This window comes from Neomonachus schauinslandi, chromosome 14, assembly GCF_002201575.2.
Source record: "Neomonachus schauinslandi chromosome 14, ASM220157v2, whole genome shotgun sequence".
Taxonomy (NCBI): Eukaryota; Metazoa; Chordata; class Mammalia; order Carnivora; family Phocidae; genus Neomonachus; species Neomonachus schauinslandi.
The window spans coordinates 61,765,457-61,893,192 of record NC_058416.1 but is presented as its reverse complement, the minus strand read 5'-3'; the positions used below and the strand labels follow the sequence as shown (position 1 = coordinate 61,893,192).

At 38.5% G+C, this 127,736-nt stretch overlaps 1 protein-coding gene across 3 annotated transcripts; it reads right to left on the bottom strand.

Annotated features, from left to right (window-relative positions):
- Window positions 1–27,924: 27,924 nt before the first annotated feature.
- Window positions 27,925–113,799, bottom strand: PTPN2 (protein tyrosine phosphatase non-receptor type 2). 3 transcript variants are annotated; one of them, XM_021683017.2, is made up of 10 exons: window positions 113,647–113,799; window positions 89,583–89,673; window positions 66,283–66,383; window positions 61,374–61,472; window positions 56,512–56,649; window positions 49,091–49,300; window positions 47,240–47,392; window positions 40,737–40,918; window positions 35,651–35,752; window positions 27,925–28,286 (listed from the first exon to the last, which is right to left on the bottom strand). In XM_021683017.2, the coding sequence occupies exons 1-10, from the start codon at window positions 113,713–113,715 to the stop codon at window positions 28,265–28,267; spliced, it is 1,167 nt and encodes a 388-aa protein (XP_021538692.1). In that variant the 5' UTR covers window positions 113,716–113,799; the 3' UTR covers window positions 27,925–28,264. The 3 variants fall into 3 exon arrangements, with proteins under 3 accessions (XP_021538692.1, XP_021538693.1, XP_021538691.1); XM_021683018.2 differs by lacking the exon at window positions 56,512–56,649; XM_021683016.2 differs by lacking the exon at window positions 27,925–28,286 and having other exon boundaries at window positions 34,971–35,752.
- Between the last annotated feature and the right edge of the window lie 13,937 nt (window positions 113,800–127,736).

Here is a 127,736-nt window from a genome sequence, read left to right as displayed (position 1 = left end):
AAATAAATAAAATCTTAAAAAAAAAAAAAAGACAGAGTTATAATTAACTTGGATCCTGCCCTGCTTCTGGACCCTTCTATAAGATAATATAGTTCTCTTATTATTTAAGGAAGTTTGTGTCAAGTTTGTTGCTCACAATCAAGAACATCCAAATTCATAGATCTATAATCAAAAAGGTAAAAGATAAAGGCACATTAATTTTTTAAAAGTGATATTTTTGTTATATCACAAGTTTTCTGAACCTGAATATTGAGCTGTGTCTCCTACATGGCAGGCTATTTTGGGATACTTTGCAAATTCTCCTGCTTTACCTCAGCTCATTAATGGAAAACATTTAGAGCAATCTTGCACTCTGAAAACAACTTATGGATATCTGAAATAATTTAATCAAAAGTTAAAAGCCATGTAAGTATTTTTGCAATGGGGAGATCAGCTCACACCACCTTAAATGAGTGATTTAGCATCAATTGTGGAACAACCAGTTACGGTGTGCAGTAACTAGAAAGCAATATGAAGTATACAGCATCACTCATGAGGACTTGTCAAAAATATTTAGCCCAAATTTAAGTAACCCTTTAGATCTAAATTCTGATATATGGGAAACATAGGGGATAGAGAAATAAGTTAAATACCACCATGAGGAAACAGATGAATTTCTAAAAGGCAGAACATTTTATAGGACAGTAGTTTATTAGTCAGCTCAGGTGCCATAACAAGATATTACAGACTGGAGGACTTAAACAACAGGTATTTATTTTCTCCCAGCTTTGGAGGCCGGAGGTCCAAGGTCAAAGTGCCAGCAGGTGAGGCCTCTCCTAATTCAAAGACAGTTATCTTCCTTCTTGCTGTGTCCTCACATGGCCTTTCCTCTGTATGTGTGAGGGGAGTGAGAGGGGTTTCATGTCTCTTCCTCTTCTTATAAGAACACCAGTCCTATCAAATCAGGGCCCCACCCTTATGAGCTAATTTAACCTGAATTACCCCCCTAAAGACTCTGCCTCCAGATATAACTAGGGATTAGGGCATCAACATATGAGTTTTGGGGAGACACATTTCAGTCCACTCAACATTCATTGTTCAGTATCTCCAACAAGTCAAAAACATTAACAAATAAAAAAGGTGAGGGGGCCAATAGATACCTAGAGACATAATAGCCAAATGCAATGTGTGGTCCTTGATTGAATCCTAGTTTAAACAAACCAGTTATAAAAGATATTTTGGGGACAAAATTGAAGAAATTTTAATATGGATGGGGTGTTAGATGGCATTAAGGAATTTTTAATCTTGTTAGATATTATAATGGTGTCGTGACTATGTAGGACATTTTCTGCATTTTTTTCAGAATTGTATAATGAAGCATTCAGGAGTACATGCATGATATATGTAATTTATTTCACAATGCTTTACAGACATGGCAAATATGGGAAAAATAATTCTCTTTTTCTAAGTTTATCTATTTTTTTAGCACTCTCTTCACCTAATGTGGGGCTTGAACTCACGACCCCGAGATCAAGAGTCATATGCTCTTCTGACTGAGACAGCCAGGTGCCCCAGGGGAAAAGTAAAGTAATTCTTTTTTTTTTTAAGATTTTATTTATTTATTTGACAGAGAGAGAGCGAGAGCAGGAACACAAGCAGGGGGAGTGGGAGAGGGAGAAGCAGGCTTCCCGCGGAGCAGGGAGCCCGATGTGGGACTTGATCCCAGGACCCTGGGATCATGACCTGAGCCAAAGGCAGACGCTTAACGACTGAGCCACCCAGGCGCCCAAAAGTAAAGTAATTCTTAAATCTAGTTGATGGGTATATATTTATACAATTCTTTTCTCTATACTCGACATTTCTATAAGTTAAAAAAAACACAATTCTTTTCAAAAAATAATTTTCTTATAAAATGCTACCATATCATTTCTATATGAAATTCTCTAAAATTATAAGGTATTTTATATTAGATTTATTAATACTTTTACAATGAAAACCAGACATTATACACTGGTTTTCTAGAGCTGCTGAATCAAATTGCCACAAACTGGATGGCTTAAAACAACACAAATGTATCCCCTCAGAGCTCTGCAGGTGGAAGTCCAAAAGGTGTGAGGGGGGTTATGTTCTCTCTGAAGGCTCTAGAGGAGGATCTTCCCCTGCTCTTCCAGCCTATGGTGGTGGCTTTCAGTCCTTGGTGTTCCTCAGTGTATAGTGTCATCACTCCAATCTCTGTCTCTGTCATCACATGGCCCTCAACCTGTGTGTCTGTGTCTTTTCTTTTTTTTTTTTTTTTAAGATTTTATTTATTTATTTGACAGAGAGAGACACAGCGAGAGAGGAAACACAAGCAGGGGGAGTGGGAGAGGGAGAAGCAGGCTTCCCGCAGAGCAGGGAGCCCGATGCGGGGCTCAATCCCAGGACCCTGGGATCATGAACTGAGCCGAAGGCAGACGCTTAACGACTGAGCCACCCAGGCGCCCCGTGTCTTTTCTTTTATAAGGACACCAGTCATACTGGATTAAGGGCCCACCCACCAGTATGACTTCACCTTCACTTAACCAATAACATCGGCAGTGACCTTACTTCTAATTAAGGTTCTGGCAAGAACATGATTTTTTTTTTTTTAAGATTTTATTTATTTGAGACAGAATGAGAGAGAGAGAGCACATGAGAGGCGGGAGGGTCAGAGGCAGAAGCAGGCTCCCTGCCGAGCAGGGAGCCCGATGCGGGACTCGATCCAGGGACTCCAGGATCATGACCTGAGCCAAAGGCAGTCGCTTAACCAACTGAGCCATCCAGGCGCCCGATTTTTTTTTTTTTAAGACCATGATTTTTGGTGGACATATTTAACCCAGTACATATTACCTCAGGGGTTCTTGCACATCTTCCTGGACCTATTTGGCGAGGGTGTTCCAGCAGGTCATTTCTTTTTTTTTTTTTTTTAAAGATTTATTTATTTATTTATTTGAGAGAGAGAGAATGAGAGACAGAGAGCATGAGAGGGAGGAGGGTCAGAGGGAGAAGCAGACTCCCTGCCTAGCAGGGAGCCCGATGTGGGTGGGACTCGATCCCGGGACTCCAGGATCATGACCTGAGCCGAAGGCAGTCGCTTAACCAACTGAGCCACCCAGGCGCCCCAGCAGGTCATTTCTGATTATATTTAAAATTCCCGAAGGGCAAATTTGTCCCCAGAAGTATTGAAATAAGATGTAAACTGATGGCTTAATACAGGACTAGAGACGCCGATTCCAGGTTTGCGTCAGGGGTACCATGAGGATAATCTCTGAATATACATCTTTACTTCTTCATATCATACCGTGTTTTAAAACAAGAAATTTTAGAGATTTCTATAACTTTTAAATATGAACTATTTTGGTTTTAGAATTTATTTGCTTAGCTGCTTGGAAAGGAATTAATATCATGTCATCCCTGGAGCCAGGTAAGAGAGAGCAGATTACACATTACCCAAATATTTGGTTTTAGGATCAGGAAAAATGTGCCCAATTATGAAACTGAATATGAAATGGTTTGTTCTCAAATACACAAATGTCCTCTGTGAAATAAGACTGCATGAGTCTATTCTTAGGCCATGATAATTAGAAAACTCTTTCCCTGTTTGGTATTTGTCACTGACTTTCTCAGTTATTTATTTTATATCAGATTTATAAGGTCCTGGAATTTTACTTAATGCAAAGGATTATCTCTGGTTCCATTTAAGTCAAAGCTGAATGATAGCATGAATACACTATCAGAAGTGTATATAGCTATTAGCAAAAGTTCCCACCTCTTCTCACCTCACCCTCCCCAATGAATTCTTCTCAATAGAGAGAACCACTGCTAACATTCTGAGGTCTCTCCTTTAAGACCTTAATAGGAATATATAAAAATGACTTATATGTTTCTGTGTATGAGTGAATGTGTGTAGTTGTTTATTTATTTACATAAAAGTTGAATTATATCATATATATTTTGGGACAACTTGTTATTCTTCTTAACCAAGCAATATGTCATGAACACTGTTCCATGTCAGTATATAGTATTCCATCATGCATATATAACAGTTTATTTAATCCAAGCCTCTCTTGATGAACATTTAAGTTGTCTCCAATTTTGGAAAGCCTCATTTTAGCAGAGAATTCTCAGCTGACAATACCCTTTCATTAGTAGTAGCTTTAATTCAAGCTCTTTAAAGGAATCTGGAAAAATAAGATTGGAATGGAGCAATCAAGGACTTAGCTAAAGAAACATTTAGAACTTTTAGTTTTTCACTCTTCAGTTTTATTATTGACACTAAAATTAACAAAATATTAAAGAGGAAAAAGCAAAGGGGACTTATGATTTCGGGTCCAGCATGTAAGGAGCTTGAAGGTTGTCACTGTGTCCCAAAAAGTAAAAAGCTAAACAAACTGAAAAATTAACAATTCTTCCTAGATCCATCAGAGAAGTGGGGCTCATGGGGCAAACTGCTGCTCTCAAAATTAGGAGATAATGAGAATCACAAGTTACCAGAGCAGAATCCCATGTATAGAAACCCTTGGGGGAGCTACTGCCAGGGTAGGAGAACATGAATTATAACTAAAAAACTGCTGGAGGCTCATTGTGGACAAGTCTGAGAGTTAAACACTTCAGGAAACCCCATGCATAGGAAGGGAGAGGGACACTTTTGTGAGTTTTACCTCCAAGAATTCTACCACTTTCTCACAGTGAATACTGGAAAAAATATCCTCCTGTTTCTGACAGAGAAAGAGGAAAAGTAATTATTTTAAAATCCACCAGAGCATTCCATTCTTCTTAACAAGGTCTGTTCTCAGAAGAAACTATTTGCCAGAGCCATATCTGCTGGGGTGAACAGGGTCTGTTCTCAGGAGAAACTATTTGCCAGAGCCAAATCTGCTGGGATTTTATCAGAAGCTAAACCACCTGGGGGAAGGGAAATATCCAATTCCAGCCCACTCTAGCCATCCTGTTCTAGGAAAGGTAGTGGAGGTAGGGGTGGGGAATGAGAAGTACTTGGAAAGTACGCTAAAAGACTGAGGCACAATTGATAAGTCTACAGAATGCTTTCCCTCCCCCCACACCTTACCACCACATTATTAAAGACCTATTGGTAGCAGTTCCGTTTACTCAGTAGACCACATATGGCTATAAAGAAAAAATCAGAAGACATACCAAAGGCAAAAAACACAATTTGAAGAGACAAAGCAAGCATTAGAAGCAGACATGGCAAGTATGTTTGAGTTATCAGACTAGGAATTTAAAACAACTATAATTAATATGATAAGGTCTCTAAGGAAAAAGTAGACTGCATCCAAGAACAGATGGGCAATATAAGTAGAGAGTTGGAAATTCTAAGAAAGAAACAAAAAGAAACTCTAAAGATCAACAACACTGTACGAGAAATGTAGAATGCTTTTGACGGGCTCATTAGTAGACTAGAAACAGCTGAGGGAAGACGCTCTGCAGTTGAGGTTATGTCAATAGAAACTTCCCAAACTGAAAAGCAAAGAGAAAAAATGATTGAAAGAAACCCCAACAAAACAGAACAGAATATCCAATAACTATGGGACAACTAGAAAAGGTGCAACATAGGCATAATGGGAATACCAGAAGGAAAAAAAATACAGAAAGGGACAGAAAAAAGATTTAAACAATAATAAATGAGAATTTCCCCCCAAATTAATGTTAGGTACCAAACTATAGATCCAGGAATCTCAGAAAACACCAAGTATGCAGGGCGCCTGGGTGGCATCTGCCTTCAGCTCAGGTCATGATCCCAGAGTCCTGGGATTGAGCCCCACATCGGGCTCCCTGCTCCACGGGAAGCCTGCTCCTCCCTCTCCCACTCCCCCTGCTTGTGTTCCTGCTCTCGCTGTGTCTCTCTCTGTCAAATAAATAAATAAAATCTTTTTTAAAAAAGAAAAAAAACCCCATCAAGTATGGTAAATGCCAAAACAAACAAACAAAATAACAAAACCCCCTACTATACCTAGGCATATCATCTTCAAACCACAAAAAATCAAAGATAAAGAGAAAATCCTTAAAGAACCCAGAGGAGGAAACACGTTATTTATAAAGAAGCAAATACAAAATTTACATGTGATGTCTCCTTAGGAAGCACACAATCAAGAAGACGTTGGAATGAAATATTTAAAGTGTTGAGAGAAAAAAAAATCTACCAATTAGAATTCGGTAACCTGTTAAATTATCCTTCAAAAGTGAAGGGGAAAAGGATTCTGGGAAGATGGTGCAGTAGGAAGCACCAGAAATCTGTCTCACTATGTAGGCAACAATTACACTGGTAAAATCTGTCTGACGTAACTATTTTGGAACTCTAGACTGTATTATTTTTTAAATATTTTATTTATTTATTTGAGAGTGAGAGATCACAAGCAGGGGGAGGGGCAGAGGGAAAAGCAGACTCCCAGCTGAGCAGAGAGCCTGATGAAGGGCTCAACCCCAGGACCCTGGGATAGAGTCCCGCATCCAGCTCCCTGCTCAGTGGGGAGTATGCTTCTCCCTCTTCCTCTGCCCCTCCCCCCTACTCATGTGCTTACACTCTCTCTCTCTCTAATAAATAAATAAAACCTTAAAAAAAAACACAACAAAGCAATAATAGCTACTCATGTCCCAGCATGTAGCAGGCAGCTGTGCACATGTTCCAAGAGCAGCTTGCACACAGTCTGTGGGAGACAGGCTAGTAAAAACAACAACAACAAAACCATCTCCTCCAAATATCAGTGGTATGTGCTCTGATTTATGATCGCTTTTTCTGATCACAGAGGTACACTCAAAGAAGTGGGCAAAATTATTGTTGCAAATGAAATCCAGGAGATTTAATAGGCCAATGGATTTTCCCCCTTTAATTTTATTCTTTTCTCCCTTTTGGGAGCCAGACACTAAAGACTAGGACAATCAGAAGCAACTGCATATATGGGAGGACTTGGAAAATCACTGTGAATGCCAAGAGAAAGGTGCAGGCTCAGAAAAGACCTGAAAAGACATTAATTTACACTTCAGGCTGCTCATTGGTATAGAAACAGCTGACAATAATAGAAGAGGAAGAAGGAGGAGACAGAAATGGAGGAGGAGAGAAAGAGGAGGAGGGAGCAGAGGAAGGAGAAAGAGAGAGAGAGAGGGAAAGAAAGAGGAGGAAGAGAGGGAAGTAGGGGAATTGGAGGAGAAAGGGGAAAGGAAAAGAAAATAAAGGGAAAAAAAGAACATGAAAATACTGGAGAAAGGGGAAGAATCTAATATCCATAATTATCATTATTAGATTCAGATGTCTAGTGTGGAACAAAAAAATCAGGCATACAGAAAAACAGAAAGTATGGCCCATTCAAATAAACAAACAAACCAATAGAAACTGTCCTTAAGAAAGACCTGATGGCGGGCGCCTGGGTGGCTCAGTTGGTTAAGCGACTGCCTTCAGCTCAGGTCATGGTCCCAGGGTCCTGGGATCGAGTCCCGCATCGGGCTCCCTGCTCTGCGGGGAGCCTGCTTCTCCTTCTCCCTCTCCCACTCCCCCTGCTTGTGTTCCCTCTCTCGCTGTGTCTCTCTCTGTGAAAAAAAAAAAAAAAATTTTTAAAAAAAAAAAAAAAAAAAGAAAGACCTGATGGCAGATCTACTACATAAAGACTTTAAAACAATTATCTTAAAGAAGCCAAGGAACTAAAGGAAATTGTGGAGAGAGTCAAAATAAATTCCGGAACTGAAAAGTACAATAACCAAAATGAAGAATGCACTAGAGGGATTCGAAGGCATATTTGAGCAGGCAGAAGAAAGAATCAGTGAACTTGAAGATAGGACAATTAAAATTATTGGGTCTGAATAACAGAAAGAAAAAAGATTGAAAAAAAAGTGAATAGAGCTTAAAGGACCTGTGGGATGCCATCACGTGGACCAACATACGTGTTATGGGAGTCTCCAAAGAAGAGAAAAAGGGCAGAGAATATGTGAAGAAATAATTGTCAAAATTTTCCCAAATTTGATGAAAGACATGAATATAAACATCCATGAAGCTCAACAAACTCCAAGTAAGATGAGCTTAAAGAGACACACAAGATATATTATAATTAAATTGTTGAGAGACAAAAAATAAATTTGAATGTGGCAAGAGAAGAGAATTGTCATGTACAAGGGGTCCTTAACAAGATTTTCAGCAGATTTTTTTTTTTTTTTGTCAGAAACGCTGGATGCCAGAAGGCAGTGGACTGAAATATATAAGGTACTAAAAGGGGAACCTGAGAGCAAAGAATCCTATATCTGGCAAAACTATCCTTCAAAAGTGAGGGAGAAATGAAGACATTCCCAGATAAACCAAAGCTGAGGAAGTTCATTACCACTAGATCTTCCTTGCAAGAAATGCTAACCACAAAGAAAAAGGCTACAGAATAAACACACACACACACACACACGAGAAAGAGAGAAGGCAATTAAAACATTCTACTACCAAAAAAAATCAATAAACATGAAAATAGACAGTAATGCAGAAAATGAAGCACAAAAACCTATATGTCATATAGAAAACAAATGGCACAATGATAGAAGTAAGTACCTTCTTAATAAAAATTATTTTAAATATAAATGGGTTAAATAATCTAATCAAAAGACACAGATTGGCAGAACGGATAAACAAACATGATCCAAGCATATGCTGTCTATAAGAGGCACTTTAGATAAAAAAATACAAATAGGTTGAAAGTGAAGGAATGGAAAAGGATAGTCCAAACAAATAATAATCAAAAGACAGAGGGGGTGACTGTACTAATATCAGACAACATAGGCTTTAAATTTAAGAAGCTTATAAGAAAAAAAGAAGGATATTATATATTGATAAAAGTTTCAATACAGCAAGAAGATATAACAGTTATAAACAATTACACACCTAATGACAAACCATCAAAGTATGTGAAACAAAAATTAACATTTGAAGGGAAAAACACATAATTCTAAAATAATTGTGTAGACTCCAATATTCCATTCTCAATGGATAGAACAACCAGACATGAAATAAGAAAATAAAGAACAGAATAAACCAACTAGGTCTAACAGACATATGCAGAACACCCCACCCAACATGAACACATTCTTCTCAAAGGCACATGGGACATTTTCCAGGATACACCATTTGTTCTGTCACAACCTAAGTCTCAATGGATTTAAAAAGACAGATAATAGCTTGTCTGATCACAATGGGAGAAAGTTAGAAATCAATTACAGAAAGAAACTGGAAAGTTCACAATTGTGGAAATTAAATAACACATTTTCAACAACCAATAGATCAAAGAATAAATCACAAGAGAATTTAGAAAATAAATAGAAATAAATGAAAACGAAAGATAACATACCACAACTAATGTGACACAGTGAAAGAAGTGCTAAGGTGGAAATTTATAGCTCTGAATGCTTATATTAAAAAACAAGAAAGATCTTAAATGAGTAAATGTATCCAGGTAACAGAAAAAGAAGAACAAAACCCAAAGCTACCAGAAGAAAGGGGAAATAATAAAGATTAGAGCAGACATAAACAAAGTTGAGAATAACAAAACAATGAGAAAAACAGTGAAATTCAAAGTTGGTTCTTCAAAAAGATCAACAAAATTGACAAACCTTTAGCTAGGTGGACTAAGAAAAGAAGACTCAAATCACTAAAATCAGAAGTGAAAGTGGGGACATTAATACCAATTCTAAAGAAATAAAAGGGATTATAAGAGTACTATGAACGATTGTATGCCATCAAATTGTATAACCTAGGTGAAATGGAAAAATTCCTAGAAACACAAAAGCTATCAGACTAAATCCGAAGAGACATAAAATCTGAATAAAATAACCTATAACTAGTAAGGAGATAGAATCAGTAATCAAGAATCTCTCAATGAAGAAAAATCCCCAGACATAATGGCTTCACTGGTGAATTCTACCAAACATTAAAGAAGAACTAACTTCAGTTTTTCTCTAACTTTTCCAAAAAATTAAAGAAGGAGGGAACAATTTCATAATTCATTCTATGAAGGCAGCATTATTCTGTACCAAAGCCAGAAAACACATTACAAAAAAGCTGCAAACCAATATCCCTTATGAACATTGATGCAAAAAATCCTCAACAAAATACAAAATAGCAAATAGCATTCAGCAGCATATTTAAAGGATCATACACCATGATCAAATGGGATTTTTTTTTTTCTGGAATGCAAGGATGGTTCACCATAAGAAAATCAATCAATGTAATATACCACATCAACAGAATAAAGAACAATAGCCACACAATCATCTCAATTGATGCAGTAAAAGCATTTGACAAAATTCAAAACCCTTTCATGATAAAAATATTCAACAAACTAGGAATAGAAGGAAACTACCTCAATATAATAAAAGCCATATATGAAAAACCCACAGCAAACATCATACTCCATAGTAAAAGACTGAAAACTTTTTCTCTAAGATCAGGAACAAGGTAAGAACACCAATTTCACCACTTCTATTCAACACATTAGTGTAAGTTCTAGCCAGAGCAATTAGGCAAGAAAAAGAAATGAAAGGCACCCAGATTAAAAAGGAAGAAATAAAATTATCTCTGCAGACAAAACCCTAAAGACACACAAAAACTGTTAGAACTAATAAGCAAATTCAGCAAGGTAGCAGAGTTCAAAGTCAACAAACAAAAATCAGTTGTATTTCTATGCACCAATAAAGAACAATTCTAAAAGGAAATTAAGAAGACAATTCCCTTACATTAGCATCAAATAGAATAAAATACTTAGGTATAAATTTAATCAAGGAGGTGAAAGAATTGTACACTGAACACTATAAAACATTGATGAAAAATTAAAGAAGAGATAAATAAATGGAAAGACATCCATGTTCATGGATCAGAAGACTTAATATTATTAGAATGTCAATACTATCCAAAGCAATCTACAGAGTCAGTTCAATCCCTACCAAAATCCCAAGGATGATTTTTTGCAAAAATACAAAAACTCATCTTAAAATTCATGTGGAATCAAAGGTACTTTAAATAGCTAAAAAAAATCTTGAAAAAGAAGAACAAAGCTGGAGGTCTTACACTTCATGGTTTCCAAACTTACTATAAAGCTACAGTAATTAAAACAGTGTATACTGGCATAGGAGAGATGTATAAACCAATGGAATAGAACGGAGATCCTTGAGAGCACCTGGGTGGCTCAGTCGTTAAGTGTCTGCCTTCAGCTCAGGTCATGATCCCAGGGTCCTGGGATCGAGCCCCGCATCGGGCTCCCTGCTCAGCGGGAGGCCTGCTTCTCCCTCTCCCACTCGCCCTGCTTGTGTTCCTGCTCTCTCTATCTCTCTCTGTCAAATAAATAAATAAAATCTTTAAAAAAAAATTTAAAAAAGAACAGAGATCCTTGAAGTAAAAGTTTGCCTGCATGGACAAATGACTTTTGACAAGGGGGCCAAGATCAAGCAATGGGGAAAGGACAGTCCTTTCAACAAAAAGTGAAGACTGAATATCCACATGTGAAGAAATGAACTTGGACCCTTACCTAACACCATAAATAAAAAGTAATTCAAAGTGGATCAAAGATCTAAACTTAGACCTAAAACTATAAAGCTCTTACACAAAAACATCAGACAAATCTTCATGTCATTGGATTTGGCATGATTTCTTAGATATGACACCAAAGTCACAGGCAACAAAATTTAAAATAGACAAATTGGACCTCATGAATATTAAAAAGAATTGTGCATTGAAAAAAAATATCAGCAGAGTAAAAAGATAACCCATGGAATGAGAGAAAATATTTACAAGTCATGTATCTGATAACAGATTAACATTCAGAATATAGAGTGAACTAAAACTCAGCAACAAAAAACCAAACAACCCAATTTAAAGTGTGGGCAAAGAACTTGAGTAGACATTCTCCAAAGAAGATATACAAATGGCCAATAAGCACATGAAAAGATGCTCCACATCATTAATCATTAGGGAAATGCAAATAAAAAGTACAATGAGATAACACTTCATGCTCATTAGGATGGCTATCTTAAAAAAAAAATTAAGCAGAACATAAGAACTGTTGGCAAGGTTGTTGAAATTGGGGCCTTGAGCACTGTTGATGGGAATATAAAATGGTACAGTTTGTGTGGAAAACAGTATGGTGGCTCCTCAAAAAATGAAAAATAGTATTACCACAAGATCCAACCATTCTACTTCTGGGTATATATCCAAAAGAATTGAAAGCAGGGTCTTGAAGAGATCTTGGTACACCCATGTTTACAGCAGCATTCTTCACAACTGCTAAAATGTGGATGCAACCCAAGTGTCCATTGATGGACGGTTGGTTGAGCAAAATGTGTATGTATATATAATGGAATATTATTCAGGGTTAAACAGGAAGGAAATTCTGACACATGTTACAACATAGATGAAACTTGAGGACATTCTGCTAAGTGAAATAAGCCAGTCACAAAAAGACAAATACTGTATGATTCTACTTATATGAAGTACTAAAAGTAGTCACAATTACACAGGCAGAAAGTAAAATGTTGACTGCCAGGGGTTTGCGCAGGGGGTGCTGGGGGATTATTGTTTAATGGGGACAGAGCTTCAGTTTTGTAAGATGAAGTGTTCTGAAGGTGGACTGGGTGATGGTTGTACAGCAATGTGAATGTATTTGATACTACCAAACTGTATGGTTAACACTGGGAAATTTTATGTATTGTATATTTTACCACAATAAAAAATTTGGAAAAAATGGAGAAATAAAGACTTTTTCAGACAGACAAAAATTGAGGGAACTTGTTGCCAGGAGACCTGCCTTGCAAGAAATGTTAAGAGAAGTTCCTCAGAGAGAAGGAAAATGATGTAGGTCAGAAGCTCAGACCTACCTACAGAAAGGAAGAACCTTAGAGAAGGAATAAGCAAAGGCAAACAAAAACAAAAAAAACTCTCAAACAGAATAATGTTCTCCTTCTTTCCCTCTCTCCCTTTCCTACAAATACAGCTAAAGATGAGTTGTAATTGTTTCTGATGATTTGAAAGCATTCTCATAAAAATGAAATTACTTTATATACATTATAGGTATATATATTCCTAGAGTATTGTTTATATGATAATTTTTATTTAATTCTGGTGAAATAAAGAGGTTAATTTTAATCTAGAAAACTAAAATTATTTTTGCCCCTTTTCTATGTAGTATTGTTAGAAACAATTATGTGCTCTTAATTTGACAATGATATTTAAAGTCAGGAGAACTGATATGCAGTTATATTCATAGAAGGTTTTAGATTGTCCTCTTTGCATCAAGGAAACATTTTCTTCTGTGCTTTGAAGTTCTGCAAAACTGTTTCTCAACTTCATCTAAGCTGAAAGATAGTTCATGATTCTCCTTTCTTTTTTGGTACTGTCGATTTCCTCCTCAAATTTAGATGGGGCTAGCGATGTTAGTGCTGGCCTTTGTAACAACTACAAAAATTGTATTACATTACAAAAGAACAGAAGATACCAGATCCGGCTGCTCTTTCTTCTTTCTGCTAGCACTGCACTCAAGAATGTGTATTGGTAAAACGAATTGCACATGTCCTTTTGTGTTCTCCAGCACCGTCCCTGTGCAGACAGCTGGTTAGAGCATGTGGCTGCCCTTCTCTGTCATTTATGCTGTCTCTGAAGATGGGAAGAAATGTCACCTTGGTCGCAGCCCGTAAACCTCTAGCCCAATGTCACATCACCAAAACAATAAGAGATGACAGAAACCTATTAGTGCAGTATAAGAAGACGTGGCCTCCAAATGCACAACTATAGATTGATAGCTGTAAGAAAGGGTAATGAAAAAATATAACACCATGAAATGTTAATAGCCTCAGTGTCAATAATTCTGAGTCAAGGCCATCAGAATAGATAATATCTTTTCTCTTAAAAATCTGCTTTATATCCTATAAAGATTTCAGTAGTTTTCCTTTAAAATGCCTGTGTGTCCCCACAGCCTAAATCTGGTATAAAAAAATGTCTCTGAACTGATAGTTTTCTGTGAAATGATATTTTAACATTACAGGAGTTACCAGTTCTCCCTTTCTATCATTGTCTTTAAACCCTAACCAAGTCTTATTAAATAATCTGCTCTAAAACTTCTATAGTTGCAAATTTCTTGAAAATGGGGCAGGAAGGAAAGGACCCCACAAACTTTCTTAAAGAAGGAAATCTGAATTGAAGTTCAGAGTTTGGTCCACTCGCGACCTCAGTGAACACAAGGCATGTTCTCTGTTGGCACATGTTTAGGCTTTTTGGTATTACTTCCCACGCGTTACTTCACAGCTGGAATTTCTCTGAATGTAAGGGGTTGAATCAGCCACAAAACTGTAGCTTAAAATTCTTAGTGAAATTTCCCAAATTTAATAGGAAAAGGTCAAACCCAGAATTACTCCCACTGGCAAAATATTTTTGTTAGGAAGGATTTTTAATTATAAAAGTAACACATGCTAGTTGCAAAAATTTCAAACCAAAAAGATGTATAGAAACAAAAGGAATAAAGCTCCAATTCTACATCAGTCCCCAGGCTACCATTTTGGAGTGATTCTTTCCACTGTGTGTGAGCGAGCGTGAGATGCTCTGACCACACCCACTGTTTTCTCTTTTGAATTCACAATATGTCATGGACATCTTCCATGTCATTTTTAGCAGACCTTTTGAAATATTATTTAATGGTTCAGATGCTACTTTTTATGTAATACATGCTCCTGGTTAAAAAAAAAATGTAAACAGTACAAAAAGCTGTATTTCACCCCTACATTCCCAGGCTGCTAGTTCCCTGCCCAGAGCAGCCATGCTATTTGAGTTTTTCTTCTTGGTGGATCCAACCAAAGACACTCTGCTATGGCTGTGTAGACGCTAACTTAAGTTCCCCCTGTCCCTCTGCAAGTTACACGAGGACTGTCTCCCCCTTCAGTCAGACACATCCAGGGCTTCAGTATCAGGAAGGATTGTCCTGAGAGGAATATGAGAGCCCATGCTTTATGGTGGACTTAAAATCTAGGTTTCTGAAACCCACAGGGTTGTCATGCAAGCAAATTTTTTTGCTAATAATGGTTGGGCTCTTTAAAAAAAAATAAAATTGAGTAATAACATACAGATAGTAAGGCACACAAATCTTAAATTTATAGCTTGATTAATTTTTATTTATTTTATTTTTTTTAATTAATTTTTAAATTAATTCCCACATAACCCCCTCCATAGTTAAGAAACATTCCCAGACTTCTGGAAAGGAGTCGGGCTTTTAAGAAAGAAATAGAGGTTTTGAGTACCAAAAAGTCTAAGAACCCCAAGAGATTAAAGCATAGAATTTATACCTTAAAATGTCCTTAAAAATGAAATCAAGGAGGGAGACGAACCCTCTTAAGAGACTGTTAATCATAGGAAACAAACTGAGGGTTGCTGGAGGGGAGGTGGGCAGGGGAATGGGGTAACTGGGTGATGGACATTGGGGAGGGTATGTGAGGTAATGAGCACTGGGTGTTATATAAGACTGATGAATGACTGAATTGTACCTCTGAAACTAATACCTTATATGTTAATTAATTGAATTTAAATTTTTTTAAAAAGGAAAAAGATGTCTTCAAAAAGAGATGACATGTTATAGGAGAAAAATATTTGTCTCTCAGAAGACAACCTGCACCCTGCTTCCCATTGAAGCCAAGAATGGGGTGTTATGGACTGAATTGTGTCCCCCAAAATTCACATGTTGAAGCCCTAACCTCCAATGTGACTGTTTTTGGAGACAGGGCCTTTAAGGAGGTAATTAAGGTTAGATGAGGTCATTAGAACAGAGCCCTAATCCAACAGGGCTGGTGCCTTTACAAGAGGAGGGAGAGAGTGGAGGGGGGTGGGGGTGATGGGGTAGCTGGGTGACAGACATTGGGGAGGGTATGTGCTGTGGTGAGCGCTGTGAATTGTGTAAGACTGATGAATCACAGACCGGTACCCCTGAAACAAATAATACATTGTATGTTAATAAAAAATAAATTTAAAAAAAATAAAAAATAAAAAAAGAGGGAGAGACTCCAGAGCGCTTGCTCTGTCTCTGCGGTCACCAAGGGAAGGCCATGTGAGGACAGAGAGAGAAGGTGGAAGTCTGCAAGCCAGGAATACAGCTCTAAGCCAGAAAGTGAATTCGCAGGCACACCTTGATCATGGTGCCTCCAGAATTGTGAGAAAATGTCTGTTGTTCAAGCCACTGTCTGGTGTTTTGTAATACTGTGGGCAAGGAACAACAGAAACCCCAGAGAGATGCTGGGGAGTTTGAGAGCAGAACCTGGGCCCTCTTCAGGGTACAGCCTGGGGAGACCGCCAGCTTCCCAGATGTTCTGGTACCACAGGACACAGCAGCAGTGCAGATATAACAGGTACGAGACAGCCCTCTGAGCCTCCCACCCCGTGCCCAAGCTTCCTGAGAGGCTGAGAGAGGGCTGCAGGGGCCTCTGGGCTGGGGCTCCAGCCAGTGCACCCCAGTCTGCATAAACTGGAGGCTGTGCAGGACCATTGAGTCCTGCAGAAGATGCACCTGGGCCACGATCCCACCCTTCCCCACCCTCTGTGTGAAGATGCAAGTGAGGACTCAGATGGAATGGAATCTTAAAGCTTCTGCAGACAGAGGGACGGGCAGAATCTTTATTTCACATCTTTACCTGCCTCGACTGACCACATTTACCTGGAAAAGACCTTGATTTTCTGCTTATAAGCAGATTGAATACTCAAGGCAAAGATTAAGTTCACTTATAGGAAAATATTAACAATTTTCTATACCTAAGCTGTGATCTGTGAAATGTGTACTAACAAAACCACTTATGTGGATGTGGTTTATACATGTACTTGCTCACGTGTGGTGTGTGTGTGCGTGTGTGTGCGTGTGTGTGTGTGTACACCTACACATATCCCCACCTACCTATCTTCAGTTTTCCTAGTTTACAAGTCATTTAGATCTGGGTTCTGGGACGCCCAGGATAGGGGGTTATTTAACCAATAGGGGTTGGTTAGTAGACCTTTAAAAGCCGAAGTACTTCTTTCCCTGCAGATTGGATGACCAGTAGGGCAAGGACTATTTAACAGGAGAGTCACTAAGACAAACTGCACTGCACACCAGAATATTGTTCCTTCCTCCTGGAATCAGATTAGTTTTAACTGAAGGCAGCATGACTTGCAGATTCATAACGCCAGTGTTAGCAGTTTGGGGAAGAGCTTGACCAGTTATAGATACAATTGCTTACAGTAAATACCATTGCAAGGAAGGATTCAGAATTAGTTCTTTCCATTCTCTCTAAGTGGGCTAGTTCAACAGTTTCGCTGATCTGGTTCCGGAAATCCTTTGTGATATCTAATCCTAGTATACAAATATTAGCAATGTGGTGGCTTTGGAACATGTCCAATTCTGCTAGGCTGAACTACATTTCCCAGAACTCAACTCCTTGTACATTTCCAGTTAAGGTGGCCATAAGATTTGGAGGGTAGGCATGAAGCAGTAGGCATTATATGGCTTGTACACATTGTCACCTACCAGTGGGCTCACCTGGGAGTATAGAAAAGCAGTGGGCTGCACTGTTCCACCTTCCCTGAGCCAAGGCCTGGTCACACATGGATGTCAGCTTTGTGACGGATGGTGCCAGTTTCTCCTGCTGGACACTGTACCTTTAGAGGCTGTCAGAGCTGTCACAGCTTTCAGTCCACCCTCATGGGTCCAGCTCATGCCTGTGGGTCCCACCTTGTCCTTGCTTTCCCATTTTACAGCCCTTTATAACCACTGTCCATCCCGTTCAGTTCAGGTTCTAGCTGCAGATGCTAAGACAACAGCCTTACAGAGCTTCCTTAACTGGCTCCCACAGTTGCATGAGGCCAATCCTTTAACAAATAGTTTCATTTATACCTACATATACCCATACCTCCAAGTGGTTCTGCTTCTCTGATTGATCCCTGACTGATAGCAGAATTTGGTACTGGACGTGGAATGGTTCCAGGGAATGGAATCTTAAAGCTGCATTCTCTCAAGTGATTCTGGGCTTTCTGAAATTTGTTGTCTGTTCTGATTAAAGATATTAATGACTCTATTTCCAGTGGTAACAGGGACACTGACAGTCTGTGGCATGCTCTGGCAAAACCGTTTACTCAGATTATCATCTGTAGATACCTGTAATCAGATACCTAGGGAAGGCAAGGCTCTGGGTGACCAAGTACTTGTGGCCACAGATGACTTCAGTAAAAATAAAGACTATAATGAAGCTAGTTGCTTGTTTCTAGGTGTGGAGAACTTGCAAGAAAGAGAATGATAATCTCAAGGCTTTAAATTCCCCAGCTCAAAGTCCACATAAGGAATCTGAACATTTCTATGGCTGCCCAAAACAAAACCCTGATCTCCTGTATACACAGGGAGGGCTAAGATTTCTGAAAAGCACACCCCAAGTCTAACCTGAATGTGGCTGAATTACAACGCAGATTGAATTGCCTCCCAGGGTCTGTTGTGTTAACATTAGGGCACTGACTAGAGAGAAATGGGATGCAGACAACTGGAAGGGTGCCATATGGGCAGGTTCTAACAAAGCACACCAAGAACAACATTTCCTAGAATCTTCCTCCCAGTGTAGCTCCCATTTGGAGGTTGCCAAGGAAAAGAATATCCACAGAGTTTTGAGTGTGGATGTGAATATCCCAAACAAGCAAATTAAGAATTATTTGGATACTTTTGTAACCTAAAAAAAAATTCAGTGGGAATAATTTGATTCATAGAACTTATGAACAATGATGTCTGGGTCCTACAAGAATCAATTCATAAAAGATACTGGCACATCTTGATAATAATATGCATCAGGGGCACCTGGATGGCTCCGTCGTTAAGCGTCTGCCTTCGGCTCAGGTCATGATCCCGGGGTCCTGGGATCGAGCCCCGCATAGGGCTCCCTGCTTGGCCGGGAGTCTCCTTCTCCCTCTCCCACTCCCCCTGCTTGTGTTCCCTCTCTTGCTGTGTCTCTCTCTGTCAAATAAATAAATAAAATCTTTTAAAAAAATAATATGCATCAGTTGCATTATTATGTTTACCATACATCTGTTTACTACCCTCCACCAAAATCCTGGCTAGAGTAGTGATATCCTTTAAATTTTTATTAGAGAAATTACAGGTCATAGAAAACTCCATGCAAAAACATGAATTCTCACATGAGGAAATGGTGCTACGTTCATTCTTCCAATTTTGCATTCTGTAATTATTGCTTGAGCACCACAGAAGTGAAATATAAAGACACTTTCTACATGGACCCAGAAATGTACTGAGTGATTTTCCCCAAAACCAAACACATTTATACCAGGCATTCAGCTTCCTGTTTGGATATCAGCCCTTTTCTAGGGCAATGGATTTACTTGGTAAAGATTTATTTATCTTAGAAAGAGAGAGCGCACACAAGCTGGAGAGGCAGGGAGAGGGAGAGAGAATCTCAAGCTGAGTGTGGATCCAGACGCAGGACTCCATCTCACCACCCTGAGATCACAACCTGAGGCGGAAGAAACCAAGACTTGGATGCTTAACGGATGGCACCACATAGGTGCTCTGGCAATGGATTTATTTTTAATGCCTATGCTAGGTTGTGTGTGGGTGGCTGAACTCTATTTACACAAAGCAGCAAATAGGCCCAGCTGAAATACTTAGATGCCTTGCAACTAAGTGCATGCATATGGCCAAATTCTAGCAAATGAGATGAGAGTGGACGCGGCAATGCCACCTTCAGGGAAACCTGCTTAAATGCGAGCTGACTGAGCCAGGAGGGCCACTGCTGTCCTGGAATGTGAATGTGACAACTGGAGCTCCAGCAGATATCTTAGACCTTTAGATAATATTGAGAAGACCCATATATGGCAGAGTAGAAAAACAGCACATGAATCATGAATCCTTGAGTTGTCCAACCAGTCCTGCACTACGTTTCTGAATTTCTATCCTGTGTAGGCTGTTCTTTGTTCCAATCTGTTAGTAGTAGCCACAGTATTTCTTAACTGATACACTTTGTGACCCTGAGGTATTTCCATGTTCCAGGTGAACTAACTGCATTGGGGCTGTTATATATAATGGGATAGTCCAAACCCATTCTACTGTCACCTCCACAAGTGGCCACTGATTTCCTGGGGCGAGAAGGTTATGAGAACTTGGTCTCCTCTCGGGGAGCGGCGGACATCTCCATCTGGAGGCTCATTATTCCGAACAGCAGTACATCTAAACCTGATTCCCCTTCTCTTCACCTGGTAGCGGGGGTGTGCGCTTTCCCCCACGTCTCATTTTACTTCGTGCTGTCATGACTCTTTCAGCCCACTGAGTCGTGCCTAGACAAGCACTGTAAGCTGTTTCCAAGGATCGAAATGGCAGCATGGCTTGGCCGGGAGCTCCAGGAAGATGGTCTCCCAAGGCTCAGGGAGCCTCCCTGGTCACAAGGCCTCTCCTTACATCTGCTCCTCCCTCCTAAGCTCTAAGAGGTGGTGTGGCCCCTCTATTTCCACTTCTTCCAGTGCTTCGGTTTGGTCTCTTTAAAAGGTACTCATTTTTCCTGATTACGCTAACTTTACACATTCTTAGTAATGAACACCAGTTTTCTTCTCCAAGAAATCCAATTGATTTCCTCTTTGCTCAACAATGTCCATAACATTCTTCCACATCTGTAATAGTCTTCTGGTGTGTATGTCCACACATAATATATCTTGTAAAATTTCTATCTCCCTGTAGAAGGAAGTCCATCCCTACATTTTAAAGTTAGGTGACAGCTGAACTGTAGAGTTCACTTAATTTGAATAGGTCAATATACATTTTTGGTAGAAAGTAGAACTTCCTGACCACATTACAACAATCTTTTCTTAAGAGCAGGGTAGCCTCTCTTCATCAGATTTAATGCCCTGGACTCAAGCAAAGTTTCCATAAGAATGCAAACTATGCATCTCACCTTCCAAACCCCAACACTTCTAGTGTGTTACCATCCTTCTGTAGTTCAGTTGTGTATGTTATGGATAAGCAATCTCAAAATATCAGTGGCTTAACACTACCATTCATTTCTCACTCTCATTACACGTCCCCCGAAGGCTATCAAGAAACCCCATTTGATCTTACCACTTTTAGGGACTTAGGCCAGCAGACTCCACCATCTTTTAACTAACTCAGAACACTTGGCCTCAGTTGCCTGGGCAGAGGAAGTGCCAGGAGAATTGTGCGTGGGTTTTCCCCACCTCACTGCTTTTCACGTTTCACTGTCAGAACTAGTCATTGCTCCATGCAGCTGCTGGGGTGGGGCCAGGAAATGGGAAACACAGAAGAGTAAACAGAGTATTTGGTAAGGAGTAAAGGTTCCTGCCCTAAGTTCTACACAGAACTGGACTGAAATCAGATTTAACACTTAAATTGAATCATCTTACACTCATTTGAATTGAGAATTTTTAGTTTTCTTAGACACCATTATCTTCCAAGCATGTTAGTTTTTATTCCTTGCTTTAGTATCAATTTCTTCTATTAAATTGTTTTTTCCTCACTCATTTACTGTGCACAATTTACAGAGCTCTAGCACAGATCTTAACAGCAAGACTAATTCACACAGGCCAATGTAATTACTACTTAGAGGAATTCTGATTTCTTTCCCCTCCTTGCAATTTGCTTCTGTACCCATGGCACATTTTACCCCCAAAGACATGAAAAGTTACAGCATTTCTCAGTTCCATTCTCCCCTCCACACCTAAAGTGGTAGTTTGTTGTTATTGTTTTATTTAAGATTATTTGACACAGAACGCGCGAGTGAGCACAAGCAGGGGTGAGGGACAGAGGAAGGAGGAGAAGCAGGCTCCCTGCTTAGCAGGGGCCCGACTCGGGGCTCTATCCCAGGACCCTGGGATTATGACCTGAGCTGAGGCAGATGCTTAACAGACTGAGCCACCCAGGTGCCCCCTATAATGGTAGCTATCCAACTTCTGCTTGGAATGCCACTGCTGGGAGCCAGAGAGGGTATCCCTGGGACCTCTCTTACCCCACTGGTCAACTTTTGGAGGGGAGCCTTAGTATTCCTACAGCTGGGAATTGTGCATTGGGCTACCTTAAACTGTTCACTGGCCCAGGCAATCTGAAGTACTGGAACAGCAGGTGAATTTTGCTGTTTGGTTCCCTCAACCACCCAGATGTCTCATGCCACATGCCATCTGGTCTCCACCTGAGAAGAGTCAGCTCACTCCTTGGGTTTCCCAATACTCTATCCGAAGTACAATCGTGGTGGGGGGGGCTTTCACATCAATTTCATTTTGACAGTAGCTGCAGCATTTCAGGTGAGGTAGAACTGCTGGGAACAGATCCATCTAAAGACCCACCAGGTTACATTAAATCCCTGATTCAATTAAGACAAACTTTTATCAAAAGTAAGGTGATCACACAGGGCAGTGGCAAATACAGCTTATTTTATTTTATTTTATTTTAAGATTTTTATTTATTTGAGAGAGAGAATGAGAAAGAGAGAGTACGAGAGGGGGGAGGGTCAGAGGGAGAAACAGACTCCCCGCTGAGCAGGGAGCCCGATGTGGGACTCTATCCCGGGACTCCAGGACCATGACCTGAGCCGAAGGCAGTCGTCTAACCAACTGAGCCACCCAGGTGCCCCAAATACAGCTTATTTTAGAGGAGCTTCCCTTAGACCCCAGAAACCTCAGGAGTATGGGCCCGTGAGTCTCAAAGACCAGAGGATAAGGTCTCACCAGGTCAGAAAACTTTGATTCTTGCCTTGCCACTGCCCTTTCCAAACTGGAACAAAAGAACAGATGGTAGCAATCTATGCACTTTCCTTTAACCTAATGCCTTCAAACACTGGCCTCTCCCTTTCTTGAGCCAAACTTCTTGTAAGGCCCTATCCTTATCCAAGGAGAGCAGCAGAGTGCCCCAGTATCCCTGAATAATAACTCTGCTTCTGATTTCCCAAGTCTGGAAAGCCCATTTCTCCATATTTAAGTAGGCACCTCTGTTCATCACAGCACTTTATCGCTAGTTTTAATTGCATATTTGCTTATTTACATGGTGACTGTTTAGCTCTCCCACAAGACTGTAGTAGTCTACAACAATGTTCTCCCCCCCAGTCACTGAATATGCAAGACCTCGTATAGTGCTCAGCACATTAAGTGTTCAATAAATATTTGTTCAACAAATTAATGAGCAAGGAATATTCCACTAATTCCAAATGGTTTGACATAGCTGCCCTTTAGGGTGCCCATTAAGGACAGGCAGTCACACCCAAAGCATAAGCAACAAAAGCAAAAATAAACAAGTGGGACTACATCAAACTAAAGAGCTTCTGCACAGCAAAACCATCAACAAAGTGAAAAGACAATCTACAAAGTGGGAAAAAAATATTTGCAAACCATATCTGATAAAGGGTTAACATCCAAAATATATCAAGAACTCATACAACTCAATAGCAAAATAATCCAAATAATTCAATTAAAAAATGGGCAAAGTACCCGAACATTTTTTCCAAAGAAGACACACAAATGGCCAACATGAAAAGATGTTCAACATCACCAATCATTAAGGAAATACAAATTAAAACCACCACGGTATCACCTCATGCTTGTTAGAATGGCCATCGTCAAAAAGACAGGAGGGTGGATGTGGAGAAAGGGAACACTTGTGCACTGTTTGTGGGAATGTAAATTGGTACAGTGACTAAGGAAAACAGTATGAAGGTTCCTCAGAAAACTTAGAACTACTTGTCATCCAGCAATTCCATTTCTAGGAATATATCCAAAAATAAAAACACTAACTCAAAAAGGTATCTGCATTCCCATGTTCATAGCAACATTATTTACAATAGGCAAAACATGGAAACAACCTAAGTGCTCATCAATGGATGAATGGATAAGGAAGATGTGGTATGTGTGGAATATTATTCAATCAAAAAAATAAAAGGAAATCCTACCATTTGTGGCATGGGTAGACCTTGAAGGCTCTATGCTAAGTGAAAGAAGAGAAACACAAATACTGTATAATCTCACTTAATATGTGTGATCCACTCATATGTGTAAACAAAACCATGAACTCACAGAAAAAGAGATCAGATTTGTGGTTACTAGAGGTGGGTGGTGAGGGAGAATTGGAAAAAGGTACAAGCTTCCAGTTGTAAGTACCAGGGATGTAATGTACATGACTATAGCTAACACTGCCATGTGATACACATGAAAGTTAAGAGTAGATCCTGAGTTCTCATCACAAGAATTCTCTTCTGTTTATTGTATCTATATGAGAAGGTGCATATTAACTAAACCTACTATGGTAATCATTTCACAATATATGCATATCACACCATCATGCTATACACCTTAAACTCATACAGTGACAATGTCAATTATTTTTCAGTAAAACTAGGGGAAAAAAAAAAAAGCAAAAAAAAGAACAGTCCCGTAACAGCCAAAAGATGAAATGGTTGCACACAGCATGCTGGGGTTCGGGACTTAAAACGAAGGCCAGTTTTTCTAAGGTGCCATTAGCTAATTTTAAGGAGGGTGACACTCAGATCTTTATTTTAAATCACTTGGGAGGCTGTGCAGAGTGGATTGGTACAAACAGGTGTCATCACAGGGGGCAGGAGAGTCTACTGCTGTGCTCCCCGTCTGTAATGAAAGTTTGAAGTAGGATTAACAGAACTTTGTGACCAACTGGATGTGGAGCCCAAGTAGAGGGATTTAGAATAAATCTCAGGTTTCTGATGGGTGCCACCGAATTGATAAGACAGGAGGAATGGGGAGTTCGGGATGAGGGAAATTAACACTCAATTTTGGGGTTTAAGAAATTTATGCCATTACAATTTACAGAATTGGATATATGATTTATAACTCAGAGCTAACACCGGGGCAGGAGTGGAGGAAGTTGCATATGATCAGCACAGAGGAATCAGATAAAGAGTTGGGAAAAGATGAGATCATTCAAGGTAAATATGTTAAAGCCCAAAGACAGAGTCCTTGGGAGCTCCAATATTCAAGTCAGAGAGAAGAGAAACCATCAGAGTGAAAAGACAACCTACTAAATGGGAGTAAATATTTACAAACCATGTACCCAATAAAAGGTTAGTCTCCAAAATATATATAAGGAACTCCTACAATTCAATGGCAGAAAAACTCATAAACCAGTTGAAAGGCAAAGAACAGTTATCCAAAGACACATAAATGACCAACAGGTTTATCAAAAGATGCTCTAATCATGGAAATGCACCCATGCATGCGCACACACACGCACACGCACACACCACCTTATACCTGTCATGGTGGTATTATCAAAAACAAGTGTTGAAGATGTCGAGAAACTGGAGCCCTTGTGCTCTGTTGGTGAAAATGCAAAATGGTGCAGCTGCTATGGAGTATGGAGGTTCCTTCAAAAATTAAAATACAACTACCACATGATCCAGCAACCCCACTCCTGGATATTTATCCCAAAGAATTAAAAGTCAGGATTTTGAAGAGATACTAGCACTCCAATGTTCACTGCAGCACTATTCATGATAGTCAAGATGTGGAAACAACCGAATCCATTGACAGATGAATAAAGAAAATGTGGCAACACAGGTGGACAACACAGGTTTTAACTATGTGGGTCCACTTATTTGCAGATTTTTTTTCAGTAATATATTAGACATTTTTTGGAGATTTGCAACAATTTGAAAAAATGCGCAGATGAACCATGTTGCCTAGATGTATCACATGTTAATGTTTCCAATACTGTATTATGAATACGACTGTAATACTGTATGCCGCAAAAATTTTATAACGATTCATTCATTAAGGTAATGCTAGGCTATCATATTGATTACGCTAGGCCACTGTGAAGCAATTGTATTGATTACACTAGGTTACCATAAAGTAATCATATTGCTGCTTGTTATCAATGCATGAATCATTATTCCTACAAAGAAATATGGATTTTTCACATTACCTTTCCATTTTTGATGTCTAGTGTTAGGAATATGTATCACATCTACAGTATTTTATATCATATAATACTGATACAGGTACTGACAGATAATTCATCTTATAAACAGAGAACATAAAATTATGGTATCGACATAGTACAGTACTATAACTGTATTTTCTTTTCCTTATGATTTTCTGAGTAACATTTTTTTTTCTTTAGCCAACTTTATTGTAAGAATACGGTATAGAATACATGTAACATACAAAATAGGTGTCAACTGTTTATGTTACTGGTAAGCCTTCAGTCAACAACAGGCTTTTACTAGTTAGGTTTTGGAGAAGTCAAAAGTTACACACAAACTTTTGACTGTGTGGGGGTTGGTGTTCCAAACCCCTGTGTTGTTCAAGAGTCAACTGTATACATACAATGGAATACTACTCAGCCTTTAAAAAGGAAATTCTGTAATATGCAGAAACATGGATAAACCTTGAGGCATTATGCTAGGTAAAACAAGTCACAGAAAGCCAAATACTGGGTGTTTCCACTTACATAAAGTGTCTAAAACAGTCTAATTCATAGAATCAGAGTGGAATGGTGGTTGCCAATGGCTGGGGGTGGGGGCAGGAGGAAAAGGGAATCATATTCAACAAGCATAAAATTTCAGTTAAGCAAGATGAAAAAACTCTAGAGACCTGCTATACAACACTGTAACTTATTATACACTTAAAATTTTGTTAAGAGGAGAGATCTCATGTTAAGTATTCTTACAATCAATCAAGGGTCAGGCAGAAAAACTGAGGCAAAGCAAGCAAAGAAAGGTCTTACTGAGCTTATGGAGAAAGCTTTCAAAGAAGGAATTCTTAATGTTGCTGTCAAGGAGTCATGTACAGTAAAAACTGAAGAGTAAACTCTATCTGGCTACAGTACGAGCTAAGGTGACTGTCCTGGGTCATTTCTGGAGTGACACAAAAGAATCAGGCACTGGTCGGTAAAGGGTGGATGGGAAATGGGAAATAGAAGTAGTTGAGTGTAGATGACCTTCAATAACTTTGACACAAAAAGAGGATTATCTTGCTGTACTACTTTGTGGTATAATGAACTTTTCATGCATTCTTTATGAAAGATTTACCAGGAATTAAGAGTTTGCTTACTCCTAAAATAAACCAAAAATGCTGGAAAGCAAGGCAAAAGGAACATAAGGAGAGTCATTACATTTTTAAAAGATGAAAGAGATGTATTCAATGAATGGTATTATCAAACTTTCACAGTTGGCAAAATAAAAACAATTATGAGTTTGTTAGACTGTTAAGGTGATGCTCACATGACTCAGAGGCTTGTCTTGTCTAGACAACAAGAATATCACCAGTAACCTGACAACTGACTGGATATTCAGCCCAAACTCATCACTTGGTTGGGAAAGGAGCCAAAAGCCTCACCCAGGAAGGAACTCTTGGTCTCTTCTAACAGGAAATGTCTGAGAAAAAAAGCACAATGTCCAACACAAGAGTAACACAGTGATTTTAAAACACTGCATTGAACTGCTGTACTTATTTGAGAACAATTTAATACCATTATCCATATTCATACTTTTCTAAGTAACAAAAGGAATATTATAACTTTTATTTTGTGCTTGCACCTAACCTATTTTGATAGGAAGACTATTTGAGAGGTAACCAAAAAAGATCTTAAAAAGCAAGTGACCAGCGTTTTGAACCAATTTCAATTTAAATGTCAATTGCGGGGGCACCTGGGTGGCTCAGTCGTTAAGCGTCTGCCTTCAGCTCAGGTCATGGTCCCAGGGTCCTGGGATCGAGCCCCGCATCGGGCTCCCTGCTCGGCAGGAAGTCTGCTTCTCCCTCTCCCACTCCCTCTGCTCGTGTTCCCTCTCTTGCTGTGTCTTCGTCAAATAAACAAAAAAAAAAAAAAGTCAATTGCGAGTTATAAAAAAGTGAGAGTAAACCCTTTAAGGAAACATTATATGAAGCAGAGCTGTCCTAAGATAATGCACACAAACCAACATAGTCTATTTAATAAAAATATTTAATGCTGCCAAAAAGTATAAAAATACAGCAGGAATGGCAGTACAATACAAAGTAGTCTCTCCTAATTTATTTCTTTTACAGCTTTCTACATTTCATACACGTATTAAAAAACTTAACAATACATCAAATTAGAGAGTTCTGCAAAGTCTTCTGCTGGTGGTGCTCTTCATTCCCTGGATGTAAAGTTTACTTTGTAAACAGACAAATGTGAGGCAATCTACAGGTTTATCAAGCCTCACTTTAGTTTCCGGAGTGGGCTTCAGGTCTTGCTTTGCACATCAATGGTTCAAAATTTATAGCTGCAGAATATTCTCAAGTCATGAATATTTAGGTGTCTGTCAATCTTGGCCTAAAACATAAAATAAGAAGTCATCTATTCGATTCGTATTTACCAAACACACAGACAAACACAGATACACACAAACATAAAAGGACTAATAATGAACTAAAAAGGCAACTAAAAAACATTCCAACATGTCACATTCAACCACACTAAATGCTTCACTGTTATCTTGGTAAATCTGCTTATGTGCTCAATTTTCAAACAGAATTGGTGGTGTGAGGTAGACTCATGTTAAAGCACCATAACTCATACGGCTTTTTCAAGAATTACTAACTATGAATTTCTCAGGTCATCCTGTATTACTTAAGAAATGACCTCCATGCGAGATACTGACAGACAGACAGGTTTAAAAAAAATGTACCCACAACAGTTTTGCAAGATTATATGGTATGTGCTAGACTTACCAATACTTTGGAATTCAATGCAAAAGTCTAATCCAATTTGGACCTCCACTGTATCATACTGCTAAAAATATTAGGAATGTAATGTTTGAACATAAAGTTGGCTTAAATCTTTAAATCACGGCCTGTTAGCAGCATGCTTTTTTTGTCCTGAAGGATACTACTGATTATAGCAACAGAGAACCAAAGTGACATGATTTAAGTTATTATCAATATAAAAAAAAACCCACAGATATAAAATAATTGACCGATTTATTGTATTTTAATGTCAAAAAGTAAAGATTAATGAGAACTTAAGCAACAGACAGATGAAATAGCTATTTTAAGGGCAGTTTTCGATAGTATTTCACAATATTTGCAAATAACTGAACTTTTGAGAGGGTATTTTTTTTTCTTCCCGACTTCCCTCGTTATGACAAACTCAAATCTAAATACTTGTCGTTACTGTGTCTCCACATAGATAGGAATATAAACCGCGTCCATACATTTTCCCAAAACATTTAGTCAAAAGCCGTCAAAATACCGTAAACTGGGCTTCTTCCTGACTACTTACTCTTCCTACTGAAGAATAACAATACCAAGCACCTGGTGTTCTGAATAGCCCTATTCCTTTATTGTCTAGCACTGACACAGAAATGTCAAGTCATCAAGAAAACATTCTCATTAGATGTCTGTGAGTCACAAAACCTACCACAGGTGCTTACTGCAGGGTCTTACTGAACCCTACACCATAGTGGATGGAAGTAAGGAAAGGTACTTCTTACTGACTCGGATTGCTGCAAAATATCTATTTCCCACACATTCAGAAAATCTGCTCATCAGAACAAAGTAACTCAATCTAATCAATCAAGGTGAATGAAATAATGGTGTGGTTTAGAGAATATTCTGATGTTCCAGTATTTCTCTGGTTTGGTGGCAGTTCAAACTGTTCTCACAAATTTTTTTGGAGGTAAAAACTTTGATTTGCTTCACTTAAAAAATAAAAAGAGCATTACTTTGGATTTTAACAGGTAAAGGTAGTTGTCTAATTTTTTCCATTTAGATAGTCCATACAAAACAGAGTCCATGTGTCATAATGGAAGAAGCATGAGGTTTGGAGTTACTGGAATTCTACAGACAGGAGTCTGAATTTCAGCTGTCATGTACTAGCTGTGCAATCATGGGGAAGTTACTTATTCTCGGACTCGGTTTTCTTATCTTAAAATAGGGTAACATATCTAGAAGAGGTGTTAAGCAGATTATATTTAGATTATGTATTTAAGCTGACTGGCAGAACTGCATGTGTCCAACATACACTGTTTACCCCAGCACAGTGTTAGAGATTCACGTATCAAGGATAAACTATCGTGTGTAACAATAACTAAAAGAACCTGACAGCATTTTTAAAAATTCACTTTTTTCTTTGTAAATATTATTCTGGGGGATAAGAAAATAAGATAAAATCACTGGGAGTGTTAACTGTTTTTAAAGAAGGTATTTATTTGCAAGACTGAAGACAAATGGGCTTTATTTTAGGAAAAAATATTCACTTGATTCATTTGTTCAACAAGTCAAAATAAAATGGGTTCAAAGAACTAAAGTGGAATAATTAGCCATGCTTGCTGCTTTCTCTGGAGAAAGCAACCTGCACATACTGCCCATTGCCCTTATTCTGGAACAGGGCCAGGTTTACAGACAGAGAATGATCTTCCCAAGTTGGCTCCATACCTGAAGTAACAGAAAGTCAAACTGCATCCAAAGTATTCTTTGCCAACAGATATTCACACTATTTTTTTTTTTTTTTTACTGAAAAGAATCACAAAACCTTCTCTAAGGTGAGCAAAGCATTGCCTTATAGAGAAAACAAACTTACCTAGTTTCCCTCTCCTGAATTCACCAAACTCAAAATCACTTGTTTTTTCGATAAAATCTATGTCAAATTAGAGCAACAATAAAGAATTGATGCTTTTCTTTAAAAAATGGTCTCCATAAAGAAAAAGAATTCCCATGCAATCTTCCTTATAGCTCCCCAAATACACTATGTAATGAAAAACCAGATTAGTACTGGACTCCATAAGTAAGGTCGCCTCTATATCCTAATTTCCATATTCTACTGTACATTATAAAACCAAAACAGAAAGAGTTCAAAAGACTGAACTTTTCATTCTCCCAGTGGACTTTCACAGAGATGGTCAGAGCTCTTTAAAACTTTTTCATTGTCAGGTTGTCACCGATAAAGACAAAGCCTTTCAACCCAAGGAAAAGCTTCTCGTCTGATACACTGCTTCCACTTAGCAATGCTCTGTGATGGAATAAATGACAGTGAGGAAAAAATTCTCCCCAAAGAAGTTTCCAGAATTTAGTAGCCAAAGGAGATAACCATTTCTCTGAAGAGCACCTGTGCAGAATTGGCTGTTCTTGGAGCAATCTGAATGTGGTAAATACTGAGAAAATTCCTGTGGGTAAGGGAAAAATGAGATGGCCAAACTCATACCACTTTCCTAGAAGTCTTCTTTCAAACACTACCCAAGAAAGTGAGTAGCTTAAAATTCCTAAGTTACATTGTCAAATCTGGATGAACAACGAAATGGCTATATTATGGTGAGTACATGGAATACAGCCTCAGGTGTGCAGTATCCGGGCTGGGGATTCCTGGGCAGGGCAGGTGCTGTGCGGCTTACACAACCCGAGTTTCTTCCCACGAAGGCATGTCATCACTTATACGTAACATATCCAATGGAACGAGAGACAACTGGAAGTTCTAAAAGAGTCATTCACTCTTGTAGGGGCTGTTGGTGATATTGTCCTATAAATACTGCTTTGAAAATAAATGTAAGAGAAAAATGGAATCAAATCCAAACAAATGAACTAGGGAAAAAGATCAAAGAAACACGTCAACTCCAGAATAAACCATCCAGGGAATGACCAAGACCTGCATATTAAGTCAGGAGAACTTAGTTTTGTCGTGTGGAAGAATATTACCTTCCAAATTATATTTGTAAGATTTTGTGCTCCTATCCTCTAAATAAGTCAAGGCCAAATTAAAGGTTTCTTAAAGTAAGAGAGATTTAATTAGCTACTGACATAGAAATAAGAACACAGAGCAAACGCACACTTAGTTTCAGGCCAGGATCACTGCACCAAGTCTGACCTCAGCTTTCCCCCGTCCTGGGGTGCAGCAGATTTGGAGACTCACACCCTTGCTCCTTACTCTCCACCCTCCTAACAAACCCACATGCACCTCTGGACAAAAAAATAAATCGATGCTGACAGAAGGTGTGATTCCTAGACTTCTGCCTGAACGCAGGAAGAAGTGGATGATATACATAATGGCATTAGGCTTATAATGGACTACATTAAAATAAAACCTCTGTAAATTTTGTGTCTGAAAGTCAAAATTAAGGCAGACTAGATTTTAAAATCTGTACAATAACCGGGCAGGCACTTTGGAGATGCAGGTACTTGTTGAAATAGAGTACACAAAGGTTAATGACAGTATTTCTAATATAATCAGGTTCTGGCCTGTGTCTATTTACACAGAATCTAGTCAGATGTATTTTTCTAAGAGGGAAATGACTTGCAGAGGGTAAGTCTTTCTTTGAGAATAATCTAATTCTAAAATATATTACATACAGGAGACTTTTCAATGATAGCAGCATAAAACAATGTAGAAATGTCCAGTCTCAGGCTGATTATGGCTTAATAATAACACCACCTACCTCAAAAGCTTGTTGTAAGGATTAAATAGGATAATCTATGAAAATGCTTATTAGCACAGTGCCTGGCACATAGTAAATGATCAATAAATGGTAGCAACCACCACTCTGAATTGACACTGAAAGCAAAGGACTTGATATAAAAAGTAGAGGACTGCTCCGTATCATAAACTACTTTTCAAACCAATACATATTTTTTTGATTCATACCATCAATTCTAGTTTATTTAAAATGAAGGGGACAAGCACAAGTATACATAAAATTAAGAGTTACAGTTCCTTCTTATGACATACCTGTTAAGCAGAGCTTTTAAAAAAAAAAAAACCACTTTATTTCCTTTCTCTTGTTCATTTCTTGGTAGAAATATTAATACACAGTCAGTATTAATTTGAAGATAGAATAGGAAAAGGACAGAGCACATATATAAAATACTCCTAAACATGAGGAATGGTCTTTATATTGTTCTAAAATTCTCTATACACTTTTACACATTACTTTTTTTTTTAACTTGTAAGAATTCAAGAAAAGGTATTATTTTTATTTTATATATGGATAAACTGAAAAATGGAGAATCACATTTGTACATGTTATATATATGCAAGCATAGATAAAAACTGCTAATAGCCCAGCATAAAATACTTAGCTAAACTTGGAGACAAATACACAACCAGCTGGTATAGCCAGAGAAGACGGCATTAAATCAAAGACTGCTCTTAGTTTATCAGCAGAGACAGAGATGAACACGAATACACTATATATTAATATAAATACCTTTTCTTAATAAAGCCTCTGGCTTTTTAAAAAATCTTTTCTTCCTTAACCTATTCGAAAAATAATACTGCCTCATTAACATCAAACTACACAACTGACTTTTAAAATCTGTTATGTTTAGAAAATATTAGGAAGACCTAAGGATACACAAATTTTGTAAAATGAATCTATTGTGGATTGCTAACTCTGTCCTCTGGCTGTTCCTGAGAAGGCAGGAGCCCTTGTCTGTGTCCTTCCCTCTGACTAGCATACCTCATTTAATAAAGGCTCAGGATGATGACCCTGGGCACCACAGCACATTGCCATGTATTTTTAATAATTAGGAATATGGAATCTACCAAAAATACTATTACTGGTAAAAACTTAACACACTATCCTTCAGGATCTGTTTGAAAGGAGGAAAGATGAGTAACCCTTGCAGAAGTTTATCAACAAATGCTTACTTTACTGAGTGTAACTGTTAAGATATATTACAACAAACACCACCTGAAGGACAGAAAGCAGACAAAAAGCAAAGCTAAAATCTTGAATCCAGTGAAGCACATTCACCCTGCAAAGGGGCAATGTGCATCATTAACCAGCATTTGTTTCCTGTAAGAAGTCTTTACCTTTTTGTTTAAGGCAAGGCTATCTTCAATTGGAAATTTAGTATGATCTATCCATATTTGATTTGCAGAGTAATATACTGTGTTTTAGCAAATATAAACCAAAGCAAATTAGAAAGGTTTGAAACCAATTAAGACAGGTCCTGGTACCTGAACACAGGTTTAATGCAGACAGACATTGGGGGGGGGAAAAAAAGTCCCTCTTATCTCCTCTCCATTTAAAGGTTACAGGACACAGTAATACCGAATTAGGACACAGGCACAAGTTACGCAAATCTGATTTAATACGTAGTACCACCTACATCCTTTCAGACTTTCCGCATAATTTAACACATTCAAGAAGGCTATTCAGATCAATTCAAAATACCTATCTATACAAATGGTTTTCAAACTGTTCTTAAAAATTGTTAACTGTCCCCTTCAAATAATTACACCTCATACACAGATCATATGTAGTATATAAAGTAGATAAAGCAGAGATGGTCTGGTTGAAAGTAAAGACTGGTAGCTTGGAGTCCTTCCAACCACCTCTCAGAGATCCCTCAGAAATCCAATGAGCATAGCCTGAAAACCACTGAAATAAGGTGATTTTATTCTATCAGCAATTAAATTTATAACAACTACTTAAAGTTTAAGTTGAATAAGTCAAACACTGAATGGAATGTTGGGATCTGAAGAAGAACTGCACTCAATTGAGAAATTAAGTTCATCAAACAATATGTTTTAAAAATACCCATTAAGAAGTTAAAGGGACAAGGTCAGGTTTGTACATCATCATACTATTTATTGAAGTAGAAAGAACTTGAAAAAATTTTACTTCAAAACTTCAGTCTAGTAAACTGAAATCATGGATAATAAAATGCTGCTCCTTATTTTTATTTCCTAAGTCATGATTTACCCCAATTATAAATTAGGGTAATTACATTGAAATTTTCATGAAAATTAAACAGTATTCATCATGGGCTTTACAGAAACCAATTTCTTTACACAAAGTCTTGACCAAATGTTACCTGACTATGCCAGTAAGGAGAATTTTCCTTCAAAGATATTTTTAGGGAAAATTTTTGTTTCTTTGTTTTTTTTCTTTTTAAAATTGGGAAAACTGTAAAACATAAAAGAAATGCAAATATATAGTAAAAATTGCTTATTCAGAGTTAGTTCTAACTGCTCGTACCAAACTTCTCTTTAGGAAAATGTATTCAGTACAATTGAATCAACACACAATTTATTTTTTTATGGTAACAGATTTTTCAAATTGAGTTTTTAAAAAGTACATTTAACTACAAAAGTAAGATTAAATAGATACTTATAAAATATATTTACCCTGAAATGGCTAAGAATATAAAATGTCAATGCCCATGTCAACAGTACATTATACATTACACGCATTATTTAAAGGTCATTTTCTTTCCAGTAATAATGTAGATAAAACCACAGTATTTATTGCTGTATCAAGTGCAGGTTAAAATCCAGCTGGCCTCCAAAAACCAATCCTTATGGTAAAGGACTTCTCAATCTGGTCAGGTGAAACAGTATGCTTAACATGTATGAACACAGTTGCAAAATGTACCAGTTTTCAACAAGCATTCAAGTTTTTATTTCAGATAGCTGTTTACAGTTTGGGGACAGTGCCCTGAGATGTTGGGCTGGGGACTGAATATATCACTTATCTGGTTGGTGTCTATTCTACCGCACTTTCTGGGGTGCGAGGAATTTGCTAACAGACAAACCCTGTGACTAACGCAACACTGTCAGCTACTAGACCAGCAGCTTGCTGGGCAGAACTGTTTATTTATAGGACATTCTGCTGAAACAACAGTGTCCAGCCAACAAAAGCACCCACCAAAATGAATGACACAAACCCCATCTTAGTGAGAATAGGTTGCCAATATAACCACCTTTTCCTTTTTCGTTCAGTCTCATTTAGCCTCTGTTTCATCTGCTGCACCTTCTGAGCTGTGTTAGCTTTTCTGTCCTCTCTAATTCGTTTCCGTAGAACGCTAGGAAAAAATAAAAACAAATAAAAGAAAGTGCATGGCAGGACTTATTACTCTAATATAGAGGACCGAAGCCCAAATACCCACTCCCCAAGCCCCATATTTTTAAACTCATTAAAACACTGGAATAAAAAAAGAGGGGGACTTTCAATATTCTAAGTGGTCTAGAGATGTACTCTGATAATTCAGCAACAATTTCTGGTACAATATTCTATTAATAAATACTTTTAGCAGGACCTGAAAATAAGCATGGTGCTTTCTTTGTTGAAATGGGAGCTAGTGGCTGTCAGCTTTCTTTCTTGCTAACCAGCTGGAAGAGGTGGGAGACACGAGTCCCTGGCGTCCGAGCCCCTTTCGTGTTTACACATGATTTTTCACAAAGGCCACTGGTAAAAGCTATCTACTTAATACTTCCGTAAAGATTCTATCGTGGGATGCCTATTGCTCTGTTTGTCCACACTTATTTCTAGCTTCCATTTTCCTATTCAATACAGAATGTTTGTGCCAGTGGAAGCTCTCCGACTCCCAAGACGCATGGTCCTAGGACACTGTAAAGAAGAATGGCCAGTGATGATGACATGTACACTACTATTTCTTCTCTTTAAAAAAATTTCACAAAATCCATCTACTCTTTTCACTTATTGCCTGTATTACAGCAAAAACCTAACTTTTGCCTCTGAATTAAACATTATCACCATAGCAATTTTTCTAAAGTACAGTTCTCTGGTTTTGTAGCTTGATCAAAAATCTTGAATGCCTTTTCAGTATACTACACATTAAGAGCCAACTTTTCTGCCAGCCAGAATGTTTAACCTGAATCTAGTAATGAGAAACCATCAGAGGAAAGGCAACTGGTATAGCAGCTGCAAAAATGTCAAGGTTAAGGCAAGGAAAAAAAAGAAAGTGGTGAACAATTTCAGATTAACGGAGACTAAAGAATCACATCAACTAAATACGATGCATGATCCTTGATTAGACCTTGGATTATTTCTTTAAATAACTAAAGAGATTGGGATCATGAAAATATTCTGAAATTAGATTATGGTGATGGCTTCACAACTCTGTAAATATACTAAATCCACTGGAGTGTATGCTTTCAATGTGTGAACCTTATAGTACATAAATTATATCTCAAAGTTATTTTTTTTAAAAGCTATAAGGTAGACTTGTTATACAACCAAAGAAATTCGAATACAAACTATATATTAGGTAATTTTATCAATGTTCAACTTCTTTGGACTACTGGAACCTTCAGACACTGCTGGTGGGAATATACAACAATGCAGCCGCTATGTGAAACTGGCAGGTCCTCAAAATATGAAATTAGGGTTCCCTTATGTCCCAGCAACTGCACTCCTAGGTATATACTCAAGAGAACTGAAAACACATGTTCACACAAAAACTATCCAGTGTTCGCCTACTGTGCACAACTTTGTTCTTGCCCAAATGGTTTCTTGCTATTCTCCAAATTTGTTCCCCTCTAAACTAGAAATCTCTCTGGTCCTCTCATTTCAATTGTTCTTCAATTTCTCCCTCTACTCAACCCCTAGAGCCCCTCTGTTCTTACCTTATAGCATTTAACTTACAGTAAATAATTTATGTTGCTAATTTGGGTTCTTATTTTACCCCCTAAATATATTCGCAACTCAGGGACTTTATTTTGCCTATCTCTGTGTGCCCTATGATTTCCAATGTCTTCTTCACTTTATCTATCATATACCCAGGTATCTTTGTCTGAATTCTCTGAATATTTGCTATAATGACTTGCAAAAATTATTACTCAGAATTCACTTTTTGAATTTAAAAATCACTATTAACAAATACATGTGTACCCATCAGTGAAAAAAATTTAAGTTGTATTCAAGTGCAGGCAAAGCATATATAAAATACATAAAAGAATACAGAGCTCCCATCCAAGGGCCCAGCCTTCCACGGGTCCTTGCATTTGCTTCTGTCAGGAGCCTGAAGCCATCAAACAACCAGGTTCCAATTTAGATGGAATCTTTAACAGATTATTTCATTTAAAATTTTCACTGCAATATAGAAGATAATTACAATTTTTATTCAGTGTAGATATTTACCATGTAAACCCAATATGAGTATACCGAGTGTTATGTGATTATGTAATTAGTGCTTTAACTATTACATAGCAGTTTAAGAGGATTTTTTAAAGAGGATTTTTATATTTAGAGAAACTGGTTATGGTTTTAGTTGGGCTGAGAACACAATTTTTCCCACTTAAAATCATTAATGGAAAAAAAATAAAAAATAAATAAAATCATGCAGGGAATAGAGGTTCTTGCTTTCCAAAAATGTACTGTACAGATGTTTTCAGGAATGGAAAGAAAACAAGTACCAAGAGATGTCATTACTTAGTTTAAGAATGCAATTCCAAGGAAATAAAAACTATTCTCAATTTGTGATACAATAAAATCTTTTTTTACCTAGCTGGGCCTAAGGAAATTATGTCCATGTAATCAAAAGCCACAAATAGGCAGGGGAAGGACTCCTGTGGACCCTTGCCTATGGAAGACCATATGGAAGTCCTCCCCGTGGCACACACAGCAGGCTACAGCCAATACACGTTTCAACAGGCATACCTCACACTATGCAAACACACAGGAGGAGGAGCCAAACGACCTGACTTCTCATTTATCCAAACTGTTCTCCACTCAGGGATCTGGGTTTAAGGATTGCACTACAATTGAGAACACTGGCTTTTAAACTTTGATGGTAAACCTTAACAGCAAGAAATGTCTTACCATCACAACAAAGTAACTGCACACACAGACACGTTTGTACATGTACACAAAGTATATGTCAATACACAGAATTTATATATTATGTATACATATATAAAAATCTTAAAATAGTTATTATCTGTGATACTCTGATCTATTTTTTCTCTAAACTCTAATTTCTATTTTATTGTACTCTATTATTTTTAAAATGCTTTTTTTTTATAACTTACTAAATTGATTTCATGACTATGAGAATGTGACCAATATGAAAAAACTGACTTGAAGGATATTTAATAATGAAAGAAAATAGAGTATTGTGTCCTACTCCCTTGAAGCTGAAATTCTTTTAATAAAATTTTGATTTATTTTATTAGCCTCCCTAATGCAAAGCTATTGATCAGTATTAAAATTAGGACTGAAAAATATACTTTTTCACACAGCAATCTTTATTTTATGCTCTTTTACTTTTCTACAACCTGCTCCCTCAATTAGTTCTCTCTGCTTACAATCCTTACTTTCCTATTGGGGCTTTGCCTCCGCTTTCAAGCATGATCTGGTCTCCTCTCTCCTTGGGGGTGGGCTGGGGGGGCCCCAATAAAACCACCTCTGCAATCACACTCTGTAACTTGAGCAGTTTTCCTCATCTCCTTGAAACTGAAATTTGGACAATGAGTGGTTTACCTTGTTGGGTCTCTGTCCTTAAAGATTAAAACTCAACACCTCTGAAATACTAAGGACACCAATTCAATAATTAAGCCTATTTTCCATTTAATTATGCACATGGTAGTAGCCCAAACTACAAGAACATTAGGAACCTGAGAATCTTATTACTGAAAAAGATAAGGTAATTTAAAACATGATTTCTTGATTTCAAAGTATTATATTTAAGGTGAAAGAAGGAATAAGCAAATTAATGCTTTAACTTGTAGTCTCAAACCCCTAGAGCCATAAATAAGGAGTAACACTCTTCAGTTAAATACATAATAAACTCTTCAGTTAAATACATAATAACACATAGACTATGTATTTATTGCAATGTTACCTTTCTTTTTTTTTTTTTTAAGATTTTATTTATTTGTCAGAGAGTGAGAGAGAGAGAGCACACTAGCAGGGGTAGAAGCAGGCTCCCCGCTGAGCAGGGAGCCTCATGCGGGGCTTGATCCCAGGACCCCGGGATCATGACCTGAGCCAAAGGCAAATGCTCAACCGACTGAGCCACCCAGGCAATTTTTATATTGGGGAAATACAGAAGTGAAGTTACTATAATATACAGGAGACCTCAACGATTTTCTTGGTGCCCCAACATCCCAGTGTAACAAACAGGACTAAAACATAAAATGTGCCATTTAAATAAAAAGCGTATTTGACAAAAAGAGAGAAAACATCACTGAGACGTGCTGAAGAGGGGACTTGAACAGGCTCATTCACTTACACCTCAGGATACCAGCTTCCTAATGGATGGGAGATAACTAGAGCCTTAGAAATGTAAATGTTTTAATTTAAAAACTTAAAACGTTTATACTTTCATATAGATTCAAAACTCGAAGTATAAAACGTATTTTGTGTAATTTTTTTTTTTGAAAAAGACTTCTTCCCTTCTAATAATGTAATTAAATTTAAATATTCATTTAAATATTTTATAATTTCATTAAAGGCACATTATCCATTACATTACTATAGCATGAACACTAATACTTGTACAAATGGCAGGTATTCATACCACTTATTTTCTGTATCGTATTATACGTTTTAGCATCTAATTATATTAACTTTACCACTCAAATTAGTATTGAGTTAAACCATTTTCCAACTGATTTCTGTCTATAAGTACTGGCTTCTTAATAGGGCTGAAAGCTCTTTGAGATCAATGATGTCATCATATAATACTTCAATACCCTTAGATAATAAATGAATAGCTACATTAATTCAATAAACAAAGGGCCTATATTAGTTCATATCCACTGAACTTATTAAAATAAAAAAGTCTCATCTTTTCTTTTTTTTTTTTTTTTTTTTTTTTTTAAAGATTTTATTTATTTATTTGAGAGAGCGAGAATGAGAGAGAGTACATGAGAGGGGGGAGGGTCAGAGAGAGAAGCAGGCTCCTCGCCGAGCAGGGAGCCCGATGCGGGACTCGATCCCGGGACTCCAGGATCATGACCTGAGCCGAAGGCAGTCGCTTAACCAACTGAGCCACCCAGGCGCCCAAGTCTCATCTTTTCAACACGTAATTGCCATAAGCTTACCTTTCGCTGTTCTCTTCCGTAGTATCCTGCATTTTAGAGGATAGTCCTGTATATCTGTCACCCGTCAGTTTTTCTTCTTCTAGGCCTATCCTATTACCATTGTATTTTTCAGTCATTATTTTGGTTGGTGAATGATCAAAAGCAGGGCATAAGTCTTCCTTAGAAAGTTCTTTCCACCGTTTCTAAGTAGGGAAGAGAAGTGAAAAACAAATGCAAACACTAAAATTTTACTTTTCTTTAAATAAAAAGGACATACAAATTGAAATTATATATTCAACTTTAAGAGAACCCTGTGATGCTAACAGAAGAATGAAAAAGGTATTTTACAAAAACCTCTTCTAGATGTGCCTATTTTAAGCTTAAAATTTATTTTATTTTTAAGATTTTATTTATTTGATAGAGAGAGAGAGAGAGAATGCGCACGTGCACCTAAGCAGGGGGAGTGGCAGGCAGGGGAGAGGGAGAAGCAGGCTTCCCACGGAGCAGGGAGCCCTTAGCAGGCAGATCCCAGGACCCTGGGATCATGACCTGAGCCAAAGGCAGATGCTTAACGACTGAGCCACCCAGGCACCGCATGGTTCCATTTTTAAAAAGGTATTTGTAGAACAGTAGTTAAGATTAAGTTTAAAATTTAAAAACAAAGTATTTAATATGTATGTACATCTCTAGGCAGTTGAATACAATAATCTTAATGAAATTAAAGTGGACTTTAACCTATTGAGACAAAGTTTAGTAGGACCTCACCAAAATATTAGTCATAGTAAATGAGATTTTAGCCAGAGCCAGATTCTGCTGGACTCCTAACCCACAGGTACGTTAACACTGGAAACAGTGACCAAGATGGCACTTGAATGTGATCTGTTGTTCCTCTGTTAGACCAGACTGGTCTAACAGACGGACAACAGTGAGATCTCCAGGCAGGTCTCTCTGATGCCAGAGGACCTTACTTTGTTTTTTTCCTACCAGCTATGCTAGCAGCTCCAGGTAAGCTAGCCCACCACCAGGTTAGAAAATACTCTGCTAGCACGCCTAGACTTCAGGAGGTAGGATTTAGACCAAGACGAAGAGAAATTCCATTTCCTTCCTCTAGGAAACAGGCTGTCATCACCTACCTTGAGAGCCTATTGTGATTAATGACATAACAAGCCTAGCATCGTATCTGGCAAATGTTAGATTCCTTTGCCCTCACTGCCACCATCCCTAGGGAGAGAGGAAGAAGTGCAAAGTGTATCTGAGCCCCTGGAAGATGAAGGCAGTGACAAAGTGCTAGCCAGAGAGGGAGAAGGCAAGTATAACCTCAACATGAGGGACCTCTAGCTCCTCAATTCTTCAAGGGCTGCAAACACAACCATCCAGTGAGAGCCAATGGTTTTGATTATCCACACTGGTGCAAAATGACCTGGTACGGACAGGGGTCACCCTCTTTGAAGATCTTACCACAGAAGCAAGGAGTCTAGAACCTAATGAATAAGAGACTCTATAACTTATTGCCTGAGGATTGTAATGATTTTGAACACAAATGTAACCCTGCAATTTACACTTGTCTGGAACTTAATGAAACACTCTTTCCCTGGAGTTGCTTTGGTACAAAATGGCATTGTTAAAAACAACGCTTGTATATTATTTAAAAAAAAAAATCTTTGGAAAATTCATTGATACACTGATAAATTAGTTTCTAACTTATTTCATTATCCTACAACAGAGGAATTAAAAAAGAAAAAGGTATTTTACCACACTCCTCCTTTCCCATATATAGCTATTTTACTAAGATGCGTAATTAATGCATCTTTTTTTTTTTTTTTTTTTAAAGATTTTATTTATTTATTTGAGAGAGAGAGCACATGAGAGGGGGGAGGGGCAGAGGGAGAAGCAGACTCCCGGCTGAGCAGGGAGCCTGATGCGGGACTCGATCCAGGGACTCCAGGATCATGACCTGAGCTGAAGGCAGTCGCTTAACCAACTGAGCCACCCAGGCGCCCAATGCATCTTTTTTTTATAGTAGTTGATTCACAAAAAATTTAGAGAATGCAAAATTCTGTAATTTGCTACATTTGGAGGACAGTGAGTAGGACAGTTTGATCAATCTGACTAGAAGATGAAGAACATGTAGAGCTTGACTCTGAGAGATGAAGCCAGAAAGGAAGTGGACCTCAAGGAAAGAAGTCTCTGAACTTATTTTAAGAAACAATCGGATGGAACCCACTTCTCCTGAGCAAGGACCTAAGAGGATGCAAACCATATCCAGAAAGAGTATTTTGTCAATACTTGAGAAAATGCTATAATGGAACATAAGAGTAAGATGTTTTCACTTTAGAGGACTACATCAGTTTTCTTTCTTCCCGTTCAACATTTTTGTTACTCAGTCCAGACAGCGTTTTGTACATTGAAGATGTACGTGGGGAAACTTCTCAAGTACTTACTATACCCACACTGACCTAATGCTTCAGCTGCACCAGCTCTTAATCCTCAGAAGAACCTCAGGAGGTAGGTGCTACTACTGTTATCATCATCATCCCCCTTCAACAGAACAGAAGCAACTTGCCAGAATATGCAACAAATTCGGAATGTGTCAACAAGAAAAGGACTCAGCAAAAGGGGTAAGGGAGTGGAGAAAAGGAGATATTTAATGCTAGTGAATTAAAAAAAAGAAAAGGCAGCGTCATTTTGCCACGTCTCTGGGCAGCAAACTCACTCAACTTTGCCTTCCCTGTAACCTGCAAGTGAACAGGCAAAGTCACCTGCCTTGGCTTGTCACTGCTGACTGGGGAAGCCAAGGATCAATACCACACTCAGCTACAACTTCATTCAAGCTCTCATCTGGAGGCCTGGAGTACAGCCATCTGGACTGAGAGTTTATCTTCCTAAATCTACACTCATGCTGAACCACACTCCGCATGTCACATGCTGCTACGAGCCATGCCCTGCACACCACCTGCAACCTCATCCATTTCTCACTGAAGAAAGTCCCTCGAAGGAGCACTTTCAGTGATGTCATTAAACTTGAAACCCACTGTAATTACTTTATTAGTAGTGTCAAATTACCAGGTAGAGATCTTACAACATCAGTTCTGAACTGCCAATCTAGATATGTTACTCTGTGAGGTTTTCTGTCATCATGGGTACTGGGAGTGTACTGTTAAGTGATAATACCAGTAACTATAACATCTTTTTATGCCCAATCTTGTGCCAAGAAAGATGTGAGGTAAATGATATATTCTCAGAGACAACTAGAAATAATCTGTATTTATCTAGGTAGGTCAAGATCGTTGGAAATTTCCAAAACTAAATACATGCTGTATGATTATAAACACATACATGTATTTACTGATTTCAGAAACAATCGCTTTAGATGTATTAACAGCTCTCCTTTATCCTGACAGGTTCTAAATCACTTTATATCTCTGTATTTCAGAAATCTTCACAGAAAATTAACATAAAACTATCCAATAATGAAAATACCACTCACATAATATAAATCCAAATTAAGACTGAAGGTGAAGACAGATGTCCCCTTTAGCAAAAAGTACCAGAAACAAAGAAATACGGCTCGGGTGCTGCTGACCAGACAGTTCTCTGAAGATACACAGGTTCAGGAAGCGTGATATCACCCTCCCACACCCCTGGCCACAGTGCTCACACCAGAAAGAAGCTTCCTTCGTTCTTCTTACAAATAGTAACTTTTCCCAAAATTCCTAGATAAAGAGGAGGAGGTAGACATATGGAGAGAAAGAAGAGTCTTTTTATAAATTGGCTATCCTATCCTTGTATGTCAAAAGAGATACTTTTATGGGTCAGTTATATTCATGCAGTTTGAGGTTTCTACATTAACTTTAGATCTTATGATTTAGGATTTCAGAGAACTTTACTTCTCTTAGATTTTTATTTTAAGCTAAGGTTCTAGAACAGTACTGTCCAGTGACATATAATGGGAGCCACATATACAATTTTCAAATGTCTAGTAGTGTTTAAAAAAAAAAAAAGATGGGCGCCTGGGTGGCTCAGTTGGTTAAGCGACTGCCTTCGGCTCAGGTCATGATCCTGGAGTCCCGGGATCGAGTCCCACATCGGGCTCCCTGCTCGGCAGGGGGTCTGCTTCTCCCTCTGCCCTCTTCCCTCTCATGCTCTCTGTCTCTCATTCTCTCCCTCTCAAATAAATAAATAAAATCTTTAAAAAAAAAAAAAAGATGAATTTTAACAGTATCTTTTATTTAACTCAATATAAAAAATATTGTCATTTGAACATATAATACTTTAAAAATTATTGAGATATTTTATACTTTATCTCCCTGTATTTAATCTTCAAAATCTGGTGTGTATTTTATACTTCAAGCAGATCTCGATTCAGAATAGCCTAATTTCTTTTTTTTTTTAAGATTTATTTATTTGAGAGAGCGAGAATGAGAGAGAGTACATGAGAGGGGAGAGGGTCAGAGGGAGAAGCAGGCTCCTCGCTGAGCAGGGAGCCCGATGCGGCACTCGATCCCGGGACTCCAGGATCATGACCTGAGCCAAAGGCAGTCGCTTAACCAACTGAGCCACCCAGGTGCCCCAGAATAGCCTAATTTCAATTACTCAATTACATGTATGGTTAATGGCTACAGTATTGGATAGCAAAGTTCCAGGCAGAGAAAACTACCTATGTAAAATAAACAAATCCATATATTTACTCATTAATTATCTTTATAATAAAAAAAAAGTACAGCACCACATATATTATAGGAACCCTTAGACCATTTCTGTGGAAACTGACCCCTCCAAATGGGTAACAGGCTTTTCTGATCCGGAGTACCCAAAAAACACAGAGACATTTCCAACATCCTACCTGAAGAAGGGACAGAGAATGCCTTGGGTTTGCATGGAGTGCTGGATGAAGCTACATGGAAACTCTGATGGCTATAACCTACCAGATAAACGGAGACAGAAAAAAACTCTCCCAAGCCACAAACTATACTGCTATAATAATAATAAAGACCACAAAAAAGTATGTTCATAAAATTCATCTCTGTAGTGAAAAAGATCCTCAAAGTAAATGAGTATATATTCTGAAACTAAGGAAACTTGAAAAAATTTTAAAGTGGAGGGAGGGATACTATCCAAAGGACAGCACACTTTCTCTACAATTAGTCCATAAGAACGTCCGGGAAATAAGCAATAAACAACTAGGGAAGCCACAAGTGTGTGAAAAAAGTTTGGTTTAACTATTTAACTTTTTTCCAACTCCAGATTGGAGTTTTTCAACTCCAAACTGGAGAGAAGTTCAGAGATAAAAAAAAAAGAGAGAGAGAGAGACCTTTTCCTAATCTTAAACATTTGAGATAACTTTTACTTCTTCTGAATCACTGGTTCACTGCCAAGCAAACCCAGTGTTACCAAAGTCTGACTTCTGAAGAAGGGTCTCATGTTTTGTGGGCCTAATCGAAATACTAAGTATTTTATGGAGTGATACAATGTTTCTCTTCATTAAAGATTTATTCTGTTTCTTGGTTTGCCTTTCTATTTTTTTCCCCTTTGCTTTATTTGTTTTGTTTCTTAAATTCCACATATGAATGAAGTCATATGGTATTTGTCTTTCTCTGACTGACTTATTTCGCTTAGCATTATACTCTCTAGCTCCATCCATCTTGTTGCAAATGGCAAGATCATAAGACTTTAAATTTTACTGATAATAGTTTGTCTTGAATAGTTACAATAATACTAAAGATCAGAACAACAGTTAGCTGAGAAACAGAATTGCTTAAGAGTATTTTAGTATCTTTGAAAGTGTAACTTGTATTTAATTCCATTATCACAGATGGTCTGAGTTATAAAAGAAGGCTTATTCAGTGTATTTCTGACTTGCCTCGTAATCACAGAAATTAAAGAGCCAGTATATGTGTTCATAAGAGAAACATAAAGAGTTTTGATCTACTTATGTCCAATACTATGTGACCAGATCAGACAAGAAATAGGGGTCTGTTAGTATATAACACAGATTTCTGATAATCAGTCTTTGAACTTAGTTTTTGCAAATGTGGAACAAAAATGTCTTCATGAGAGCATAGCCAGAAACCAGAGAAACAGAACTTTCTACTGGAATTTCATACGTCTGCCATAAATACTCGAGTTGCTCACTGTTAACAAAATTAAGCATCTATTACATAAACTAAGTATTCCATAATTGCAGGTCAAGTTTTTAATGTGCTAAAATTACCAAAATTCTTTGGTTTATTTTAATGCTTAAATGCTTAAACTAACCTCCTTATATGAAAATTCCACTTTCTTTAATAAAATCTTGTTCCCACTAGGGCTTTTGAGTAACAGGCAAGATTTAACATGAGGCTGAGGTATATATGAGGACGTGAGCTTAAACTTCAGAATTTTAAGATGGCCAGCTGGGTTTTCCACATGAATGTCAATATGCTTTTTGGAAGGAAGGGAGAAAACAAGTGCTTCAATGGAGTGCAACAGTTATTTGATGCTAATCATATATAATACACAGGTATTATTTCCCTAAAAAAGTTTACCTGTATATTTGAATCTCCCTTTATAAATTTTCCTCCTTCTATTATAGTCATATATGAAAATCTGAGTTGATCTGGTGTCTGAATAAGTCCCATTCGATATTTCCTCATATTCAGTAACAGCTGTTTAATGTTAATATCATCTCCTTTTTCCATCTGCAAGAAAGGTAAAAATTATTCAAGCCTTTTGTTGTTAAGAGTCCAGGAAAGAGAAGCAATATAGGATAGCTAGCTGCTAAGCATTTTGCAATGTGCAGTGTGTCTCCCCCAAGAACAAGAAGTGACCATGGCTGTTAACTCTTTCTGTACAAAACATCTACCCCAATCCACCACCTTCCGCACACCTCAACTGTTCAAGCAGTAGATGGAGGCCTTTAGCTGATCTACAACTGATTCCAAACCAATCACAGTAATCTTATTTACTTTGGCCAGTATTGTCTAAGGAAGAATTTATGACCAGTTCTGGCTTAATGTAAAGATAAATCCACTGACATTAGTGTTCTGCTTTTTTTAAAAAGGTCTTGACAGAAGTAAACTTGCCCAGTGCCCTTCTGCCTTCATGTCTGTGTCCAGCAGCCATCTTTAAAGATGGTGGAGAAGAAAAACGGTAAGAGCCTAGATTCACAATGACACTGTTAAGTCACTGCACCAGCTCCGGACTATCGATCTTGTATTATAACCAGCACAACCCTCACCCCAACTGAAAAAGAAAAAAGTGGAAGTTATGTCTGGCAGGGAATAGGCAAAAACACACAACTCAGTTTTTAATAGTCATTCACCATTAAGTGAATAGACAGAATTTTTTTTAAACATGTCAAAGTTCACTTTAATGTAACAATCAGTTTTAAGATTTTATTTATTTGAGAGAGAGAGAGTGAGTGAGTGTGGGGCAGAAGGGGCAGAAGGAGAGGGAGAGAATCTCAAGCAGACTCTGCACTGAGCACACGACCAAGATCATGACATGAGCCAAAACCAAGAGTCAGACGCCTAACTAACTGAGCCACTCGGGTGCCCCAACTCAGTTTTCTTTTAATTTTAATTTTAAATTAAGTATGCTCTATGCCTGACACGGGGTTTCAACTCATGACTCGAAGATCAAGAGTTGCATGCTCTACCGACTAAGCCATCCAGGTGCCCTATAACAATCCAGTTTTTGACTTAAGTATATTACTTAGAGGCAGAGTAGTAAATTTGGTAATACAGTCGGTATATTAAGACTCAACCATTCCTATACTCTAGAGATGCCCTATGCCCCAACTAAGGAAAAATGAACATTCTAAAAAGAAAAGGCACAGGCCTATATCCAGGCTGGGGCTGGAAATGGGTTGGTGAAGAAAGAATACAGCCCTTGGGGGCAGAGATCGGAATCTCAGGGGAATAATAATACTAGTATTTACTGAGTGCTTAGAAAATACCAGGGACTCTTCTAAGTGTTCTGAATGTATTAATTCACTTAATTCTTGTGAGGAAAATAGTATCATTATCCTTAGTTTATAAATAAGGAAACTCAGGGCAAGAGAAATGTAGTGCTTGTTTGAGTTGGAAGGAATTCAATATTATATATCAATTTATATTTGAAAAACAAGGAAGGGGGAAGACCTATTATTTCTGTAAAATAAAGCTACCAGGGGGAAAAAAAATTCTTCTTGGAGATGTCTAGAATCATCTTGGACAGAGCCCCACCACTCACAAATAAGAGGCAGTTAAGTGAAATTTTTTAGGTTTTTCTGAAGAAGGCAGAAGTTTAAGTTTGAAAATCACAGTTCTGGGATACAGACATTAGAGCTTACTTCTGCCAGGGGAAAACAATAAAAAATTAAACAAGACTAAAATTAGATCATAAGAAGCACTTACCAGAACAAGACAGGTATCTACTAGAGAAAAGGTGCCTGACCGCCCAATGCCTGCACTACAGTGGATCACTGCAGGCCCGTGTTCAGGATTCAAGGAACCAGACTCTCTCACTTTAAATAAGAAATTGAGAAATGAAGCTGGTGATTCAGGGACTCCAAAATCTGGCCAGGTAGTATAATGAAAGTGAGATATTGTTCTGGTTTCACCACTCTAAAAAGTGAAAATCAAGGGAAAAGTTAGTTCTAATTTCTTTTCTTTGAAAACACTACTTCAGGAAGAATATGTGTTTTGTGTTAATGCTTTTAATCCTTATGGACTTCTGTACCATGATTTTTTATTTGGTTTTTGATAATCACACAAGTTTGGAGTTCTTCAGGAGAATATGGAATTTATTTAATAATAGCTAACATTTCTAAAACATTATTTTGCAGGCCTGTCCTAAGCTTTTTATGTATTAACCCATACAACAATCCTAATAAAACTCCTTTTCCAGATAACAGAGGCCAAAGGTTAAGTAATTTACCCAAGGCGACACTTTGAGACACTAGCAGAGCCTGAATTTGAAGCAGCAGTCTGGGCTCTTAACCACCGACCTACACCATACATGTTGCCAATATTTTAATTCATACATCATGATGAGTGTTCCTTTTGTTTTTCTTATTTATTTATTTTATAAATATTTTTATTTATTTTTTGACAGCGAGACAGGGAACACGAGCAGGGGCAGTGGGAGAGGGAGAAAAAGGCCCGCCCCTGCTGAGCAGGGAGCCTGATGCGGGGCTCGATCCCAGGACCCTGGGACCACCACCTGAACCGAAGGCAGACGCTAAAGGACTGAGCCACCCAGGCGCCCTTTTTTTTCCTATTTAAAAAAAAATCCTACCAGTATAATTTTACATTCTTTAATGGTTTCCTTTTTAAGAATGCCCAACATTTTTAGATATAATTTTTCTCATCAGATGAGTTATCTTGTAGATTCTGCTACACAGGCTCAGAGGAGCAACTCAAGAATTAATTTAAAGACACAATCTTTACATTGTTAATTGAAATTGCTCTTCTAATTGCTGCTTTTCCCCGTGGTAATAATTTCCAATCCTAAAACTGTTTATATGACTTTGCTGATGTGCTAAAATGGTTTACCAATATGCTAAATGCTTCCTGTCTCTTAAAGCCTGCCTGGCATTCACTGTCACTTCCTGGATATTCCTGATGAGCTTTATTTCTACTAACTCATTATGAAAATGTTCCTAAGCTTTTGCCAGCTGCCTTTTGCCCCAAGAAGCACTTTGGTGCCTTCTAGTCTTCATTTTTGTAAACCGAAGCAGTAACCCTCTAACGTATCTCTGCACAATTTCTCAGTTTCATTGTAGGATGTTTTTGGAGGGAGAAGCCATACAAGCAACATTAGAAAAAAAAAACAAAAACAAAAGCAAAACACCATGAAAATTTTAATGGTTAAAAGCTAAAGATTATTATTACAGCATCCTGCTTTCAGTACAAGTTTTCAAAATTAACTTTCCTTTTTTAAAAATAAACTTTCCCCTTTTTTTAGCAAAAATTAAGACTCCTAAGTCCCAGACTTGTTATATGAGGTATAACACTGATAAAATACAGTGCAGAAATTCTTTTAAAAATTTCAAATTACCTACTTTTAGTGACTAATTTTCTTTTCTTTTTTTTTTGTTAAAGATTTTATTTATTTGACAGAGAGATAGAGAGAGAGAGCACAAGTAGGCAGAGAGGCAGGCAGAGGGAGAGGGAGAAGCAGACTCCACCGAGCAGGGAGCCCGACGTGGGGCTCGATCCCAGGACCCTGGGATCATGACCTGAGCCGAAGGCAGCCGCTTAACCGACTGAGCCACCCAGGTGCCCCAGTGACTAATTTTCTTAAAATTCGCTTTCATAATTCCAAATACACTCTGATCCATAGATTCTCAATATACTGAAGGTACTTGAAAATATAAAACTATTCCTAAATTTCAAAACATTTCCTTTCAAAATTATAGCTTACTGTATGTAAAAAAAGGGGGGGGGGGTTAAATTTACTGTATTTAAAAAGGCACTGAAAACATTCCAAATTTAGTTTCTTCTTACAAAACCATAAATGGACAGGTAACAACACAATATCAGCACAGGAATGGGTTAAAGTGGCTGTTCCTGCCATAGCCCAGGGGCATGGAGAACTCAAAAGTCACACCTTCCTTTAAATAGGGTCTAAGATTCCAGTGGGAGTGTTTACTCCCTTTTCCCCCCTGACAACTGCCGTGCTGTGGTCATTTGCCACCATGCAGTGCTGACCTCGCGTAGCAGGGCCAGGCTTTGCCATGTAAGCCTAAACCAGGTCCCGTGTGGACCTGCTGGAGCTCCCAAGTCTGGGAGGGGTGGTGCCAGAACCTGGCTCACCTGCAAGCTGTGCTCTGCAGGGTATGGCCCAGTCTTCCCCTAACGTTGTATACTCACTTATGCTCATTTACTGCATCACCTCCTGGTTTAAACCTAGAGTTAACCCACAATCCTGAGCAACTGCTTGCTTTTTTTTCGCTTGTATGATTTTGGCTCAAGACTAGAAGTCTCTTGATTTTTTTCAAATTCAGGTCACACTGTCTGGGATACTCAAAGCCAGTTCCCAGAAATGTTCACAACTGTTTGTATAATGCAGTCTTCCCCACTAATAGATTTTTGAGAATCAGTCTTTTTCTTCCCCTAACAGGACCAGACTAAAGAACTTCTTAAGAAGTTAACTTTCATTAATGTGTCCCTACTGAAACAAGATTCAAAATCACAGCTCACAAAAGAATCATACAATTCCCAACAGACCACTTCATGAAGCAATAAGATCCGTATGTTTAAGACTGAGAAAGAAAAGAAATGTTTATATGCTTGACTGGACCTCTTCTCCCTCTTTTTCGTGCTGGAAAAAACATGAGGGAAAAAAGGATTGCCAAAGGCTAGAGAGCTAAAACAAAATTCATCTTTATTCCAAACAAGCTCTACATGTAGACTTTACAATTTTTGACAAACTCCTTATTTCAAAACTGGTGGAAGCCCCCTCTCCTTCTCCCAGGTCATCAAGTCACATCAGTCCTCCCAGTTGGCCTCTCCATCCCCTCTCACTGCTGACCTCACACCCCATGCACACCTGGTTGCATCTGTAATTACATGGCTGTCCCTGACAAATCTTCTTTGTAAAACACTGCATTATGTATACCACACTCTGCACAAAATGTCAGTGGTTCACTCTTCTTTTTAAGGCAAAATCTTATTTACATATTTTGAAGGAGAATTCTACCCTTGAATAAGGATATCTAATTCATTATATATGGAGGCCAGGAAGATAAGCGAGGAACTGAGTAGGTACAAGACCATGGGCAACAGTCAGGCTTATGGCAATTTAAGTGTATGCCACCTAAAGCCATTCAAATTCAAGTTAACTTATTTTATACAGATAGATAAGATTATAAATTTTCTAATTATTACAAAGAAATCTATGCAGCTCTTTGGTCCTAGGCCCAATTATTTTCACACTTCGGGCATTTACAGAAGTACCAAGATTGTATTTCCAAGACTTTCATCATAAGCCCAATTTTGTCATCTGTAAATGGTTAAAAACAGTACTTACTATAAGGCTATTGTGAGGAATAAATGAAACAGTGAATGTAAAGTGCCTAACCTATGCCTGCATATGGCAAATACTTACAGATACCTTTTCTGAAACAATTATATACTAATTGACTCTATTGTAGCCCCTAGTAAGCTCCAATCAATTGTAAACTTCTTCACATTTTCAACTGCTTCACTTAGTATTTCCTCTACACGAAGAAGTAGCAGAGTTTGTGAACCCTATCTCCTAAATACAAACTTATATGAGATCTGTAGCTCACCGTAAGTGCCTTAGTTCAGTCCCTCATCAATTTTTGCCAGGATCATTATATGGTCTGTGTTAAATATTTAGTTACTGTAATTCATTTTGAAAGATGAACAGACCTCACCAGATCAGGAGAGGAGAGTGACAGAAACAGGTAGGCATGGGGCTTGCATTCTAAGCAGAGAGAAAGCAATACACAGAGGTGTGGGCCTCCAAGAATCAACCTATTTGAGAAGTGTAGGACTGTTAGCAAGAACAAACCCTGAGTGCCTAGACAAGAAGGACGGACCAGTCCGGGCTGGGTCCTGGACTTCTGCATTAGCCACAGAAAGATTTTTTAGAGCAAGGTGGAAGGATTATGCTTTTATTTTAGAATAACCACTCACTCGGTGCAATGGCAGAAGGAAGCACAAAGGTAACAGGTAAGGACTCTACCCATGGGGAGCCAAAAACCTTGTTATGGGAGTCAAAGTACATACATACACAAGTACTAAATAAGCCAGTAAAACGGAAAACTTAAATTATGGAGAGAAGTGTAAGATTACAGCTATTAGGAATGAATGCGTCATAGATGAATTAAGAAAGACCAAAGTAAGAAATGGGTCACAAGGTGGTCCTGAAGGATGTGCAGGATATAAACAGGCAGAGAAGAGAGGATGACACTCCAGGTGGGATAAACTGTTTAAACTATTTTGAATCAAATCCCAGCTAAGCATGGTAATAATTAGGCACTCATCCTGTTTTGGGCAAATCTACAGGGACAGAGAAATAGAAGGCAGCCAGCATTACAATAGTATTCCTGGAACTTGATAAACATAAAGCTGGCCAACAATATTATGGAAAATAGTGAAGGGCAACTAAAAAGAAAATCCTGAAAGACAAATAAGCACTCTAGATGACCTTATGTTTTAAAAGCCCTACAAAACCTTCCCCTTAGCTTAAGCCACGGGGCTGCTTTAAAAGCAGAGATGGAATCTCTTCATTCATGGGCAAAAGTTCAAACTCTTAGCTCTACTGAAGATACTGGAAAGGGCAGCTGGTGTGCAGCTTTACTGCTCCCTTAGACCAGAGGTCTGTAAAAGAGCAGGGCCCACACAAACCACAGCTTAGGCCCTAGACCTGTTACTACAGACAAGTCAGACTCCTTTAGCAGCAAACTGGTTCTCTGCAGCTCAGCGTGAGGTTGGTGACCACTCCTTACCTGCAGCATCACCTTTCTCACTCCTTTGGTATTTCTTTCTCCCTCAACTTGTTCTTTCTGCAGTCCTTCCCAATTCATTGATATGACAAAGGAAACAGACGCACACAACTAAAGCTACTAATTGGGAATCCTGCATGGAGTCTTAGGCCTGTTACAGCATTAATTCACTTGATCCTTACAGCAACCCTCTGAGGTACGTGTGTCCTTATCCTCATTCTGTAGATGAGTAACTGAGGCACAGAGGGTAAATAGTGGGACCAGTCACACAACCGGGAGGTGTACAGTTGGGATTTAAACTCAGGCAATCTGGATCCAGAGTGTAAATACTTAACCAAATACAATTCTGCTTCTCATGCTGAAATGCTACTTTGTTCTTCTAACATTCCTAGTTCTTACTAAAGATTGTAAGGTAGAATGTAAACATATTGTTGCTATTAATTATGGTGTACTCTGAACCCAGGCCAATAAGAAATCACACAGTTGCTAGCAACTGAAACAGTGGTTGGACAGTTCTCGCATGCTTCAACTCAGAAAGATGCTTTCGAACCAAGAATCTTCCTTTACTAGGACAATTAGCACTTTTTTCAAAAGACTTATTAGCCCCATGTCATTCCAAGTCAGGAGATCGGGATTTGAGTTCTGGCCTGTCACTTATTAGCTGAGTAATCTATTTACAGGAAAAAATCGTATAACCTTAATGGATTTTCGGTTTTTAAAAAATATAGGAAATATTGAAATATTAAGAATATTTATCACATTATAGGAAGACTGTGGGTCAAATTATATGTAAAAGTGCTTTACAAAATGATAAAATACAAAATGCATTTTATTTTATTATTAAGGTATAATTAACTCTTAATTAGGTAGGATAGGTTTCAGAAACAGGGAAAAACACTTATGCCCTTCTCCATTCCTATTAGTTTTTAGGCCAGAAGCAGATGAGGTACCTGGGATAAATACCAAGAGAAGATGATGCAAAGAATCATGAGAAGTTTACAGAAAAGCAGTTCTGTTTCTGGCAAGAAGTACTGCACAATCTAGGATCAAACAGTTGTTGATGTATCTCAGGGCAGCTTAAGACATATGTAAATGGAATAGTTGGTGCAAAAAACTACAAATAAGGGAAATTTATAAATAAATCTAAGTCTTGTATTTCCCAACCTTGAGACTTCTCAGATAACCTAAGAGATCACATAAAAACTTAATTACGGATGTCATGCGAAGCTGGGCCTGGGCCCTCAACAGTACGCACCTGTGCTTACAGTAGGCAGCAAAAAACAGGCGTTTCAAGAGATCAACCTTAAAATGTATTTCTTCGTATCTAAAAGTGTGTGTGTGTGTGTGTGTATGCACTTTATATATCTCTTCTCTATAAAACTTATTTGGTCAATGATCCCATGTTAATAATTTCTTTCAGTTAATGGTTAACTAAAACAGTATCTCACTATACAGACTAGATACATTCCTGCAATCATTTTTTGGCCAACAAATATTTTCCTATTTTCTAGTTTTCCTAGCTCCTAAGAGCATCCCAGAATCACTCTCATTTCATATTTTCCAGTTATCCTGATTACAACACAAAGAAGGCAAAACAGGTAGGTGGTGAAAAGGGGAGAAATGTCTTGACCCCCAACTTGAAAATAGCAGGTTCACAAATCCACCATGTACATGTATCTCAACCAAGAAATAAGGAAAATTCTTGTATTTCTGGAAAAGATCCATATGAATGTTCTTGGGACCATATGCTAAATTTATTTCACCATTTTCCCCAATTCAGTAAGGACAAATTTCTCTGTGGTGAATCATCTGAATTAACATTCCAGTAAGTTATTTTCTTGACTGGCCTGCCACTCTCAGAAGCACCAAGTGCTGCCATGTTGACTGGGCACGTATTCTACATCAGCTGCTCTGCGCACACATCTTCATTTGATCTCCACGTCAGCCCTGAAAGGGCGCTATCACAATCTCTGCTTTCCAGACGAGGAAAGGATGAGGGACGTTGAGGAACAGGTCCCAGGGATATTTCTACTAAACAACAGAGCTGGGATTTGAATTCAGGTTAGCCTGATTATAAAGCTCTCTCTCTCTTCATCCCCAAGTAATCTTAATAAATTATCTTCAATCCTCATATCTCAACCTGAACTTTAAAATCCTTAGTTTCTAGGTTTTCTCAAGAGTCCTCAGAGAGCTACCGCATGTAGGAAACACAATGTAAACACCATGCTTATGACTATATACTATTATAGATACTATCGAAATGTATATGCAGCCCCAAACTTCAAATCTAATGACATAAAATAATTCTGAAAATCAGCAATATATAAAGTCCAATCTTTTAGGCATGAAAAGTCTTACATTGATATTTTCTAACTGCAGTAGATGTACTGTATAATATGACTTCACATCTTCTGACAAAAACTTCACACTGAATCCTGTTTCTTTAAACAGCATCTCTCGATCATCTTTTGTTGGCCAGTACTGTGCACATTTAACCTAAATTTAAGAATATGTAGATATTAGTTCCTAGACATTATGAAACCCTAAAAAGCTGGGAAAGGAAGACAAACCACACACATACACATGCTATATTTTTTTCAAGTACCCAAATCTATGAACAATTGCACTATATCTGATGCTCAATGTATTTTAGTAAGATTGACATTTTATAAAAGGTTTGTAAAATGTTCCTATAACTTATAGTAAAAAAAAAAAAGCCATAAACAGATATGTTCATAAAAGTGAATTTGTCATTTCTAAAGCATGATAACCTATATTTTAACATCATACTGGCATTCACTTTACATTTCCAAAATTATCAACCTCTTGTAAGAATCTTTTCTTCAAACAGTATTGAAAAGGCTTCATTTTACAAGAATTTCCTACAAATACCCATGAATCTGCTACCAAATACTATTTATCTAGAAATAACATTGTATATTCACTTACTAAAATTAAGTCAGGGAAATAAATCAGAAGATAAGCAAGCCCCCTCTGGGGTGCCTGGGTGGCTCAGTCAATTATGCATCTGACTTCGTCAATCAGAGAAAGACAAGCATCATATGATCTCACTGATATGAGGAATTTGAGAAACAAGACAGAGGATCATAGAGGAAGGAGGGAAAAATGAAACAAGATGAAACCAGAGAGGGAGAAAAACCATGAGACTCTTAATCTCACAAAAAAAACTTGAGGGCTGCTGCAGTGGAGGGGGGTGGGAGGGATGGGGTGGCTGGGTGATGGACATTGGGGAGGGTATGTGCTATGGTGGGCGCTGTGAACTGTGTAAGACTGATGAATCACAGACCTGTACCCCTGAAACAAATAATGCATTATATATTAATTAACAAAATTTAATTAGGAGGAAAAAAAAAAAGCATCTGACTTTGGCTTGGGTCATGATCTCAGGGTCCTGGGATCGAGCCCCGTGTTGGGCTCCCCACTCAGCGGATTTTCGGTTTTTAAAAAATATAGGAAATACTGAAATATTAAGAATATTTACTCTATCACATTACCCAGGACTGTGCCTGGGGAGCCTGCTTATCTCTCTCCCTATGCCCCTCCCCCTGCTTATGTGCGCACGCACTCTCTAATAAACAACATCTTTAAAAAAAGAAGAAAAGCCCTCTTTATCTAGAGTTGGTACATTTTGGCAGAACTACTAATATGGAATTCCTATTTGTGACAATAAAAGGATCTTCCCAAAAGCCAAATTATGAGACCAACAGACTGTGGCAAGGTGAGATAAAGAGCCACTTCATTACGAAAAAAAACACTACAAAAATATCCTTATAAAATATGGTCATTTCTCTTCCAAATCACAAACAGCTACAAATCACAAACAGTAACAACACCTCCAAACAAATAATTACTATGAGCTGATACTTCCAAAGGTGCTAAAAGACACTTTAAATATGATACAGTAAGTGAAAGAGCATAAAGGAGAATGAGAACAACTCAGAAATGAGGTGACAGGAGACAGAAAAAAATTAGGAATCAAAGAACACACCATTTCAGAAATGAAGACTAAACTAAAAGGAACAGAGGCATGAATAAACACAGCAGATAATAAAAGAAATGGAGTGACAACAGGATTTAAGAGAAAGTGACAAATATAAAAATAAGCGAAGAAAATCTAACGTGAATAGGATCCAAAGAACACTAAAGCAAGCAAACAGTAAATATTAACAAGTTTAATCAATACATTCTTCTTTAAAAAATCATAAATTGAAAGAGCATACTACGCATCTAGAAAAACTGACCCAGAATGACCAACACTAAGACATATTTTGGTAAAATTAATGGGATTTGAAGGAAAAAAAGCCTTGGGTAACCTAGATAAAAAGAACACATGACTTGCAAAGGAAATAAAATCAGATGTCCAACTGACTTTGTCAGTAATCTCTAAAGCCAAAGGGAAGGGAAATGGAGTAATGTATTTAAGTTGCTCAAAGAAAAGCAAATGTGAGCCAAGATTTTATATCCTGTCAAAGTGACTTTTAAGCATTAAGACAGCAGATTAAACTCTCATTAAGAAATCAGGAACTAAAATGCCCATGAGTCCCTTCCTTAGGATGCACTACAGAATGAGATATCTACAGAACAACTGGACAGACATCATCAATAAGACCGACAATGTAAATTAAATATATATTTACACGCAGAACTAAGATTTTACAAGGGATATAAGAGAAAGACTGTAGTTATGTTATATACTCTGACAATGTAGGTAAAGTACAACTTAAAAACAGAAAGAGAGGGAAAAACATAAAAAATTTAAAACTTTTTCAGTAATTATTTTGGTGATGGAGTTGATACTCTTATTATGAGTCATTCTGGTGTATAACATGGGACAAAGTAAATGAGTCATTGTAAGATATTCTTTATCCATTGTGTCTTTGAAAAGCAGGATTCATGGTATGGAAAAAGGAGGCAACAGATATAAGGTAGAATGCATTAAGCCAACCCCCTCAGTTCTAAATTTAAATTGGAAGTATCAGTATGAATCCTTGAAATGTGTTAGCTAACACAAACACATTTTTTCCTTAGCTCTGTTCACCAAAAAGCTCTAAAAACAATGATCAACCCAGCATCAGTAAATATCCCTAATTTTTTTTTTTAAAGATTTGATGTATTTGTCAGAGAGAGAGAGAGAACATGCACAAGCAGGGAGAGTGGCAGGCAGAGGGAGAAGCAGGCTCCCCACCGAGCAAGGAGCCCAATGCAGGACTCAATCCCAGGACCCTGGGATCATGACCTGAGCCAAAGGCAGACGCTTAACCAACTGAGCCACTCAGGCGTCCCAACATCCCTATTTTTATTGTCATGTTGAAATATCACTGCCCAATAAAAGAAACCAAGGTTCCTAGAGAAATGACTGATTCTATGAAGAAGAGGTTAAGTAGTCATTCCAGATAGTAAGAAAATTATTAAAGACTCTTTGGTTTTATCTCTTAGATTTCTGACTCAGAGCCCAACTTGAAGAGATTCCTGCTAGCCAACAGAGGAATAATTCAACTACTAAGACGGATAATAACTGCAATGGAGTGAAGTACATCAAAGATGTTTAAATCTATGAATTCAGGGGAGTCTGGGTGGCTCAGTCGTTAAGCGTCTGCCATCAGCTCAGGTCATGATCCCAGGGTCCTGGGATCGAGCCCCGCATCAGGCTCCCTGCTCAGTGGGAAGCCTGCTTCTCCCCCTCTCCCACTCCCTGCTTATGTTCCCTCTCTTGCTGTCTCTCTATATTAATTAATAAATAAAATCTTAAAAAAAAAAATCTATGAGTTCATAATAATTGATCCCCTCCTGCCCCTGCCCCCACACCAAAAAAACCTAACTGGTCACCTGTTGAAGACACTAGGGAATTAACTATTTTGTAAACTCCTTTTCCTATATAAAAGTGGTCAACTAACTAGAAGGGAAGTTTCTTTTCTTTTCTTTTTTTTTTTTTTAAGATTTACTTATTAGAGAGAGAAAGAGGGGAGGGGAGGCAGAGGGAAACTTAAGCAGAAACTTAAGCAGACTCCATGCTGAGTGCAGAGCCCAACGTGGGGCTTGATCTCACGACCCTGAGATCACGACATAAGCCTAAACCAAGAGTCAGGCACTCCGAAAGTTTCTTTCCATAGAAGTATTCCAACAAAAATTTAAGAAGAAATGGTAAAATTGGAGTATCACTATTTTGTAACCTGTAACTAATTAAGGAACTAAGCACTGACCAGCAATGGCTGCTAATGCCGCAAAAAGAAAGATAATCAGACATTATGGGCTTCTTCGTAAACAAAACAGTATCACTCATGAAGTAATCTTCCCCAAAATAATTAAACCTGAATCTTTTTAAGCATCTAGATCCAACCACCATAAATATGATTTCTAATTTCTAGTGACAGTCTTATCTTATTAATATACTAATTATGCTCCAAGAGGAGAGATGAAACTTATAAATCATCTACTTTGCAATGCTGTTCAAATTGTTCAAACAATGTCATCATCACTTAATTTTTAAGTCACACTGGAAGCCATGAAAAAGCCACTGTAAATAACTATGCCAATATTGCTGGACATTCTGGTATGTGAATGCCACTCAGGATTAGAAAGAGAGTAGAATAATTTGCAGCACCATCGAAAGCCACCAAATATGAATTTATAAAAAAGAATCAGGAATCTGAAGAAGATCTTAGGCTGGAAGAGACCTTACTGACAATACTTTCCAATTTGCTTCTCTGACAGAAAAGGATCTAAAGCTACAAAAGTTAAAAGACTTAACTAATTAGCACTGTGTTTAGACTGTACCTCAAATTTAATATATTTATACATTCCCAAACTTATTGTCTCGCGACCTAAGAGCCAATAAAAATTCATACAGGTTAACGAAAACCTGTCACTTTAATCCTTTCTAAACTTCTCAAGATTTTGATAATAATTATAAAAATTCTAATAAAGCCTAGGGATTCCAAAGATCTATGTCACCACTGGTCAATATTTGTTTCATTACATTTACATCTTAGAAGGTAGTGGTGTACAACTATTACTTAAATACTTAAGGCAAGAAAGGAAAAGGATATACTACTTCTGGTCAGAAATACCCTGACTACTAGCCTTTAGCAATTCAAGGCCAAAACCAGTAAATGAATGACTATCCCAAAAGAAGTATGAAAACATTTATAAGCTAACGATACAGGCAGTACACTAAGTTGTAAATATTAAGTATTACTCACCGATTCCTTCTCCACAACTCGGTTTAGCATGACAACTGCTTTGGTTTTTTGCTGCCAAACCATGAGCCAGAAATGGCAACCTGTATTAGGAAGCGGGCCCTGTAAGAACAGAGAAGAAAAAGGAGGTAAGAGAAAGGAGATGGAACAAGGTTCAAGGAAAATTCCCTCAAGTATGCTTCCGGTTTAAGAACAATGTATTGAATCATAATAAGTAAATCATGACTTTAAATCCACTTGAGTTAAAAAAATAGGTCTGTACTAGTTGCTTATAAATGATCAAAACCGACTTTTATTGACTTAGGCAGAAAAGGAATCTTCCAGGCTATCAGATGACTTTCAGAGTTGAGGGCTGGAAAGCCAGGCTTCAGTGGGAACCAATGTAAAGGCAAGATTCTGCTCAAAGGAGTCAGCCTGGCACAGTGCTCCTGACGCTGGTACTACTCTCACCTTGCTTTGCTGGCATCGCCAGTGCTAAGGTGGCTACAGCCATCATGCATAACCTTTAAACAAACCGGAGTCAAAACCATGGGCAGGGATAACTGACTGGTCATGTTCTAGCTGCAAAGGAAATCTCTGTCCCTTTCAGCTTCCACAGCAGGAAGAGAGGCCCTGCCTGCAGTCATACAAAAGAGGAAATCGGTGCCATCACTGACCAACCAACCACCCCAAGTTAACTAGAACAAGATTTCCAGAAAAAGCGGAAATTTCAAAGTGTCTGAACCACTAAGAAGCTGTTAATCTACAAAAACCACAGCATGTGCGACCTCAACAGAGGACTTAAAAGGGGCAATCGTTCATATTACAGTACTGCCATGGGGGAAAAAAAATCAAATCCAGTTATCTTCACATTTTGCTTGGCGGTAGCACAGGGCAGAAGAAAGGGCAAATAGGAGATGAAAAGGCCATGGTCAAATTATAACTAATGTTAAAGGTGAAAATGAATGAGGCTCTGCTGCAGCTAACGCAAGTCAGCAAGCATTTTCCTCACAGGACAGAGGGAGAGGCAGCTTTAGGGGCTGGAGGCCAGGTCTCCTGGAACTTCAGCTTCCCATGTCAAACAAGGTGATTCACATGGTTTGAGGCTGAAAGCATCTTTTGGGCAATTGTATTCCCTGGTTTGTAGCAGATGTTCTATTAATATTATTTAAATTAATAAACTCTAAGCTTCTAAGTTATAAAAAGGCCAGAAATCTACTTAGAATCCTAAGTAATGACAACCAAATGTTTGAAGATACTGTTCTACTCACTTAATGTATATTATCTATTACTTGATCTACTTCTAAAACAAAACAAAGTGAGAAAATCCCCAGTAAAATGAAAGCCTTTTCTTTCATCTGAAAAAATCGATCTATCAATTCACCAGAAGTCACTCAGTGTGTATACATATGGAAACACAAAACACATTCTGTCAGTGGTTCTAAGGTGGTTGGTGGGGAGGGTATCTCTCAGCTCTTCCACCTACAAGCAACATTAACAAATTTTTTTTCCCCCGAAATGGAGATTTATAGCAAGGACTGATATATTTTTTAAAAAATTCAGAGGACAAAGGTGACAAAAAGAAGCAACAAAGGACAATTAGAACAGCTAAGGTTTATAAACATTCAGCATCTCTAGTTTTCTCTGTCCTGTAAAATATTCTCAGCCTTCAAAGAGTTTACTAAGAGGCAAGGAGAAGTCCTTGTCCTACTAACTGAAACATCTCAAGTGCCACAACAGTAAGAGGTGAACCACCAGATCTTCGAGAGTAGAAAGGATGTTACAGCACAGCCTTAAAAATGAGGAGGGCACTGATACAGGAAGGCGTTGTAGAAGGATAGGGAGCCAGTCAGGGCCCATTCCAAGCATAAGACAAGGCACGTGCAAGTATAGGGTACATCTGGGAGGGAAAAAGAAATCAATGAGGGCAAAGTAGAGGTAAGTATGCAGTAGGAAATCACACTGTATAGAGTGTGGAGGGTCTTGAATACAGGAAATAGTCACCGAACTTTTTAAGAAGTAAAGCGATATCATCAGATTTGTGTTACAAAAATAATTCTGAAGGCATTGCTAAAGATGGATTAGGAAGGGAGGGACTGGTAGCAAGGAAACAAAAAGCAACTGCATTAGGATTCGGTAGATGATGAGCATAGCTTTAACCCAGGTGAGAAAAACAGGAAGGGAGCTGGCTTGGTTTAAAAAAAAAAAAAAAAAAAGTTAGATGTAGAAAATACAGAATTTGCAATGTAAATGAGTCATCTGGGTAAAAATATCCAGTTAAGACCTGGAAAATATAGGGGGAAAATTCAGGAAAGAATAAAAAGCTAAAGACAGCCTTCTGAGTCCTCTAGCTCTAAATGCAGGGAGCTCTGTCAGGACACACAGAGCAGTCCAATAGGGACAGGACACTTAAACACAATTAATAGGCAATTTCTTTATCATTATGGGATTTACAAAATTTTATGAGAGGATTATTACTTCTATTACTACTACTAATAAAAAGCAGTAACAAATGCCACAACGAATAATCCATGGAGGGCTTACCACAGTACCAGGAACTGTAAGAGTTTCACTCAGCACTGTTTCACAGATAATATAGGTATACATCTATAATATAAATATATATATATAGGCTTGGGGAGTTAGGTAGCTTGTCCAAGGTCACACAGCAATCTTATGGTTGTAGAGCTGAATGATTAAGAGCATGACCCATGGAGCCAATGGGCTTCAAATTCTGGCTTCAACTCACTTGTTGTATGGGCTTGGTAAAGTTTAATGTACCTGGTCTTTAGCTAATTCCTCATGCATTAAACCAGGGTGATGACAGTGTTTACCAGAGAGTTATCCTGAGCCTTAAATTATACAAAACACATAAAGTACAGAATAAGGTTACAAAACTTCTAGCTGTTATTAATTTTATTTCCTACTATGATGTAAAGTTCATAACAACAGGGTTTTGCTTAATGTCTATTTAATTTTTAAAAAAATTTTAAGAAGGGGGAGGGGCAGTTGGAGAGGGAAAGAGAGAGAATCTCAAGCAGATTCCACACCCAGCATGGAGCCCGACGTGGAGCTGGAACTTACAACCCTGAGATCATGACCTGAGCTAAAATCAAGAGTAGGATGCTTAACCGACTGAGCTACTCAGGTGCCCCACTGTCTGTTTTATTTAAACAACGCCTACCACAGAGTAGGTACTCAATAAATCTTTGTCAGATGAATGAATACCCAATGAAGTAGTTGGACCAGGATTTGGGCACAGATGCTGTGAATCCAGTGTCTACATTCTCTTAAGATATAAAGGTTGAACATATGGTTCCAGAGAGTTGAAGTCTCTAGTATAGACTGAAAAAGGGGGAATAACTCCTAAACCAGAACCCTGAGAAGTACCTACAAAATTTAGGATTATAAACAAGACTGGGAAAAAAGAAGAGAGCGAGGAAGAAAGGAGTGTGATAAGGGATCTAGGGTAATTATTTTCTCTATTTTTGAACATTATAGTTTTTTCAGATAAAAAGTAAATTAAAATTCTAAAAATGAGTTTATTAAAGATGTCCTGAGGGCAACCCTGTTGGGACCCCTCTCACTCGAGAGCTTTTTCTGTATCCTCACTTAATAAACTTCTATCGCTTTACTCACACACACACAAAAATAAATAAATAATTCATGAATACTCATAAGAAAAGCTCCAAATATTACAAAAAGGCAGAAAACAACAAATTAAAGTCTAATTATTCCTAATTCTTAGAAATAACCAATATTAATGGTATATGTGTAATTTATTTAGCCAGTCCCTCACAGATTATTTCTGTCCTATTATTTCTGGTCCTGTGCTATTAAAATTAAGTTGCAACAAACACCCTCACATATATCTTTATGTCTGTACATATTTAACCACTGAGTAACTTTTAAATCTCTGCTATTTTCACTGGTGAAAAGTGATAACTGAACACTGGTTTAAAATTATATTCCCCAATGACTAGAAAAATTGAATATCTTTTCATAGGTGTATTGTATACCTTTATATTTTTCTTTAACTGTGAATTTATGTTCCTTGCCAGTTTTTTTTTTTACATAGTTTCTCTTTTTCTTTTTTTAACATAGCAGCTACTTTAAGTAAAATGAAGTAATTATTTTTCATTTCCTGTCAATTAGAAATAGTCTAATAGAAGATCTTTTTACTATATGAAACTGTTGTCTCTTTCAATAACAGGTTATTCTGATCCAAATTTTTAAAAAGCTCAAATATTATGAACATATAGCTTATCTTTTGAATTTCAAAATCATTAACTGGGGGATATAACAGCACTGCTCATTAAGCCTCTGTCATTTGATAAAGGGCAGCTGGTGTGGATAAACCAAAATAATTTCTATTATCAAAGAATGAAAGAATAGTGCTGGGATATGGGTGTGGCCAATGTGCCAAAAAGCAGTCAGTCAGAATGCCACAAGGAACCCTCATGCTTTCTGGCCTCCCAGCCAGTATTCTGGGCACCTGGCCTTACCACCCTCACTCTGAACAAAGGCCAGACATCACTGAAGCATGTTCATTTCCTCTGAAAATACATGCCAGAGAAGGGGGTCGAGAAGGGCCTTCAAAGGGCCTCTGGTCATGATACAGATTATGTGAAGAGAACTTAACGAAGCATTAACAAACATTTTGTATCAATGTAAAGGATGATAATTTGCCTTAAAAGAACTGGTATAAGCCATTTGTTAAAAAATTTTCCTTTTTAAAAATAACTTTAATTTCATATTCACATACAAACCTGCAAAACACTGAAATGTCTACATTTGAGTACATACAAACAGAAAAAACTGAAATGGCATTTCATTTCCAAAAGAAGTAAAGACATCCTTTTAGCTGTGTTTCAAAGCAGACCAACCACAATAACTGCACTGCAAAGCATCTGCTTGACATCACATCACTTGCCTGTGTTAAGATGTAACTCCTTTGCGCCTCTTCTATATCAACTAAACTGGCATTTATATAATCATTTTCAGCATTTTGCAGCTTAACACGACTGTGATCATCTGAAACAGAGAAGGATAAACCATAATTGTCATTTCAAACTTCTCATTTCTTTTTTTACTTTAATATTAATGTTCTAGGTATTTATAAAATGATAGAAGAAACAAAACAAAGAAAAATAAATTACCACCACAGAGAGTTGAGTCAAGTCCTGAATTATTCCCTTTTGCAAAGGAAGTATAAAAATGAAATCTTGTTGTTTGTTACTGTAGTATTGCAAATGCTTTTGTTTGTAGTAGGCTAGCTACCGTAACTAGAAAAATTGACCAAAGAGTAAAATATAGTAAAAGGAATAAGGCACCTACCGTCCTAAAAGTAAAAGGATCCTTTAGAATCTTGGTGCCTAAGAACTGATAGGTCTATCTACAAAAAACCATGGTAACTACAGTTCATTTTCTTCATTCCTCAACTGACCTGCATTCAACTATATTTAAATAATTTTCAGTACTTAATTATATTTAAATTAAGCTAAAAATTTTTAAATACAGATGGAATACACTAATTCTTTTTCTTTCTTTTTTTTTAAAATATATTTTTAAGATTTTATTTATTTATTTGAGAGAGAGAGAGAGAGAGAACACGAGAGGGGGGAGGGTCAGAGGGAGAAGCAGACTCCCCGCTGAGCAGGGAGCCCGATGTGGGACTCGAGCCTGGCACTCCAGGATCATGACCTGAGCCAAAGGAAGTCGCTTAAGCAACTGAGCCACCCAGGAGCCCTCTTTTTTTTTTTTTTAAGTAGGCTCCAACTCACAAACCCAAGATTAAGAGTCGCATGCTCTGACTGAACCAGCAGGCACCCTGGAATGTTCTAATTCTTTACAAGACAACTAAAGATGCTTCATTACTTAGATTGTGTTACAACAATATAAATATATCTAGTTTAAATATATTTCTTGTTTTTAAAAGTAAAAATATCACCATATGCAACAACATGGATGACCTACAGGGTATTATACCAATTGAAATAAGTCAGGCAAAAACAAACAACGACCATATGACTTCACTTATATGTGGAATCTAAAAGAACAAAACAAACAAAAAAACAGAAACAGACTCATAAACACAGAGAACAAAACCAATGGTTGTCAGAGAGGAGGGTGGGGAGATGAGCAAAATAGGTGAAGGGTATTAAGAGTTACAAACTTCCGGTTGTAAGTCAGTCCCCTGGATGGAAAGTACAGCATAGGGAATATAGTCGATAATATATATTTTTTAAAGACTGTATTTATTTATTTGACACAGAGTGACACAGCGAGAGAGAGGGAACATACGCAGGGGGAGTGGGAGAGGGAGAAGCAGGCTTCCCGCTGAGCACGGAGCCCAATGTGGGGCTTGATCCCAGGACCCTGGGATCATGACCTGAGCCGAAGGCAGACGCTTAACCACTGAGCCACCCAGGCGCCCCTATAGTCAATAATATCGTAATAACTTTCTATGGTAACAGACGGTAATTACACTTATTGGGGTAATAAGCATTTCAGAATGTATATAAATGTTGAATCATTATACTGTACACCTGAAACTAATATAATACTGTATGTCCACTATACATCAATTATAAAAACAGGCCTCAAAAATTAAGAAAATGTCATGAATCCTACTAAGAAAAACCAAAATACAACCAAAGCATTAAGATATGTAGAGTACCTATAAATCAATAAGAAATGACAGAGACCCTGTTTTTAAAAGTGAACAAGGACAATACACAAAAGACTACCCTCACTATTAATCAAAGAAATACAAATTAAAATGAAAAGATAACTTTTTTTTATTTAAAAAATTTGGGCAAAATTTTTTGTTTGTTTTTAGTTTTTTAAATGATAATGCCCAGTGCTGTCCAGGCCACATCTAGCCCCTTAGTAAGCACTAGATGAAACTATAAGAGAACTTTTCAGATGCCTGGTTTAGGGTAACAGGTGTAAATCCTTTAAAATCCAAGGTTCCCATTTCTGTGAATGAAACCAATGCATATAGCCAGAGACAGACACAGGGATTAACAGTAACACACAAAAGGGGAAATAACACAAATTTCCAAAATGTCCAACAACAGTTAAATTACAGTATATATGAAAGACGTACTACTTTAATGGAGCCATTAAAAATCATGCTTTAGGGTTAAAAAAAGTAAAAACCTCACAGATTTAGAATTTATGCTGATGTAAATATGTAGTCTACAAAACTTTACCTTATATCATTTTGATGGAAAAGGAGAAGTTTTCTCAGAGAGAGAAGGCATGTGCATAATAACAGAGTTAACACAGGCTTAGTATCCTAAATATACAACTGTCAGAAGAATGTAACTGAATTATAAACCGAACACGTCTGATGTTTAACTCTGGAGAATACATTCGATTTAAACTGCTCCCCTGAAGGAAATTTATACTAAATATCCTTTTCCTCCCCACTTTTAAACTTAAAAAACTGTTTACATTATCTCCATATGAAAGAAAATGTTAAATGGCTACAGTTTCACATATCAATTTATCTGAGATGTTTCTGCTGGACTGAACCCAAGACCTCTGTGTAAATATTACATGTCATTTGCCAACAGGAAAAACTACGATCTTGTTATAGTAAATCACTTATACTAGTGTTCTCGGAAAGATGATGTCAGCAAGCACTTTTTTTTTAAACAGTCACTTTTTTTTTAACAGCTTAATCACCCTTTAACTGTTAAATTGTGTGAGATGGTAAAAAGGTCAGCTATCCAATTAGCAAAACAAAGATCATATATCTTCTAGATAACACTGATATATCACAATGTCCCCTTTTAGATGCTACACCATCCCTAAAATTCGCATTCCACTAGAATATAATACCAAAGGAATGTATTTCCTCATGTTGTAATCACAGAAAGAACACAAACCCCAAAGGTTAATCATATCTATTGCACAAGTGAAAAAAGCAATTTGGCCAACAGAAGCCAAGAATCCATAAAAACTGGGAAGGTTCCTCTCCAGGGCGCTGGGAATTGAGTTATCTTGCAGGTTGCCATCCAAAGTTCTGGAGGAAATAAGAAATAAACTCAGAGAAAGACCTTCGACAGTTTGTTTTTAAGAGTATTTGACACCCTGCCCTCAGGACCTTGAACTAGAATTCAGTTATTTTCCCTCTAGCTTTAAAATCTACACCAGCTGCCACTCCAATATGTTGAAAACACCGAATCACACGTAAAAGCACAAATACATTTCCTGGAGCCCCAAGGTCTAACCAAAGGGGAGGAGGGTGCTACCTAAAAGACACCCAGGGTCCTGCAGAGTCTGGCGCCAAATGGTGGCCCTGCTACCCTCTCACATTTATTATATATAGTCAACAAAAGCAAAGGAAGACTGAATTTTCTCAGAAAAAAACATTTTTTTTCAATGTTGCTAGCAGATTAAGACTAAAAAAGGAAGGTAATCCTTGGGAAAACTAGCAATTTAGAACTGGCTACAAATGTTGGTTGAACCTATATTTTCTTCTCAGGACTAATTAAAAATAAAACTCTGAAATTCACCTACATTATTAGAAACTTATTTTCATTCTTATGCTTTATTAAGAATATTAATAAAAACTTCAAATCATAATTAACATTCTGATTCCGTAGGAAAAAAAAAGTAAGAGCGTTTCTAGTGTTAAGTAAAACATATCACGTTAAAACTATCTACAAAGATAGTAACTATACAGTACATTTCAGGAAGTGAAACTATCAAAGCCTTTTTATGAGAAATTGTGACTTTATGATTTATATTCTCTAGCAAAGATAACAGACAATGCCTCTTCTCCAATTAAGAATCACTTCATGTGTGGTTTAAAATATCTACGAGAGTGGACACAGGTCCCCTCACAACCTAAGAGTCAGAATGTCCCCTTTCTCTGCCCTATTACTATTAGTCAGCCCAAAATCTGTGAAGTGTTCTTCCAAACCAAACTTCTGACTTTTGAATTAGTACAAAAAAACAAAAATAAAAACACCAGAAAGTTAAATGCTTTGTCCTCTCCCAGAGTTTATTCGGCCCAGAAACCTCTGAAATGAGATTACCAAATAGAAAGAGTCCTATAACTGGGGGTTCTAAGTATTAAGCCCCAAAGCCCCCAGTGCTTTATCATCATTCTATGTTCAGTATATGGTTATCTCCCTCTTTCCTATTTTTTAAAAAAATCCAGCAAAGGGAGAAAAATGAAGACAGTTCAAACTACACTGCATGAGATACAAAAAGCAATCACAGGAACAGGAACTCTTAATTCTCAACATCTAATAACACCAAAAGCTGAACAATCAAGAACATATATATTTTAAATGGGGGGCACCATCTGTTCTTAATTCTTGTCTACAAGTGAATGAAGAAATGCAATATCCAATAGAATTGTAGCTTGTAAATTGGATAAAAATTGAGCAAACTTCTGATGAATATTCCCTTCACCTCCCACCCTCAAACAGTAGGTTTTCTGAGAAATGGTTTCATCTGTCAAGAAATGACGCTCTAGCTGTGGCCTGAGCTGACAATACAGATTAGCTTCCTCTTTCAATGTCACAATAAGCCTTTTTTTTTTTTTTTTTTTTTTTTTTAACACTCCTACCCCCTTCACTGGTTCACCTTTTATCATTATTGTAAAAAGATCTCCTTTTCGGAAGTCTTCCAGGTCAAACAGGAAAAAGAATTCACACTCATCATAACCATCCTCCTAGGTTATACCAAGGCAGAGATAAAAAGTCATTATCATCAACTGGGGAAGGAGAAGACCAGCTCCATTAGTACAGCACTGAAAGACTTTCCCCTTCAATTCTCCTGTTCTTGGGGCGCCTGGGTGGCTCAGTTGGTTAAGCAACTGCCTTCGGCTCAGGTCATGATCCTGGAGTCCCGGGATCGAGTTCGGCATCGGGCTCCCTGCTCGGCGGGGAGTCTGCTTCTCCCTCTGACCCTCCTCCCTCTCCTGCTCTCTGTCTCTCATTCTCTCGCTCTCAAATAAATAAATAAAATCTTAAAAAAAAAAAAAAAATTCTCCTGTTCTCAACCAGAGGGAAACCGTACGTTTTCAAATACTGATGTCTATATTTATATGTTACCTCCCTGCAAGAATGCAAAGCATTTCATAGATATGCTGACCCTCTCTGACTCTACAAGTTAAATACCTGAGGCATAAATATTATTAATTTTCTCTCTTGAATCAAGCAATGAGCCAAAAAGCAAAGCTAGAACTAAAATCCAAGTCACCATAAAAGCACTACCATATTAATGAAGAAACACACACCTTAGTAAACACAGTATTAACATTTCAATTGTTTCTTCTGAAAGTAAAACTCAATTTGATAATAGTTCCTTTATTAATGACATAACCAACTACGATCACTGTATAGAATTTAGTGGCCTAGGATGTCTGTTATGACACACCTTACTACATTTCTGCAACAATCCTTACAACCCTATGAAGTTGACATTATCATGTTCATTTCACTGACACTCAGGGAATCAAGTCATTACCAAACACACACTAGAGAAGCACAAGAGGAGATTCAAACTAGGTATATACAACTTAAGAGACTACATATTTCCCACACTACATTGCCTCTGGTATGTCCAAGTTGGTTCCTTTACCATTCTTTCCACACACCCTAAATTCTTCCCGGCATCGCCTTTCACACTGTTCTTCACATCAAGGATGACTTCCATCTTCATCTCTGTCACACAAACTCACTTCCATGAAGATCCACACTATGACTTACCTGCTCTGAACAGCCTCTCTGAAGGAGCCCCTACCATGAAGGTCCATTCTTTACATTTAAATCCTTCGACAATTTTATATACAATTTTCATTCAACAAATATATTTTAGGAGCCAGGCAACAATGACATAAAAATAACAGATAATTTATTTAAAGCTTTTTAAAAGAAAAAATTCTAGGGGTGCCTGGGTGGCTCAGTCAGTTGGGTGACTGACTCTTGATTTTGGCTCAGGAGTTCAAGCTCCGCAATGGGCTTAAAAAAATTTTTTTTAATTAAAAATTACTTTAAAAAAATTTAAAAAAGGAAAAAATTCTATTAAGTAGTAATTCCTAGTACCATCTTTATTGGACTATGTGTTGTGGGAAGAAAGCTGACCAACTGATGCCTGAGGAGGCCAAGTGAGATGAACAGGCTTCACTACAAAGATGAAGAAGGAGCACACACACAAAAAGGAGTAAAAGGGAATGGTATATCATGAAAGATTGGCAAATTCAAAAAGGCTGAAGAGGCCCCAAAACATGTTGAGGCCAGACTCTAAGAGCCTTGTGTGCCGTGCTCCAGGCACAGGCTACGTCGATGAAGCTCTTTAAAGGACTGAGAGAAGCACATTTGATTTCAAGAAAATAACTACCACCACTATGGAGGACAGATTGGAACAAAAGGAAGACAACTTAACACACTGATGCACTAACAGTTTAAAGATTTTATTTATTTATTTGACAGAGACACAGCGAGAGAGGGAACACAAGCAGAGGGAGTGGGAGAGGGAGAAGCAGGCTTCCCGCGGAGCAGGGAGCCCAATGCGGGCCTCGATCCCAGGACCCTGGGACCATGACCTGAGCCGAAGGCAGACGCTTAACCACTGAGCTACCCAGGCGCCCCTGCACTAACAGTTTAATCAAAAGATGAGTACAGAACCAAACGGTGGCAGGAATGGAGACAGTTACAAAGAAGCATGTCCCAGGTACACACCATCACCAACTTGCTAACCAAGCAGGTGTTCTAGAAACATCCAGAAGGCTCAATCTTTTTCAAACAATAGGTTGACTATCTGTGACTTCAATCTCTTTCAATCCACCAAGATTTTAAGTTCCTAAACTTGATAGGACAATGTTAATTGATTAAATCTGGCTTCCACACATTTCCAAATTGAAAATAGATCTTTATTTTTTTTTTTTTTTTTAAATATTTTATTTATTTATTTGAGAGAGAGAGAATGAGAGACAGAGAGCATGAGAGGGAGGAGGGTCAGAGGGAGAAGCAGACTCCCCACTGAGCAGGGAGCCCGACGCGGGACTCGATCCCGGGACTCCAGGATCATGACCTGAGCCGAAGGCAGTCGCTTAACCAACTGAGCCACCCAGGTGCCCTGAAAATAGATCTTTAATCTATCCCTAAGAGTCTCTGCAATGGAAAGAACACCTCGGAAGCATCCTTTTAAAATGTGTAAAATCAATTAATCCACTAATGTACTTTGGAACATGGACATCTTTCCTCATTAATAGTTTGTATAAAATAAGACATACTAAATTTCAATTTATCAGGAAGCCCCTCACCATTTTCCTTGAAACTCAGAATCTCTGCTTTAAGGAGAGACAGAGCCGAAAACATGGAGGGTAGAGGGAATTGGGGGTAAAGTACTTTCCTTACATCCAGAAGTCCATGGGACACCACAGAAACAAAGTAGACCAAATATTTATTAAATTCTTTCTACATTCAAGGACTGTTATAGACACTAAGGACCCATCCATACCCTTGTGGAGCTTACCTTCTCAGAAAGGGAGATAGCAATAAGCAAAACAACTAAGTAAATTATATTTTATACAGTAACACATGCTATGGGGGAGGGGGAAAGCAGAGTGAAGGGGAATAGTTTTGCTAGGGAGCAGGGCAGGTTGCAATTCTGCAGGGTGGGCCTCACTGAGACATTGACATTTAAGCAAAGACTTGGAGGAGGTCAATCATATGACTATTTTGGTTAAGAGTGTTCCAAGCACAGAGTAAATACCTTAAGGTGGGTGTGTGCCTAAATGTCTGAGGGACACAAATAATGGAGCTTGAGCCCAGTGAACAAAGGGAAGAGAAGCAGCCTGCAATTCAGGTTCAGAGAATCAAGAAAATCTGTACTGATTCATTAGTCTCACCTCGTAAATTCAACTCAGAGAAAAAGAGTTTGTACTTCCATCTTCTTCGTGTTTACTTGGAAGAGTGTCCTAAACAATTTAGGTTGGCAAGTGTCCAAGCACTGTTTATAAAATAAATTCCAGAAAATTTTCATATTCAAATAATCAAACTATGGTAGAATTTTGTTAGAATGACAAATCACTATTAAACCATTCTGAAATCAACACAGGAGATGAGATTATGTTAGCTGACTTGAAGAGTGACCTAATTCAGCAACAAGAAAGAAAGAGCTCAGACAGCTCCAGAACTTTTTAGTACAAATACCTGGAACTCTGGCACAGATGAAAGAAAACAGGTGAGGGAAGGCTAAGGGGCCTAAAGATGTAGATTCCAAAGTCTGTCCTGGCTCTACCAACTTATGTGACCACAGACAAAGCTGTGATTTATATAGAAGAGTAACCTGCTACTTGAGAAACATTTTTAGCATCCAAGTTAGTGAGACACTACACGCTGTGATAACAAGAGGTCACTAAGTCTCAGTTTTCTTGTAAGATGAAATGGCTAGACTGGACCAACCCTTCTTAATTATTTTTAATGAATGACCCTCACTTAATATACTAGAAGTATTTAATACAAAACTCTTTGAAAAGTCCTATTTCATCTTAAAAATTTATAGGAACTCGGGGTGCCTGGGTGGCTCAGTCGTTAAGCGTCTGCCTTTGGCTCAGGTCATGATCCCAGGGTCCTGGGATCGAGCTCCACACTGGGCTCTCTGCTCAGAGGGAAGCCTGCTTCTCCCTCTCCCACCCTGCCTGCTTGTGTTCCCTCTTTTGCTGTCTCTAATAAATAAATAAAATCTTTAAAAAAAAATTTATAGGAACTTAAAAATTCTACTTCATTGTGCGTCTGTATTTTAACATATAAGCAATCACACCTTCCCTCCCCACATTCCGAGTATAATCAATGGTCCTGGAAGATGTGCCATGTTTCCCCAGGACGTTAAGCTCCCTCCCTGTACATTTCTGCTCCTCCCTCCAGTCCCCAGTGTTAGTACTCTACAGCAGAGCTGCCCAAGTGATGAGCTGTGGCTACAGTGGGGGCCCTCCGTTAGAAGGCTACCGTTATGGCAAGATTTTGATCCTCTAAGCCCACGCGGCAGCAGCAGTGCCCACACTTTCAGCCATCTGCAGCCTTCTGTTAGAGTTAAGCTCTCTGTAGCCTGGGACTCTGTCATGTTCACCACGTATTCCCACTGCCTAGCATAGTACCCCTTCCAAGTACCCAATTCAAGATGGCATCAAATTCAGAAACATGGACAGATGCTGGTATAACCCAGACCGTACTCCAATGTCCTGTTTTACAGGCACCCATTTGTGTGGGTGTGTACAGTTCTATGCCATTTGATCACATGTGGAGATTGTGCAACCACCACCACAATCAAGATACGTCCTGTTCCATTACCACAAAGATCCTCTGTGCAAACCCTCTAGAGTCATACTCTTCCCCCAACGCTGTCCCTAACCCATTAATCTGTTCTCTATCTCTGTAATTTTATCATTTCAAGAATGCTATAAAAATGGAATCATACAATAGGTAACCTTTGAGATTGGATTTTCTGACTCAGCATGAGTCCTCTGAGATCCACCCAACTTGTTGCATGTTGTCAATAGCTCATTTCTTTTTATTGCTGAGTAGTATGCCATGGTATGAATACACCAGTTTGCTAACCACTTACCCGTTGATGGACATTTGGGCTGTTTCCAATTTGGAGCTACTACAAATAAAGCTGCTATGAACATTCATGAATGAATTTCTGTATGGACAGAAGGCTGCAATTCTCTGGGATAAATGCCCAGGAGTGCAAAGGCTGGGTTATATAAGGTATGTTTAGCTTTCAAGAAAACTGCCAAACAATTTTCCAAAGTGGCCATACATTTTATGTTCTCACTAGCCTCATATGAGATCCAGTTTCTGTATTCTTGGAATATTGTGGCCTCGTTATTTTAGCTGTTCCAGTGGGTATGTAGTGATCCCTCACCAACACGGTTTTAATTTTCATTTCCCTAATGGTTAACGACGTTTCCCTAATAGTTAATGATATTTCCCTAACAGTTAATGATGTTTTTCATATGCTTTCGTGCTTATCTGCCATTTGTGTTCATAATCTTTTGCCCATTTCCTAATTGGACTTCTTTTGGTTTTACGGTTTGGTCTTTTACTGTTGAATTTTGAGAGTTCTATATATATTCTAGGTATGAATTCTTTGTGGTTTATATTTTCTCCCAGACTGTCCTTGTCTTTTCATCTTCAACACCCTATCAGGGTCTTCAGCAGAGCAAAAGCTTTTAATTCTGGTTTACTCCAACTTACTGAGTTTTTTCTTTCATGGACTGTGCTTTTGATGTCATCTTAAGAACTCTTGACCTAGCCATAGGTCCTGAATTTTCTCCTGTTTCTTCTAAAAGTTTTACACTTTATATTGAATCTGTGATCCACTTTAATTTTTGTATAAGGAAGTTTAGGTTGAGTTTTGGTTTTGTTTTTCTTTTGCCCGGGGGTGTCCTATTGTTCAAGTAATGAGTGTTGAAAAAAATCATCCTTCTGCCATTTAATTGCTTTGCACCTCTATCAAAAATTAGTTCACCATACTTGCATGAGTCTATTTCTAGGTTCCCTGTTCTATTTTACCAATCTGTGTTTCTATCCCTCTGCCAATACCACATTGTCTTGATACCATAGTTATACGATAAGTCCTAAAATTGGGCAGAATGATTCCTCCTCACCTTCTTCTTTTTTGAAATTTAGTTATTTTAGTTCCTTTGTCTTCTCACACTCATTTAAGAGTAAGCTTATTTATAGCTACAAAAAAAATCTTCCTGAGATTTTGGTAGGAACTGTGTTAAACTTACAGAAAAATTTGGGGAGAACTGACATCCTTACTATGTTGAGACTTCTAATCCATGAACATGGTACATTTCTCCATTTATTTAGATCATTTTTATTTCTTTTATCAGTGTTTTGTTGTTTTCAATATTCAGGTCTTATACATGTTTTGTTAGACTTATTCCAAAATATTTCCTTTTTTAAGAGCAATTATAAAGGACCTTGTATTTTTTTTTAATTATTTATTTGAGAGAGAGAAAGAGAGAGAGAGAACATGAGCAGGAGGGGCAGAGGGAGAGGGAGAGAGAATCTCAAGTAGACTCGACATTGAGCACGGAGCCTGACACAGGGCTCGATCTCACAACCCTGAGATCAAGGCCTGAGCGGAAACCAAGAGTGGGATGCTTAACCGACGGTGCTCCCCTAAATGACCCTGTATTTTTAATCTTGGTTTCCATGTGTCCATTGCTAGTAATTATAATTAATTTTTGTATGCGGATCTTATATACAGCAACCTGGTTTAACTCACTTATTAGTTCCAGGAGACTTCCTGGTAGATTCTTTAGGATTTTCTATGTAGACTATCAGGTCTAGACTTTGTGCAAATAGAGACATTTTTATTTCTTCCTTTCAAATCTGAATGCCTTTTATTTCCTTTTCTTGTCTTCATGTACTGACTAGGATTCAATATCCCCTGCCTTTTTAATAACCTTTTAAAAATTTTTAAGTTGAAATAATTTCAAAACTTACAGAAAAATCCAAGAAAAATACAAATAATTTTTTTTCCTAAATCATGACAAGTTGCAAACATGGTATCTTATTATGCCTGAATATTTTTGTGTGTATTTTCTACAAAGGACTCAACCCTACTTTACCACAGTACAGCCATCAAAATCATAAAGTTAACAGTGATACTTATTAACCCAGACCCCATTCAAGTTTCACCAAATGTCCCAATAATACCTTTTAAACAAAAGGATCCAATACAGGATCACATGTTACTTTTTTTTTTTTTAAGATTGTATTTATTTATTGAGAGAGAGAGAGCACGCACATGAGCGCGCAAGCATGCACAAGTCGGGGGAGGGTCAGAGGGAGAGAGAGAGAAAATCCCAAGCAGACTCTGCACAGAGTGCAGAGCCTGACGCCAAAGCTTGATCTCACAACCCTGAGATCACGACCTGGACCAAAACCAAGAGTCCGACGCTTAACCGACTGAGCCACCCAGGTGCCCCAATCACATGTTAGGTTTAGATGTCATATTTCTTTAGTCTCCAACCTAGAACCATTCCTCAGTTTTTCCTTGGGAGGGTTTTTATAACCCTTTGAAGACTACAGAGTGTCAATCCATTTGAGTTGTCTGATATTCTCTACATCTGAGTTCAGGTTGTGCACTTTGGTGAGTTCAGCAGAGTGATGCTATGTACTCACTGCATTCTATAGGGCAGTTCAGGATTTCAGTGTGATGTGTCCCATTACCGGTCATGATTATCTGTTTAAGGTTGGTGTCTGCAAAACTTCTCTGCACAGTTACTATTCCTCTCTTATGTTAATAAGTATTTTACATAAGGGCACTTTAAGATTATGGAAATCTTCTGTTCCTCATCAAAGTTTCACCCACCAAGTTTACCATCTATTTCAACATTTATTACTTGCCATCCTACACTAAGGTAGATCTTTCCTTTCCCCCCATTTATTCATATTTCTTTATATCAGTGTAAACTCATGGATTCCTATTTTATTCAGCAGGTTATAATTATTATTTCAAATGCTCAAATCACCCCCAGATTTAGCCCATAGGCTTCAAGATGGTTTCTGTGTCCTTCTGACATAACCTCATCATTTCTTGACCATCCTTACCTTCTGGGACTATAAGACATTCCAGGTTACTCTTATACTTTCCCTGCCCCAGCCCCAGAGTCAGATATTTCTTCAAGGAGCCCTTTTCATCTTAGTGGAGAATGAAATTTGGATATCAAAAGCTAGGCATGCCCAAGGCTAAGAGGGTGTCATTGTTCCCAAGACTTCTCAGTGGTCAGGGCTAGGAAATATAAACATGCACACACACACATCTACATTTCTATGTATCTGTATATCCATAGTCACTGAAAATGGAGTTCATACACTGATACACTAATTCTAATCTAACATCACAGGGTTCACTCCACCTTTCCTCCACTCTTCAAACATGCCCCCCCCCCACCTAGCATGCCTTCCCCCTTATTTACATGCCTTCCACATGCTGGTGCCCAACCCCAAGGGCTTTTAGATTGAATTATTCAGAGGAGAGAGGGGAGGCTAAATGAGGTCTTTAATACCTCCTTTCCTAGCCTACTATTTGAGATAACAGAAACTATACATAATTTTTTAATATCAATAATGCCCTAACTGAAATATATAAGAAAATAAATGGAAAGTAGTTTATAATATCTATTTTAATATATATCAAGAGTTGAGCAGAAATATACCAGAAGAAAAAAAGTGCCCACAAATTTCCAAAATGTCTCCCAGGGATGGTAAACACCCTTGTTGAGTGTCACTCCTCTACAGAGTAAATGTAATAAAATTATAAGGAGGTAAGATTGTGCCAGAATACAGAAATAAAGTGCTATAGAAGCAAACTAGTAACTTCTAGTGGGTACCTCTCAGAGGAGTGATACCTATGTCTTGAAGACTGAACAAAACTTTACTGGGGGACAGGTGGTCCAGTTTAAAAAAAAAAAAAAAAAAAAGTATACCTGTTAAGGAATCAACAGTGTAAGAGGAGAGAAAGGTGAATGGGGGAAGTGAGGAAGGGACAAGGAATGAGGCAATAAGTGAAGCATACAAGAGATATTTCAAAATTATCTAACCAATCCTCTACAATTCAAAAAGTTGGTGACCCGAAATTCACCAACTGTGTTATTCATTCGTTAACTGCAGTTCTATTGTTCAAGCTTAACAGAGGACAATGAGTTCCTTTTGCCATATGAAGTTCAAGTATCTGAAGTCAGGTATCATGTAGTTCAGTTAAAGTCTTCTTCCCCCATCTAATCAATTCTAGCTTCTTCACTAAGAATTCTATTCTTATTCCTTTGATCCACTCCGGCACACCAGTGACCTGTAGAAATAAATTATTAAAAGTCCAAAATAGGTGTGCTTGGGTGATTCAGTCTCTTAAGATTCTGCCTTCGGCTCAGGTCATGATCTCAGGGTCCTGGGGCTGAGCCCTGCATCAGGCTCTTCGCTCAGCCATGAGTCCGCTTCTCCCTCTCCCTCTGTGATCTCTCTTGCTTTCGCTCTCTCTCAAATAAATAAATACAATCTTAAAAAGAAAGTCCAAAATAGCTTTGATTTAGACTTGATTAAAATTGAAGATTAAAAAGAACAACAACAACAACAAAATTGAAGACAGAACCAAAGGTCAAAGTCCTAACAAATAATGAGAAAACCTTTAAGTAAAAAAGCTGACAATGGAATGGATTTGAGAATGTGAAGTGCATTTGGTCTTTATTTTTAAACTTTAGATGGAATAAGAAAGAATGTTAGCAAATATTTACGTAAGAGTTACCATAAAATTTAAGTTCTATCTATACTTGTTCTGATTACTATTATACAACAACTTTTATCTAAATCTGCTTACTAAGAAAGATGACAAGCCAATTCCTGTCATGTATAAAGGTCTGTTTTAATAATTCAAAGATCTGTTGTCTTATAATTCTGAGATTACCAAAATGTTTCTTCATAATTCTTTGACTTGTCTGCACATTTTCTGGATTATGAAGAAAACTGTATCATCTATAATTGTGATGGTTTTAAACTATGTCCACGGGGTGCCTGGGTGGCTCAGTCGTTAAGCATCTGCCTTCAGCTCAGGTCATGATCTCAGGGTCCTGGGATCGAGCCCCGCATCGGGCTCCCTGCTCGGCGGGAAGCCTGCTTCTCCCTCTCCCACTCCCCCTGCTTGTGTTCCCTCTCTCGCTGTGCCTCTCTGTCAAATAAATAAAATCTTAAAAAAAAAAAAGAACCTGGATGGCCACTAATGAAAAGAATGTGATGGAAGTGATGAGACTTCTAAGTCTAGGTGGTACAAGGCAATGCGGTTTCCAGCTGGCTCTCTCAGAACCCTCACTCCTGAAACCCAGCTACTATTTGCAAGGAAGTCCAGGTCACATGGTCATGCCCCATATAGGTGTTCCAGCTGACCGTCCACAACTGAGTGAGGAAGGCCTCAAGGTGACTCTAGCCCCAGCTACCATCTGAACTACAAGTGCATAAAAAGACCCTGAGCAAGAATCACCTGAGTCCAATTAACCCCCAGATTTGCATAGATGATAAATGATTGCTACTGTTTTAAGCCACTGTTTGGGGGTGGTTTGTTACACAGCACCAGATAAAATAGCAGCTTGCTTTCTTTTTTTTCTAATCTGTATTATTTCTTACTCTTCTTTCAGTAGTGGCTAGGACCTAAAGCATGATGTTAAGTAGAAGCGGTAATAGTGGGCATCTTTGTCTTGTTCTACATTTTTGTTTAAAAAAAAAAAAAAGGTTTCTAACATGTTATCATTCAGACTTATGTTACTGTAGGCGTCTCTTAGATAGCTTATATTAGGTTACAGAAGTTCCCCTCTCTTTCCAGTTTGCTATGTGTTTTGTTTTTAATCATGAGCAAGCACTGACTTTATTTAAATAATCTTTCTGCATCTACTGAAATATTCATATGACCTTTTCTCCTTTACCTCGTTATTGTGGTGAACCAACATTTTTAAGATTTTCTAATGTTAAAAAAAAAAAAAAGATTTTATGTTAAGCCACCCTTATATTCCTAAAATAAACTTACAGACTGCTGTATTCAGTCTGCTAATCTTTACATCTATATTCATGAGGGCGATATGCCTGTAACTTTTATTCTTATTAAACTTTTCAAGTTTGGTTATCAAAGTTCTATAACAAGCTCACAGAAAGAACTGGGGCCTATTCTTAGCACATAAATTTTTATCATTCTGTTTTAATACATTTAAGACAACAGTTTCTTTTCCTTTTTTTTAAAGACTTATTTATTTTACAAAGACAGTGCTCCAGCAAGTGGGGGGGGAGGGGCAGAGGGAGAGAGAATCCTGAAGCAGACTCCCCGCTGAGCACAGAGCCTGACCTGAGGCTCAATCCCAGGACCCTGAGATCATGACCTGAGCGGAAATCAAGAGTCAGACATTAATCAACTGAGCCACCCAGGCACCCCAAGACAACATATTTTCTTTGCATTACTGTTTTTGCTGCCTTATGAAAGTTCTGATAAGTAGTATTTTATGTATTGTCACTTTTAAGAATTTTAAAATTTCCTTTATGATTTCTTCTTGACCCATGAATTACTCAGAAATCTTTAAATCTCCAAATTTATGTGACTTTTTATCTTTTCATTAATAATCTATAATTTAATTGCATTCTGGTCAAAGAACATGGCCAGTAAGACAGCAATTCTTAAATTGTTAAGATTTACTTTACAGCCAAGTCGATGGTCCATTTTTTATAAATATTCCAAAGTCCTAGAAGAAAATGTATTCCCTAATTGTTGGAATAAGGTTCTATATATTTTTCTTATTAAATTAAGCTTAATTGTGTGGTTAAATCTTCTATACTAATATTCTGTCTTATTAAAAGGCCATGAACATGGACTCGTCTATTTCTTCCTGTAATTCTATTCAATTTTGCTTAATCTATCTTGAGGCTATTTTACTGTTACACAAATATATTTATTATACAAATTTCAGAGCTAATACTGTCATTTGCATTCAGAGAAGCTATGCCATTTGCTGAGATTTTTTTTTTTAGGAGGTGGGGAGGCGAAGGAGGTCTGGAACTTTACTTTCTCCCCACCTAGTAACTTTTTATTTTTTATTTTTTAAAAGATCTTATATTCATTCATTCATTCGAGAGAGAGAGAGAGAGAATCTCAAACAAACTCCCCACTGAGCAGGGAGCCAGCCCAACAAGGGGCTCCATCTCACGACCTGAGCCAAAATCAAGAGTCGGACGCTTAACCAACTAAGCCACGTAGGTGCCCCCACACCTGGAAACTTTTTAAAAAGTACATTTACTGAAAATCTTGTTTTGTGGCCATAAGGGACTACAGATTATCTAACCTGCCATACTATCAGAATCAAAAGTCTCTGTGTTACTTTCCTTTAAAAACTGACAGTTTCACATGGATGAACCTTGAGGATATTATGCTAAGTGAAATAAGCCAGTTATAGAAAGACAAATACTGTATGATTCTCCTTATATGAAGTATCTAAAGTAATCAAACTCATAAACAGAAAGTAGAATGGTGGTTGCCAGGGGCTGGAGGGAGGGGAAATGGATGTTGTTGTTCAATGGGTACAGAGTTTTAGTCACATGAGATGAAAAGCTCAGTTGTACAATAACATGCATATAGTTAACAATACCGCAGTGTACATCTAAAAATTGTTAAGAGGATAAATTTATGTTATACAGTGCTTTTTTACCACAATTTAAAAAACAAAACAAAACTGTTTCAGGGTCAGTGAAAACAAATGACAGTTCACTAAATACTTGCTGGCACTTCCTTTTAGACCAAACACAGGATTTATAGAATTTCTACCTGTAAAGCAAAAAGTAAGGAAAATTTCAAAATTTAGCACTAGTCTCTAGTAGTATAATTCTCAAAGAGATCATTAAAATCTTTTACTCTCTTTTTTTCAAGATTTTATTTATTTATTTGAGAGAGAGACAGAAATAGTGACAGAGAGCATGAGCAGGGAGGAGAGGGAGAAGCAGGCTTCCCGCTAAGCAGGGAGCCCGATGTGGGATTCAATCCCAGGACCCTGAGATCATGACCTGAGCTGAAGGCAGACGCTTAACCGACTGAGCCACCCTAGCGCCCCTACTCTCTTCTCAACCAACCAAGCTCTTGCCTGTCTCTTTCATAACTGTCTCACCGTTAAAACTGAGACAAGTGAGGCATCTTTTGGTCATGGCAATTATAGGAAGATTGTGGACTTCTTCAAATGCTATTTCAAAATATCTCTGTTTGATTATGTTTCTCATATTCACACCTCCAAATGTAGTTTCTGTATGTCAATCTTAGGACCGGGGCCAGGCTGGGTATATAAGAATCATGTAAGGAGACTGTTTAAAAACACAGATTTCCAGACCTACTGAATCAAAATCTAGAAAAAATCTGGGACTCATAAAAAAAGTAATAATGTTCAGTTCCCCTTTACCTAGCTGGTTACCATGTATTCTCTTAAAAGCTATCCCTAACTTCTTAGGCACAGCTCCACCAATATACATGGTCCTATTCCATGATACATACAGCACAACAGGTCTGTATCTCCCTCACTATACTGTGAATTATCAGAGGGCAGGGTACATATATTCGTGGTATTCTCAGTGCATAGCCTAGTGTCAGTCAGCTGTGTAGCTGGTTTTTAATGCATGTTTTCTGAACCAAACCAACTGTAAAGTATTTTGTATGGAAATACATTTTTAAATTTTATAATGACTATCAATAAGGAAAGGTATATCTGCATAATCCAGGGAGTGTTTTAAAATACACATTCCTGGGCCCGTCTATATTTAGTGAGAGTCATCACCTCCATGACCTCCTCCACTGTGTGAGAATAACACCCAAGGGGAAGTAGTGGGGAAGATATTTGGAAGAAGAGGATTTTGACTAATGTGGGTCAGAAAGAGGAAGATGTTCCAAAAAGGGAATGATATATTCAGACACTGAGTTATTAGTAACTGGTCACACTGGGGGGTGCCTGGCTGCCTCAGTCGGTAGAGCATGTGATGCTTGATCTCCGGGTTGTGAGTTCAATCAAGCCCCATATTGGGTGTAGAGATTACTTAAAAATAAAATCTAAAAAAAAAAAAAACCTTAGAAACTGGTCACACTGGGAGAACTCTAAGTGTTTCAGTTTTACCAAAATCAATAATTTTGAGTAGGGCACCTGGGTGGCTCAGTCGGTTAAGCGTCTGCCTTCAGCTCAGGTCATGATCCCAGGGTCCTGGGATCGAGTCCCGCATTGGGCTCCCTGCTCAGCAGGAAGCCTGCTGCTCCCTCTGCCTGCCCCTTCCCCTGCTTGTGCTCTCTCTCTCTGACAAACAAATAAAATCTTTAATAATAATAAATTTGTGAGAAAATGGCTAGAAAAAATCTGGAGGTATGTGAAGGGTCAGTCTCCAAAAGGTCTTATATGATAATGCTACAAAACTAATTTCTCATAAAACTTGTGGAATGCTACTGGAGACTGGAAAACAGACACACATTTTACAAAGATTATCCTGGATACTGCATGGAGAATGGGCTGAAATAGGAACAGAACAGAGACAAGAAGACAAGAGTTTATTGTAATAATCCAGAAAAGGAAGAGCAAGGGCTGGAACCAAGCCAGTACAAACAGTGAAGAAGAGATTTAAAACACATTGTGGGGGCGCCTGGGTGGCTCAGTCGCTTGAGCATTTGACTCTTGATTTTGGCTCAGGTCATGATTTTAGGGTTGTGAGATTGAGCCCTGCACTGGGCTCCATGCCAGGCATGGAGCCTGCTTGGGATTCTCTCTCTCTCTCCCCCTCTCCCTCTGCTCCCCGCCACCCTCCCCCACCCCCGCCCAGTGCACATGCATGCTCTCTCTCTCCCAAAAAAATTAAAAAAAAAAAAATTGTGGAAATGAAATTGTAATTATTTAGTTATCAAGTAGATATGGGAGCTGAATCGGAGAGGAGTCTGAGTTTCTAGCTGCAGCATATGTATCAATAGTAGTACCATTTATTAATATGGGGAATATAGCAGAAAACGCAAGTCTCAGGGTTGGGACCAATGGACTGTGTGGGGAGGAATGCTAGATCAGTATCTAGACATACTGAGACTGAGGCATTTACAGGACATCCACACAGAGATGAGTGCCTTGCATAAATGGGTCTATAGCTAAGAGAGACCTAGGCTACAGACGAGATTTAGGGTGACAAGCACACGGTAACCAAACCCACAGAAGATGAGATCATTCAAAGAAGTGTCAGAGTGAGAAGGAGGGGGAGACAGAACCCTGAAGAAGACAGTCAACTGAGGAAGAAAAGCTCTGAAAATGTCTGACCAGCCAGAGGCAAAATAGAAAAAATATGGTGTTAGGGAAGGAAGGAAGAGTCAACAATGTCAAAAGTCAGAGGGATAAGAAAAGAAACCAATGGAAAGTTCCTCATTGCATGTGAAAACTAGAAAGCTTGAAAACAGTACTTGATAATAAAAGTTTCAGTGGGGAGGCTAGGGCAGAACCATGGGCTGAAGAATGCACAGGTGATGAGGATGGAGAGACAAATAATACGGTGTCTTTTTTTTTGAGACTCTGTGCAAACGTGTGCATGTGCTCATGTCCACACAAGTAACAGAGAAGTGGAGCTGAGATGTGATAAGATGGTTGAGATGAGAAGAGGCTGAAGCACATTTACATAATAAGGGAAAGGAGCTACTGGAAAGAGGTTGAAGACAGGAGTAAGAGTGGTTATGACAGCGAATGAGGTCCCTGAGGAGGAATGAAGCATCAGGATACAAACCTAGGACAGGAGGGGGAAGGCTTTATTTCCTGGGGCTTCAGGAAAAGGTGAGTGAAGACAGAAGTAAGTTTCTGGGTGGTAGAACATGAAGTTGAAGAGTTATTTCTGGATTTTTAAAATGTTTCTCTGCAGAATTGAAGGCAGATCACATTCTGTGAGCGGTGGGCGTGGGAGTGTGTGAAAGAGCCGGTTTCCTTTGGGACAAGCCAGAGCAGAGGGGCAGTGGGAGTGACGAAGGGCACGGAGGAGGACAGCGGGGCACCCCAGGCCCAGCCAGTGCCCGAGCCCACCCAAGGCACACACATGAGCCCAAAGGTCACAGAAGCTGAACGACTATCTGACGCTAGGTTTCACAGGGTAGGTAGAATTAAAGAGCCAGAGATTATCTTTCTAACATATTAGAACAGCAAGAAAGTCATTAAGTAGTAAGTAGGGTGGGGAAGGAAGTAATGTACTATAATAAATGAAAAAGTCAACAAACTAAAGATCCTGATGAAGTCAAAGGGCTGGGAAGACAGAAAGTTGCCCTCAAGGTAGCAGCATTTAAGATTTCAAGTTGAGAGTTGAAGAGATCCAGAACTGTAAGGCAGGGAGGTATCTTAAGGTGGAGCTGTTCCATTGGTCTGTACCCAGACTGGGGTGAAGACCCCATACTCTACCATGTAACAGAGCTGAGCTGAACAGAGCCACAAATTAGTGCAAGTAACACTGGGGAGATCTGGATGGATCATAACCATGTCCATTTCCTGGTTGCAATTATGCCAAGATGTTACCACTGGGGAAAACCAGGGGAAGGGTATGCAGTATCTCTGAGTGCTATTTCTCACAACTGCATACATAGCTACAATTATCAAAATAAGAAGCCTGGGTTTTTGGTTTTTGTTTTTTTTTTTTTTTAATTAGAGGCAACAAAGCAAGGTGTACAACTGGGACACACCGTCTTCAAAACTCATGCTAAACACTAAAGATTAGTGTTCTAGCTCAATGATACTCAACAGAAATTTGGAGAGGGTGAAGGGGCACCTAAATGTTAGAACCACTGCCCATACCCCCATTCCCTGCACACACACCAACACCAGAATTGTTGCCATGGTGAGTCAGGTTTCATTGGAAGTTTGTCATATCTTCAAGTGTCTGCAAGTGAAGAACAGAAAACCACTCTCTGCTGTAGACTTATCTTTACAAACACTATTAATTGGTAAGGAAAACATGTAAGAGAAACATAATATTTAATAAGTAATTTATAATAAACATGATATATTTTAAGAGATTACTTCTCATTTGATTTGTCCAAAATCAGCCAATATACTTTTCATGGAAATGTACTTGGTCAACAGAAAGAAGAATGTTCTGTTCCTTTAAGAAAGAAAGTATGGACCTTTTCCCCAGTAGTTAGATTTTTAGTGGCATATTCATACCCTCCTAAGAAGGAGTACAACGTATATAAGGGTATACAATCTTAGCCCTGGGTAGAGTGAGATTATTCAGCCTACACAGGAGGCCTCAGCACACCAGCACCATACCCTTGTCAACTAGAGGAAAGAACCACAAACAAGCAGGAACCAAAATGTGATAGATTCAAATTTTTTTTAACATCCCTACTAACAAGCAGCCCTAAAGAAAATACCTGTGCCCACTAAAATCAAATATGGGATAACACCGTAGAATCGTAAGGCAGCTTAATTTAGTATTTGACCAAATGGTATCAATCAGAACACAAAATAAAATCACCTCAGGATAAACACATTTTTAAAACAGTGGTATGACAACTATTCACAGAGTTGTGTATATAAATGAGTGTGTACATCAGTATTCAAATGTTCAACCACAAGGATCTGTTACATAAAAGAATGGCATATCCAAAGCCTCTATCAAAGCCACTAAAAGACTTATGATAGGAAAATGCTTACAATGTATTGTGAGGTGGGAAAAGAGCTACAATTAATATGTGAAGGATTCTAATTTTAAATTTAAAAGAATGTGTATAGGCGCGTCTGGGGGCTCAGTCAGTTAAGCATCCGACTCTTGGTTGACTCTTGGTTTCAACACAGGTCATGATCTTAGGATCCAGAGATCGAGCCCCACGGTCAGGCTCGGCACTCAGCATGGAGTTTGCTTGAGACTGTCTCCCTCTCCCTACATTCCCCCTGCTTGTATGTGCACTCATGCTCGCTCTCAAATAAATAATTAAAAAAATAAAAATAAATAATGTGTGTATGTTTATTCAGAAAAAATACAAAAAGAATATAACCCCAAAAGTTTCTGTTTTTAAATCATAGGGTTTTTTCCTTTACACATTTCTGTTTTAAAAGTTTTCTACAGGGGCGCCTGGGTGGCTCAGTTGGTTAAGTGACTGCCTTCGGCTCAGGTCATGATCCTGGAGTCCCTGGATCGAGTCCCGCGTCGGGCTCCCTGCTCGGCAGGGAGCCTGCTTCTCCCTCTGACCCTCCCCCCTCTCATGTGCTCTCTCTCATTCTCTCTGTCTCAAATAAATAAATAAAATCTTAAAAAAAAAAAAGTTTTCTACAGTGAGTACGTACTACTTTTATAATTTGAGGAAAAAAAGCAAATTACACTGATAAATATTTTAATATTTAAAAGGTTACGGAATAATATGAAAATATACATATACGAATACATATAACATATAAATATGATTACAATTAATTTTAAAGAAAGAAAATTATGCATAAGAAAAAAGTTAGTAGGAAATACACCAAAATAACAGTGGCTGTGTTTGAAGGATGCAATAATTATGAGCAATTTTCCTTCCTTCAACTATTCTGTGCCTTGAAATTTTTCTTTAAAGAACGTGTATTATGTTAATATGAAGAAAACCACTGTACTTATCAACCCTGATCCCCAACCTTCTTTTTCATTGTATTCTGCCTCCTAAAACCAACAAACACACACATGCACACAAACCCGAAGTACTTACATGGGCTTACATCTCTGTATCTGTTTCGATTTCTGTTTTCTGGAAACTTGGCCACTCTATGAGGATAGTCATGGGACTCATTGCGAATTTCCTTAAAATAACAAAAATATATTTTAATATTCCTCTTAAATTGTATATAGCAAAACAGATACTTTCCCAGCCAGTATAAAGTAACATCAAGCACTGATGAAATGCCAAGTACAACACAAAGCTCATTGTCTACATTATCTCATTCAATTCTTACAACACCAATAGGAAAAATTTTCATCCCTGTTTTGTATGTGAGGGATGATAGGCTTTGAGAGATTAAACAATCTGCCAAAGGTCATAATGCTAGTAAGTGGCAGACCTCAGGACTGGACAAGGTCCTTCAGGCACAAAGTCTCTGCTCTGGATGTATTTATATGTTGCCATGCAATATTCAACCCCTATAAGCAACCTTAAACATTTTATGTAACACAGAACTAATGCAATGGAGGTATCTAAGGCTAACCACATCATATTCAGATTTCTCACAAAACTCTCAATAACATCTACCTCTATTTTGGAGTTTCCCATATCGCTGTTACTTTGAGTCCAGAAATAGCCTCAAATTTTATTTCTAGAACCATAAATGCTTAGCAACCACCACTAGGCCAGAAGCTCATTTTAGGACCCTTACAGCTTTCTGTGTTCCACCGTAGAAGAAATTCCATGAGGATATGGCCACACTAAGCCTAGACCTGAATGTGTTTAATTTTACATATAAAATTTATTACTTAACATTTAAAACCTTAATATAATTAATGTGTGGGAATAGTTGACACTTTTTCATCTTTTCAGCTCATTACATTTGTTATCATATGCTTTCATGGAAAAGTATTTGAAACTGAAAGGTAATATTTCTGTCCAAATTAATACAGGAGGCTGCATAACTTTGATACTAAAACTGAATGAAACATACAAAAATAGAAAATTAGAGGTCAATTTAACTTAAAAACATAGATGCTTCTTTAATTTAAACTACTACTAAAACAAGGACACCTGGGTGGCTCAGTTGGTTAAGCGTCTGCCTTCAGCTCAGGTCATGATCCCAAAGTCCTGGGATCCAGTCCCACATTGGGTTCCCTGCTCAGTGGGGAGCCTGCTTCTCCCTCTGCCCCTCCCCCCACCTGTGCTCTCTCTCTCTCTCTCTCTCTCTCTCTCTCTGGCGTGCGCTCTCTCTCACTAGCACACATTCTCTCTCAAATAAATTTTTTTTTTAAATTACAAAATAAAAGAATACTAAAACAGTTTTCTGTTAATAGCTTTTCTGTATCAAGTGTAGAGAAAACAAATTGGCAAGAATAAAAATTCTACTAACACTATGCAGATGATAGTATTCTCATATATTACTGCAGAATATAAATAGATACAATGTTTGAGAACAATTTAGTAAGATCAGAAATCTGACCCACCAATTTTATCCTCAAGGAATTTATATCATGTAGCCACACACCTGTGTGCAAAGATTTATGCACAAGGATGTTCACTGTACATAAGAGTGAAAAATTAGCAAGAATCTGAGTGAACTGGTGAGATAAATTATAAGGCACCAATGCAGTAGGATACATGGGAACAAGGAAAAAGGACAAGTGCTACATACAGTGATACGAAAAAATTTCAAAGAAACAATGAAATGAACAATTTCACTGCATAGTGAAAAAAAGTACAAAAGAATATGCACTCATGGTGGGGAGGGAACAATCTACTCAAACATAAATATGCCTAGAATACAGTGAATAATTCTAGAAGGAGATGAGAAATTAGTAACTTTTGGGGGGGAGGCTGAACATCTAGGGAAGGGTACAGATTTATGTAACTAAAAATTTGTTTTCATTATGAAATATTTCTAACAGAAAAATACAGATAATATCACTCATGTTACCATCAGTTAGATTAAACACTTACTGCCACTTCTGAATACCCACTTCAAATCTTTTATTTTTTTTAATTTATTTATTTTAGAAAGAGAGAGTGCACGCTCAAGTGAGGGAAGTGGGAGAGGGAGGGAGAGAATCTCAAGCAGACTCCACATTAAGCATGGAGCCTTCATGGGGCTCAATCCCATGACCCTGAGATCATGACCTGAGCAGAAATCAAGAGTCAGATGCTCAACCAACTGAGCCACCCAGGTGTCCCCAAATCTCTTTTTTTAGGAAAGGAATAAAACACATCACTGCAGCATTATTTATAATAGCCAAGATGTGGAAACAACTTAAGTGTCCATTTATAGATGAAAGGATAAAGAAGATGTGATACACACACACACACACACACACATACTCTCACACATAATTAAAGCAATGGAGTACTACTCAGCCATAAACAAGAATGAAACCTTGTCATTTATTACAGCATGGGTGGACCCTGAAGTATGCTAAATGAAATAAATCACAGGAGAAAGACAAACACTGCATGATTCGCACATATGTGAAATCCAAAACAACAAACAAAATCAAACCTCATAGATACAGACAACAAACTAGTGGTTCGGGGGTGGATGAAATGGGCGAAGGAGGCCAACTGCATGGTGATGGATGGTAACTAGCCTTGTGGTGGTGATCTTTGTCTTGTATACAGATACCAAATTATAAAGCTGTACCCATCAGATATAGCTAAAGGCTTTCCCTACCCCACCCCTCTCTCCTTCTTTCCAAAGTAACCTGTCCTTTTAACTCCTTTTTATTGGACACTTTTTGTGCTACTGGGATTTCAAACCATATATTCATATATTACTTTAAAATAAACTAGCTAAAATTCTAATAAATACTAGTATAATATCAGTCCTAATGCTAATATAGTTTTAAAATCACATTCAAAAGTTGTTGCAACCCACAGAATGGGAGAAAATAGTATCTGATAAGGGATTGCTATCCAGATTATATAAAAAAGTCCAATAAAAACAATTTTTTTAATGGGCAAAGAGGGTCGTTCTATTACATTAGCCCTTCTTCAATGCTTGTGTTATGCATATACACTTATTTTCCACACTTAAGTCCATCTCTCAGTTGCTGATTCCAATTTTTAGCCTACAGAAATACTTATTTGTGTTCACTATAACAAGTCATTACTGATGTTGCAAAAAAAAAAAAATTAAATTGGGTGGAGCATCCCAAGTATAGGGATAGGGAAGAGATTTTTTTTTTTTTAAAGATTTTATTTATTTATTTGAGAGAGAGAGAATTAGAGACAGAGAGCAGGAGAGGGAGGAGGGTCAGAGGGAGAAGCAGACCCCCGCCGAGCAGGGAGCCCGATGCGGGACTCGATCCCGGGACTCCAGGATCATGACCTGAGCCGAAGGCAGACGCCCAACCATCTGAGCCACCCAGGCGCCCCAGGGAAGAGATTTTAATTTCCAAAACACCATAAAACAGCCAAGTTCTTGGGATTAAGAAATACATTCATAACAAATACATTCTATTTTCTCAATTAATTAAAAAAAAAACCCACATAACTCTGTAAGAGTCCATTCTCTCAAACTTCTAATGTTTGTTCCTCTTTATGTTTCTTTCATTTCAGTGCATTTAGGAAGACCAGAACCCCCAATACCTTTTTTTCCTTCACTGTGCCAGACTAGAGTCAAGCTCAACAAAGAATCCCCAATACTTTAAAAAGCGGCTCCAGAGGTACGTACTAGTTGCCTATCCTAATATCCATTCTTCCTTACTCAAAGTTTCTAATTATTACTTTCTAACTTACAGTTAACTCAACTAAAATCCCGTATTTCCCAGCCTCCCGTACAAGTAAGAACAGTCATGGGACACAGTTCAAGCCAATGAGAAGAAGCAGAAATCACTGCATGGGGTTTCAGGAAAGCTTTTATCAAAAGGGCTGGCTCTGGTGATCTCTGTCCTTCTCACTTCTGCCTGCCCTGGGTACAAGTTTTGATGTTGCGGGTGAGGGGTGGGAATGGGGAAGAGATATCCCGTGCCAACAAGGTAAAAAGCACATTCTAAGGAAGGCTAAGCAGAAATAGAGGAAACCGGGTCACTGAGGACATCAGGGAGCCACAGTAACAACTCTGGACTCCTATCTCCAGAACTGTCACTGTAGGAGAAAAATCAGCCTCTATTTGTTAAGTCAGCTACTGCCTGATTTTCTTTCTCATGCAGCTAAATGCAGATCTTCAATACACACAGTATGGCCAAATCTCAACAATAACCAGGTCTGACACTGAATGAGTCATTTTCAAGAATGCCCAATACACAAAAATAATTTTATAAGCATTTTGTAAAAACAAACACATGGCGTTTCTCAAAATGGGAAGATACGTGTTGAGCTATTTACTAGGTCTGTATTACATTTGGCAGAATCAGCCTCTATTGACATTTGATGCTAAAACATTCCCCTCCTAGAGCAGACAGAACCCATAAACAGTAGCCCTAAAGACTACAAGAATGTTTCCTGCCAGCAGCAAAACCTGCAAATCCAAGGTTTCTCAAACTCAGCACTACTGACATTCTTTGTTGGCTGGATAATTCTTTGTTGTGGGGACCGTCTTGTGCCCTGTAGCATGTTTAGCAGCAGCAACGCTGGCCTCTACTCAATAATGTTGTACCATTCCTTCTCCCAGCTGTAACAAACCTCTTTACACATTGCCAAATTTCCATGGACAGCAAACTCCACCACAAATCTATCTCACCAATATCCAGTTGAAAACCACTGTTCTGGGCGCCTGGGTGGCTTCAGTTGTTAAGCAACTGCCTTTGGCTCAGGTCATGATCCCGGGATCCTGGAATCGAGCCCTGGGGCGGGGGCGGGGGCGGGGGGGTCCCTGAGCCTGCTTCTCCCTCTGCCTCTTTCTGTCTCTCATGAATATAAATAAATAAAATCTTAAAAAAAAAGAAAAGAAAAGAAAACCACTATTCTTTTTTTTTTTTTTAAGATTTTATTTATTTATTTGACAGAGAGAGAACACAAGTAGGCAGAGTGGCAGGCAGAGGGAGAGGGAGAAGCAGGCTTTCCGCCGAGCAGGGAGCCGGACGTGGGGCTCGATCCCAAGACCCCAGGATCATGACCCAAGCCGAAGGCAGCTGCTTAACCGACTGAGCCACCCAGGCGCCCCAGAAAACCACTATTCTTATCTAATACCAACTCTTACCTAATTAAAGCTAAATCTAAATGGAAAAGATTGTGTTTATTTAATGAGAAATTTTAAAAATCCAATTTATTTTGATTTTTGCTCAAAAAAGGCTAGGACTAATTGGCTCACTAATTACTTCTCTTTTAGGGGCAATAACCCAAAATGTGGGTAACTCATGTACAAAGATCTCTTTCATAGAGTTATTTATAATGTTGAAAGCTAAAAATAACCTGAATGTCCAATGACAGAGAAAGACCGGTTGAAAAAACAGTGGTACATCCAATCAATTGAATGTCATGTAGCTGTTTAAAAGCCAGGCACTCATACCATCTCAGCAACAGCATAAACTCACACAGTCTCCTAGAATGATAATACATGATATAAACAAAGGAATAACAAAATCAATAAATGGAACTGAGCCACTATTTGCTATTTGGGAGAAAAATTCATTTAGCTACTCAGCGTATTTGTAATTTATATACACATGTAGTTGACTATATTAAGATTACCCATCATCTCCTTTTGCAAAGAAGCCTAATTTCTGGAACATAAAATAATCCACTTCAACCAATGGCCTTACAACTTATATCCAGGCAGAAAATTCTAACTTTAAATTCTGAACATATTTACTTTCAACACAGCTACTTTCTCTTATTATTTCACCTAATATTTTTATACACATAACATTTAATCTCTTGAAATTTATTTTGACATATGGTTTGAGTAAGGAGCTAAACTGACTCTACTATAGAATTTAATTTGCCAATGCTCAAATAATGCTAGGCTAATCTACAAGAATAAGACACTTTCTTGCTAAACATCTAGCTACTCTTCACTTCATAAACAGCCATGCCTATCCTTGACATATACCCTTGAATGCCATTCACAGCAATGAATAGCAAACTATGGTTCTTATTTTTTTAGAACAGTTGACACACAATGTTACATTAGTTTCAGATGTACAGCTTAGTGACTTGACAAGTATACATCATGCTATGTTCACCATAAGCATAACTACCATCTGTCCCTTTACATTGCTATTACAGTATCACTGACTATATTACTATGGCTCCTATTTTGACAGAAATTGAATGTCAAGATTTTACAAGCCCCACATGAAACCATTCAGGTCAATAAAAAAGTTTATTTTCTTGGACAGAAGACAGTAACATGTTTTGGACAAAAAGGGAAAAAATGGTTTTAAAAACTATTCATTTTGACCCTGCAACCTCCTCCGCCCGCCCCCCCTCCCCCAACTCCTGGGTGGGACATGTGTGACATTGTTCCAGGAATCTCCCAACTATCTTAATGTTAATGCCTTGCTAGAGGGGAAAACAACCTTAACTTGACAATGGCAAGGCCTCCAGTATCTTGTAGGTTCTCTTTAGCATATGAAATTTCTTTTGAAACCTCCTTTTTCCTTACCTCCCCCAATCCCACAGTATATAATCAGCCACCCCCCACAACCCCAGTGTTGCAGCTCTTTCTGCCCATGGGTCCTGTCCCCGTGCTTTTGATAAAACCACCATTTTGCACCCCCCCAAACAACAACAACAAACAAACCCTATTCATTTTGTAAGATTAATAAGAAATTCTTAAATGTAAGACCAAGCAGGGTTTGATATTTATATCTACTTATTTCTTCTAGAGAAACTATAAAATAAACCTATTAATCTAACTAAGGTTTAAGTTATAAACTCTTTGGGGAAAAAATTCATTACAGTGCCTATAGTTACTAGAAGTGAAATAAGAAAAAATTTTCTGCTACATGTCTTTATGAATGATTTAAGTTACATATTTTAAAATGTAAATATTTAGTTTCAAATGGATGTGCCCATAAAAATGTTAGTCTCCTAAATGGACTGAAAATTTCCTTTACAATTTTGTTAACCCTAACAGGCTAAGATTTCATTCATCTTGCTTTATCTGGTATACTTTTAAAAGTAAAATTTCAAAATAACTAGTAACTTGTTTAAAGTGTTTTTAAAGATTTTATTTATTTGAGAGAGACAGAGAACGCAGGAGCAGAAGTAGGGGCAGAGGGAAGAGGGAGAGACTCTTTAAGCAGGCTCCACGTCCAGCATGGAGCCTGATGCAGGGCTTGATCTCACAACCCTGAGATCATGACCTGAGAGGAAATCAAGTGTCAGACATTTAACTGACTGAGCCACCCAGGTGCCCCAAACCCAACAGATTTCTTTTTTTTTTTTTTTTAAGATTTTATTATTTATTTGACAGAGAGAGAGAGATAGCAAGAGCAGGAACACAAACAGGGGGAGTGGAGAGGGAGAAGCAGGCTTCCCGCGGAGCAGGGAGCCCGATGCAGGGCTCGATCCCAGGACCCTGGGATCATGACCTGAGCCGAAGGCAGATGCTTAACGATTGAGCCACCCAGGCACCCCCCCAACACATTTCTTAAGTTCATTCTTAAGTATTTAAAAAAATTTTGTTATTTTAACTGATCTCAATATGACCACACTTTTTTTCTCCTTTAATCAACGAGGATGAATTACATAGTATTACACTCCCTCATACTGACCATCTTTATAGCCCCAGAATAAATTTGGGAATGGTGTTCTATATCTTTAGATAATATCTAATAATATCATTAGAATTTTAGGACTATAATCATAGGTAAAATTAAACTGCCTATTTGGAAGGGGAAGGGAAGATGCTAAACTCATTTATTTTTACCTTTCCTTTGTATTCAGTCTGTCCTTCTAAAGTTTTATTTCATTTTTTTTGTTTTTCTAGTTTGAATGAAATGCTTAGCCCATTAATATCCTTTTCTTTCTTTCTTGTTTTAAAGACTGCTCAAGGGCGCCTGTGTGGCTCAGTTGGTTAAGCGACTGCCTTCGGCTCAGGTCAAGATCCTGGAGTCCCGGGATCGAGTCCTGCATCGGGCTCCCTGCTCGGCGGGGAGTCTGCTTCTCCCTCTGACCTTCCCCCCTCTCATGTGCTCTCTCTCTCTCACTCTCTCAAATAAATGAATAAATAAAAAAACCTTTAAAAAAAAATAAAGACTGGTCAAATCCTGTTAAGTTTAGAAGAGTGTCATCTCATTATTTTCTAGAGTCTCTAAATGGCATATTGATTTCTTCTTTTACCCAAAAATGATTCGTGATGGCTGCTGTTTTCTATATGTTGTGCTTCCTTGTTTCCTTTTCCCCTTGTTTTTTTCTGTATTAATCAAGTTTTCTTTGTTCCTCTTTCCCTCTAATAATTTAGAAGTAAAAGTACCATTCCTATTCTACTGGGGATTAGTCTTAAAATTTTGTAAAAGCCATGTATGAACTTGTGTTTTTCTACTAAGGTGAAAGCATCTATCAAGTCCCTACTGGTAGGAGTGTCTGCGTGGCTCAGTCGTTAAGCATCTGCCTTCAGCTCGGATCATGATCCCAGGGTCCTGGCATCGAGTACCGCATCGGGCTCTCTGCTCAGCGGGGAGTCTGCTTCTCCCTCTCCCTCTGTGCTCTCAAATAAATAAATAAAATCTTAGAAAACAAACAAACAAAAAAAACCTACTGGTAAAATCTATGGTACAATTATCATAGGTTTCACTTCCCTCTTCCTACAGCCCAATCCCCCATATTTTCTTGAAATAATCTAGAACTTTGGATCCATATTTTTTACATTTCCAATTATTTCAAAATTAATTTATTGTTTGCACTAAGGCTTACAACAATAATTATAACTATTTAGCTTAACTCTAGATTTTACTTGGCTTCAACTGCCCAAACCTACATTCTATACCTATTTCATTTCTCTCAGCTCTTGGGTGACATTTCTCCCTTATCTTCTGGCATCCAGTGTCAGAGTGCGTAACTCTGATGCAAATCTGACTGGTTCTTCTCTAAACATAACTTGTTTTACTACCTTACAAGGCTTTTTCTTTTATCATGAATACTTAGAAAATTCATTATGACACACCTAAGTTTTTATGCTTTTTCAATATATTCTTGGTGAAGACTTTGTGGTCCCCTTTAATCTTGAAATTCAAGGCTTTCTTCAGCTCAGAGACACTTCCATTATTTCTTTGGTCACTGCTTCATCTAAGGGTCCTCTGTTCTCAGAACCACCTAACACAGAGATTTGAGATCTTTATGTGTTTTAAATGTTCTCTCATAATTTTCACTTTAAATATCTTTTTCCTGAATTCGGAGATTTTTCTCACGCTAACCTGGTATTCTGCATGATCAATTTTGCTAGTGAGTCTTCAATTTTTTTTTTAACAATTATGTTAAGTTTAAGAGCTCTTTCCTGTTCTTTGTTTATTTTTACAACCTGCTCTTGTTTTGGGAATCTGAATTCCAGTTTTCTCTATTTCTTATACTATTTCACGTGCTCTAATGATCCAATAGTCTCACTTTCTTGAGGTGCTGAATTTTCCGTATGTCTAACTTTGTTCCTCTTCACAGAAAGTGCAGGCACCAACTCTTAACCAAGCTTTTGTGGATGCTCACACTGTTTAGTATCAAAATCCCCTAAGTCTTGGAATTGGAGGAAGCTGATCAAAAGATACAAACTTCCAGTTACAAGATAAATAAGTACTACGGAGGTAATGTACAACATGATGACTATAGCTTAACACTACTGTGTGATACAGAGAAAAGTTATTGAGATTAAATCCTAAAAGTTCTCATGACAAGGAGAAAATTGTTTTCCTTCGGGTCTTTTCTTTTTATTCTATTATATGAGAAGATGGATGTTAGCAGAACCTCTCTGGTAATCATTTTATAATACATATAAATCAAACCATCATGCTGTATGCCTTAAATGTATACAGTGATGTATATCAATCATTTCTCAATAAAACTGAAAAAAGAAATCCTCTAAGTCTCAAATATATGGGTAAGACCCTTCTCTGGTGCCAAATAATAATGTAGATTTTTTTTCTTATCACTGCATTTTGGTCATTTCAATGATAAATAAGAACAACAAAAAAGCCTCTATTGCATGGGATTAAGGACCTGAAAAATTATATCCATTTCTCATGATCTATCACTATTCTTGCTGTCAATGTTTACTGCTATTTGTACAACTGTATCTAACGACCTTCTCTTTTTTGTACTCAGACCTCAGAATTTTCCTTGAGCCTATTTTGTAAGTACTATAAGAAAAATATGCTCACATTTAAAATAAACACAGATGGACGCCTTCGTGGCTCAGTTGGTTAAGGATCTACCTTTGGCTCAAGTCATGATCCCAGGGACCCGGGATGGAGCCCCACATCGGGCTCCCTACTCAGCAGGAAGCCTGCTTCTCCCTCTCCTGCTCCCCCTGCTTGTGTGCTCTATCAGATAAATACATAAAATCTCAAATAAATAAACACACACACACACACATATTCAAAATAAACATGGAAAGTGGATTTACTTTCACCTGGGGGAGTAAAGAGCACAGTGCATGAACAGACCTAAAAGATGACCAAGAGGGGCACCCTGCTGGTTCAGTTGGTGGAGCATGTGACTCTTGATCTCAGGGTTGGAAGTTCGAGCCCCACACTGGGCGTAGAGGTTACTTAAAATAAAATAAAATCTTAAAAAAAAAAAAAAGAATGACCAGGCATATGCCAGGTATATAAGTAGAGAATGACAGGTCTAGGCAGACAAAACAGCTTGTGCAAAGTCATTAAGATGTGAAAGTACATAAAAATAAGCAAATGAAAAAAATGAAAGAATGAATATGAAATGAATATGAATGAAATGAAAGAATGAATAACTGATGTCTTGCAAGAAGTATAAGGAACACAAAACTTGTGGTGCACAAGAGATGAAAATGCCAAGAAATGAGGATGAACAGGTGTAGAGAGATGAGATTATACAGGCATTTGTTCATGCTTCATTCACTCAATACACATATAGGAATTCTGCAAATTATAAAGATGGTATTCTAAATGGCAGGAAGAGAGAGGGAAGAGGGATGGGATACTCAGCAAACAGTATGATAAAAGCAGGCAGTTATTTAGGAAAAAAAACTGGTCAGGAACAAGACAAGGATTCCCAGTTTCACCACTTCTTTTTTTTCAAGATTTTATTTATTTATTTTAAAGATTTTATTTTTAAGTAATCTCCACACCTAACCTGGGGCTCAAACTCACAACCCCAAGAACAAAAATCGCACGCTCTACCAAATGAGCCAGCCAGACACCCCACACTTTCACCACTTCTATTCAACATAGTACTGAAATTTTAGCCAGAGCAACTGGGGGCTATAATAAACAAACAGGCATTCAAATTGGAAAGGAAGTTGTTAAACTATCTTTATTCACAAATGACCTGACCTTATATGTAGAAAATCCTGAAGAACCCACCCACACAAAAAAACCTGTTAGAGCTAATAAATTCAGCAAAGTTGCAAAACACAAAATCAACACACAAAAATCAGTATTTCTATACACTAGCAAAGAATCCCATTTACAACAGAATCAGAAAGAATACTTCAGAATACGTGAAAGATCTGTACACCGGAAACTACAAAACACAGCTGAAATTAAAGACAACCTACATAAATACAAAGAAATTCTGTATTCATGAATTGGAAGATTTAAATACTAAGAATACAAAACTACCTAAAGTGATACACTGATTCAATGTAATCTCTATCAAAATTCCAGTGACAACTTTTGCAGAAATGGAAAACTTCATCCCAATATTTATACAGAATTTCACAGAACCCTGAATAGCCAAACAATCTTGAAAAAGAGTAACAAAGTTTGGAGGACTCACACTTCCTGATTACAAAACTTACTGCAAAGCTACAGTAATTCCATCAGTGTGGTGTGGTGTAGCATAAAAACAGTCACAGAGATTAATGGAATAGAACACAAAGTTCAGAAATAAACTCTCAGATCTATGGTCATTTGATTTTCAATAAGCAAGCAAATTCATTCAATGAATGAATGGTGCTGGGAAAACTGGATATCCACATGCAAAAAAATGAAGCTGACTTTTACCATACAAAAATTAACTAAAACGGGTCAAAGACCAAATGTAAGAGCTAAAACTACAAAACTCTTAGAAGAAAGCACAGGGACTGAAAATCATCATCATCTTGGATTTGGTAACGGTTTCTTAAATTATGACACCAAAAGCACAGGTGACAAAAAAAATACACTGGACTTCATAAAAATTAAAAACTTTTGTTTATCAGATGACAATATACAGTCAAAAGGAAACACACAGATTGGGAAAAAAATATTTGCATATCATATATCTGACAAGGGATTAATAACCACAATATACAAAGAATTCCTACAGTTCAACAACAAAAGGACAAACAACGTAAAAATACGCAGACACTTATTAGAATGGCCAAAATCTGGAACACCAATAACACCAAATGCTGACAAGGGTAATAAAGCACAGTAACTCTCATTCATTGTTGGTGAGAATACAAAATGGTACAGCCACTCTGGAAAACAGTTTGGTGGTTTCTTACAAAACTAAGCATACTCTTACCATATGATCCAGTAATTGCCCTCCTTGCTATTTACCCAAAAAAGTTGAAAACTTATGTCCACACAAAAACCGGACACATAGCAGCTTTACGCACAACTGCCAAAACCAGGAAGCAACAAAGATGTCCTTCAGTAGATGAACTGATAAACTATGTTACATCCAGACAATGGAATAATATTCAGTGTTCAAAAGAAACGAACTATCAAGCCATGAAGACATTTAGGAACCTGAAATGCATATTACTAAGTAAAAGACCCAATGTGAAAAGGCTACTTACTATATGATTCCAACTATAAGACATTTTGGAAAAGGTGAAACTGTGTAGACAGTAAAAAGATAAATATGGTTGCTGGGGTTGGGGAAGGGGGTAGGGATGAATAGGGAGAACACTGGGTTTTTATATATAATGCCATAATGATGGATACATGTACATTTGTCCAAACCCTCAGAATGAACACCACCAAAAATGAACCCCAAGGTAAACTATGGACTTCGGGTATTTACAATATATCAATGTAGGTTTATCAATTGTAACCAACATACCATTCTGGTGGGGGATTTTGATAATGTGGAAGGCTATGCATGTGTGGGGGCAGAAGATTTATGACAAATTTCTACATCTCCCCCTCAATTTTGCTGTGAATCTAAAACTACTCTAAAAAAAATGAAGTACTGGTGCCTGGGTGGCTCAGTCTGCCTTCAGCTCAGGTCATGATCTCAGGGTCCTGGGACTGCGTCCCACATTGGGCTCTCTGCTCTGCAGGGAATCTGCTTCTCCCTCTCACTCTCCCTCTGTACTCTCCCTCTCTCTCTCTCTCTCAAATAAATAAATAAAATCTTAAAAAAAAAAAAAAGTTAAAAAAAGTCATCTTAGGAAAAAAAATTGGCAAAGGACTTGAATAGACATTTCTCCCAAGATACACAATTTTAGTCAATAAACACAGGAAAAAGATACTCAACATCCTTAGTCATTACAGAAATGCAAATCTAAACCACTTCATACCTACTACCATGACTATAATTTTTAAAATGGAAAATAACAAGTGTTTGTGAGGATATGAAGAAATTAGAATCCTCAAACACTGCTACTGGGAACGTAAAATGTTGCAGGCACCACAGAAAACAGTTTAGCAGTTACTCAAAAAGCTAAACATGGAATTACCATATTATCCGGCAACTCCACTTCTAGGTCCAAATCCAAAAAAATTAAAAAACAAGGACTCCAATGGCTATTTGCACAGCAATATTCACAGCAGAATTATTCACAGTAGTCAAAAGGTGGAAACGACCTAAGTGTCCATTAACGGATGAATGGAGAAACAAAATGTGGTATATACATACAAAAAAATATTAGCCATAAAAAGGAGTGAAGTTGATAACAGGCTACAATACACAGCTCAACCTTGACAACATTATGCTAAGTGTAATAAGCCAGACACAAAGGGACAAACACTGTATGATTCCACTTGTATGAGATATCCAGAATAGGCAAATTCACAGATAGAAAGTAGAGCAGAAGTTACCAGGGGGAGGGGGAAATAAGGAGTTATTGCTTAATGGGTACAGAGTTTCTATTTGGGGTGCTGAAAGGGTTTTGGAAACAGTGGTGATGGTTGCACAACATTATAAATGGAATCAATGACATTGAATTGTACACTTGAAAATGGCTAAAATGGAACATTTTGTTATATATATTTTACCACAAAAAAAGTTAACTGGATGTCTACCTCATTACTTTTATCAGAATAAAGTCCTGGTTGAACAATTATTTAAACATTAAAAAAAAACACCATAAAATTGTATAAGAAAACACTGAAGAAAATTTTTTGTAATCATAGAACAGACAAAGTCTTTCTAGGCCATGGCACAAAAACCCAGAAAAGGCTGATAAATCTGATTTCATAAAAATTTAAATTTTCTACATGAAAAAACACCATAAACAAGGTCAAAAGGTAATTGACAGATTGAAAATACATTTGTAATACATGACAAAGGTTTAACTTCCTTAATGTGTAAAGAACTCCTATGCATCAAAAAGAGAAATACAAATGGCTTTTTAAAAAAAGAGAAGCTGTTCAACTTCACTCATTACAACAAAATAGCAAATTGTAACTACAGTAAGACTATTTTTCACCTCTCAGATAAAGATCAGAAAGGTGGATAGTATAACTGGGTAGAGGTCAAAGAGTATAAGGAAATAAGCACTTTCTTATACCATTGATAGAAGTGTACAGTGATACAACTTCTTTGGAAGGTTATTCATTGCAACACTATTTTTAATAGCCAAAGACTAGAAATAACCTACAGATCCACAGATGAATGGTTAAATAATGAATACTATTAAACGGTTAAAATGAACACAGCTAGATGGAAGGATTTCCGATAAAAGATTAAGTGAAAAAAGCAAGGTGGAGAACAGTGTGCTAATACTTGTTTCACTGGGGTGCAATAGATAGAGGGAGGGAGAAAGGGAAGCAGGCAATGATTAAAATATAAATCAATGCACAGAAGCAGTTCTCACTGGCATGAAGTAACTGCAGTTGTCTAAGGTGACCCCAGCATACCAGCCCTTGACTAGACACAGAGTGGTACATACTCTGGGAGCCATACAACCTTTGTCTAACCCATCTAAAGAATTTCTGGAAGCACTATTAAGTACAGTTGACCCTTGAACAAAATGGGTATTTTCTCTTCCTTATGATTTTAATAACATTTTATTTTCTCTAACTTACTTTATTATAAAAATACAGTATATAATACACATAACATATAAACTATGTGTTAATTGACAATGTCTTCAGTAAGGCTTCCAGTCAACAGTAGGCTATTAATAGCTAAGTTTCAGGGAGTCAAAAGTTACATGCAGATTTTTGACTGTGCAGGGGGTTAACGCTCCTAACCCTGTATTGTTCAAGGGTCAACTAGAAACTGCAAGAGGAACTGACAGCTTTCAGAGTATAAAAATGTTCAAATACAGTGAAAGAATAAAATAATTCAATATGAGATTTTCTTCAAAAGAATGAAAGCAGTTTGAAACAAAGTTACAAATGAGCAGTGACATAAACCAAATTAAACTGACATAACAAAGAGCATATTAAATCAGACATATTGGCTGCAAAAGGAATAAGAGTACATTAAAACAAACATGAAAATACCACACTTGCCACAGATTAAAGTGTCTAATCTGAAATCAGTTTCTTGACCAGGACTTCTTTCCCAGAGGTCATCAACCCCAACAGTTTGAAATCACATACTAAATTTTAGAGGATTTTATGTATGCAGACATTCCTCTTGTTCATAGGTTTCATTTTAAAGGTGTTTAAAATGTTTAAGATCTTTAAAGATTTATTTATTTATTTGTTTGTTTGAAAGAGAGGGAGAGAGCGAGGGGCAGGCAAAGGAAGAGGGAGAAACAGACTCCCTGCTGAGCAGGGAGCCCACCATGTGGCTCAATCCCAGGACTCTGGGATCATGACCTGAGCCAAAGGCAAACGCTTAACTGACTGAGCCACCCAGGTGCCCCGATGTTTAAGATCTTTAAAAGCAAGGATTTCACTGTTAAGCCAAAACAACTGCCTGAACATTACTACTACTATACCATAAACAGAACATAAATTAGAACTACATTAAATACATTTAAAATAGCACTACATTCATTTTTAACAGCTATTTTCAGACAACAGCTAGGCAAGCTAGAACATCATTAATTAGTATTCTACTCAGAACGGTAGAGTCAGAATTTACATTCTTTAAAATTATCCTGCTGAGCCATATTTCTTCCTCAGTTATCAGCCGCTATGTTTTAAATTTTACATGCTAGACTGACATAGTACACAGCTAAGCATGCTACCCAAAATAATGGAGAGTATAATAAAAGTTATAATATGCCAGTTGGTTTAAACAAGCCCCAAGAGGGGCTCCTGGGTGTCTCAGCTGGTTGAGTGTCTAGTGCTTGACTTCAGCTCAGATCTTGATCTCAGGGCCGTGGGATCAAGCCCCACATCGGGCTCTGTGCTCAGCACGGAGTCTGCTTCTTTCCCTCTCCCTCTGCTCCTCCCCACGCATGCTATCTCATAAATAAATAAATAAACAAACAAATAAATCTTTTTTAAAAAATGAAAAAAAAATAAACAAGCCCTAACAGCTTACCACCAAGAAACATCAACTTTAACAGAGCACTAAGTGATCAACAGGGAGACAGAATGACAGAAGAGGAGACTGCAAGAGCTGTAACAGGTCTCCAACTGGGAATAGGGAATTATGTGCATGGTAGCAATCTGGGAGATTCCTTGAGTTCTTGGAGATTCTGGTTCAAATCAAGAAACTGAAGGGCATCTGGGTGGCCTCAGATGGTTGAGCGTCTGAATCTTGATCAGTTCATGATCTCAGGGTTGTGAGATGGAGCCCCACATCAGGCTCCATGCTGGCTGTGGAGCCTGCTTAAGATTCTCTCTCCTGCTACCCCTGCCCCTCCTCAAAAAAAAAAAAAAAAGAAAAAAAAGAAATTGAAAAGGCAAGCTAGAAAGGCAAGAGGACAAACGTGACTGTCTGGATTTCCACAATTGCAGGCAGGTATCAGTAACTACAGAACATACATCAGAGGCAAAACAGAGTTAGAATTTCTAGTTATATATTCTCTATTGGGGCACCATTCCCAAGGCTGCTTTCCCTTAAAGCAGGTCCTTACCTATTGAGGAGTCAGAGAGATCCATATGAGAACAAAAGCTATGGAATCACCTAGAAACAAAATACCCAAATACACTCACACATACACACAATTTAGCATACAGTTTCAGGGGACTTGGAAGTCACTTTCCAGTCTAATCCATGGATCCCATATACTGTTTTAAAGGCCTCCAATCCCAAAATGACCCCACCTATTATAACACATTCCGTTCTCTCCTTGCTATGAAAAATTTAAATGATTCTCTCCGTGTCATTAATCTCAAGTAAATCTTAAGGAGAAAGCAATGTAAGTAGTCACGTTGGCAAATTGGGATAACACAGAAATGAGAATCATAAGGACTAAATTTGGGTCCCATCTGTGTCACTTTTGGATATGGTGGTAACCTTACATAAGTCCCAACCTCATGTCGAACAGGCATCGCCTCAGATGTGAATGAGGGGGCTGGAATAAACCAAGGTGCTGACATGTTATTTATTTATTTTTAAGATTTTTATCTCTACACCCAATGTGGGGCTTGAACTCACAACCCTGATATCAATAGTCACATGCTCCCCAAGCCAGCGAGGCACCCCAAGGTGCTGACATTTTAAAAGGGGAGCAGTATTGGGGTGCCTGGGTGGCTCAGTCATTAAGTGTCTGCCTTCGGCTCAGGTCATGATCCCAGGGTACTGGGATCGAGCCCCGCATCGGGCTCCCTGCTCTGTGGGAAGCCTGCTTCTCCCTCTTCCACTCCCCCGGCTTGTGTTCCCGCTCTCGCTGTCAAATAAATAAATAAAATCTTTAAAAAAAAATAAAAAAAATAAAAGGGGAGCAGTATTCTTTTGTTTAGTGTATGTCTCAGAACTACAGGCAAATGGTGGGGAAACAAAGAAAAACAAAGCACCCCTCAAAGAGCTAGACACACAAGTAGACAGTTATAAAACGATGTGATTCATAGTCTAATAAAAGAATATAGAGGGTTCAGGAATCATATAACTTTGCCTAAGAAGACCAGAGGCTAATCTTGAAGAGGTTTCCTAGGTAGATAAGGAAGGCACAGAACACATCCAACATATGTAAAGACTATCCAAAGTGTGAGAAAGCAGGCCATTTTCAAGGAAATTCAAGGAGTCTGTATAGCAAGAGCACATGCAACCATGTGAAACCCCAAACCCTAAGATTAAACAATTGTAGGACAATGTGTAGTACACACTGCAAAGGAAGTTGTTTAGAGTAAGAAAGCTTTGGTTTATCCTATGGCTACCCACTATAAATACTAGAAAAATGGACTTCTCTTCATACCCTACTTCTAAAACTTAGCTGACTCACAAATGGCTCTTATGCTGACAGTATTTGAACTACAAATTTCTAATAAAGAAAAATGACCAGTTAAGAGTTTCATGGTTCCTAAACTCTGATTAGTCAACCAATTCTTTCTGAGCCACCATTTACTAGAAACATTATTCCATGGGTTTTTTTGTGTTGTTTTTTTTTGCCATTTCCCTACAGTTTTACTCCCTTCCCTGAAAGCTCACAAAACTTCATTCTTTCTCTGCCCTTCTCATGCCCCAGCCTGATTCAGACAGCAATCAGCAGTGACTAAAGGCAAAAAAGCAATCATGAACATTTCTCAAAAAGCAGTTAACCTGAGACTACATTCATGTCATTAGTCAGTCAAACCAAATTAGAATTTTCCAGTAATCTCACTTTTGCCAGTTGTACCCTTTCAAGGCCAGTTCTTCCATCTGTGTGCTCTTGCTCCCATCAGCACCTGCTTTTCGAGGTTTCTGGCACCAACAGTAATCCCTTCTATTTCTTCAACTTCCAACCTCTCTCTTTAGGCTAATCCTCCCTCCCTCCCCCGTGAAAACATATCAAGTCACCCTTCTCTGGTAAGAAGTCATTATTCAACAAATATTTATCATGCACCCACTAAGTGTCTGACACTGCACAAGGCATTGGAACTGCCTGCATGAAGTTCTGATGAGACAGTGCAGAAGATTCATAGTCTGTTCTCCTCTGACCCCATAATTTATTCCCAAGAAACCTCCTATTATCAAAAGCTATGTTATAAAAGCAACTGTTCAAAACTGGATAAAATGGAGTAAGAGGCCAAAGAGTTTCAGACTCAAAATGATCAATTCATTTTTCCTTTCCTGCAAGAATTTCAGTAAGGTATAAAGTAAAAGTTCTCACACCACTAAGCAAGCCCAACTTTTAGTTATAACTAGTTTTTGCCCAAGAGCAAAGCCTTTCTTTTCCTAATCCAATTAGCACTGCCAAAAAAAACAAAAAACAAAAAACAAATATCACCCAATCTTGTGACAAAGCAGAGAGCCCACTTAAGCACTTTTCCCCTACTCAAGTAATAGTGGTTTAGCTTAATGCAAATTTGTGTTCCCTAAATAATCTACTGCGCATTACATCCAACACAATGCTATGAAAGGGGAAGTCGTGGAACACTGTGGAGTATGTAACAGGGGATCATATCCTGCAAGGGAGGGACAGGAAGGCCCCCCACTAAGGAAGTGAGACTTCTGGGAGGAGTAGGAGGTACTTAATGGGGAAAACAGTGGTAGAAGTTGTGCTAAGGCAGAGAGAGCTACAATTATGAAGGCCCTCAGGGAAGAATGGACGCATACATTTCAAGGAACAGAACCAGTGGAAAGAGGGAAGAAAGGCATATGGGGAGGCAGACCATGTGTTCTTGTGAGCCACATAAGAATCTGAATTTTACATTATGATCAGTGAAAAAAACCACTGAAGGTTTTCAGTAAGTAGGGACATAATTGTGCTTCATTTTAGCTACCTTCCCCACTCCATTGGTCAAGTTGGCCTTCTTAAAAGAATAGTCTACACTTACTGGTTGTACTTCTTCCCACCTTCTCTTCTCAATGCCCAGCATCTGACTTCTGTACTCCACTGAAATTGTTCTCTTTAAAGGTATCTGGGAGCACCTGGGTGGCTCAAGTGGGTTAGGCATCAGCTCTTGATTTCGGCTCAGGTCAAGATCTCAGGGTTGTAAGATCAAGCCTCACACTGGGCTTCACGCTGGGCATGGAACCTGCTTAAGATTTTCTCTCTCTCTCTCCCCCTCTCCCTCTGCCCTCCTCCCTCCCTCCCTCTCTCTTTCTCCTCCTCTCTAAAAACAAACAAAAAAAACCCAAACCAAAAAACCCCACACAAAACAAAAAAAACCCAAATAAATAAAAAATAAAGGTATCTGTTGATCATCCACTTCTTAAGTCAATGGGCCCTTTCAGTTTTGACTTTATTTGTCCCATCTACTGCATGTGGCCTCCAGACCATCAATTCCCTTCATACCCACAATCGATTTTCTCCCTACTTTCATGGTTATTCCTCTCCAGTCTTTTTTGCAAGCTCCTTTCTTTACCTACGCCCTTAGTTGTTGGCCTTCATCATTTCCAAACCCTCCATATTTTCCCTAGATGATCTCATCCACATTTAGGACCTCAAACACCACCTATGCGCTCATGATTTCCAAAGTCCTATTTACAGCTCAGACCTCCCCTGAAATCCGTATGTATATATTAAACTATTTCCATTTTGACGTCTTACAGGCATCTCAAACTGAACTGAACAGTTTCAAAACCAAACACATCTTATCCCCTTACCACTTCAAATCTGTATCTCCCCTTCATTCCTCCTGCCACTGCCTTAGTTCAGGTCGACACTTATCTTCAGGTTTATTCCAATAGACTACTTCCCTGTACTACCTGCCTACGGAGAGCGCCATCAATCACACCAGAACGATCTTACTAAAAAGTAAATATAGTAAAGGGATGCCTGGTGGCTCAGTTGGTTAAGCATCTGCCTTTGGCTCAGGTCATGATACCAGGGTCCTGGTATTGAGTCCCACATTGGGCTCCTTGCTCAGCAGGGAGCCTGCTTCTCCCTCTGCCTGACACTCCCCCTGCTTGTGCGCTCGCTCAAACAAAAAATAAGTAAAACCTTTAAATAATAATAATAAAATTAAAAATTTTGGGGGGCACCTGGGTGGCTTAGTCATTAAGTGTCTGCCTTCAGCTCATGTCATGATCCCAGGGTCCTGGGATCGAGCCCCACATTGGGCTCTCTGCTCAGCGGGAAGCCTGCTTCTCCCTCTCCCACTCCCCCTGCTTGTGTTCCCTCTCTTGCTGTCTCTCTGTCAAACATATATATAAAATCTTAAAAAAATAACAATAAATAAATAAATTTTAAAAAGTAAATATAGTATGACCATGGTACTTCCAGGCTTAAAATTCCTCAATGAGTCCTATCAACTAGCTCAAATTTCATAGTCTGATCTACAGGCACCTAATAGACTCTTACTCTCCAGCCTTATCCCTCCAGCACCTCAACTTCATTCCATACTCCTCATGAGGCTCATCTGTTGGTAGTCCTCTTGGTGTTCTATGCTCTGTGCCTCTGCACATATTCCTTTCTTCTCTGGAAGACTAATTCTTTCCCCCTCCCTTATTCTCTTCATCAAGCCAACTTGTCATTTAAGACTTAGGTAAGGCCATACCTCCTGCACCACCAGAACTCCCAGGTGCACCCCTTTGGGTGATTAGACAACACCCTGTGCTTAAAACTAGCTTTTGCATTTCTTACTTTTATGTTTTCATCTTCTTACCTATTTACTACTCCCATCAGGCTGGATCCTCAGGAGCTGGGACTCAGTCTAACACTGATATAATAGATGTGTTAGGAGTGAATGAATGAAAATAGGGAATTGGGATGAGGCCATCAAAAGAACAAGTCCTAGAATTGTGAGCTCCTCAAGGGAAGAAACTTTGCTGCATTCTGTGCCAAATCTCAAAGGCCCAGAGTAGGGACTGGCACACCACTGGTGCTCAGTACATATGTGTAGTATGGCTGAATATATATTCTAGAGTCAAAGGAAAACCTTTTCCTAGACTTGCTTTCCATTACTAACCTTCTTGGTTTGTGACCCACTTCTATTATAACACCAGTATGTTTTGCATGATTTCTACTGACCAAACTAATGCTCTTCTTTTTCCATTACAAAAAAAATAATAAGAGCATTGACTAACCCACTAAAGGATTCCTTGGCACGAGTCCATGGAAGGGTTTCCTGAATTCCTTGAAATTGAATGTGAAATTTTCAGTGGATATAATAAAGTGCATTTTTCTGGCGACAGGGATTACAGTTTTCATTAAAATTTCAAAGATATTAATGCTATCCCCACCCCCCAAAAATCAAACTGCTTAACCAAAATGTTAAGCTGAATTAAGTTGTAGCATTCACCTTTCTCTTCTCCAATCTGTATTTTGATATATCACTAGCAACCTGGAGACAGTAGCTTCTGTTTAAACAAATGTACCTGCAGAAGACACAGCTCGCCGGCAGGCTCTCACATAAAGACCCCTACTAGAATTTGCATTTGAAATTTTCTACAATTAGGAAAACCATTAGCAGCGTTCTTAAAAGTTAGTACTCTATTCTAACATACTCTACTCATGTGAATCAGGGTATTTATTATACTTCCTGATAATGTGTTCAAGAAAAAAATGTTACATTCTGATCATGACAAAGAAAAAATTTTTACTGTCTTTTAATTAAATGAATTTAAATGGGGAGAAACCCAGAATCATCCAGATTTACAGGAAAACTTTTTTTTTCTTTTTCTGTATAGTGAACCGAACAGCAGAAGCAACATTTAACTCACCACTCAATTTAATCTTGGGAATAATATGCTAGTAATTAAGCAGTACAGTACAGGCAACTAAATCATCTTCAAAGAAATAAATTTCTATATGAATTAAGAGTTCTCTAGTTGATGTGAAGAAACTAGTCACAAAATAATTCAACTACACGATTCCATTCATAGGAGTTCGATAAAAGGCAAGACTATTGTATGGCAGTAAGACATCAAAACAGCGGTGGTCTATGGGATGGAAGAAGGGGCATGACGGCACCTTCGGGGTAATGGAAAGGTTCGTTATTTTGACCTGGTTGGTGCTTACACAGGTGTTTACATTTAGAAAACTCGCTTAACTCCATACATAAAATCTGTGTATTTTACTGTATGTCAAGTATTCCTCAGTAAAGATTTAAAAGAGAACATCCTTATTCTTTCTTTCAACTAACACAACCAAAGCCAGATATTCTCGCTCCTGGAAGCTGTTTGTGGAGGACGACCCACGCGCTGAGACACTGGGCGCTCTGAAAACATTAAGATTACGGATTCGCCGGGAGCTTCCGCCGTCACTACGGTTTAGGCACTGCCATTTCGAGAGGCCCTGGAGCCACCCGTAACACCAAGGCCAGAGCGGGCTGCGCCGTCGTAAATGGGTGCCGCGGCCGGCCTCCGCTCAGCCAGCCACAGAACACCTGGCCAGCGAAAAAGGTATCCGCGGACAGTCAGCCACCAGGGCGTGCGAACTCCCGCCAGGCTGCAGCCGGCTCCCCGCCGCTCGCCCGCGCCCCCCCGAGGCCTCACCGCCCTTCTCTCGGCGCCCCCGAGACTTCTCGGACCGCCCGCGGGTATCCCCGGTAACCCCCAAGCCGGGTCCCCCCACGCGCGGCAGAGTACGTCCTCGCCCGCCACCAGGCGCCGCTGTGGAGCCGCCTTCCAGAACTAACTCTGCGCTTGCGCTCACGAGGAGCAACCCCCCCCATCCCCACCCGCCCAAAGTCTTTTTTTCAGAAAGAACCAGAGACTCGGTCGGCGCAGGCGCGCCCCTGACGCGGCCCGCGCGCCGCCACTTCCGCCCCGAGCAGAAGGCGGGGGAGGCGGGAGGGAGCCGGCGGGCGCGAGCCCGGGTCCTCGGTGAGGACTGTGGCTACTGCGCGAGCCCGCGACTCACCAAGTACAGTTCATGCCAGCGATTCTGAGCATCCAACTCCTCAAACTCCCGCTCGACGGTGGCAGACATGGCGGCGGGAGCGAGCTGGCGCGAGCGGAGCCTGCGCCGGCGGAGAGGCTCAGGCCCCGCACGATCCGGGGAGAGCGCTGGCGCTGCGGCGCATGCGCGCTCCGCGCCCTGCCCCGCCCCCACGCCGGGCCCGGCCGGCCGCGGGGAAAGTACCTGGAGCGTCGGACGTCAGCGCGCCGACTCGCGCCGCCGGGAGTCGGACTGCGGCGGGGCGGGGCGCCTGGAGGAGGCGTGTCCAGAGGGCGCCCAGGTGGAGAGAGGGCGGGGCCAAGGGGACCACCCAGAGGCCGCTGTCTGAGGAGGTTGGGCGCTAGGTGGCCCCTGGCCCGGGGGAGGAGATGCAGTACCGCGAGTTTCCCAGGAATGGAGCGGACCAAGAAATTCCCTTGGGAAGACCTTACTTCTTGCTGTCCCTTTTCTCTTTTTCTCTTTAGTCTTAATTTTTTTAATGCAGTATTTTCGTTTTATTTTAAACGTCATCTAAGTCAGTGTAGAGACCTGTGTCCAATTTTGAAACAAATTTCTCAGCTCCCTCAGAGAGTATAAACCAGCCCTGATGCCAGCTCTTGTATGCCTGAGGTTTTTCTGCCAAATAAGCCACTATAGTAAAAGGAGAGGCAACCTCTTCTGGAGTTATGGAGAATACATGTTGTTAAGTAAATGTCACCAACTTAAAAATCAATGTTACCTATAAAAAAAAATCTTTACAGCACAAACATGCTGGTTATGGAAATCATCTCTTCAGATTAAGATAATTCATTGTTGGTAAACCATATGCTTATAGTATTTTGTCACATCATCATCTTAAGAAATGTGAAGGGTTAGAAAAATTTTAGCAGTGCTACCCAGTATTGACATTTAAATTTTATTTTTCTTTTTCTTTTTATTTATTTATTTTTTAAAGATTTTATTTATTTATTCATGAGAGACAGAGAGAGAGAGGCAGAGGGAGAAGCAGGCTCCCATATTTTTCTTTTTAAAGATTTTTTTTTTCCAAAGATCTTATTTATTCATTTGAGAGACAGCATGAGCAGGGGGAGCGGCTGAGGGAGAAACAGACTCCCCGCTGAGCAGGGAGCGCAATGTGGGCTTGATCCCAGGACTCTGGTATCATGACCTGAGCTGAAGGCAGAGGCTTAACCGACTGAGCCACCCAGTCACCCCTATTTATTATTTTTGAGGCGGGGACAGAGGGAGAGGGACAAAATCTCCAGCAGACTCCCTGCTGAGCGTAGAGCCCAACTTGGGGCTTGATCCCAAGACCCTGAGATCATGACCTGAGCCAAAATCAAGAGTTGGAGGCTTAACTGACTGAGCCACCCAGCACCTGGATGTTTAAATTTTAATTAAAATGAAATGAAATGACAAAGAGTCACTCCTTGAACAAATTCTACTCAGGTTCCTCTGAGCACTTTTTCAACTAAGCATTGACTTTTGGACTTCCCTGTTTCTCTGCATTGTCTAATTTTAGCAAGAATCTTACTAAGTCAGTTTATCCAGAATCCCCCATTCTCAATATCTGATCACCCTCAATATTTAATCAGGTTCCTCATCTTCCACTATCCCCCACGTGATATCTGAACACCCTGGCCTGCCTGCAGCAAGAATCCTATTAGATCAGTTTAGTCAGAATGCCCCTGATGTTTTCTGTGTTAAAAACAAGACAAAACTCCTAAAATGGAGTTGCTTGCTAAGCCCCCTGTTAGCAAACCTACACTTAATTACTGTTTCAGCTCTCCCAGAAATGGGATCTTAAATGAGTCAATTAGGAGTCACCTTATCAGCACTAGTTAGGTAATCTGTTGATAGACCCCTGCCATCCTCTGAAGGAAAGTAAACTTGCAATAACCAATCTCCTTTTTTGCCTCGTATAAGTAACTTGTTCCTGCCCCCTTCTTGCCTGTAAGTCTTTCAATTTGTACAGCTCCTCAAATCATTTCTGTCTACTAGATTTGATGATGCCTGATTCATGAATCATTGAATAAAGCCAATATTATCTTTAAAATTTACTCAATTGAATTTTGTTTTATAATACCTCTTAGTAATTTTCTATCCACTGACCCCCTCACCTTGCACCTTGACTATAAATTCCCACTTGTCCTGTCTGTATTCAAAGTTGAGCTCAATCCAAGTGTCCATCAACTGATGAATGGGTAAAGAAGATGTAGTGTGTGTACACACACACACACACACACACACACACACACACACAGGAATATTACTCAGCCATCAAAAAGAATAAAATCTTGCCATTTGCAGCAACATGGATGGAGCTAGAATGTGTTATGCTAAATGAAATAAGCCAGTCAGAGAAAGACAAATACTGTATGATTTCACTTATATGTGGAATTTAGGAAACAATACAGATGATGTTGTGGGAAAGGAAAAAGAGAGAGGAGAAGGGGAGGCAAATCATAAGAGACTCTTAACAATAGAGAACAAACAGTGTTGATGTAGAAGGGTAGGTGGCGGATAGGCTAAATGGGTGATGGGTATTGAGGGCACTTGTTATGATGAGCCCTGGGTGCTATATGTAAGTAATGAATCCCTAAATTCTCCTGAAACCAATATTACACTATATATTAAGTAGAATTTAAATAAAAATTTGGAAGGAAAAAAAAAGTTGAGCTCAATCTCTCCACCACTGCAAAACCCATTGCAGTGGTCCCTATCCCTATTACAATAGACCCCCCTCACTGTGACTAAAGTCTTCCTAACTCATCATTTTCAACAAGTATCATGAATAATTTTTTCTTTCACAGAAAGTAAGAATTCAGTTCCTCGATTGCACTAGCCTCATTTCAAATGCTCAATAGCCACATGTGGCTAGTGGCTAATGTATCACAGAGCACACATATCATCAAAGTTCTATTAGACAGAGCTGTCTGAAAGGATTAAAATACATGTGTGAAAAAAAAAGTCCTTATATACATAGTGAAAATTTTTACCAGTAAAGATAGTAAGCTATGGGAGGTAGAAGAAATTGTAGTAACAGAAAATTAAACAGCCAACCAGCCTTTCTCTTTACATAGTGTAATTTACAAATACATGAAACCTCCTCCAGAAATACCCCACAATCTAATGGTCCCGGTTTCTGAAGTTCTGTCACGGAAACTGATTATTTATATTAAAGGCATGGTATCTCCTGAGATTGTTGGGAAGGAAAAAGTTTTTCTTCAACCCTTCCAGATTCTTCAGCTGTTTCTAATAATCAAATTAACTTAAAACATTAGCAAGAGAAAAACAAAGTTGATTATATACATATGGGGGCCCTATAAGACTATGATACTTAAGGGTGAGCCTGGCGATTGAGGCTCATGCCATCTTGAGCTAAGGAATAGGATAGCGGTCTAGGCCTTCAAAGAGGAGGAGGGTGAGTCACAGAACAGTAAGAAGAGCAGATATTTGGTAATTAGTTGTTTATTCTGCCACACAGAAAAAAAATTATCTCTTGGTAAAAGCTCTCTTTCTGGGCCAAGCCTTCTACCTAAATTCTTTTAGGTAGTTTAAGGAGAGGTAAAAATTTTTCTTGAGTATGCTGGGTCTTGAGTGCCTTCAGGTGAAAATAGTCCACATGTCAAAGTAGCATATTTGGGGGGACTTATTCTGAACCCCTTCCCTCACACATTCAAAACTTCCCCAAGAATTTTCAGTCTACAAGTTAAGCTCCAGCTCAATGAAGCAGGGTCTCAGTCCTGAGAGTAGGCTAGTTCAGTTAAACAGTTGTATCTCATTTCAAGAGACAGTGATGCAGGTGGGCTCCCAAAGTTAGGCCTATGGTGCAAGCAATCAAATATTTAATAAGAGGCATTTCTATGGGGAAAAAAAAGAAAAACAAAGGTTAATAATTGGAGCAGATTAGAATCCCAGTTTCTGAATTCTGAAGGCAGCTGGTCAAGATTTCTAGATATCCAGCTTGAAGCATCTTTGGATAGAGTGAGGGCAGGCAGTAACAATCTGATAGATTTTCCTGATTTGCAGTTTGAATGTCTCTGGTGGTCTTTCTGAATGACCTACACAGCAGCAGCCATGAAAATTGTCTATACATGAATGATTGTGGTGATTTCTCTGAAGTGTATATCAAGTTGTCCAGCGTTAGTTGGCATGGCTTCGGGAAAAGGGCAGTTTTAGTTCTCAATGAATCCAAATCAAAAGGGTGGGAGAAAATTGGAAATGTTAGTTTGAGGAGTTATAGATGAATTTTGGAGTAAATTAGAAGAATGCAAGATCTAGTCCAGTTTTTGAGAAAACAAAATCTCAAAGACAATTAATAGCACTAGAATTTTATACCCAAAAAGGCATATTACTGAAACATAATTTTTCCTCTACAATTTTGCTCATTTTTATCAAAGATAACTACAGCAAGACTAATTCATCTGCAAACCAAATCTAATTTCAATAAAGTTGGCCTGATTATTTACATAAGTGCATCAATGGTAGTGATTAACCATATAGGCTCTTTTAAATCTGCTTGGCTGGAACTTTCCATAAAGAATCTAAGATTGAATTTTTAAAAGCCTCTTGAGGCTAAGAAGCCACACCAAGGACTCACCATTAGACTTTTCCTGAAATACCTATAGATTTGGGTGAATTCCTCTTTTCTCAAGGTCCCCAAAATATCCTGAGTTTCCTGTGCATGCCAGGAAGCAACCTTTCTTACCTTTCTTACCTGCTGCTGGGAACCCTATAAGCAAGGTACCAGGCCGATTTTTCCAATAGGTTTTATTGGCTCCATAGAGTCAACTTTAGTTCCTTAAAGCTATCTGGTTGTATCTAAATCTATTTATATCTCTCTCAAATATAACATTTAGTTAAAGCTTAGTATTATAACCAATGTTTCCAATTGTGTCGTATTACAAGGAGAACAGATTCTTATTAAACTTATGTCAATAACTATATTGCCATGAAAATAAGAATACTCACTAAGAGTTTCTGAATTCTGGAGGGATCCAGTAGGGAGAAAAACATAAATATTTCAACTCTACTTATAAGGGGATAATTTACCAAATTTCTGTGCCATAGTTAGCTTGAGAGGAAAGATTCCCTTATATCTGGAAAGTACAAATTTTTATATCAGCAATATATTCTTTTTTCTTAAAATTTGTTTATTATTTATTTATTTTTAAGTAACCTCTACACCCAATGTGGAGCCGGCTGGAACTCACAACCTTGAGATCAAGAGTCATATGCTCTGCCCACTGAGCCAGGCAGGCACCTCAAGAATCAGCAATATTTTAAATACAAACTCATAAATAATTATAATTATCCTCCTTAGTTCATGTAGTCCCATGTAATTAATACTTGTTTTGCTTGAATCCAGTTTTATTTTTTTTTCCTGTTAGTTCTGGAAATTCTTACCCAGTTCAGTTTTATAATCTTAAAGTTACCAGAAATCTGTATTAGTCAAAATCCTTTCAATGAATCTCCTTGAAGATGAAACACATTTGCAAAATCATCAGGGTAAAACAATAACTGTCTATAAATAACAAAAAAAATTCAAAATGCCCATGGTTAAAGATCTGATGAGAGTTCATTATAATGTAATTCACAAGGAAATTGGGTTGTTTTTGTGACATACAACATTTTAAGATCATAATTAGAATTATTATACAACAACACAACAGAATTTCAGGTATATAATTTCTAGAACCCTTATATAATAATTTTCACCCACACAATATAACGTAAAGAGGTTTATCATCACTTATTTGAAAATACTTCCCATGTAATTTAACATACCAAATAAGCTTAATTAGTTTAATATCTCTCTTTTATAAGGAGAGAGAACAAATCTTTTGAGATGTTCCAGGGATCCTCTGGAATATCTCCTATCTCAAAGTTAGTTCTAAGTCAAAAAGCCTTTGATTAAAATTTGAATTATGGGGATTTGTCAAAAATATCGAAGAGTTTGAAGATTTGATTAAATAGATCACAGGTCATTATGAAACGATGCTTTATGTATTTAACCACAGTAACAATAAAACATTTTAAAAGCAAATACAGAAGATTACATAGTTGTTAGCAAAACTTAGTACTTTTAATATTGAGAAGATTCAGTTTTTTTAAGTAATCAAAGATCTAATTAGGACAAAATGAGGGGTGCCTGGCTGGATCATTTAGGAGGAGCATGCTACCCTTGATCTTGGGGTCATGAGTTTGAGCCCCACGTTGGGTGCAGAGATTACTTAAATAAATAAATAAACTTTAAAAAAAGATAAAAGGAAGCAAAGGGCATTGTGTTTTTAAAAATATTTTATTTATTTATTTATTTGAGAGAGAGAGAGAAAATGTTGGGGGGGGGAGTGGCAGGCAGAAGGAGAGGGAAAGAGAGAATCCCAAGCATACTCTGTACTGATCATGAAGCCTCACGAGGGGCTCAATCCCACAACCCCAAGATCATGACCTTAGCCGAAATCAAGAATGGAGGCTTAACTGACTGAGCCACCCAGGCACCCCAGGCACAGGACATGATTTTGATAAAACACAGAATTTTTGTTTTCTAGGTAGATTACTTTAAGGGCAAAGAGAATCCTTTCACAATCTCTTATTATCAAGAGCAGACCAATAGTCCAAGAAAACTTTGTCCTTTTAACAGAGAAAAAACCAAATTTTAATTGTGCATCACCTTACTTTTGATATTGAAGCTCATTCACTTAATTACGTTTACTTCAATCTCAAACAGCCCTGACCATACAAAAAAATAAAAAATTCCTTTCCAAAGATTCCTTTTCCACAAATCTTTTACAATTTTCTTCTTCCTCAATAAAACACACTTAACTTTCCTTGCACACAAAGATGTTTCCCTTGTTGTTTCAGTAGCATTAATCACATATATTAATTAGGATTCTTAACTTTAGAAACCTTATTTCCTAGTGAAAACTAAAAAGTAAGCAATTGTGAATGTGTCATACCAGCACTCTTTACATTGGCAAATTTATTAATACATCTCATAATTTCTAGAAGCGTGTGTGCTTCTTCACAGTATAATATTTCAATGTGACACATGTTTACCAACAGGTCCAAATATCTTTAGTTCCTCTGTAATAGTGTTTTTAAAAACCCACAAAATTCAGCTGAGTAAATTTGAAGATGTAATTGGTAAAATCCATGAATCAAACAGAATCCTATCTAGCAAATGTTAAAGAGACCCATGGAGCTGAACAAAATGGAAGACTTTTAGCAGAAGGACCAGTAATAAATGTTCAATATTTTCTCTTATTTGGAAATTATCTAGATATTTAATGATTATGCATCATCTAATTTAACTTAGCAGAATGTTTTAAGTTACCAAAATGACTCGAGGTATTTAAGTAGACATACCTTAAAACATAAATATTGCTGACAAGTTCATTTATAAATTTTTATCTTACTATATCTATTTAATTCACCTTTTCTTAACAACTATGTTTAGATTAGTCATGAAAATTTCATGTGATATTAAACAGCTAAACATCATCTTATCTTTCTTACTGACAAATTCTGTAACAGAGATAATGTGATCTTATATGACTTTTAGTAAACCTAGGTGGAATAAAAGTATTATATTTAATACTAAAGACATGTCTGTATTAATTAAACCAACAAACTTAATCTTGCTTTTATTTTATTTTGTTTTATTTTTAAGATTTTTATTTATTTATTTGAGAGAGGGAGCAGAAGCGGTATGAAGGGGCAGAGGGAGAAGGAGAAGGAGACTCCCCACTGAGCAGGGAGCCCCACTTGGGGCTCGATCCCAGAACCCTGAGATCATGACCTGAGCCAAAGGCAGATGTTTAACGACTGAGCCACCCAGGTGCCCCTAAACTAGCTTTTATTTACTTAAAATTTTCCTAAATCACCAGAACTCAAGAAACATTTGCGTTAATTTCTATTATATTTCTGAGATTTAGAAATGCTTAATTTTAAGCCAATTAAATAGATCTCCTTTACAAATTAATTTTAGCAATACCATTCAGGGGCAGAAAAATATCACACATCTAAACATACACACATAGAAATACATAGACATACAAACAGACACAGAGCTCATACAGTTACTAATAGCTGCGGAGATTTTTCCTATGCCCAATTTCCAATACTTCCCCTCTCCTCTTTTTTTTTTTTCCCCTTCTGTTAAGAAACTTCTCTCTAAAGTTTGCACTTCGAAGAATGGCTCGTTGGTTCTTGAGAAAATGGGGGTAGAAAATCTTCATCAAAAAGGCACAAAGAAATTAAAAAATTAAAAAAAAAAAGGCACAAAGAAAGTATCCAAGTTCCTCCAATAAAAATGTTGGTTTCTTGAAGACAATACTTAACAAGCCTTTTGAGATAAAGAGGGAGGTTTGGGGAGTGGTTAAAAGGGAAGATTGACTTTGAATTGTTCCTGGAGCCATGTTGCTAGTTTTGCAAGGATTTGTAAAATAAGGACAGTTGCGTTTAATCCCTCAAGGAATTGGGTTGCAACATAAATGACATCATAGGTTGATCTGCCCATCTAACTACATTACCCTCAATTTGTTTTTCCCTCTGGGTGCGTAGTTTTACTTTAGCTTAGGGGAGAAGGCCTTTAAAAAATTTCTTTCTTTTTTTTTTTTTTTTTCAGAAAAAAAATTTTCTATCAGGCTGAATATCAGCTTCCAATCTGGCCAACTTCTGACTACAGAGCTACATTAAAAAAAAAAAAATAGATAAATAAAAAATTCTTTCGGGCACCTGGGTGGCTCAGTTGGTTAAGCGACTGCCTTCGGCTCAGGTCATGATCCTGGAGTCACGGGATCGAGTCCCGCATCGGGCTCCCTGCTCGGCAGGGAGTCTGCTTCTCCCTCTGACCCTCCTCCCTCTCATGCTCTCTGTCTCTCATTCTCTCTGTCTCAAATAAATAAATAAAATCTTTAAAAAAATAAAAAATAAAATAAATAAAAATAATAAATAAATAAATAATTCTTTCAACGGTCTTGTCAGTTTTCAGGCGGGACAAACAGCAAACATTTTCAGGGTTTAATGCAGTCTGCTTTTATAAAGTCTGTATAAAGTGTTAACAAAGGCTTTCCTTTTGAGTGTGCAATTCAACCTTGAATTGATTCACCTTAGGGGAAAAGTCTCTCTATCAGCCCCTGAATATTGACCTTCAGCTAATCATTTGTAGAGGGCCTAGGAGAAACTCTGGTCATCTGTTTCCTCTGGAGGGGGGATATTCCAGAGGGTCATCTGGCTGGTCTGATAACTACAGTATAATCATGGGTGGAAGAAACACCCCTTAGCGGCCAAACAAGTTCTTTAAGAGCGGGGTTGTAAGTAGCCATTAATCCTTTTTAAATTCAGTGGGATCAGGGCGCCTGGGTGGCTCAGTTGGTTAAGCGACAGCTTTCGGCTCAGGTCATGATCCTGGAGTCCCGGGATCGAGTCCCGCATCGGGCTCCCGGCTCAGCGGGGGAGCCTGCTTCTCCCTCTGACCCACACCCCTCTCATGTGCTCTCTCTCTCTCATTCTCTCTGTCTCAAATAAATAAATAAATGAAATCTTTAAAAAAATAAAAAAAAATAAATTCAGTGGGATCCTCCGAAAGTGGGGATCAGGGGTTTTTATAATTTAAAGGATCTGCTGCTGCTCGGGGGACATGAATTCTTTGAGTGAGAGGCTAGGATGTACCTGAAAGGACATTGCATAGGAAGAGCTGAAGCTGGGAGAGCCCAATAACAGAACCAAGCAAAGCGGGCGCTTACTGCCCCTCCCAGGTACTTCTGCTCAATCCACTTCCTGACTTTCAGCGTGCACACAAGTAACCTGGATACCTGGGCCTGGAGACCAGGCCGGAGTGCTCTCTGTAAATCTTGCAGGGAAAGGGAAGTTAAAACAGGCAGATGGGGCTGGATTTTGAGAAGGGACATTTATTTTGGATTTAATTTTTGTTCTAAGTCTAACTTCTGTTCTTTCATCCTTTTAAGGGACTCCCTAAGGCTAGCCCTGGTATTTTTATGTCTCCTCTATTTAATTTGGTCCTTCCATAAGTACCAATAAGATAGTTGTTTAGGATGAGAGCTCTCTAAAAAAAATGTTTTTCCTTCAGATATAGCCAATTCAAAGGATCCGTCGTCTGGCCACTGAAGAGTAGGAGCTCATTAATCTCCAACAGCAACTCAAACTAATGAGACTTTTTATGGCTTAACCGAGGATGGAAGAAGCACCACAAGAGAATGCAAAAGATGCAGGCCTCATAAGATCTAAAATATTCGCTCCCAGACCTAGACTGAGAAAGCAAAGGACTTCATTGCATAGGCAGTAAGGGTAGTATAGTGGAAACAGTATCTCCAGTTTCCCACAATAACACAAGACTCCTCCAGTCACACCTGCTAATTTGTGACACAAGGCAGGTGCTTCTGGAATGGCACTAATGAGACAATGAAGGTTGAGACAACAAAGGCCCCTTCTATACCAGGATCCCTTATAACCATTTCCCCTGAGAGCTGGCACAGTTGAACAAAGAGAGCACGGCTTGTGACTTCATGTCTGGGAAACCCAGTCTATTCAACTGGTCACTAAGATGCACCCTGGTAGGTGCACCTTCCAGCTGATGGAGACCAGAGAGAATATTCTCACTGGTCCAACAGCCAAGCTCTTAGGACATCGAACAAGACAAAAAAGAAAAGCCCCATCTGTTTTTTACATAGGGGACCCACAGTAAAGTTTGTCTAAACAAATGTCAGTCTAGTGAGAACCATGAACTCACCAGTCTATGAGGCTGGCTTGAACAGCGGGTGTATAGGGCCTATGCCTGCGTTCTGCCTTATGGTTTTTCCTCCCTAAGACAAACAACACAATGGACAGAGACAAAGGAAAAAAGCAACCATCTCTGGGAGGAAAAGGATCAATAAAACCAGGAGTGCGCATCACAAATCTTTAGCAGGGTCGCTATACCCAAGGAAATAGTTCCACAAATATTTTCTCTTGCTCTCTAAATTTAGAAAAATAAAAAGGACTCTCACCACTCTCATTTCCACCTGACTCTATAGGCAAAGATCCAGAAGACTAACGAGGTAAGAATTTTTACCTTCTCTGGCACTTGTCAGAGGCCCCAGGATCTCTCTGCTGCAGCAGAGAGCAGTGTCCAGCCAGCAAAGTATCCTGCCAATTATGCCAACTGTTGGGGAGGAAAAAAATTTTATTATACCCTTCTACATTTTTTGACTGGTCTAATAATCAAGTTAACATAAAACAGATTGACAGGAGAAAAACAAATTTGATTACATACGTATGGGAGCCCCATAAGACTATGAGACTCGGGGCGCCTGGGTGGCTCAGTCGTTGGGCGTCTGCCTTCGGCTCAGGTCACGATCCCAGAGTCCTGGGATCGAGCCCCGCATCGGGCTCCCTGCTCAGCGGGAGGCCTGCTTCTCCCTCTCCCTCTCCCCCTGCTTGTGTCCCCTCTCTCGCTGTGTCTCTCTCTGTCAAATAAATAAAATCTTGAAAAAAAAAAAAAGACTATGAGACTCAAGGACAAGCCTGGCAGTTGAGGCTTGCTAAGGAATGGGATAGGAGTCTGGGCTTCAGAGGGGAGGACGTGATTCATAGACAACAAAAAGAGCAGATTTTAAACTGCCATACAGTTTAAAAGTTATCTCCTGGGAATAACTTTCTTTCTGGGGCAGGCCCCCTATCTAAATTATTTTAGGGTGTTCAAGGGAGAGGTAAAAGATTTTCTTGAGTCTGCTGGGTCTTGAGTGCCATCAGCTGAAAATAGTCCCATGCCAAAGTGGCACATTTTGGGGAGACTTGTTCTGAACCTCTTCAGCATCAGTCAGCTCATCAGATTGCTTTCCAACCTGAAAACATATACTGTTCTATGAGGAAAGGCAACTCATTTGCCCATTTAAATCAACTGATTTTCTCCAAGATTGGCATTAGTGGGTGTATTTCCCTAAAAGGAAGAGCATCTTGATTTAAAAGCTACAATCCTGGGGGTGCCTGGGTGGCTCAGTCGGTTTAGCGTCTGCCTTCAGCTCAGGTCATGATCCCAGGGTCCTGAAATCGAGCCCCGCATCGGGCTCCCTGCTCAGCAGGGAGCCTGCTTCTCCTTCTCTCTCTGCCTACCATTCCCCCTGCTTCTGCTCATTCTCTCCCTCTCAAATAAATAAATAACATCTTTAAAAAATAAAAAATAGGGGCACCTGGGTGGCTCAGTTGGTTAAGCGTCAGCCTTCAGCTCAGGTCATGATCCCAGGGTCCTGGGATGGAGCCCCACATTGGGCTCCCTGCTCAGGGGGGAGTCTGTTTCTCCCTCTCCCTCTCTCTGTGTGCTCTCTCTCTCAAATAAGGAAAATCTTAAATAATAATAATAATAATAATAATAAATAAGTAAAAGCAACAATTCTGTCACCAGATATTTACCACCCCTTTGAGACTCACTTGTCAACTTCCCTGGTTGGGGGAGTAATGCTCGTCCCTGTAACAGTCTGCCTTAGTTTGCTGAGTGCAGCTAAGTTTCTAAGGCAGTGATTCCCACCGCCATTATTTACATCAACTGTGAGCTTGTTAGAAAATCAAATTTCAGTCCCCAGACCGGTCTACTGAATCAAAATATCTGGTGATGGAGTCCAAGAAACTGTTGTTTGTTTTTTTTTTCTCAAAGATTTTATTTATTTGTCAGAGAGAGAGAAGAGAGCATAAGCAGGGGGAGTGGGAGAGGGAGAAGCAGGCTCCTCACTGAACAAAGAGCCCTATGCAGGACTTGATACCAGGACCTTGGGATCATGACCTGAGCTGAAGGCAGATGCTTAACTGACTGAGCTACCCAGGCGTCCCCCCAGAAACTGTTTCACAAGCTCTCCAGGACATTCTTACACATGTTGAAGCTTGAAAACTATTGCTCTAGAAGAGAGAAACTTGCTTCTAGATATTCTATGTACACAATATGGCTTGTGTTCTCTGGCATACAATGCCCAAGCCAGCTAAGTCCTACCTTGCCAATTCCAAGGGGTGCAAACCTAGACCTTTGCCCAATCTGAAGTTGAAATCAGAAGTTTTCAAGATTTTGGGGGTGCCTGGGTGGCTCAGATGGTTAAGCGTCTGCCTTCGGCCCAGGTCATGATCCCAGGGTCCTGGGATCGAGCCCCGCATCGGGCTCCTGGCTCAGCGGGAAGCCTGCTTCTCCCTCTCCCTCTGCCTCTCCCACTGCTCATGCTCTCTCTCTCTCTGTATCTCTGTGTCTCAAATGAATAAATAAAATCTTCAAAAAAAAAAAAAAGAAGTTTTCAAGATTTTCAAGTATCAGGTTCACCTTTTGCCTCTAAATTGTAGAAGTCCCCTTGATAATAGCTATACTTTTTTTTTTTTTAAGATTTTTATTTATTTATTTGACAGAGAGAGAGAGATAGCGAGAGCAGGAACACAAGCAGGGGGAGTGGGAGAGGGAGAAGCAGGCTTCCTGCCGAGCAGGGAGCCCGATGTGGGACTCGATCCCAGGACCCTGGGATCATGACCTGAGCCGAAGGCAGACGCTTAACGACTGAGCCACCCAGGCGCCCAATAATAGCTATACTTTTATGTACATATTTTTATATATTTAAGAAAATACACTGAACAAATCTGATAATTTAGAAATCCTTTTTAAAATAAAAAATTTTTAAAGATTTTATTTACTTATTATGTCAGAGAGAGAGAGAGAGAGGGAGGGAGCACACAGCAGGGGGAACAGCAGAGGGAGAAGCAGGATCCTTGCTGAGCAAGGAGCCAGACGCAGGACTTGATCCCAGGACCTTGGGATCATTACCTGAGCAGAATGCAGATGCTTAACCGACTGAACCACCCAGGTGTCCCTAAAATAAATTTTAATTAAAAAAAACCCGTGCATATTTTCAAATAAATTTATATACGTATATGAGATATTTATTCATTTTATAGATAGTGCTTGATGGATTGTATATATGAATCCATAGTAATGTCTTGGCCCCTTCAGCTTCTGCTGCCACAGATTGGGAACCACTAATCTAGACCAAAAAAAATGAGGCATAGCAAGAATTTAGAGTCCCTTCTTTCACTGGAATAAG

Coding starts and splice junctions, on each gene's coding strand:
- PTPN2 (XM_021683016.2), bottom strand. CDS start 113,715: ATGTCTGCCACCGTCGAGCGGGAGTTTGAGGAGTTGGATGCTCAGAAT. Junction 61,473..66,282: donor GGAGTTACATCTTAACACAG/GCAAGTGATGTG, acceptor CTGTTCTTACAG/GGCCCGCTTCCTAATACAGG. Junction 47,393..49,090: donor TAGATACCTGTCTTGTTCTG/GTAAGTGCTTCT, acceptor CCTTTCTTGCAG/ATGGAAAAAGGAGATGATAT.